Source organism: Siniperca chuatsi, linkage group LG9 (assembly GCF_020085105.1).
Source record: "Siniperca chuatsi isolate FFG_IHB_CAS linkage group LG9, ASM2008510v1, whole genome shotgun sequence".
NCBI lineage: Eukaryota > Metazoa > Chordata > Actinopteri > Centrarchiformes > Sinipercidae > Siniperca > Siniperca chuatsi.
The window spans coordinates 7,946,201-8,050,888 of record NC_058050.1 but is presented as its reverse complement, the minus strand read 5'-3'; the positions used below and the strand labels follow the sequence as shown (position 1 = coordinate 8,050,888).

General features: G+C 40.4%; 4 protein-coding genes across 9 annotated transcripts; 3 read left to right on the top strand and 1 right to left on the bottom strand.

Annotated features, from left to right (window-relative positions):
* The first annotated feature begins 562 nt into the window (after positions 1-562).
* On the top strand, positions 563-23,060 carry ago1 (argonaute RISC component 1). The gene is made up of 19 exons (XM_044208391.1): positions 563-1,045; positions 4,733-4,919; positions 7,597-7,717; positions 9,455-9,636; positions 11,563-11,699; positions 12,053-12,187; positions 12,502-12,589; positions 13,941-14,088; positions 14,273-14,392; positions 14,513-14,635; positions 14,823-14,956; positions 15,179-15,363; positions 15,702-15,861; positions 16,361-16,451; positions 18,959-19,153; positions 19,361-19,495; positions 19,591-19,692; positions 19,878-20,077; positions 20,356-23,060. Exons 1-19 carry the CDS (start codon positions 1,021-1,023, stop codon positions 20,462-20,464), a joined length of 2,577 nt encoding a protein of 858 aa, XP_044064326.1. The 5' UTR covers positions 563-1,020; the 3' UTR covers positions 20,465-23,060.
* A 295-nt stretch (positions 23,061-23,355) lies between these two features.
* On the top strand, positions 23,356-61,316 carry LOC122881782 (protein argonaute-3). 3 transcript variants are annotated; one of them, XM_044208388.1, is made up of 19 exons: positions 23,356-24,202; positions 36,592-36,763; positions 37,091-37,211; positions 37,515-37,723; positions 38,629-38,765; positions 41,202-41,336; positions 41,521-41,608; positions 42,124-42,271; positions 42,530-42,649; positions 44,802-44,924; positions 45,869-46,002; positions 47,587-47,771; positions 48,319-48,478; positions 48,770-48,860; positions 49,062-49,256; positions 51,075-51,209; positions 51,800-51,901; positions 53,212-53,411; positions 53,590-61,316. In XM_044208388.1, exons 1-19 carry the CDS (start codon positions 24,184-24,186, stop codon positions 53,696-53,698), a joined length of 2,583 nt encoding a protein of 860 aa, XP_044064323.1. In that variant the 5' UTR covers positions 23,356-24,183; the 3' UTR covers positions 53,699-61,316. The 3 variants fall into 3 exon arrangements, with proteins under 3 accessions (XP_044064323.1, XP_044064322.1, XP_044064324.1); XM_044208387.1 differs by having other exon boundaries at positions 44,802-44,945; XM_044208389.1 differs by lacking the exons at positions 23,356-24,202; positions 37,091-37,211 and having other exon boundaries at positions 36,630-36,763; positions 44,802-44,945.
* A 4,524-nt stretch (positions 61,317-65,840) lies between these two features.
* On the bottom strand, positions 65,841-77,174 carry si:dkeyp-97a10.2. Of its 3 annotated transcripts, none has more exons than XM_044208385.1 (6): positions 76,855-77,161; positions 76,304-76,360; positions 75,257-75,622; positions 73,759-73,998; positions 72,072-72,168; positions 65,841-71,752 (listed from the first exon to the last, which is right to left on the bottom strand). In XM_044208385.1, exons 2-6 carry the CDS (start codon positions 76,353-76,355, stop codon positions 71,692-71,694), a joined length of 816 nt encoding a protein of 271 aa, XP_044064320.1. In that variant the 5' UTR covers positions 76,356-76,360; positions 76,855-77,161; the 3' UTR covers positions 65,841-71,691. The 3 variants fall into 3 exon arrangements, with proteins under 3 accessions (XP_044064320.1, XP_044064319.1, XP_044064321.1); XM_044208384.1 differs by having other exon boundaries at positions 76,304-76,363; positions 76,855-77,160; XM_044208386.1 differs by lacking the exon at positions 72,072-72,168 and having other exon boundaries at positions 76,304-76,363; positions 76,855-77,174.
* A 2,349-nt stretch (positions 77,175-79,523) lies between these two features.
* si:dkeyp-97a10.3 lies at positions 79,524-93,704 on the top strand. Of its 2 annotated transcripts, none has more exons than XM_044208383.1 (9): positions 79,524-80,038; positions 80,259-80,316; positions 84,227-84,577; positions 85,676-85,942; positions 87,074-87,361; positions 87,717-87,830; positions 88,020-88,081; positions 88,243-90,201; positions 90,621-93,704. In XM_044208383.1, the coding sequence occupies exons 2-9, from the start codon at positions 80,277-80,279 to the stop codon at positions 90,642-90,644; spliced, it is 3,105 nt and encodes a 1,034-aa protein (XP_044064318.1). In that variant the 5' UTR covers positions 79,524-80,038; positions 80,259-80,276; the 3' UTR covers positions 90,645-93,704. The 2 variants fall into 2 exon arrangements, with proteins under 2 accessions (XP_044064318.1, XP_044064317.1); XM_044208382.1 differs by having other exon boundaries at positions 79,525-80,038; positions 90,615-93,704.
* The last annotated feature ends 10,984 nt before the right edge of the window (positions 93,705-104,688 follow it).

Here is a 104,688-nt window from a genome sequence, read left to right as displayed (position 1 = left end):
AAAGGATGTAAGAATTGTGCTAGAGAGATAAAAAGCAACAAACAAATGGGCTACTAAAGACTCATCAGAAATATCACCAAAAAGATAAAAAAAACACAACTAAATTTTTTTTTAATGGAGAAAAAGTAATAAAATGATGAAACATTAGTAAAACAAACAGAAATAATTCTATGTGCCAAACATGAGACACATATTATGCTAATTGCTGCTAACAGGCATGTCATACAAGTAACTTTGAGAGGGAGGAAGAGTGCAACACAAATTACTGACCTGCAATAAACTCTTGTATAGTGAAAATAAGCAAAATTAAACAAAAACATTTCATAATCATAAACTGAGTTTCAAAATATTCTGAATTGTTTAACAATTTTATGGTTGTATGTTTTGTGTGTAGTTATTCATATGATTATTAATATCATAATGTCTTGTTTCTTTAACAAATTTAGAACACTTTTCCATATTTGCATATCTGCAGTGTAGTTCCGCCTTTATCCTCTGGGGTGTGACAGCAAGTTAATCAACAGTTCCTTTGCACTTTTTAATGGCAAAGAAGAAGTTTCAGATTTTTTTTTTTTTTTTTTTTTTTTTGGGGGTGAGGGGCTGGCCTTTTTGTTCCGCTGGAGAATCCTGCTTGAACGGTGAGCAGGAGCACAACAGACCGACAAGAAACCACAGCGCCACGGACAATCGGCGAAATCACGGCGCCGGGAGGGACCACATTGCCCCGCGAAGGAAGTGTGGTTAGAAATAAGACGGTATCTCCCTCCAGCTCGGCCGTTAGTTGCTCCAGGGTCAACGGGCAGACAAGCAACTGGCAGCTATCACCGTTAGCCTCAACTCCTCTGCGGGTCTGGGGGGTTCTGGTAGGGGCAGGGGGCGGGGGTACACCGAGAAAAGAGAAGACTACACGCCGAGAGGAGGGGGCTGGAAGTCTGAGACGCTTCCAGCCTGAAGGGGCCGGCGGTTTGGCCACAGCACCCCGGACTAGCTAGCTTGTACCCGCGCGGCTAAGTGAATGGGATGGAGCCGGGACCGTCTGGCGCTGGTAGGTTTATTTTTACTTTAGTGGTTTAACATCCTATCAATCCGGATACCCGAGTTATGGCTGCAGATGTAGACTGCAGTTGAAAAAAGGGGAACCGTAGCCTGGCCTTAGCGTCAGGGGGATGTACCCGTCTGTTGCATCGCAACGTTTACAGAAGAGAGAGTGGGAGATGGAGGGGGCTCTCTTGCAGTCTGCACGCACAACACTTTGCAGGGAACGTTATTATGTATCCAGATTTATAGCTAAAGACAAGCCTTTTGGAGCGCTGACAATATCCTTAGCAATGCGCGGGGGCAGGGAGGTCGTGGGAATCTCGGTGAGGAGGGACGAGGTGAAGCCCGCCTTCAAGCAGCAGCAGCTGGCTGCACCCCACACAGCAGACCAGCCTCGCTTTTCACTGACAGGTTATGGCTGCTCACACTGTTAAGGTTGTCTAAAGAGTGGTTAACACCTATACTTTACATGCACAGGGACATAAGCACAGGCCTAACATCCGAAGACACAGATGAATTATTTATTTATGTGGAACCAACCAAAAATAATCCTGAATTGGGATGTCTGCACATCTGCTGTTAGAGTTGACAGGACCTGTTTTCAAACTTGGAAAGACTGAAAGGCATGTGCAGTGCATTGTATACTTGTATATGGGGCTTCGCTCTGCATGCTTCCCTTCACACAGATTTACAGCTAGTGTTTATCAGTGCCAGTAACGATCTTTATTTGGCAGTTTTCTTGGATGACAGCGAGGTGTGGAGGCAGCCAATTAAAACACTAACTAGGTAGTGTTTGACTTTATGCCCAGGTCTGAAGTCCACCTATTGTGGAAAATCTTGAACCCTGGCATTAATAATCCAGTCCTGAATCTGTCTTGTACTTTTGGAAGGCGGGGTTCATATATTAACTGCAGATTTTTTAGAATGGGTGAAGGGCCCCCGGGGCCCCTCATCTCAAAGTCTGCTGTTGTGTTTGAAGTGTGATGATTCAATGTGCTGTTTTTCTAGATTGAGCTGATTGCCATGTTTATCTCATGGTCAACAGCCAATTATTCAGAGAGCCAACTAGTTTGGCCAAAACAATTGATGCGTAATTGGCTGTTCCGTCTCATTCATATACTTGGTCTGTTGTGATCTCCTGATGAGAGAAGGGCTCTCCTAGTAAACATCCACTACTGTTCCTTATTTTGAGATTTTAAAGGCTAATTTCATCGTAATAGATTTTTTCGATTTCAGTGTGTGCTTGCATTTAAGCTCAGTTGCACTCATCCTTTATCATTAGCTACACTGGAGATCTGCTATTACCCTCAAAGTCAAAATTGAATTATTTAAAAGCTACATTCTGAACTCTGAATGTAAACATTTTACTGTCTAGTTCTGTTCTGAAAATGTGCTTAAATTTGTTGGACTGCAGAGCTCACCAGAGGATCATGAAACAGGCAAATTTGCCAATAGGCCATTAATGAACCAAAATAAAGTGTGCAAAAATGTCCGTGTTTCCCTAGATGTAACTTAAAGTACTTAACTTAAAGTAGTCATTCCCATGTGAGGGTATTGGGGTATTGCTCGTTACATCATTGTAAAGACCGTAAGTAGTGAGTGTCTTCATGTTGTGATGCAGCACCAAAGCTCTGCTTTAAGTTTTACTGCCCGGGAAAGACTGCTATTGTCTTGGGATATGTGAGAACGCTGGCTCCGCTTCTCACCATCTGCCTTCACTGGCACGAGGGCGAAGTGTGTGTCATTGTGTGAGTGTGCAACGGTCACAATGCACTCTAGACACATATTCACACACATACATACTTTCTTGCACATAGGCTATGTGTAGTCAACACATGCCTGGTGTCTGTGTTTATGGTGTTTGTCAGATGTGTTGTAGTGAAGTGTGATTCAACACACACACTAAGCAGAGCATCTTTCTATGTTTAATGGCTAATGTTACTCTTCTTGTCAGTTTGGCATTTTCTGAAGGATTAGTGAACATATGATTGAGTGGTATGTTTGACCCAAGGATTCCCATAGCAGCTATTTAAAGCAGGGCTTTTCCAATTTGGGATACACAGGCACCTTGGCCCGATGTGGGAACATGCTCAGTGCAGGACCAGAAAGGCCAAGGTCTCTACAGCATGACCGCAGCGGCACCCTGCCTCCTCCCATCTCCTCCAACACACACACACACACACACACACACACACACACACACAGGTCCCCTGATATCCATGACAATGCTGTGTTGCTGTGGTGTCTCCATGGTGAGGCTGGGAATGTAGAGGGGGCCCCCCTGTGTTTGTGTGTTATGGGTGTGTGTGTTCACCGTAGCAAGGGCGCTCCCTCTGTCGTACACCCGTGTATTTGTGTGTGTGAGTGTGAAACAGAGGAGCAGGGCAGCTGGGGTCTTTGTTGTGGTGGAGGAGGGCTGTTCTCTGGGGACCCAGAGGTTAAGGCATTGGGCCCCTCTCAGGCAGGAGTCACAGCTAGCCTCACACCATCACCCAGTCTAGGACCCCGTCTGTATTAGACCTCATTTTGTATTAGACAATGCTAGTGTGGACACTGATAGTCACTAATCATTTATAATTAAGTTGTATTCTATGGGCTACTTACATAATGTAATAACTGATGTATTAAGTGTGTGTTGGACAAAGACACTTTCAGAAATTAGACTTATTTTGAAAGTGCAAAATATGTTTAGGGATGCAACTAATCAGTATTTTCATTATCCATATAATCTATAATTATTTTCTCAATTAATTGATAAATCAATTGATCTATAAAATGTAAAATAATTGTGGAAGAGCCCTCTGCAACATCTTCAAAATGATTGTTTTGTCAGATCAAAAGTCGAAAACCTCAACTTAAACAGAGAGAAGCTGAAAATCCTCCAATTTTAGATGCTGGAACCAGCAGATTTTTGCCATTTTTGTTTGATAAATTACTTAAACAATTAATCGATTAGCATAATTCTTGGTAATGTGTATAGTAGAGATATCATCAGAAGCACAATAAAACAGAAGTTCATGTGATAAATGAATGGGAGCTGAATTACAAACATCTTAAAATAAATCACACTTTGATTCATAAAGAAGCATTTTTTTCTAATGTGTTCCTTTTCTTCCCCTGCCATGATTTCCCTTTCCATCGTCCTCCCCCTTCTCTCCCTTGTCCATCCTCATTTGACCTAATCTGGTTCCTCCTCGTCTTCTTTATGCCTTGTCAATATCCTCCTCCATCACCTTTTATCTTACCATTTATGTAACATACCTCGCTCCCTTTCCCTGGCCCCAAATGCACATTTTACTGCTTAACCGCTCCATTCTCATTGTTTCTCTCTTTTCCTATCTTCACTCTCCCTCTTCCTGTTTTCCTGTTCCTGCCACTCACTCTGGTGTCCACTTATCATGTCCTCTTGGCCTCTGCCTACGCTTTCTTCCTGGCTTATGCCACATTTCTCGCCCTCTTTGCCCTGTCCTCTGCTGCTCACAACCACTTCCTTTGCCACCTCCTCACTTAACCGTTCTTTATCTCTTGTGAGCCTGCTTCGCCTATGCCCTTCCTCTGCTTTGACTTGTTCTTTTTCTGTTCTTGCTCTTGCTTTGTGCACATCCACTTTCCTCATTCCTACGCTCTTTGCTCTGAACCCTCTCCCCTCTGTCACCTGTCCTTGTTGATGGCTCCCTATGCCCTGTCTGTCCAGTGCCCATGGGGGTCTTCCCCCCACCCCTGCAGCAGGTGTTCCATGCCCCCCGTCGGCCAGGCATGGGTACCGTGGGCAAGCCCATCAAGCTGCTGGCCAACTACTTCGAGGTGGAGATCCCAAAGATGGACGTCTATCACTATGAGGTGGACATTAAGCCCGACAAGTGCCCACGGAGAGTCAACAGGTAATAGAACACGTAAAGACTGTGGTTACACCTTCATCTGATCACAGTCACGGTGTTTCTTGTATTTCTTGTCCCACATTCATCTGAAAGATCAGTACTTGTCAGTTGTCATTTGTCATAAGCAGTTATTAACTTGTGACAGCAAGGCATGCATTTTAAGAAGTCAGCAATCAGCTGAAATGTTTACAGTGTGGAGCCGTTTGAAATTGGATAATGAAAGCCCAACAGTCACTTGTAATCACTGCGCAGTAACAACAGCTACTTTCAACATGACCATTGCAACTGAGATTTAAATGTAATTCAATGTAACAACTATTTACTTTATTTATTTATTTATACAGGTTGACTGCCATGTTCTTGTGTGGGGAAAATACTAAAAAAATCTGTTGCAGCTAAAGCAGAGCTCTTCAACCCTAGATTGGTCCTACTAGCTTTAACATGCAGCTCTGTTATGTAGGAAAACAAATATTTGCTTGGGATGCAGTATAAGTAGATATTTAGTCATAAATTACTCAAATTGGGGGCAAAAAACCCAAACTTGTGAACTGCTTCTGATATTTTCAGCCGATGAAACGTATTTTCCAAACTTCAGATCACATTATATGCTTTGCTTTATATTAAGGGCAAAGCCTCACAGAAAAGCATACCTAGTGTGACTCCTTGTCAGGTCTTTAAGAGCAAAAAGCAATGTGAGAAAAGTACATGCATCTGTGCAGAACTGGGCAAAAATTAAACACTAAGTATGCATGGGTTTCAGATCATATTAAGCAGCAGAAAGCCTCTTGCAGTCGCTGTGTCCGAGTGACTGGACTGGACAGATGGTGGAGTCAAAAGTTGAATCTAACTTAACTGACCCTTTCACCTTGGCTGGTGTTTATGCTGCAGACTGTGCTTGAAGAAACCCTTGTATTTGATGGTTGAACCATTTTCTATCTGATGCAGGTTAAATCAGAATGGTTGTGTCAAAATCTAGATGAAATCACTGATTTGAGGGAGGATTCTAAGCATATTATTACATAGATATTATACAATAAGTACCAATCAATCTTGTGATATCATGGAGGAGCAGAAATAGGCATCTACTGTCTGTATTTAAAAGAGGTTGATTGCAAAAAAGATAATTCATCAGTATTCTATTTATGGTGAAGAGAGTGAAGAGTCTTTGGATTCACTCAAGAAATATACAGGCTAGCATGGATTGCTGTGTTAGTTTCTATGTACCTCATTCAGTATTTGTTATAATGGAGCCATTAGTCCCTAGACAGTTTTTAGTGGCCCCATCAAATATTCTTTTCAGCTGTAACAAATTAAAAACAAAAATGAGCTGCCATGATTGTGACTTGTCACATTTATTATTTTAATCTAAGCAACAAACAGTACATACACATCAATTAATTCAGGGGGGAATGTGCCTGTCTGCCTTGCAGACTTTTGTCATGGCTCTCCAGAGAGCCAGTTCCTTTAAAAAAAAATAAAAAAATAATAAAAAAAAGACTTTCTTGTCTGCCTTTGAGGGGAAATGGCAACATGCCACACAATACATATGTTTTCTCATGCTTGATCCAGGAGAACTTATCCTTCTATGAATGTAATTTTCTTTTATTCATCTTTCTCTGCTTTCAATTCCAGACTAAAATTGTAGTGTCACCCTTGTGACTATGAGGTGGCTGTCAACAAGATATGAATGGCTATCATGTTTCCACAGTTGTCTTTTGTGTTGTTTCAGGGACAGGCTAAAAGTAGGAATATAATATATGAAGGCTAACTTTATTGTCTGTTCCAGTTTGGCTTACTAACAGCCTTGGGCCTTTGGATAATTGTCAATTATTTAGAAAGATGGCGTGAATCTGTCTTTCAAACTAGAATATATATATATATATTATTTTTGTATTTTTTTTTTTACTTTAGCAACTTCAATTAATTAACTGTATTATTTCCTCAAGACCAATTCATTACTTTTCTCTAAACCTGAAAGGAATAACTTGACATGATTTATTTCTGTCGAGTAAAAGAGCCCTGATCCAATACTAGTGTTCTCAAATAGCATACTGTTTTTGATTAAACAAACTGTCTTTTATTCAAATTCTTGAAGATTTCAGCAGAAAGACAAGGTTGTCCAGAGAACACTCTAGGAGAGGCTTTGTTGCCTTCCTAATTAACAAGGATGTGAACAGAAACAAATTAACAAATCAGTAATCTCCTATTTGTAAATAAACAGAGTTATTTGCTCAGAAAACCTGAAATTCTAAAGAAGAATCCTTGAAAACTGCATGTTAGTACCACCTTCTCTAATATTCAGTAAGGGTCTTTGAGCACCGGTCTCTTTTGGTTTGAGACAAAGGTTTCAAGAAGGCATGCAAAGGTCAAGCCCTTTGACCTTTTCTTTTCAGAACAACTCCTCATCCCCCACACTTATATGAAGGCCAAGGCATTGTGCATTGAAAGGTGCCCCCCTGGCCACACCCTCACTCTTTTTGTCCTTGCCTCTCCCCCTGTGACCATGAGATATTGCACCCACCAGCTGTATCCTGCTTAATCAATATTCTATCACCCCCACTGATCACAATAGAGCATCCTAATATGGCAATGGGTTTCATTTAATTGGTAGAGCAGGGTTTCCTTATGTTTCTGGTGCATGTTAATCCCATATTGTGTTTGTGTGTGTCGTTTCCTACAGGGAGGTGGTGGAATACATGGTGCAACACTTCAAGCCCCAGCTCTTTGGCGACAGAAAGCCAGTGTATGATGGCAAGAAGAACATCTACACGGTGCTAGCGCTTCCTATTGGGAGTGAGAAGGTAGATGTTTGCAATGGTTTTGCGTTACACTGTTACACCATGCTATAACCACCCAACTAATTTCTCCTTGGGGATCAATAAAGTCAATTTAAGCCCTGTTCGAACAGGAATGGCACTATTTCTCTAGGGGAGGATGGTTTATCTGAAAAACACTGAATAGAAGGCACTATTTAGTGTTTTTATCTCCTGCAGAGCACATATGTCTATCCATTCATAAGAACCAGAAACACCTACTGTTTTATGAAACACTGTTACTGTCTGTTGGATGCTGGAGTATTTGAGTACAAAGAGTTCTGATTTTTCTGTCATTTCTAATCTTAAAGGAGTAGTTTAACATTTTGGGAAATGCGCTTATTTGCTTTCTTGCCAAGAGATAGATAAGAAGATCAATAGCATTCGTATATCTTTCTGGTTAATATAAGGCCACAGCCAGTTAGCTTAGCATAAATACTGAAAACAGAGAAATAGCTAGCACATAACCTGACCAAGAAATAGTCCAGCACATAACCCCCTCTCAAACTACAACTTGTAATTTTTACAAACAAACAAAATAAAACAGAACATGTTAATTAGTGAGTTTTAAATGTGCTGGTAGGCAGATTTTTTTTTTAATCTTTGGACAGAGTCAGGCTAGTTATTTCCTCCAGTTTCTAGTATTTATGCTAAGCTAACTCATATTTATCATACAAACTTGAGAGTTGTATCAATTTTCTCACCCACCTCTTGGCAAGAAAATGAATAAGTGTACGTCAACCAATTTCTTTACTGATTCAGACTCATGTACTATGACACACAGTCGTATTTAGGAGCCCATACAGCAATGTAGGGCTGTACCGAATAGTTTGAAGCTTCGTTCATAACGTTGACATTCATATTCTAAATCAACATGCGAATGCTGCGCAGCTTTTTTTCATGTCTATTCATTATGCAGCACGCAGTGTTTAAGGTCGGACTAACAACCAGGTTACATCGCTGTCTCTTTCCTCTGCTCTGTCAGGTATGTGTGTCTGTTTGACTGAGGGCAGTGCTGAGCTACACACACACATGCAAGCACTGGCTGCATGCATTCACACAAAATCCGGCAATGTGGCTCCTTCCTGCAGGATTTTGTGGAGTTGTGGCCATATTTATTTGTGCTTTAGAACGTAACCACAGTGAAACAATCAGAAAATAACTGTATTTCTCCGATTCCCTGCTTTCTTCTTGTTAATACCACTCTCTCTCCTCGTTCCCTCTGAAGCTGGCTCAACCACCGTTTCTCCCTCTCTCTCTCTTTCGTTTTTTATTTTTTAGCTTTTTTAAGCTTCGAATGTAAAAAATGACATTTGGTACAGCCCTACAGCAATGGAAACAAAAACATTAGGAAAGCAAAACCATGCAATATTGTAAAGAGTACGGTCTAGACCTGCTCTATAGGACAAGTGCAATGAGATAACTTCTTTTATAAATGGCACTATATAAATAAATAAATGTAATTGAAATGCCAACTCATGTGTTGTTGTAATGTCTACAGGTAACCAGGCTGTAAGCTGGCTTCTTGTAAGTGATGTGTAGTAGGCAAGGTGTTTTTGAACCACGCTTTGTAATGTGAAATACCTTCTTGAATAATGAATCCTATATCCTATATCCTATCCTATATAAATAGGGTTTCCAGTGTACTGCACAGCTTAATTATTTGCTTTTCAGCTGTGTTCTTTACCTCTTCTTTTCTGTTCTTTCTGTCCTCTATTTCACCAGGTGGATTTTGAGGTAACCATTCCAGGTGAGGGTAAGGACCGAATCTTCAAGGTGTCCATCCGTTGGCTGGCCAAAGTGTCATGGCGCCTGCTGCAGGAGACTCTGGTCAGCGGCCGGCTGCAGGTCCCCCTCGACTCGGTTCAAGCCCTGGATGTGGCCATGCGCCACCTGGCCTCTATGAGGTACACCATAGGAACCCTTTCTCTCTTAGTCACACCAGTACAGACAAAAACACACACACATACACATACTGCAACACCCCTATCATATGTTTAGTTAGATAATCAGTTATTTCTAAGAGTTATGTGCATATACATCTTGCAGATTGGAAAGTCATGTTTTTGCCAAGTAAATTTTTTGTTAACTGCATCGCAGTGTCCGAAATGTACTTTTTGACTCACCGGCCAATGGTAGATGAAAAAATCCACCGGCCAAGCATATTTTTTACCGGCCAAAATAATAAATTGTGTCACATATACATTCATTTTAGTACATTTCATTGAGATAATAAGGTATTATGTTGAATACTAACTTAAAGAAGAGGCCAGAGCAAAATTATTTTAATATATAGATCAACGGTTAATCAATTCAAGCCTGAATACAACTCAAAATTCTACTGAAGTATTTGCTGTTAAATGTACTTAAGGATCAAACATACAAGTAAAGACCTTCACACAGGAGACCGAGGTTCATTGAAACCAACAGTCAACTTTGATTGTTTTAACCCACTTTTACCCTGACCATTATCTTTTCCTAAACCTAACCAAGTAGTGTTGGTGCCTAAACCATAGACTGTATAAAACAGGCCTAAACCAAACTGCGACCATCACCTTAAATGTTTCTCAGCAAGCTTTATTTTGAAAGTGTAACTGGACGCTTTGGCATGAGAGCTCCAGATGGTCAGTTTCGCGGCACTGTTTAGACGTGCGTAAAAACACATATGATTGTGTATGTGTAAGTGTGTGTGTGTCAAACTCCGACGCAGGAGACAGAAACGGCCCGTAAATGACACCAAAACACGGTAGAGACTCTCAGCATAGTTTATTACATGACTTTGGTACAAACATTTACCCGCCAGTATGGTAGATAGCCTTCTGAGATTTAGAATGGAAAATCTACCTGCATTTGGCGCTTGGCGGGTGTTAATTTCGGACCCTGGCTCCAGGGGTCAGAGTCACACATCCACATCCCATGCCAGTTTGTGATGTTTCCAGTCAAGATGCTTTGTATTTCTCCTCTATAAAAGTTAATAAGAACTTAGCACAGGCCTTCTTATATTTCCTTAAGAAATACAGCCGTTTCTGAGCTTTCTTGACCAGGGTGGAGATGTGAAAGGACCATGTCAGGTTTTCTGTGATGCTGATTCCCAGGAACCTAAAACTATTCACCTACTCCACCTCAGCTCCACCGACTGCCTCCTTTTTCCTAAAATCAACGATCAGCTCCTTGGTTTTGCAGACGTTGAGCAGTAGGTTGTTCTCTGTGTACCGTGTCTCATCGTTGTTTGAAATCCAGCCGATGATGGTGGTGTCATCTGCAAACTTCACATCTTGTGTCCATGTCGGGGGTTGCAGTCATGGGCGTACAGTGTGAACAGGAGGGGGCTGAGCACACAGCCCTGAGGGGCTCCGGTGTTGCACACTAGAGTGGAAGAGGTATGACCGCCAACCCGAACTGTCTGCGGTCTGTTGTGAGGAAATCCAATAACCAATTACAGAGTGTGGTACTCAAGCCCAGGGTGCTAAGTTTTCCAATTAGTTTCATGGGAAAGATTGTGTTGTATGCTGAGCTAAAATCAACAAACAACATTCTGATGTAGGTGGTGTTGACTGGGGGGGTACAGTGATAATGTTTCCCGATTTTTTTGGTCTGTTTTCAGAAAAAAAATACAGCACTGTTCCTTTTATAACTCCCATTTTGGTGTTTTTCCATGCAGGTTTTCTATTTTTTTTAATGGTTACAAATCCTTTTAAGAGTTTACTTATTCTGAAGCCTCCTACATGAGATGACAACTTTACTGGACATGAAGTCACACTGAGGTCATGCTTTGAATTCAGTCAAGTCATTTTGCACATTCATCATTTTACCTCTCCACCTCCTCCAATTAGGTACACACCAGTGGGCCGCTCATTTTTCTCCCCACCTGAAGGATACTACCACCCACTGGGTGGGGGGAGGGAAGTCTGGTTTGGCTTCCACCAGTCAGTGCGCCCCGCCATGTGGAAGATGATGCTTAATATTGATGGTGAGTCACTGAAGACATGCTCACCAGAGTGTGTGTAGTCAGTGATCTCATAATTTTTTACTGACATTGCATGACTAGGCAGAAACAGTGAGACAGAAATGGTGAAAAGTAAAATTTACTCTGGAACCAAAGAGGATTTGAATGACCAATCATTATATTATTTATAATTATGATATCATAAGTATAGGCTGATGCTCTCCTTTTGTATTGGCTGCTTGTAACATTAATTTGGCTCTAATAAATGCCTTAAATGGTGACGTAAAGGCTCATCAAAATTGTGGACATCATGCATCTTTTGTTAAGTTGTTCTTCTGACATGTATGGACTTATTGCTGTTCTCTGTCTCCCTCTAGTGTCCGCCACGGCCTTCTACAAAGCCCAGCCTGTAATTGAATTCATGTGTGAGGTTTTGGACATTCGCAATATTGATGAGCAGCCTAAGACTCTCACTGACTCGCAAAGGGTCCGCTTCACGAAGGAAATTAAAGGTGGGCTACTGGCCAGTTTGAAAGTGCCTTCCAAAAACACAGTGATAAGCCCTTAACAAGAAAATAAATTTACAATTTCGTGCCCCTGTCTAAAGATTCTTTGCTCACTTTACACCTTGCAAATGCATTTTAAAATCTTCCTGGATCTTATACATAAGTTACTGCCATTTTTTATCAGGGACATTTAAACCTTTTAACTTTGTGATTGTGGTGCTTTGTTATTTCACGAGAAGCTCTTTTAATTACTTTGCTTTTAATTATCATGTCTGTTTGTGTTAATGCTTGTGTACCCCATTTCTTGGTGGCATTACCAGGCCTGAAGGTGGAGGTGACCCACTGTGGCCAAATGAAGAGGAAGTATCGTGTATGCAATGTCACCCGACGACCTGCCAGCCACCAGACGTAAGTACACAGAGAGCAGTAAATTACATTATATTACATTCATTTGGCAGATGCTTTTGTAAGTGACTTACAATAAGCAGCCAACCGCATGTATGACTGCTATGGACATTAAATACACATACACCCACTGTTTATCTTTATGCATACATCTACATTATTAGGATATGCCCCGAATTGGCTCTGTGGATTTGAATAATCTACGTAGATATGAATAACCAGTTTGCCATAAAGATCATCTTGTAGCTTGACCAAATTGTGCCAGGTACTAAAGAGCCGCAGGAACACATTTCCGGAACTAAACTACGAGCTGTAAATTCAGCTTTGCACTTTCCTGTTTGCGTTTCCACCGCATCTGAGGAACCATGAAGATAAAGCAAATTAGAACAGTGACAGAAAACGATGGTTTACGTGCATTTGAAATGCATTTTTCACACATGAGGAAACAACAACAGAGTCACCCTGTTGTTCTCTATAGTTACTTTTGCATGATTCAAATGTGTGAATGACTGGAATGAAAATCAGTGAAAAGGAGACATGCAGAGGTAGAAAAGGATACTGAAAACTCCAGAACGCCTGTCTCCACAGTTGACACTACTGAGTGTTTTATGGTTATTTCTTTTTGCTAAAGTTTTGTCTCTCTTGTTCACTCTCTTTGTTTTTTCATTGCCACTCCCTCTCTCATTCACTCACTAGCCCCCCTCGACTGCCTTTCCCTCTGTCTCTCTTTATCTGACTCTTTTTTTGGCACTTTCTTGGCACCTGGAACTCTCCTAGAGGAAATATATTAATCCGTAGTTCCTGCAGTTGAAACGCAGGTAAAGTTACTGATATTAAAGATTCTCAGTCCCCTAGGTTTCAGCGTTGGAAATGCCCCATTATCTAGTAACAAAGGTACCTCTTTATAAAAATAAGTATATAAGAGGTATCAGTATTTTATCCAAAATTATTTAGTTTTAGTACTGAAATGATACATCATATGAATAAGTTGTTTGACATATTAGAAGTTTGGTTAAAAAATTAAAACAAACATGTTTACAGCCTGACAAAGTAAGAATTGCTTGCTCTTCTTTTCTCTATTTAATATCCACCCATTTTAACGCGGTTTTAATACATTACTTTGGAGTCTGATAAGTTGTGATTGTCATTACTTTTAATAAAATTTTAACATCAGCCTGGACGAATCCGCAAATCAGGAGCTGGCCAGTGATGCATTGCGATGACAATAACATTTGTCACTGATGTGCCACACATACATGACCATGCAGGGGTGTATCCACTGAAAATCAAAGGCAACTTCTTTATCTTTTTACCAGATCATACAGTAGTTCATGTTTTTTGTCTTTTCTACCAGGTTTCCCCTTCAGCTCGAAAGTGGGCAGACAGTAGAATGTACAGTAGCCCAGTACTTCAAGCAGAAGTACAACCTGCAGCTAAAATACCCCCACCTACCCTGTCTACAGGTGGGGCAGGAGCAGAAGCACACCTACTTGCCCCTGGAGGTGAGGAAGGGTTCAAAGATGATTTAACTGTGATACAATAACTGAGTTTATTTTCATTTAAAGAATTATCAAATAAAGAGCAGTGTAAAACACCTTGTACACTGACTATTTTGAGATATATCCAGTATTAGTACATGTGAGTAACCAATGTTTACACCCTAATGACTGGATTTGCTTGTTCCAGGTTTGTAACATTGTAGCAGGTCAACGATGCATCAAGAAACTGACAGATAATCAGACCTCGACTATGATCAAAGCCACAGCTCGCTCCGCACCCGACAGACAAGAGGAGATCAGCAGGCTGGTGAGTTGTAGAGACAGCTGGTGGGTAGAGGCTGATGTAACAACAGTGTATAGAAATGTATGACTGTGATTTGAAGAGATGAGATGAGATGAGATGATGAATGTCCTTTACGGTCCACAGATGAAGAATGCTAACTTCAACCTGGACCCATACATCCAAGAGTTTGGGATCAAGGTGAAGGATGACATGGCTGAGGTGACGGGCAGGGTGCTTCCAGCCCCTATCCTGCAGTATGGAGGACGGGTAATACATGGTTAATTTATTATTTAAAAAAATCTGTTTTTGAGTTATGATGAGGGAGTTTGGAAGTAGGGACACTCCAAACAAAAATCCTTCAAGTTGCAGTTTTTCACACACAGTCCTGTACATATTTTTGCTGTAGATCTGATCTTGGTTTACACTTTATCTCCTCTGGTCCTCTCTTACACAGAACCGTGCCATAGCTACCCCCAACCAGGGAGTGTGGGACATGAGGGGGAAGCAGTTTTATAATGGCATCGAGATCAAAGTGTGGGCGATTGCCTGCTTTGCCCCACAGAAACAGTGCAGAGAAGAGGTGCTCAAGTAAGTATTAATGAGTAATAACAGTGGGAATTAATTTTTAGGAGGGAATTAAATCATTTTCGCCATATTTAGCCTACATTTGGTATCTCAAAAACTGATTACTTTCTTTTATAATATAATCAATAATATTTCCTAATGACAGGGCAGGGATACAGTGCAAGACAACAGTAAAATATGAAAATTCTTAGCTTGATGATTTTTAATACTCTGGTTTCCTCTCAGGAACTTCACAGACCAGCTGCGTAAAATCTCTAAGGATGCTGGGATGCCAATTCAGGGCCAGCCATGCTTTTGTAAATACGCCCAGGGAGCAGACAGCGTGGAGCCCATGTTCAGACACCTGAAGAACACCTACTCTGGACTACAGCTCATTATTGTCATTCTGCCAGGAAAAACTCCTGTCTATGGTAGGCTATGATTTTTATATATATATATATATATATATATATATATATATATATATATATATATATATATATATATATATATATATATATATATATATATATATATATATATATATATGAGAGAGAGAGAGAGAGAGAGATTTTTTTTTTTTTTTAGATATACCCTGTTTGTCATGATGAACCACAAAACCATCTAAATACTACATATGACATACTCTGCTGTTAAGCATCCTCAAGAAGAATCAAGACAGACTATTGAAAAGCTGAAATTCTTAAAATGCTACAGTCCTTTAGCATCATGGTGTTCTTTATGTTCATCTCCAAACTGCCCCCTTTAGCGGAGGTAAAGCGTGTGGGAGACACCCTCTTGGGCATGGCCACGCAGTGTGTCCAGGTAAAGAACGTGGTGAAGACCTCACCTCAAACCCTCTCCAACCTCTGCCTCAAGATCAACGTGAAGCTGGGAGGCATCAACAACATCCTTGTACCTCACCAACGGTGAGATTTTGTTTGGACTGCTTTTGAATTAGTTTAGGACAACAGTAAGAATTTTGATAATTCACTGTCATATATTAACAGGTGTTTGACGCTTGTGTAACCCATTCATGCCAGACTGCTGCCACAGGTTATTGCTGGGCATTTCAAGACCTGGGACTGCAACTTTTCCATTTGACTGTTAAACCATAAAATTATACCTTCCTTACTGTAAAAAAGTAGATTTTGTATTCATGAGTCTTTCACCTGAGATGCAAATTTTGTATTGTCCTTTATTTGGTCTCCTTATTAAAAGTGTATTTGGTATCCTATTGCAACAACTTACACGTTACGATTTAAGTTTAAGTATTTGAAGCCCACAAAGTCCTGCTGGATGACATACTGTATATTGACCCATCTCAGTATTCAGCCTGTGATGGAAATACAACTCCTCAAAAGCAACCCTGCACTGCCTTTTATGAGCAAGTGTAATTTGCATCTCCTCCTCCATTCGCTCTCTCAGGTCAGCAGTATTTCAGCAGCCGGTTATCTTCCTGGGAGCAGACGTCACACACCCCCCTGCTGGAGATGGCAAGAAGCCCTCCATTACTGCTGTAAGTCTCAGAAATAACGCCTTCATTAAACAACACCAAGTTGACCTTGAACACAATCTCAGGAAAAGGAAGGGAATGTGCAACTACTGCGTGTCACACAATGTCAGGCCACTTGTCAAATCCAGGCATGCAGGTTAAGCCCATGTGTGGGGAACACTTTGGCTCTGGTAACTTGTGATGGGCATTTGTCTCTATTACTTGTTATTTAGAGACTAAATGATTATTTGATTAATCAAAACAAAGTCCAGGTTATTTGATATAGGAAATAAGTGTTAGTTGCATCAATAGATTGTGTAATTATTATATGTCTATTGTTTAAAGATCATAGGCTGTAGAAAAACAACAGGTTTGACATTACCCATAGGTTTCTGCAGGGATGTTTTAAAGACTGGGCTTGGGTTTGCTGTTTATCGCCATCTTTGTCAGGTACTGGAGCCAGAAAATCCAGACTTGGTCTAAGTGGACTGGCTGAGATACAACATACTTCTTGTTATGTTTTAGTATAACTCTAAAACTGCCACCAAGACACAAATTAGAAGAAGAGAAATCAGCTTTTAAGCCCCTAATTTCTTGTTGGGAAATATATTGACTTTCTTGTTCAAGAGAAGTATTTTTCTTTGACTTCAATACATTCAGGTTTTTTTTAGGTCTATAGTAGTGGCCATTATAAGAGGAACAGCAGCTTAAGGCACTAGGCTGCCACTTGGTATGGATGCACCAACAAGTCAAAGTAATTCATTTATACATTTCACATAATTGATCAGCATGAATGTCAGGCAGGTTCTGTTCACTGTTTCAAATTCAGCAATCTTTTAAGAGCAATGGATGGTTGCCAACACAGGGATTTGAACCTTGTTCTCTCTTTTTCAATCCTTTTCAAAGCCATAAAAACCTTTTTTTTTAATTTATCTATTTATAAGTATATAGTTATGTAAAGTAAAGCATGTGATGGCAGTCCAGATGCTAAGTTGGCAGGGTCACTCCTTTTTTTAGAGGCAAATCAAAAAACAAGGGCATGTAAATAATGCAAACGACCTCACGATTTCATAGAAAAGCAAATGTACATGGTGGTGGTTGCTTGGTGACAGTGGCACTGGGTGGTTATGGCCACAGCAATGCTGGAAAGAGAAGAATCCCGCAACCATAAATAGTAGGTCTGAGGCAGAAGAGCTTTAACACCTTTTAATCTTGAACACGAAAAGTTAATTAAAACACTGTAGAGCAAACGTCACTACATTCAGCTTATATGTGAGTATTTGTCAGAAAATTTGGACTAGTAACATGAATGCACAATAGAAATGGGGAAATACTGTTATGTTTGTTCGATAGATGAGATGAATTCATTGCCAAGGGCTCTGGTAATTTGGGGGATGGGCATTTGTAATAGATTTTGGCATTTTCATTAAAACCATCATTAGTTGCAGCCCTTATTTACAGCTTTACTAAGTATTATGTACTCTCAGGCCATTCATAACACTTACAATGACCAACACCAACTTGTTTCTATTCTGATGCATTAAATTAGTGGTAAATGCCCAGACGCACCCTGCTTTAAAAGTCCATTTCATGAGAAACGTCTGCAGTCAATCTGACTTTTCATTTAGAATCGGATACATAATAAATGAGGCTGAACAAAGAGAAAAAAAGCATGAAAAGAGGAGTTGGTGAGGGATAAAGGCAAACAAATGGCTCATCACTGACTCACGTTCAAAAAGGAAATGACGTCAACCCTCGTCCGCCCTTGACCTCAGCTTGGCTGTGGTTGGCTGTGTTGTTGCCTAGCAATTATGACAAACGATTGAGTCACACACAGAGAGGATGAGAGAGGAGAGTGCGTCTGTGTTGATCCTCCTAACTGAGGAGAAAACTGGTATAAAAAAATTATGATTGTAGTATAAGGATTTGAGGGAAGAAAAATGAAAGGTTGATGTTGAGCCTCCCACACTTCCCAGTGGCAGCCTCTGGGGGATGCTAACGTACAAATATACACATTGGGACAAACTACTGATAACAGTGAAAGGACAATGAAACTGTTGCAGTGTGAATGCTGTTATTGCAGGGCAGCTCATTTTAAGTATTTTTCATTTTTATATATTTGTCTGGAACATATTTTGTTGTTTCGTATGCTTCTTTTTTTATATTTCGTCTGTAAACTGATTATTCACAATGCGGAAACTGAAGAATAATACGTAACAGAATATCTGTACTATGCTGCCTAAATGTCTGATTAAAATTTGGAGAACAATGCTACAACTACTGCATAGTTTTTCAAATAAGTGAAAAGTCTTATTGAGTCCTACTCAAAGACACTAAGTAGATTGAGATGTAGTCCACTAACATGATTTTCTTTGTTTCTCCATCATACATTTGATGAATGCCTTTATGCAAAGCACCTTATAATACCCCATGCCACACTTTTTTTGCATATGTGTTACCAGTGGGAATCAAATCCATAACCCTGACCTGACTGTATAACTCTGACACTCCCTTCCTCCTCTCTCTTCCAGGTGGTAGGCAGTATGGATGCTCATCCCAGCAGATACTGTGCCACAGTGCGAGTCCAGAGACCCAGGCAGGAGATCATTGAAGATTTGTCTTACATGGTGCGCGAACTGCTAATTCAATTCTACAAATCAACCCGGTTCAAGCCCACCAGGATCATTTTCTACAGAGATGGCGTTCCTGAGGGACAGTTGCCGCAGGTAATATGGCGTCATGGTAGTTGAAACTGAGTCCTTTGATGGTTGATATACTTAATGCCACTGGATTGTCCAAAATATGTAAACATGCATAATATCTTATGAATTAATTTGCATAATAATGTGATGTTGGCAAAGTGCATTTTAGCATTTTTCTATAAAATTAACTATATCAGCTTGAGTACTAATAAACAATGTTCTTCTGTGTAGATTCTGCACTACGAGCTCCTGGCCATCAGAGATGCGTGCATCAAGTTGGAGAAAGACTATCAGCCAGGCATCACCTATATTGTGGTGCAGAAACGCCACCACACACGCCTCTTCTGTGCTGACAAGTCTGAAAGGGTGAGCTTTATATTTTCACGTTTAACAAAAAATTGTTCTCTTTTCATACTTCCATACTTGTTAAATAATTATCATCTTGTGTTTTCTTTTGATAGATTGGGAAGAGTGGGAATATTCCTGCAGGGACTACAGTGGACACGAGCATCACTCATCCCTTTGAGTTTGACTTCTACCTGTGCAGCCATGCAGGCATACAGGTAATAATAACAGAAACAGAATGTTTTTGTGCTCTGTAATTAAGTTTTTGAAATCCCTGAAAAAATTATAATAAGACTGAATGCCTTTGACCCCAAAACCCTACATATCGCATTTTGTTGTTTTACATTTATGTTTTTTGCACATATGTTTCATCTCATTTTTATTGCCATCTCTCTGTCTCCAGGGTACCAGCCGACCGTCTCATTACTACGTCTTATGGGACGACAATCGTTTCACGGCTGATGAGTTGCAGATTCTAACTTACCAGTTGTGCCACACTTACGTGCGTTGTACCCGCTCAGTCTCTATCCCTGCGCCAGCCTACTATGCTCGTCTTGTGGCCTTCCGTGCCCGCTACCATCTGGTGGACAAAGAACATGACAGGTTAGTGTGGTTATGAAAGATATAACATGAGGTTTCTCAAACTTTGATAGCTTGTGACACGGTTTTTGGTTCCCAATATTTTTACGACCCACAGCAATTGGAAAATTTTCATTTTGTAATGTAGTTTTAAGTGAGTAAAGTAAGAGAGTCTTAATATAACTGTTCTGCCACACTGCATATAAAGTGACCCCACATGGAGTTTGAGAGACCGTGCCACTGGTGACTTTATTCCGATAATCACATATGAAGTGTCACTGATCTTTGTCATCTCTCTGTAGTGGAGAGGGCAGCCATGTGTCTGGTCAGAGTAACGGTCGGGACCCCCAGGCTCTGGCTAAAGCTGTTCAGATTCACCACGACACCCTGAGGACCATGTACTTCGCCTGAGCTACACCAATCATCACCACCATCGATCCCTCCCACCTCATTTCTACCTGAGTGGGCACACGGCCCACCACCACCTCATCCCCATCCCTTATTCCCAATGACTGCCCACCACATATACTCCACCAGCCAGTCATTCACCCAAATTCAAGATACATAAGGCCCTTCACCTGTAAAACACAGGCAGACTCTACAGCCTCATGCACTCAAAAGGTTTTGAATATTATTATTATTATTATTGTTATTGTCATTTTGTTGTTTTTACTTTACCAGGACTATGGCTCTTTTTATGTTGAATTTTTAAAACTTGGGTATTATTATGTAATTGTATTGAAAGCTACCTTCACACTCCTGTGTATGTAAGTATGCAATATGGATGGGAGGAAAATAGGCGATAAAAAGAAAAAAAAAATCACAAAAAACTTTTTTAACTGCCACCACGATGCTGCCTCTTTACCCATCTGAATGCCGGATACCAGTGTTCCAGGTCCCCTTAATATGGGGATCCTCCAGAGGGGTGGTACTGGGCACGCACACTTACATGTATCATTTTAATGTTGTCATGAACTACATTCATGTTTTTAATGTTTTTGGATAATGTTATTTTTTTAAACAGCCTTGAGGAGTCTGAGGTATGGTACATTAGCACTTAGTGTTAGCATGTAGGTGCCACCAGTCCTGCACATAAGAGTTTGTTAGTACATGTGAGGCTAGCCCTCTGGTCTTTATTAGCAGAGACAGAAAGAGCAGGTGTAGCATATCATAGATACAGGAGAGAAGTCCTGCCACACTTAATGTGCTGGTTAGCCAGTCCCTGAGAGATTTAGCCTATAGCGGCAAGCTTAGTATAACCATAGAGGGACCATTTACATAGAGTGTATCAAATATACTTGCACCCCATGCACCTAAACCAGCATTATTAACCAGCCAAAAGTGATGCCAACCAATGGAAAAGGGGCACTTAAACAGGAAGATAATCTCTTATTCCTGTATGCGTTGCTCTTTTAGGATTTACGAGGCACTTTTTTTTTTTTTTTTTTTTTAATTTACGTATTGATTTTATTTTACTTCAAAATGGTCAAATGTCTTGAGACTTGACACAGACTACTTTGAAGTTTTCACACCCACAGTCGCATAGCTTTCAGAACAAAGAGGTAACTAAGGCAATAGGCAAGGTCAACACTCCTTTGAAGATTTGAATGCAGGCAAAAATAAAATCTGTGATCACTTAAGTGCTGCAAAGCTGAACTCTCATTCAGCAGCTGACCTTGCTCTGATCATTCCAACATGTATCAATGGAGATGACGCCACACTCTAAACTCCCACCCATGCACTTCTTTGTGTACCTATACACGCCTATCCCCATTTTTACACAAAGCTCTTCCTCTGCAGGCATTTACAACTCATAGCCTGGATAGCAGAAGCACACACATCTCTACCCTCTGTCTCTTTCTTAGCATGTAGAGACCAACCACTTCGAAAGTACTTGTCCCCTTACTTCCCTCCAAGCCAAACTATTACTCATCACCCTTTCCATCATCACCTTATATCCTTGCTGTCTATTCTCATTTTTAACATCACACACCTGCAGCATCCCCTGTCCCAATCCCCTAGCTTGTGTTAGCCAATCCCTTTTGGTGCTCTGTGTGCATGGGCAGCACAGATAGGGGTTTGCTACATTGGACAGGGTGGGCCCCTATTACTACTACTTAATATGCCCCGCCTTTACATCTAGTCACTTTCTGGAGTTATGAAAAAAATGCATGTAACTATTTTTTATGACTAGATATGCTGAGCCACCTTTGGTTTCCTTAGAGGTAGGAGCCTTGCGCTCACCACTGCCTGTCAGTCGTTTTGCCTCAATTGTGTAATGGTTATAAAGACTGCTTTTTCCTTTGTCATCATTATTATTATTAATATTGTGACTAGTGTCAGAGTGTATCCTCAAGAGGGCACTGTGGAGACTGTCTCAAAATTCCACCTCAGTTGCCCTTTAAGCGCCTCAAATCTTGTTTGATGGTCAGAGCCCCTTTGAGCTGAGAGGGATCAAAAGATGAGTTTGGTTTTTAAATCGTGTTTATTAACTTGCATAATCAGTATGCCTTTGTACACCGTTTTACTGATCCTTCATTGTGTCCAAGGTGATTTGTATATATAAATATATAATAATAACCAGTTATGTATTTTGGCTCACCAGTTGCTGGGCCTTTCACAGTTGGGGCCAGTGTGTTATCCCTCATTCTGTGCTAAAAAAAATAATAATGATCTGTCTGGGGGCACTTCCCAGCACCACTGAAACCAGATGCAGTTCTTCCCTCATTTAAGCCACAAAGCACCTTGCAAAGGGGAAAGACAAAACGGCAGTCACCCTGGAAATGCATCATGTGGACAAAGGAGAGTCCACTGCTCTCCACACAGCCTCACTGTCTGACTAAGCAATATTGAAGCCACTGATCAAGAACAGTCCTTGTCATAGCACTTCCCAATAGATTTGAATGAAAGGACATGGAAGCATATTATTTTGGCTCTGTATGTGATAGTATGGGAACTCTGTTGGGGCGGGTTATTTTTTAATGAAAATAAAAATTGTTTTTTATTACGCCTGTTGTTCTTTTACTTTCTTTTAACTTTAATACTGTATTGTTTACTTGGATTGTAGTTTAATATACACTGAAAAACTAATGATCAACTCAGAAGAAAATAAAATGGAACTTGGCTAGGTTTACTCATTTTACATTACAACAGAGGAGATGTAGCCCTGAACTTTAAGTCTTAACACAAATGTAGCAGATAATTTATAGATTATGATGTACGATAGCCTTTAAAAATACATCTTTTATCTACTAATTTATTCGTAGTACTGTAAACGTAGGGTTACCTTTGGGTGAAGGCGGAGTTGATTCTTCTGACGTCTGGTGACACAGAGCCCACCTCTTCCTGTCGGTGTCAGAAAGGCAACTTCACCATATTTAGCTGGCTCGCTGAAGCCCCGCAGAGTTGATCTGTCAACCAGACTGAAAATCTTGACACTTATCGGCGGACACTGCCCGGTGTTGACAGGCTTTATTTTAGCACCGGGATACAAACTACAGAAGACGACGTGGTTGGGATATCGTGCGTCGGAAACGGGGCCGTGTCAACGGCTGTTTTTAACGCGATAAAAGTAGCCATCGTCTGTCAGAATTCCAACAATCCAACAGCCGAGCTAGCCAGATAGCTAATTACTGTAGCTACCCAGACGCTCGCTTTGCAGAAGATACGAATTTATGTCGTCTCTGTCAATGTTCAGTTATCGGTAGGAATTCATTTGGACTCAGTGATCCAGCTGCGATGATGTCCTGACAGCTCCTCTCGTTCGTTCCAGCCTCTTCCCTAAGCCTGGCTAGCGAGCTAACTTGGCTAACTAGCAGGTTTTCACTGCCACAGCGTCGCGTTGAGCAACCAGTAGCTTTCGCCGTGGCAGTGAGATCCGTTGGATTGGATACGTTGACAGTGTGCGAACGGCGGTGTGCGGGGGCGCCGAAGACCCCCGGTCGGCGAAACGACTGTACCGAAGGCCCCCTTTTGACAGCCCGCAGAGAGAGGAGCTAGCAGAGACCAGGGCACTTGGCCATTCAGCAGAGGCGGTGCACTGCCGAAGGAGACACCGGATTGAACGGAGGAAGAGTCCCAAACGTTTGACACTTGTGATCCGGGAAGTGATCCGGGCAGAGACCTCATGAATGGAAATCGGAACTACAGGTACATTATTCCGTAATGCCTCTTTACTAAGTTGTTGACTATTTTACATGTGTCAGTGGAAGTTACATTTCCTGAGGGTTGCATTAGCTAGTGAGATGAAACACCGGGATGATTTGTTATATCTGTGCTTGACAGCCCTGGGTGAAGCTTGAAGGCATTTAACTGTAACCAGGCAGTCTATCTTCCTCTGCTGTTATTTTGCCTAAACATGAGTCACAGTTGAAAGGGTTGAACTGAGTAAGACTCCCCTTCATGCAAGACTGAATTAAACTTCTTTGAACTCAAAAGTAAAATATTTGGCGGTTGTAATAAGTCATCCCCCTAAGTGTACTGATAAGTTAGTTCTGTCTCACACACAGTAAACTCATTCGCATCATCAGCCAGGCGTGAGGGCTTCATTAGTGCTAAGGTTAACCCTGGTATTCCCCTGCATTATCAGGAAAACTCCCACACTATTAAGTTAAATTTCATGGTCAGAATGAGATGTTGTGTTCAGCTCAAACCTAACATGGCTAGCCACTTGAGAACTTGTGACAGTAGATATACTCTCTGTTTTCAAGGCCCCCAGGTCTTGGTCACCCACTGACCCCAGACTGACCTCAACATATGTAGTAGTAGCCTTCTCCCACAGCAAGTACAGTCTGAGATTTAACCTGTTTTGCTATGGACATGCTTTGTGCATAAAACATTTAGTCAATGCTATTTTCTAATTCCTTAAGCTTGAGTAGGTAGGTAGTGTTTTTCTTAAAGGGACAGTTCACCCCAAAATCAAAAATACATATTTTTCCTCTTACCTGTAGTGCCACTTATCCATCTAGATTGTTTTGGTGTGAGTTGCAGAGTTTCGGCGATATCGGCCATAGAGATGTCTGCCTTTTTGGTAAATAATGGAACTATATGGCACTCTGCTTGTGGTGCTCAAGCGCCACAAAAAACATTTGATAAACTCAACAGCAGTGTCTCTTTCCAGAAATCATAATCCACAGATAATCCACAGACCTTGCTGTGAGCAGTTTCATGTACATGAACTGCTCACAAACTGTGGATTTTGGGGTGAAATGTCCCTTTTAAGAACATTGGATTCTTGGTTGTTTTTGGAACAATTTAGCTGTAAATTAAACCTGTGAAGTTTAGCTTACATATTTGATATCCGACTACACACCAGCCTGTGTTTAAAAAAATACAAAAACTACAAAACCTATCAAAAGCAATAACCTCATGTAACCTTGCACATTGCTGTCTAGTCCTGGTGATAAAAATGGTCAACCCAGGCCATGGCCAGTAAACGGTTTCTTTCTTGGTCATAGTGGCAGTTAAACAGTCTGGACTCCCTGGCTTTGTCTCAGCTGTAACAGAAGCTTTCCACTTATGTGACCATAAACTGAACGCCAGGTACTCTTGATCAGCCAGTGACACATGATACAGCAGTTGGTTCTTAATCCACCCCCTCCTCCCTAAGAGGAGATCCCTCTCTGCTGCCTACTGTCTCATTAGCCTCTCTGCTCCTCTGAGTTGGGAGACTTCCCGACACCAATAAGCTTAAGGGAACACAAGGTGTTTTCCCAGTAACCAAGCACCTACAGCAATGTCAAACAGACTAAGTTATGTGTAACTGTTGGGGCAGGTGTGCGAGTTAAGCTTACAGTATACTCTGAGCTAGATTAAATTTGGTGTGTTCTCACAGGCAAAATTACAAGTTTGTGACCAAAAAGAAGCACCAAATTTGGCTTTGCTCTTCCAAGTGTGAAAAGAGTGTCTTATAAACTTAAAATTGTGGCATAGCCTTGTTGGCTGACCCCCAACACTCTGTTGGCTGGAACTGTTCAACAATATTATGTGATTAGGTTAAACCAAATATTTTCATTTTCCTCCTATAGCTACAGTATTAAGGTTGTGATAATACTATGTTTACATCTTCTTTTGAGGAACTTGAGTCGTGTCTGCTTCCACTATAACTCTCAAGCTCCTCAATCAGCATTGACCATAAAAAAACAGACCTTGGGACTCGCCGTGAGTGTATAAGTGTTTGCTTGCAATACAGTATTCCACAGCAGTCTGAGAACACATCAAATGCAATTTCATGCAGAGTATACTGCTAACCAGCCTGACGTTAGGTATGTTAAGGAGTGTGGTTGATGCTTTCACTTTGGAAGACATTAATGCTTTAACACTGTCAGACAGAGGCACGTTTTAGTGTATAATTTTGTGGCTTGTCCATGTAGGTTGCTGCAGGGCCTTGATATTGTTTTTGTTGGTTCACAATCACATATCACTAACCGGCACAGGCCAACCAGTGAGTCCTGTGCCTGGGTGAATGATTAACAGTGGGCCCTCCATCAGTCAGTCAATGGCCCGGAGTGCCCGCTTCGAAACTGACTCACTCTTCTCCCTGGTAGTAGTCTAAGCAGCAGCATGTGGCATGGAAACCATGGCTCTGGAGAGCTTAGCACTAGGGATATAATGAGTGCAACTTGGCTTTCAAGCCTTAAACAAATCAAATTAATTTTGATGTACTAACCCCAAGGTATGCCCACAAACAGCTTGTCACTTGACTTGATTGATGTGATGTTACATTATGGCTGAGTTGTAAAGCCAGAACTAGTCAGGGATTTCAAATTATGGGCTTGACCTTGTTAACATTACTGGAGGCCTCTATAGTTAAACATAACCTTAAATGAAGAGAGAAATATTTTCTTACATATCATTTTTGACTTGTACATAGAATGCAGTTATTGGTAAGTCATACTGGTTTCAGTGGCAGCCTTTAAAGGAATAGTTGACATTTTGGGAAATACATTTATTTGCCTTCTTGCTGCGAGTTGGATGAGAGCTTATGTAATTCTTGGCAAGAAAGCGAATGTTGAACTATTCTTTTAATTACACCGTTGCCCATATCAAGGTGACCCTCATGGATTGGTAACCTGTGACCGTCGATTTATATAAAAGCCTAGGCTTTTCTTATCATCATAGAAACCTGTTCCGGTGGTGGCAACAACTTTACGCATAAACATACTTTGCATATTGAGAGATGCAGCTTACTGGAAGACAATGAGATGGCAGATACAGTACGGCTGGGGGGCCTCCCCTACTCTCCATCTATCACACTACACTTTGTAACCAGGTGGATTTTAGTTAGCTGGAGATGACTCAGCTTGATATAAAAGGCAGCCCTGGTAGAGGTGGGTTTTGTCCTGTGGATGCCTTACTAATGGTCTTCGGCCGGTCTCTCTCCCCATTTCTTATCCCCTTTCTTTCTCACACTGTCAGGTTTCCCGCTCTTTTTTTGATTCACAGACAGTCACCACCACCCCTCCTTCCCTTCCCTGGTTACAGCTTCTATTTCCCTCTCTGTGCCTCAGTGGGAAACTCTGCCTTCCCTGTCATTCTCCTTGTAGATTGGTTCTCTGTGGATTTTGTACAGACAGTGAGGTCGGCTTTGAGGGGAGGGCTTAGGACTTGATTTGCAGTCTCTCCCCATAATGCTCAGTTCATTCAAGCAGCCCATTGACAATAGACAATCCCCATCCGCAACCCCAGCCACCCATAAGGCTAACCATTGGCATATTGTTGTAGGTTTCTATGGAGAATGCAGTTTGCCGTTGCTCTTTAGGCTCATTGTATTAGAAAGAGATTTACCCTTGCCTTTATTATACTGAAGAAAATTTAAAAACCCTTCCTTAGAATTTTGTGTAATACTTTTTTTTCCATCAGATGATATGCTATAATGAATTAAAATCTGGCCAATGTTGGCAGTAGTATTAAAAGTATTAGGGACCAGAAACTAAAGGGAGCTACTGATACAATACTTGAGTATCAATGTGAGATCATTTTAAGTATTCCGGTTCTTTAATATATTACGATTTGTTTAGGAAATTCTGGTTAATTTTTTCCCTTTTTATGAAAAGTTAATGAATGCTGTCAATGATATTTAGTATCGTAAGTTGAACAACAAAGGCAGAGTTCCTTCGAGTGTTCAGTTGTATATATTTCTGAGCTACAGCCAGATGTGCTTGCTAGTTGTATTACCACAAAATGTGACTTTGCTATGACAGTACAGCTTAAATAATCAAGCTTTATTTTGTATTTTTTTTTTTTTTTGTAATTTTGAAATCCAAAATGGTGCCGAATTTAACCTGGGCAGGTGCTGCATCTCCACTGATGCATCATCATTCTTGTTTTTTCCGCTTTCTGACCTACATGTACATGTTCCCTAAATAGGAAGAAAAAGTGTTGTTTCAGCTCAGCACTTTCAATGCTTTAGTTTTACCCAACACAGTAAATACCAACAAGTATATCCTTCTAATTGGTGTCTAAAAGCGTTTTCTGTTTTGTATTGTGAATCATGTGGCCCTGTGTGGAATATATCTTTCTCATGTCTGCTAGAAAGTATTAATCATGTGTTGATGTAGTAGACAGGCAACTCTGCTGGCTGACACATGCTGTTGTCAGAGTGTGGGGCTGATGGCAAAGTCCTGCTGGGTAGACAGAGGGGAAAGTTAAGGGAGGGAGAGGGAGAGGGAGAGGGAGAGAGAGAGGGGGAGAGAGAGGGAGAGAGAGAGAGAGAGAGAGGTTGTGATGTGTCACAGAGATTAGAAGCCAGAGCAGCCAGACCACACTTCTTTTCCACCTCCTCCTTTTCCCCTTCCTGAGATCTGTTTTTTTGGGGAACTGCAAGGGGCTCATTTTAGGGGGAGGTTATGGACAGGAGGAAAGGGAATTGGAAGGGGAAGTCTGTGTGTTTTGTTGGGGGACTCACTGGAGGACAGACAGACGTCAGTCTGTTTATCAGTGGCAGAAACAGATTACCAATATCTCTTCATTATTCCATACAGACTTGAAATAAGGATTGTTAAAAGAGAGTTCAATAGCAACCACATTTTCTCACATTTAAAGGGACAAGCAGTCATTTTATACCACTAAAATTAAAGGTATATTTGCATATAATTGAAGAGTTTGACTTCATTGTCTCTCAGCTGATTGTAATTAAAATTGTAGCCCTGTTTTTACTCCTGTGTTTAGGAGACAAAGTTTTAACAGCAACAAAAACCTGAGGGAAACATTTAAGAGGCTAGTGATTGTCTTCCTTTCATCCATATGCCAATACATTAATCAGACATGAGCGGCTGTGTCTTTGCCAAAAAACACTTTGCCACGCCACACTACTCGATTTTGTCAATACCAGAAAATTTTAAGCTAGAGAAGAAGTTGCTTCCATGCTTACGTAAAGCTTAAGGTTTGCTTCACACAGAGCTGTGTCTGTCTCTGAGTTCTCTTTGTCTCGCCTCCATTCAGATTGTAGACCTTTTTTGTATACTTAAAATAAACAAAACAAATGTGTTGTAGAAAAACTCAGATCAGCTGAATAATTATTATTTACTATTTTTGGGACAATTTCTTAATTGGAAAAAATAGAATCTCAAAGAACCTGTATGCAGCCAGGGATGAGGACTTTCCAGAGAAACAGGGACATTGTCTCTGGAAAAACCTGTTGATGTTCAATGTTATGAGCCTTACAAAATAAAATTTACCTCCATTGTATCAGGGTGGCGACAGAGGCATCAGCAGCAGATACCTCAAAACCTCTGCAAATAAATCTTCATTGCTAATTTACACTTTTTCTGATTCGGGCAAACTATTGCAAGTAAGATATTTTCGTTAAGACGTTGACATGAGAGTTGCAATAATCTGAGTACCTTGTTTTGGTTCTAATTAATATATTAGAGTGCATGTAAAGTCTCAGAGTGACAGAGCAGTCATCCTGCCCAAGTCAACATAAAAAGTCAACAACCTCTGGCCCTCGTCCACTGTTCCACTCAGGCTGGACTAGCAAGACTGTGAGGACAGAAGGCTCCATTTAACCTGCCTGAGTAGAATCTCCTGGTCAGTTTAACAGAGCTAGTACTTTGTGTGTGTAAATATATATATATATATGCGTGTGTGTGTGTGTGTATCCATCCATCACCTACCTGTGTCAGTAACACTGCTGGGCTTCTCACTACAGTTGATTCTTAACCCCCTCCAAATCCCCCAACCTGCTTCACTCATGCTCTCTGAAAACATTTCTCTGTTATGTACTCTCATTCGTTGTCTTCATTCTCACACATGCACTCTGCCTCAAGTTTGTCCTGAGGGGGATTTCAACATTTTTGCATGTTGTTGTGACTGACCAGGCCCTCGTCAGCCTGTCAGTATGTGGCTGCCTGCTAGTGTTTATCTGTGGCAGAGAGTGGCATTGACTCCCATGGGTGCCAGATGCAACACGCTTGAGGTTGATGAGGGGAACAGGAGGGAGGAGTCTGACTGTGTGTGATGTGCATCAATCCTTCCTCGCCAGCTATCAGTCTTTCTGTGTATATCTGTGCGTGTGTGTGTCTGGGTTCTGCCTGCTGTGACTGACGCCATTGTGCCTCGCCACTGAGCACTCGCCCTGTTCCCACAGCTCAGCCTCTCTGGATTAGAAACACAACAGCTGTATTGTGTGTTGGTGTGTTGGTGTGTGGGCCTGTTTATGTGTGGACATGTGCACTCATTAGCAGCGTGGACATTTGTGTACTGGGGGAGATGTGGCTGAGGGGGTTAGCAGGGACTGTATGTCAGCCGAGCTTCTCACTATCCAGTTATTCTGGCCCCCAGCCCACTGTGTACAGTGTGACTGTGTTGCGTGTTGGAAAGCAGCAGAGTGGAACGAGTTCACATTTGCTGAGATGTTTCTGCAAAACATTCATATGCTAAGAAAGGCATCACAGTTATTGGTTCTATACTATGTATTTGATTTATTTATTCAATTTACACTATTGCAGTGTAGCACTGGTGCCTCACTTGCTGGATGGTATCACTCAGCTTTGTTTGCAATTAATTAACTAAATTGTACCATTGTGCTCTCCACACATTTTCCATTGATACAAAGAAACCACCAACACAACGTATTTGATGTTACTGGCTGCGCATACCATATATTTGTGAATGTGAATCTATTTGGTCCTCATATGACTAATGAAGAATGGATCAGTCATAGGGAAGAGAATGAGACTTTCAAACTACTTGTAATGTTAGTGTTAAATAGCAGAGCTGCACTTGGATCAAATTGAACAAATTCAGAAAAATGCTGATGATAATAAACATTAATAAGCTGCCAGACAGGGTTACAACAGCACCGAAAAAGCATCTCTAACCTTGATTAGTGTGTGTGTGTGTGTGTGTGTGTGTGTGTGTGTGTTCAGGTTTGAGGTTTGCTTCAATTGCAAAAGGCGCCAGCAACTCTTCACCTAGCCAGTTGACTTGTGTAAAACTGATCCGCCAACAAAAAGTGTGGAATATGTCCAAAAGTAGGGTTGCCAGCTAACTGCACAAGCGACACACAAAATCAGCTCAGTGCACAAGCAGCAAACTGAAGCTGTGTTCAGCAAAAAATTTGCAAAAATATGTGTTGTGGAGCATATTGGGCATGCTGTTGGACAGCGGGAAAGTGGATTATGTTGCAGTACTCGTAGGAGTAGTTTGAGAATTTCATATGGAAGCTTACTGTATTTCTGCCATGAAACCATGTTAATATTGGAGTACAGTGTATGTGACATAAATTCAAGCTGACCACAGCAGCTGTTCACTGAAAGAGAAAAGTACCAACATTTAAGAGCCACCTTTCAAGCCTGCAGGGTTTAAGCATATTAAAGCATAGATTTTCAGCAGCATATCCCTTTTAAAGTTTGTAGAATATTGGCAACATTAAAATATTTCATTTTATTACATTATTAATATCTGCTTTACTTGAAAGTACTGTATTTGGCCCAGAAATAAAGAAAGTTATTCTAAATATTAAGTTAAGAATGCATCCCTCATATTAAGTGATAATTCCTTTCTAAATGCAAAACCCATACTGCTTTTAGGCCTGAGATTTATTTATTTTTAGAACCACCTGTAACAATTTACCTTTCAGTGGCAGTAAATGGAAAGAAATATATAATTTTAATTTAAAGAAAAAACCTCTGAGGGTAGGCTGTTGCTGACAGAATCTTAAAATGCTATTGCATATCTTCATTAAACAAGAGTTTGTATAATGATAAGCCAGCACCAGACCAAGGTTATAGAATGAATGGCTTGCTGCACAATAAAGGGTAACAAGGACGATTAAGCTACTCTTTCAGCAGGATGCAATAGGCCCAAGGCTTGAGTGACAATGTCCATCCACACCATGACACAGAATTGTTGCAATTTCACTAAAATACACTATTGGAGTGAATTTTATTCATGATCAAGAAGTCTCTGACTGTCTGAATGTACAGGCTCAGGAAATGAGAATCATACTGATAGACAGGGGGAGGATTATATCTACTCTCTTCTGTTTGTTAAAACACGTCTTTCCTGTAATTATCTGAAAATGCGTACACACATACACACACGCACACGCAGTGCAGCAATTTTCAACTCAACCAGGGGAGGTTTCCTTGAACCCTTGCACTCACTGTACAAAGAGTCAATAAACCTTTGATGTGTCTGTGTAGATTTGTGGTAGAGTTTTCACTGTTGTCATAGACAACTATAACACATCACCTACCCACAGCAGAGGTCATGTTCTAGTATTTTGTGTTTAGTCTCGCAAGCATCTTTGTTTGTTAGGGGTTGTATAGCTTCCCACACACCTAGAAAGGCCATTTTGATAGTCTTAGTCATCACATAACAATAACTTTGCTTACATGTCTTGAGCATTCAGTTTTCAGTAATTACTACTTTGTGGCAGTAGGTAACTATTGGACAGACCTACTTAAATCTGTAGAAGCTTGAGACTGAAGTGCTCTGCTCTCCCAGTCCCCCCCGCCCCACAGCTTGCCAGTTAAACCTCCCTCTCTGACCCCCTTGCTCCTGCCTGTGGACAAGCACGTTTGTTATGTCTGTTTGTGGAGGGAACAGAGAGACACAGTTCCCAAGAGGGGTAGATAGGAGGGAGGTATCTGATGTGTTGCTGAATGATCAGGATCGGGTTGGTTATTCAGAAAATGCTGCGAAACACATCTGTGTGACATGCCTGGTTAATTTTCAACATCACAGCATGTTGCTTGCCATGTGCGTGATGTTGTAAGGTCCCATCTGTGTTCACAGCAAACAGTAATAACCATAGATGAATGCTGAGACCAAAGTGAATTTTCTTAAGTTTCAGGTTGCTCCAATGGCCAATATATGCTGGTTTAAAAAATAAAATCAAACTGTAGTGCATGAAAGGAATAATTCTCCAAAATCTTTTTTTCCGCACAAGAGGTTTGGGTCTCATCTGTTTTTTTACAGGTAAAGAAAGTACAAGTCATGTTTTCTTCAATTTTAACCTATTAAATTTCTGTAACATTTCACTGGAGAGACATTGGCTCTTGAAGAAATATGAAGCTTCTTTGCAACCATCATTGCAGAGGGAACCTAAATATACCAACATCACATTGTCTCAAAGCATTTCTGCAAGCGACAGAATCACCCATAAGTCTGTCATAATTGTAGGAAGCCAAAGAACGCAGAGGCTGGCTTGCCAAATATTGTGGTGATGGGGCCAGTGTTTTGATTAGGTCCACACAACTTTTTTGTTTTGATGTCTTGCTTCTTGTCAGATACCCACCAGCCAAACACAAGTCATGACTGCGGGTGGTGGGTTAGTCTGCGCGATCAGGCACTTTTTTGGAGGTTTGGCCTTGGAGATTGTGCTGTGTCAGGAATCATTTGTAGAGAATTTATAGCCGTTTGTCAATGTGTATGCGTGTGTTTCGAAAAATCATCAGGGAGAGCGTGTTCTTGTGTTTGTGCAAAATGCCGAAAGTATTAACTCTCTGTGTAATATGGGAAATATAAACTGTGTGTGTGTGTGTGTGTGTGCAATACCTCAGCTACAAATTACTGTACATCTGTGTGTGGGTTTCATACTGAAACTAAACCAACTGGCTGTGTCTGTTAGTGTGTGTGCGAAAATAGGTGGACTACCAAAACTTGTGTGTGGTGTGTTTTTTGTTTGCTTCAAGTTTGCTTCAAATTTTATTTTTTTCTCTCTGTAAGACTCTGTAATCGCTACTGATGGACTCTAGGATCCTTCGCTGTGTGTTTCTCTGCCCGTGGTAGCTCTGTGACTCATGCTGAAATGAAGCCAGGTCCGAGACGTAGATGAAACCCGGAAAACACCAACCCTGCCCACTCTCTAATCCAGCCACTCCCTGCTATCGTCCTCCTACTTGCCGACCTCACCAGGACCATCATAGGACAGAAAAAAATGCTCTCAGTTAAGGAAGACCCTCTTGAAGTTTGTTTCAAGGACTTCTTGAGCAACTTCTGTTCTGAAATTGACTGAATTAGGACAGATTTCAATCTGTGGTAGACAAGCTTATTTCTGTAGCCTTAATGAAGATTTACCAGAATATCTGTCTTCCTTCTTTTTGTCACTCTTGTGTGTGAAATTGGGCTTACCTCACAAGTTTCACTGAGGGCCCCAAAGGAATTACCATATCAAAAGTTTGTGTGCACATAGTTTTGTGTGAGAGGGACAGCCGTGGCAGGAATTCCAGACTCTCCTCTCCTTTTCATCATTTTATCCCAGCAGGCTATTTCAAACTTGAGGCCTTCACCCTCCATCAACCCTGTTAGCCTCAACTCCACAGCCCACCAGAGGAGAAACGGAAAAAGAGAGCAGGGCAGAAAGAACATACTTCCAAAGGCCGACTGTAAACAAATAGGGTCATGCTCATGTTGTCTGCTGTTACCTCACAGAAGGTTTCTGTTCTGTTGTGGAGAGGTTTTTATGAACTTCCCCTCAACCCCAACATCACCCACACATGTGAGCCTGTGAGTCAAATTGGTGATGAATCACACTCTGCTATGAGTCTCATTTATCAATGACACATTTGGGGCAGTTTTTTAGGTAGAAACTGGAGAGTGCTGTGGAGACAAAATGAGAAATTGGGGGGAAAAGCCCATGTGGGTTGGGGCGGGGGGCATTAACAAAGTAACATTTGCTAGGCAATTGGATGAGTCTCATCTTTGTGTGAAGATAGCTATTGCATAACAATAGCAAAACACTCTAACATCATAAGTTTAATCCAAGCATGTTTTGTCAAGTGTGACGTAGAAGGCAAGCCTCAGCAGACCCAAAAATAGCCCTGGCATGAGTGTGGACACAAGTTCAATTGAACAGCACTCGCTGCTTCTGGATCAAAGTGACTCATGTTGAAGACATCTCTTGGTCTTTGTGTGAGTGTTTGTGCATGCAAAGTCACCATTTTCTAGAACTAATGTGAGAACTGCAGAATTGCTGTATCGCCACACTGCGAGCATTTGTCTTGCAGCTACAGTACATTTCTTTTATTGCCATCAAAACTGCTTAATTTGCCAATCGGTGTACTTCCTGATTTAGATGCTGCATATAGTCAATGTACCTGAGTCGCTATGCTATATGTGTGTGTGCGCGTCTCTGTCTGTGTGTTTTCGGTAAACGTGTCGGTCAATGTGTGTCCATGTAACGTCCGTGTGCTGTTCTTTGCTTTAGAGTTGGTGCGCCATGAAATACCGTGTCAGAGTGTTTACCGTCATGTTTTTTTCATCATGGGCGTATGTTGTTGAAAGTGGTTTTATTCCCCTGATACATCTATATCATCTCTGTACTTTACTCAGTAGGTCAGATCAAATAAAAATGTATGTTACATAGAAGTGTGAAAGTATGGTTTCATTGAGAGTTTAGTGGGTGTGTGTTTGTTGTGTAATGGTTAAAATATTGAAGGGAGATGCGTTTATTTTTGGTATTTCCCCTACACAGCACCTTATCTTGACATTTGGAAGTTCACTGTTAATGTTTTTTTCTATCATCAAGCACTTGTTACCATGTTACAGTGTGTTTTCTTACCAACCAGCGCTAACAGACCACTGACAGGGTAGTTGAAAAACAGAGAAATAGTATAGTACCTTCTTAAAACAGTCGGCATCATTCAGTTGTAACTTGTATGATGTCATATTTCCCCTTTTTTGTCTATAGAGCCCAACATTATTTTTTTTTTGATGTTCAAATGTTCTTTTATACATAAACAAATAATATATACTTTTGCTATGCTGTTGTTTTGGGAAGGATACCTCAAATTTGGGTATTAAATTGTTATGACAAAGAATATTATAACATATCAGTAACTTTTTAAAGTTGAAATTAAATTAAAATCTTAAACACAAGTTAAAAAAGTAACTTATATTAAATATACAAACTAACTAGAGACCATTATAGCATCTGTGATAAGCCAGTATCTGTCACTGTATTTTGTTTAATATAACATGACCCGCTCACTGTGTGCATACATTCAGCACATCCTCACCCTGAATGACCTGACTCAGATCTACACTAATTTTTCTTTTCATTTATCCTCCCCTTCTTGTTCACCTCTCAGGAGCCGTTGGGGCCCAGTCCCTGTTCTCCATGCCACGGCGGCCTGGCTATGGCACCATGGGGAAGCCCATCAAGCTGCTGGCCAACTGCTTCCAGGTGGAGATCCCCAAGATGGATGTCTACCTCTACGAGGTGGACATCAAGCCTGACAAGTGTCCACGGCGAGTCAACAGGTGGGTTGGGCCCTCTGAATAGTATCTTTAAAACTTCTCCTACACCTTTCTCAGATACAGTATTTACATTTAGAAATAGGCAATAATTAACTGATATCTAATATAGAGCATCTTGCAATGAGCGAGTACACAGGGTTGCAGAGTCTTGCCAAAGGTTAAATGGCTGTTGAATCTATGACCTTTAATTCAGAGATGGTCTCACTAATGATTTGTTTGATGATAATTGTTGATTTGACAGTTTTAACACTATTTATTAAGTCTTAAACATGTCAGTATTTTACCACCTACAGTATAACAGAAACTCAGTTTGTTGTGTGTGTTGTGCAGGGAGGTGGTTGACTCTATGGTGCAGCACTTTAAGGTGACAATCTTTGGGGATCGCAGGCCAGTTTATGATGGAAAGAAGAGCCTGTACACAGCCAATCCACTGCCTGTCGCACCCGCAGGGGTGAGCTAGAAAAAAGACAGAGACACACACACACACACACACACACGAAAACACACATTTCTCTTCAGCGCAATCTGAATGTACTGTAACCCATGTGTGATATCTAGTGAGCATACACACAGACACACAATCTCAACAGCTCATCACTACCTGAACCAAAACACACATAGCACATACATACATGCATGCAGACACACATACACAAAATCTTAACAACCACCACCTGCCTTCACTTAATGCACTCCGCCTTGATCTAACCTTCCTATGTCCTTTCTCGCCCTCCTTCTTTCTTTCCCCACTCAGGTGGACCTGGATGTCACTTTACCAGGGGAGGGAGGGAAAGATCGCCCCTTCAAAGTTTCCATCAAGTTTGTGTCTCTGGTCAGCTGGCACATGCTCCACGAGGTGCTGACTGGCCGCAGCATGCCTGAGCCCCTGGAGCTGGACAAGCCCATCAGCACCAACCCTGTACACGCAGTGGATGTGGTGCTGCGACACCTGCCCTCCATGAAGTGAGCTGCTGATGTTTTTATTTTGCCTGTTTTTCATAAAGGTTCAGACTTATGTGTTCAATCTTTTAATGACAGCTGGAGCCCTGAATAGATAATTTATTGTTAAAAAGTGATCTTTAAAAGGCTTTAACAGCAGACCCATTTACTTACCTAATCTCCCCACCTTCATCTTCAGTCAGCATACATAAAGTCAAAAGATAGTGAACACATTGGAAAAAATGATCACCCTCTGATACTCATAGTAAATACTATATATTTGTTTTGTAATAGTTGCACCAACATCAGCACTCTGATCCCAACGGAAATCAAACAGAGCTTATATGGGCTCTCACAAGGTGCCATATTTGACCTCATACCATCTTCCACTCGATATCACTTTCCTAAGCCCCAGCAAGAGCACAGTCGAACACAATATCACCAGTGCTTTAATGAAAATCTTTTTCAAAGCATTATTAAAAAGTGGTTATATCGACACCTTTCATTAAGGTCTGTTCACAGCCCCCATGGGCCCGATATTACAATGGCATCATGACACATTGGCAGTCCAGGATTCACCAAGACATGTAGCCCATGTGCAATTATTAATGTGTCTCCTGGGCAGAGTAATAAGTGGTCGATGGGTCCAGGCAGTGTCACCACCCTCTCATTTCACAGAGTTTCAGGCCATATTGAAGAGCAGCTGAATGTCACACCGTATAAACACATATTGACCTACATTCTCAATTCAGGATGTGTGAACTAACCTTACATTTCCTGTCATCTCCTGCACCCTTTCATACTTGCCCCATGTTCTGCTTTTCATTTTGTCCTATTTCATGACCTTTGATTGTTTTTACCTCCCCGTTATCTTTCATTCCTTCCATCTCTTTGCTCTTTTCTTATAATTGCTACTTTTCTTCATCTAGGTACACTCCGGTGGGTCGGTCCTTCTTCTCGGCTCCAGAGGGCTATGACCATCCCCTGGGAGGTGGGAGGGAGGTTTGGTTTGGTTTCCATCAATCTGTGCGCCCTGCCATGTGGAAGATGATGCTTAACATTGATGGTGAGAACCAAATTCCACCTTGCATTTATTTTGCTGCAATGGCACCTCAGGACTACAATATGGCCTCACAGCTACAACAATGTAAATGCTGTTTTTATTGCTTACCGCCTCAAACACAGTAAGAACTATGTTTGCTAATTCAGCTGTCCATATTTCAAAATATTCAAATACAGAGATAAATATATATTTGTACCGTAATTCAATCTTGTACAGTCACACAGAAATTGTTTTCTCTGTTCCTCTTTCACAGCAGGGGAAATGAGATTTTAATAATTAAACAGATAGATTAGACTGACATTGAGCCTCCATGATACAGGCTATTTTTAGAGATTTGTGCATGATCAATTTACTTTCAGTGATGTTATGTTTGAGGAAATTTAATAGCTGTATTTAACATAAATCCTACTTGACAATGCCACGCTCATGAGAAAGCTATTTCACTGGCGCTGAAAGAAGATCTGCAAGATACACTCAAAGATTTTTCATCATCGTGGAGGCTGAAGTTGTGGTGCTTTGCTGTGGAACCAAAAGTTTTATGAAGCAGCACACATTCCATGGGCCCGAGAGTGAAACTACCAGATACATTTGTTTGTTACTTTGGTTATTTTAACATTAACAGAAACTCTACTTGCTGCTTGCATTGCTTGTGTAGGATTATGATGTAAAGGCATCATAATGGTGATAGCATCGCTCCTACTCTGCCATCACACGTTATTTTTTTTGTCAGAATTTGTCAGAATGGAGTGTAGTTTGGTAATTGGCTTTAGCACTGGCCTCTGTCAGTAGAAAAACCCTTTTTGATGACTTGGAGTGAGCTACAATTTCAGTCTGATATTATTTGTGGAAAATAAGTGTCAGAAAGGGTGGTGGAGAATGTGTTTTGCCATATGCACACTGCAGGAGGTTGTTGGAGACCAACAAACTTGGAGGAAGGTGGGTTCTTGGCTGGATGGGAACTGACTAGTCTGTTGCTGTGGAGACAAAGGGCAGCTAGTTTGTATGTGTGTGTCTGTGTCTCTGTGTGTGTGTGTGTGTGTGTGTGTGTGTGTGGTTGTGCCTGCATGAGTGAGACTGGTGGGTGTTGCTGGGGTCAGGAGGGTAGCTGTGTGGAGCATTTCCTTGAGACAGCTTTTGTGTGCTTGAAGCCTCTGTCTGTATTTGAATCTTTCCCTCTCTACTCTCTTTGTCTCATTTTCCCGCCCTCTCATCCTTGGAAATCGGTCAAATCAGTTGGTCGGCTCAAGTCTCTTGTCAGCTCTCCAACAACAAACTAGAACTCCAAGTGTTTGCAAAGCATTTGTTTTCTAAAACTTTTGTAAGGTATTGTGTATTGGCAAAGCGAACTGTTAAGCCTATTCGAATTAAATTAATTTAGTGAAATGACAATAACGAGGGGAGGACAATTAGGCGTGATGTCACTTCCTGTTGGTAGTAAGACGCTCTCATGTCTCACGAGGCAAACCAGAGGTGCAAGAGAGTGTGTGTGTACAATCCAGTCATCTGCCATCTTGTTAGGCATCACTCACTGACGTGCTTTCATCAAACACACCGTCAGAGAGAGGTTTCTTACGTCACAACAGCTGAACCAGATTATTCCACAAAAACAAGTTCCTCAACCTCAAACACCACACTCTCTTCATCTGTCTGTCAATTTTTGGATTTCTTTTTATCTTGCTTTGTGTTTTGTCATACCTGTTCTTGTTCCCCCTAGATTTTAATTTCTCTCTGATGTTTTGCTCGGCCACCTGTCACCTATCATATTTTAATTTCTCAGTGCCTCGGTATTTCCTTTTATTGAGAGTAAACAGTGTATCACAACAAAGGGGACTTTGTGCTGCATGAATTGCACTTCCTGTGTTAAATGAGTGTTCGTGCTACATTTTTTAGCATGGTGTGCTGACTACACAAACATGATGTGATACGCCTCTACAAGAGCTTAATAATAGCTACATTGCACATTCAAGAACACACCCTGCATTATAGTTCATCTGGTATTCATGCATTGCTTTTGTTACTTGAAGCTGTGTGTCACTTTGTTGTATGAAAACTTCAAAGTAGATACCATTTTGAATGGTTTTCTGAAGGAGTTATAACCTGGTGAAAAGTGTTATTGGAGTTCTTAAGACAGCCTTTAATTTGCCTCTCACAGTCCAAGTCTTTCCCAATGCCAAACAAAGCCTAACAATGTGTCCATTAGCCTACAATGCCAGGCAGAATCTTTTTACTGCATAACAGTTTTACATTTCTGTTCAGTTTTTCTTTTCAGGCAGATACTCAACATGTATATCGTCCAATTTAAACGTTGATGTAACTGCAGCCAGTGGTATAATGCTGTTGCTTCACAGAATCAAGTTCAGTCTAGTGTTATAGTATATTATGTTGTTTATTTGGTTTTTTTTTGTCTTAAATGACTCTTGTCCTTGCTTTGTCTTGCAGTGTCTGCCACCGCCTTCTATAAGGCCCAGCCAGTCATCCAGTTCATGTGTGAAGTGCTGGACATCCACAACATAGACGAGCAGCCTCGCCCTCTCACAGACTCGCACCGGGTCAAATTCACCAAAGAAATCAAAGGTGAAGACGGGGGTGTAAAATGTTCCTGCATGTGATAAAGAGAGTTAAATCAGATGAATAACATTGTATTATGTGTGTGGGGGCGAGAGAGAGTTTGTTCAGGAACAGGGAGAGCTCATGTCGCAGCCATTCACGCATCTGACACATTCTTAATGCTACTCCAACACTTTATATTATTCACCAGGTTTGAAGGTGGAGGTGACACACTGTGGAACCATGCGGAGGAAGTACCGCGTCTGCAACGTGACCCGTCGGCCTGCCAGCCATCAAACGTGAGTCAGCCTCTGGGCGGGCGAGGGAACAGGAGACTCTGGGGTGTGTGGATAGGATGAGGGCGGGGAACACAGAGGATGCGATCACCAATTCACCACCAAACAAACCAGATAATGGCTGACTCATCTGACAACCATGCGGTCAACATTAGTCATCCGTTAGTGAAGTAGCCGTTGTGTGCTGCTGCTGATCTTCGTTTGTCATGCAGAGTAGAATACCTTGCAGTGTGATCCTTTACTTGGTGTTTACATCACCATATGGCCATCAAAAAGGATGGTCCATATCTATGGTAATGTGCTGTTTATCAATATGCTGTTGGAATACTAAGAGTGAAGATATATAATAATATTTGAATAGTGATTGCAACACTCTTTTAAAGTGTTGTTAATGCGTGCTATGGCTATGATTTTATACATAGTGATTGACTTACATTCAGTTCAGTCAATCTACTTTAATTGCCCTCTGTGGCAGTCTAGTTTTTTTTTTTTTTTTTTACATTTCTCTTTCTCTGCAGGTTCCCTCTACAGTTGGAAAATGGCCAGACTGTAGAGCGTACTGTAGCCCAGTACTTCAGGGAGAAGTACAACCTGCAGCTTAAGTACCCACATTTGCCCTGTCTACAGGTGGGCCAAGAGCAAAAGCACACCTACCTTCCCCTGGAGGTGAGAGAAAACAAGTTACTCCTCTTATTTTTATTGGGTTTCAATTTAAACACAACTCAAGTAAGATGAAATCTGCAGTTTATGGTCTACTGGGCAGCTCCCAGGTGTGCCTGTCTATCAACTGTATAAATAAGAAGCAGGGCAGCTGCAGAAAAAGTATGCACAGAAAATATTTTGCAGGCTAAATAACCATTAACATGATTAAAGATACAACCTTTTCCAACCTTTGTTCAAACTTTTGCCTTTGTTTTCTTGCAGGTGTGTAACATTGTAGCTGGTCAACGGTGCATCAAGAAGCTGACAGATAATCAGACCTCCACTATGATCAAAGCCACAGCTCGCTCTGCACCCGACAGGCAGGAGGAGATCAGCAGGCTGGTGAGTTGGGGACACCTGCTGAATCAAGACACCCTGTTTGAATACTGAATTAATATTGAGTGGTATTTGTTGATTAGTAGGCTGTACTGTAGATGCCAAATACTCCTTCAGCATCAACATACTATAAATTCAAGGCTGTATTATTTACTTGCATACTTGATCAACTCTTTGGATTTTTTTCTTTTTCTTTTGGATGAGCAGGCACTTGAAAAAATTAATAGTGGTTAACATTGTTACTATTATGTAATATATTTTCATACTGAGGGTGAAAAATGGAGTAAAAATGTTGTATTTGTGCATCTGTTCAATGCTTTAAGCATGCACTATCATTCAAGTGGTTAGGTTTAGGTTATACTGTACATTGCTGAAAGTTAGAGCCATTGTTGGGGGTCTAACTTTAAAGTAGGTGGATGTCGAAACAGCCAAAGACAAAACGCTGCCTGGATGGCTAAATACAGGTCAAGAAAGCCTCTGTACCTATAGATGCTATCTAATATGCTGAACTCATAGATTATTATATAGAGTATTTTAGCCTTTTGATTCCAGCATGTTACATATGGATTTGCCATTTAGTTGGACACACACGTCTTGAAATGAAATGCCCGCGTTGCTAAGCTTGGGTTGCCATGCTGTTCATCTTGATATCAAATTGTTTGTTTTGTAATCACCTCTCCCAGATTCTCATTTTATATTGTTAACAGAGGCATGTCTGCTTGCTTGTCCATCGCATTTGGCAATTACTAGGCAGGCCTACCTAGGGTCAACAAATGCCAGAGTCGTAATGGCTTTAATATGTGTGTGTTAGGCTGCTGCAATGTCTGCAGCGTATTGTTTATGGAAAGGCTGACAGACTGTACACTGCCTCTGGCCGCCATCAGATTAGCAATGCACATTTAGTTGTTACCTTATTAAACCACGTCTTATTAAACTAAGGAGAAAAATTGCTGGACTTGCTTACAGTGATGTCTACAAATCATTTAGATGCACAGTTGCTTAAAACTGACAGGACAGTGTGGGTGGAATAGCAGAGGTTGAGAGACAGAAAAGGACAAAACAAGCAGAAAAGCTGTGTCTGTCATAAGTACATAATGATTTTTATAATAAATTTGGATTTCGTGCCAGCTGGGCTGATCCTGTGCTTGCAGCCACTTTGGATTAGGATGCTAGCACATTTTGTGGCATATCACCAATGTACCATTCCATTTTTCCTAGCCACCAACATCTTATAAAATAATAAAAACAATAAAAATGCTCACTGCAGAAGAAGCATGAAGGAAAACTAATACCCATACACACACCAGCAAGTACCCTAATGAGGCATTGCTTTTCTGTAACAAGCATAGGCATAAGGTCTAAAGCAATGATCAGGCATTTTTTAAATATATATGCCCACTGCTGCACTTTAGCTTCATTCTTAAGAGGAATCCGAGCTGTGTCACAATATACTAATTTTGTCATACTGTACAACATCCAAGAAATAATTGTCTACACTGGTAATTTACAACAACTTAATGAAGAAATTACTCTTCTAAATTTAGCTGATGCTCTTAAAGGAATAGTTAAATTTTTTTTGGAAATACACTTATTTGCTTTCTGGCCGAGAGTTAGATGAGAAGATCGATATCACTCTTATATCTGTCCATTAGATATAAGGTTATGGCCAGCAGCTGGTTAGCTCAGCATAAAGACTAGAAACAGGGGGAAATAGCTAGCCTGGCTTGTTTTTACACTTCGGTGTTTGTATGGATTAAACAAACAAGATATAACGTGTTGACTGGCGAGCTTCAGAGATGCTGATAGTCAGTCAGATTTTGTTACCTTTGGACAGAGCCAGGCTAGCTGTTTCCCTCTGTTTCCAGTCTGAATGCTAAGCTAAGCTAACCAGCTGCTGACTGTAACCTAACATTAGCAGACAGAAGTGAGAGTAGTGTTGTTCTTCTCCTCTAACTCTCGGCAAGAAAGCAAATAAGCTTGTTTCCCAAAATGTCGAACTATTCCTTTAACCAAAACAAGCCACAATGGGTGAGCATGTAAAGTATACTTCAGTAGAACACATGGCTACCTTTCAGTACTACAATTGTCTTTACTCATGCTGTCATTAACTACCGTGGCCTGACCTTGTGTCCAATTTTCCCACCCCCTTTCCCTGCAGGTGCGCAGTGCCAACTACGAGGCAGACCCTTTTGTGCAGGAATTCCAGTTCAAGGTGCGAGACGAGATGGCCCACGTGACAGGGCGAGTGCTACCCGCCCCCATGCTGCAGTACGGCGGCAGGGTGAGCACAGAGCACTTTATGGTACCCTTCCTTTAAATCACGCCCATTCTCTCTGTTTGTCTGACACGCTTTCCCCTTCCTCAGCCTTTATTCCACTGTCTCTAAGGGGGACTAACTCACTGGCTTCTGTTTGTACTTCATGGTGTCAGTCTTTCTGGCTTATTTCTTTGTGGTTGAGTCTCAGTAGTGCAAACTTTGATTCCACCTTAAAATTCCTTTATGAATTTTGATGTGAGAAAGAAGACAGGACAGGAAACATTTTTGTCCATCTTCCACAAGGGTTATTTTGAATAATAAAATAAAAAGAATACCCAAATCATAATTGGATAGCTTCTAAAGTATAGATCAGATGTGGCCAAAAACTTTGCCAGCATTTGCCTCATGTTAATTTTCTTCAAATCAAGAGGTGGTTTGAAATAGGTGTCCAAAAATTGGATAAAGAAGCAACTTACTGAGACTGAACCAGTGTTTATTAACATCTGTCTGTTTATCTTCTCTGAGGAGAGACACATTTACATTTGTGTGTGTGTGTATTACTGAGAACTATGACACCATTATGCACTGTATGTTGTGTGCAATACACACACCAAATTGCAATAGATTCCATCACAGTGCGTCATACTACCATTGCAATAAAATTCACATGATAACCACTTGATGATATTTTTTATTCGATTTGAAAGTTAAATGTTTCTCTGGTGCAAATGCATGTGTCTTTGACATTCATTCAGTGTGAATTCATGTACAAAAATGGATGTTAATAAATTTTGGTATGGATGAAGAGTGTGTGTGGGTTCTGTGGGTTTTCAGAAAGTAAGTGTATGTGAGTGTGTGCACACTTGTGATTCTGCCTGTTCAAACGTGAGTCTGTATGAACAGTATGAATGTGAGTGTTTGCCCACACAATCATGAGTACATGTGGTGAGACTGCAATGTTGTTTCAGAACCGCACTGTAGCCACGCCCAGCCATGGGGTGTGGGACATGAGGGGGAAGCAGTTCCACACCGGGGTTGAGATCAAGATGTGGGCCATCGCCTGCTTCGCCACACAGAGGCAGTGTCGGGAAGAAATCCTAAAGTATGATTATTTGCATATAGGGCTGTGACGGTATGGATTTTTTCTTACTGCAGTGAAAAAGCAACGCATCCCTGTGGTTTGGCGGTGCAAAGTGCATAATTTGTGTGCGTAGCGAGTGTGTGGTTGAGCGAGTGGCAGAAAGTGACAACGTGAGCTTAGCAGTGGAAAATGTTAGCAGTGAAGTTGTTAATCTGGCAGTAAATGTACAGTGTAGGTTACGGTGTTTCCTGCCTTTCCTGCTTAGCTTCCAGACCGTAGTCGGGAAGCACAGGGGAGATTTCCTCTGCACTGCTCGCATTCACATTCACTTTTCTGCTGCTCGCGCTCTCTCACTCGCTCAATCACACACATTATGCACTGCCCTATTCCTTAAAGGAGCTACGTTACTTTTATTACAATGATAAATCCAACACCGAATGTCTTCTATGATTATTTATCCGTTTTTCCGTGTTGAAAACAATTATTGTTGTTGTTAGCCATACACTGTCAATCTAATGATGCCTTGGGTTGAGTCTGTCGACCAATCAGAGGCTGTGTTTCTGACTTGTAGACCAATCAGAGGCTGTGTTCCTTACTGGGAATGTGTGTGACAGCTCGGGGTGGGTGATATGGCCCTAAAATAATATCACGATATTTCAGAGTATTTCTGTTCCGTTTTCACAGCAGCTTGGTGAGCTGCATGTGGCGGAGGCTTGTTGTTAAGGACATTGCCTATCGAAACGATACCAACATGGTATCGAATGATACCAACAGGTGCACTTACAACGACATAAGTAGGAGATTCTCTGTCTGTGTTTCTCTGCAGAGCATGTGCTATTGTCAGTAGACTGCACAGGAGGGGTAGAGCGAGGGGAGATTGTCCACTAGTTAATCGATCGCAGATGGTCATATTAAACATTATACCGATGTTATCGTGAACAATATGAAATGGCACACCCCAAGTGACACCTCTGATCTCAAACACATTGGGCGCAATGGAGTAACATGAGCTTGAACCCATTCTCCTATCAATAGATCGGGGGGAAAAACTGGGGCGATGACGGTAATGAGCTCAACCCCGCGGTAGGCATCACATGACCGCAGCCATGCAGTTATCGTCACAGCCCTATTTGCATATGTATTTTTCTCCTGTAAAGTTTTAGAAATTCCTTTTTTGAGATTCTGTTATCATTGTGCATGCAGTGATAATGCTCACTAAAGTATATTCATGATAGTTTAAAAGACATTTGTTAGATTACTATTCAAATCATTATCATTATTTAGCCTTTCTCATTAATCTGTAAGGATGTTAGAGATGATTTTATTTGTATATTTGGGTCTCCATAAATTGTAATCTGGCATGAATGATTTTTGGCATTGTAGGACAATAAAAACGTGGTTAAACATAATAATTTAAAATGTTAAACTTTGACTTAAGATAACTGATTAATGTCAAACATCAGTGATATACCATTTGCTGTTACACAAGGAACAATATTTTATTGTTATTATTTTTACAGGTGTCCATGCTTGCAGCTGTGATAGTAGTTGACGTCACCATTCTAATGACTCTTCATTCTTCCCTCCTGCTTCTTCCTCGTGTAGGGGTTTCACAGACCAGCTGCGTAAGATCTCTAAGGATGCTGGGATGCCCATCCAGGGCCAGCCATGTTTCTGTAAATACGCCCAGGGAGCGGACAGCGTGGAGCCCATGTTCAGACACCTGAAGAACACCTATGCCGGCCTGCAGCTCATCATCGTCATTCTGCCGGGAAAGACTCCTGTCTATGGTTAGAAAACTGCTTAAAAATAAATATTATTATATTAGAATCCAGAGATATGCTTGTGGTTAAAACTGTGTGGAAACGTTAATGCTATTCTGGGACGGAGTTCTGGTGCATTATTGTCTCCACTTCAGCTTCCCAAATGTATTTCAATGAAAGACCATATTGAGAAGAGGGTACTTCACGCTTTATTACAAAATATTCTTTCCATTGTATTATATATTTTTCATCTTTTGTATATTTTTCTCAGAGTGTTTGTACCTCTTCTTTTTTCTTAAATCCCAAAGTGTGGGAGTCAAAGTATGACTGCTCTTTTGAATCTTTAATACTTAACTATGTTTGACCGTTACTTTCGAAGCTTTGATATAGATTACTGATCATAAATTGAATAGTGTTCCACTGCTTTTCTAAATCTCCATTTTGAGGGCTAGATTTTGAGAACTGACACCAATATTATAATGTCTGTGCTGCTTTTGCAAGGATGACATATTTTAGAATTTTAAATTACAATTGTTTGCTTTTTTTGATGCTCACTTTTTGTAACCACCCATAGCGGAGGTAAAGCGTGTGGGAGACACCCTTTTGGGCATGGCCACGCAGTGTGTTCAGGTGAAGAACGTGGTGAAGACCTCACCTCAGACCCTCTCCAACCTCTGCCTCAAGATCAATGTGAAGCTGGGAGGCATCAACAACATCCTGGTACCTCACCAACGGTCAGTCATGTTCTTCTCCTCATATATGGCGATGCTCTACTGTAGTGATGCTGTTTTAAGTGGCTTCTCGTGGCTTGTACTTTTCAACTATTGTTTTACATTTTTTGTGTCAGAATATGACACTTTGTCACATGTTCACAAGTTTGTCTGACATTTGTACAGATGTAAAAATAATAATAATAATAAACACACGCCATAGTAACAAACATGGCACCATTTGAGGAATTAGTCTATATATTGTCATGTAACTCAATATAATTAATTTCTTTTGTTATGTCTCTCAATCAATAGACCATCAGTGTTTCAGCAACCAGTTATTTTCTTGGGAGCAGATGTTACACATCCACCTGCTGGAGATGGGAAGAAGCCTTCAATTGCAGCAGTGAGTTTATTCTTAATTTTCCACCTGACCTACTGGTAGAATTTATTAACTTATCATCCCTGTACCTGACATTCACTGTTGATCGACATTTCTGTCTGATTTTTTCCTCTTTCTCTCTCCTGCACTCCTCCCTCTGCCCTTGCAATCCATCACCATCCCCCCACACTCATGCTCCTTCTTCTCCTCCCTTCTCTCTTCCAGGTGGTAGGTAGTATGGACGCCCACCCCAGCAGATACTGTGCCACTGTGCGGGTCCAGAGGCCCAGACAGGAGGTCATCCAGGACCTGGCCTCCATGGTCCGGGAATTGCTCATCCAGTTCTACAAGTCAACCCGCTACAAGCCCACCAGGATCATTTTCTACAGGGATGGAGTTTCAGAAGGCCAGTTCAGACAGGTCAGCTCCCACTTTCTTTCACAAAAGGATTGGTTGGGGTCGGGGTGTGAATTGAACACCACAAAAATTCAGTTGAGTTTGGCTTGCAGAATTTTCTTTACTCTGTTTTTACAGGTCATGATTTACATGTATTAGATAGAAACAGTACATTTGGGTAGTTTTTGGTTCTGTAGCTGATACTGGTGATGATGTGTTTGCTCGGACTGGTAGTTCACTTCAAAATGTTGCGAAATATTCTTTAATCACAGATGATTTAATGAGAAACGTTTTCACAATGAAGGACAACATTCACACAAGTTTTCTTGTATTTGAGCTATAAAGTTTATATCAGTGGTAGAACACAGGCGTGGAGCCTGTTTGCCTGCAGAGGGGGCGAGGAACTGTAGTGGACCATTATACAGCCAATAGGCTGAATGGAGATGCAAGACAGATCCAAGGGGAAACGGAAGGGTGGAATGAAGAGAAATGTGGATTACTATGAGGTGTGCTATTTCAGCACCATGGACAGTGCCATTGACTTATCATTAAACAGCGACCTGCTGATATTTAAGCAGCACAACTGCTGATAGGCTATTTCAGAACCATGGTCGGGGCAATGGATATTACCAATAATTTGCTCAAACCTCAGTCAGATAAAGGATAAAAAGTAAGGCAGACTAAACTAGCAGAGCAGGCAACCAAGGATAGAAGGCAAATGAATACACAGTTTGACATTCAGTGATGTTGGATGCTCATACAGCCACACATCCATATAGTCTACACATTCAAGCCACATAATCAAGTGTGCAAGCGATGTGTGGCCTGCCGTTACTACAACAACCAAGCAGACATGGCGGTCTACAACACAAGCAGCAACAAACAACGTTTTTTTTTAAAAAGGCCAGATAGCTGGCATCTATGAAAAGCCTGTCATCACCAAAAACTCAAACATGTTTGAACACGCCAAACTTGAACGTGTTCCCGAACTAGCCTACATACAGTATACTATGACTTGATCTTATAGCACCATCCTCCTCTCCTTCATTCTCGCAAACCTTTCAGCCACCTTGTTCTTATCAATGACAATATCCTTCTCTATGGTTAGTAAGTTGAGGTTTGAGAGTCCGGCCTCCTTCATGCATGCCCGGAGATAGTTTTTAATTAACTTCAAGCGGGCGAGAAACTGCGTTCCGCATTTGCACAAGTGAATGGTAGTGTTTTGTAAATACGATACAAAATACTGACGTTGGGAAATGCCCTTTCCATATAGTTGCAGATAATGAATGGCAGAACAGCTTCTGTGGTGTTGAGCTTTATTTCCAATTCGCTACACATAGCACGGAAAGAAAGAAATTCATCCAACGCCCGCTCAGCTGTGGACACGTCTCCAGCATACAAGTTTGCTAGATCCTGGATTCTGCAGTGGTGGTGCCTCGTCTCTGCTCTGCAGAAGACACAGACGTGGTCTGAGTCTGACTTTTGATTTTGTGCCGCAATCAAGACACACAAACAAACTTTATTCAAAATATTCAACTAAACAACCAAAATGCATGTTCAGTCAAGCACATTGGAGAGAACCATAGGCCCGGGGCAGCTGCACCTTCTGCCACCCCGCTAGCTCAGCTACAGGTTACACAGTAGGCCCGTAGAGAAACGCAGGTAAAGATCCAAATCATCCATATATGATAGGAGACCATGAAACTAAAATGACGCACATAAAAAAAAAGGACAAAAGAATGTATATAGTACAGCGTATGAAGAATATAGTTGACAGGGTTTTCTTCAAGGGCAGTTTTTATTGGCATTTGAAGCTAATTTGTTTTTCTTCTCTTTCCTCAGGTGCTGTATTATGAGCTGCTGGCCATTCGTGAGGCCTGTATAAGCCTGGAGAAGGAGTACCAGCCAGGCATCACCTACATTGTTGTGCAAAAACGCCACCATACACGCCTCTTCTGTGCCGACCGCAACGAGAGGGTGAGTCCCCACCACTCACACACATGCTCACATACTCTCTTTGAGTATGACACAGCGATGGTACCCATTAAAGTCAGTACAGTGTGTTTTGTTAGTCCATATTCTTTATTATGATCTGTGCCAGCATGTTAAGTACACGGAATGGGTCTCCTTAATTACCTTTTGTTGTCAATTGGACTGTTCACCCTCCTAACCCCTGTAATTACCTTCGATTAAAGCATTAGTGCCCAATGCAAACCCAGAGCTCTGGAGTGGCACTCAAGGCCTCAAGAGTAAGACTCAGCTAGTAACAACCTTATTTTCAGTGCAGGCACTCCCATACAGAGCATTAGGCCCTCTAGAGTATTAGGCTTTTAATCGGTTGATTGGGAAGCACTTGGTAAAACTTTGCCTGTGTTGGTCCATCATCTAGTTCTTTTTTCAATGATTAGAATTTGTACTTCCTGACATCATGTGTTGCTTTAAAAGCTTTGTTTTCTGCTGCTCTTTTCCTGCATCTTCTATTTTCTGTTCTAGTTGTTTTTGTTTTCATGGTGAAACATAAAAAAAAAACAGTCATTACTTACTGACCTTAACTTTGCTTTTGTCAGGTTGGACGTAGTGGAAACATTCCTGCTGGTACTACCGTGGATACGGACATCACACATCCCTACGAGTTTGACTTTTACCTCTGCAGTCACGCTGGAATACAGGTCAGACCAACCTCTTGTCTTCTCTGCCCAGCCTGCTGCCTTTTTCAGTAGTGTTTCATCACACTTTCCTTCACTGAAATCTTAACGTCTAAACACTGTGCTTTTGCAGAGCTATGCATCGTTGCAAATAGATAGTGAACAGGCTTCAGAACTGAAATGGCCACAAGAGAACAGAGGAGATACTTTGTTTTTGTTTTTTCCATTTCTCATAATTAGATAAGACTTGCCCTTGGCAAAAATGTGTCTGTGAACAAAATCTGGCTGTTTCTCATTCTGGACATACTCATTTTCTGGTGTCTTAAAAATACTTTTCTTTAAAAAAAAATAGAGACTTTTAAGACAGCTAAAAAAGTTTTCTAGATCATGGGAAAGTATGATGCAATTTTATCGAGCTGGTATTGTGAGCGTTCTCAACTTTGCAATAACTGTGTGGAATGGCAACACCTGTAGCATGATACAGTAAACAGCTGGACAAAGTGAACAATCATGTTCTAGGAGCTACCTTCCCTTACTGAAATGGTAAATGGACTGTACTTGTGTGTATATATAGCGCCTTTCTAGTCTTCCGACTACACAAAGCGCTTCACACACTACATATCACATTCACCCCATTCACACACATTCATACAATGATGGCAGATGCTAACTGCTCATCAGTTCAAGGAAACTAATCATTCACACACACTCACACACTGAAGGCAAAGCCCTCAGGAGCAATTTGGGGTTCAGTATATTGCCTAAGGACACTTCGACATGTGGGCTGGGGGAAGCCGGGATTGAACCAGCCGACCTTCCGATTGAGAGACACAAGATTCTACAAGACTCCTGTCTTCCAGCTAACCATCTTTTTTTAACTTCCTCGCTTCTTTTAAAAGACTGAAAAGTATTAGAACTAGGACAGCGAGGTTCTGCAACAGCACTTACCCAGAGGCTGTTTGTGTCTTTAACTCCTAAATCACCGTTGTACTTTTGGTATTCTTGTCCATAAGACAGTGTAATGGTATGTATACAGCGATATACTGTACATCATATTTGGTTTGTGGTGCTGATAGCATCCCTATGGGAACGCTTGTTTTATTTTTTTATTCTATAATTTTTTTATGCAAAGGTTTAATTTTTTGACTGTGGTCATTTTATGTTTTTACCACTTGTTTAATGCGTCAGTGGAGTTATGTAATGTCCTGAGGTTTCTGTTTTTATTCCACCAAAGAAAATTCCTATTGACTCTGTTGACATGGCAATAACATATTGTATCTTAAATCTGAATCTAATAATCATACAAATGTGCCATTTTAATTCCCTTCTCCCAGGGCACCAGTCGGCCCTCTCACTACCATGTACTGTGGGACGACAATTGTTTTACCGCTGACGAGTTCCAGCTGCTCACCTACCAGTTGTGCCACACCTACGTGCGCTGTACCCGCTCAGTCTCCATCCCTGCGCCAGCCTACTACGCCCACCTGGTAGCCTTCCGTGCCCGCTACCATCTGGTGGACAAAGAACATGACAGGTGAGGAAGGGAGAGCGTGAGGAGAGTTAACAAGATTGACTCTGGATGTAAAGGTCCTGAACTCTGAAGTGTTTTGATAGCAGTTGTCTTGTATTACCTGCAGAATGTGCCCAATTTTCCTGCATGCTATTATTGATTGTTATCCATCATAACGGGTCCTCTCCTCTCCACTCTGCAGCGCTGAGGGCAGCCATGTGTCTGGTCAGAGTAATGGTCGGGACCCCCAGGCGCTGGCCAAAGCTGTTCAGATTCACCACGACACCCTGAGGACCATGTACTTCGCCTGAGCTACACCAACCCTCATTAACCATTGCCACCCTTAACACACACACAGAAACACACACAGACAGTCAAAGGAGTCCTCATATGTGCAAGTCCCGCCCCCCCCCCATACGCCTAGTCAATCCGGACCTGACACTGTGCAGAGGAAAGCAGGGAGAAGGGAGGGGAGGAGGCACCCCACACTGGACTGAGGATGCAAAAGCTGCTTTAAAAACAAATGAAAGAAACTCAGCACTATTATGCAATATTAAACCAGCCAACTAGTTTATTTTCATCCTTATCAGGCCCCCTTTATATTGCCCCTCCTATTTGTTCTTTCCCGTTTGTCTCTTTTACTTGTGGTCGAGTGTGTGTTTTTCTTGTTTGTTTTTTACTTTTCCCTTCCTTTTGGCACAATCGTTCTTTATAGTCTACTAATCTGCTCATTTGCCATCGACAGTACCTCAAGTCAGTCTGAGCAGCAGCACTTTTACATTCTGTCAGTTTTACTGTAGTTTGTTGTTGATTCTCTCCAGTGTTAGAAATGAGGTAGCACAGAAGGAAGGGTCAGACTCTGGAGTTGTTACGTGGTGTTTGATTTATTTTGGAATATAGTTATTTAATTGGACCAGAGGTCCTCTCAGTTGCCACTTTTATTTTTCCTTTTTCCTCTTGTTTCCTCTGTTCTGTCACTTTTCACATACTGTGTGAAATCACCAGTTATTTCTATGAAGCGACATGTTCTTTTGAGCACACTGCCACCTGCTGGCAACGAGGTATAAATGCCCACTTAAAGTCACAACAAGGAGTTGTTGTCTTATAAGGTTTCAGATCAGTTTTGATTTATCTTTAGCAGTCACCTGTCACGTTTAAACAGGGACAGTTTATATTGGCTGATATATCAATTGCAGCCATCTATGGAATTCAGTTAAAGTATAACACTGTTATTTAATTCTGGTTTTTATTTTTCTTCTACATTATGTGAACCATTTTATGATTCTGACTGTTTTTTAATCATTTAAATCATGTAAGCTTATGTTTTCAATCTTAGTAGTCGTCATGCATTCATTTCCCTCAGTGCTTTATCTCACATTTCTTGCTCTTGAGTTTGAGATGGTGGGTAAATAGAGATCACGTCGATGGTTTCCTCTAGTGCAATAATCAGTTGAAACGAAGGGAAGAGGATTTTAGGGGACTTAAACAACTCAAAAGAACAGTTGCACATTTCGTTTGAAAGTGAATGTCCTCAAAAAGAGAAAAGTGTGCCACTTGCTAGGCACTTTCATGTATTGCTCCACTATGAGACGATTGATCAGCAAACCTTTGAGTTTGCCCTTGCTGTTGGGCAAAAATGGTGCAACTGCAGTTTTGGTGATTTTCATGTATTTACTTGAATTGAAGGATGTCATGCCCTTCTGTGGTTTGAGAATACTTTGTCTTTAATGGGCATAATTTCATAATTTCTGATCATCAGTTTGCTAATGAGGCTGATTTTCTTAATTCCTAAGAATGACAAAGCTGACCGCAGCAAAGTGGAGTATAAAGGCCATAAAGAGGTAGTATTCAAGTGCCTGGTGGAAGTTAAGTGTTAAATGGTCAAAAGCTGCATAACTCATTATAGGGATCCTATTTCAGTGGGGTAAAATAATCAGAAATCATATTCCAACAAATGGACAGCATAAGATGGTTTAAAGCAAGAAAGTTTCACCCGATGCCTCTTCTCAACAATGTCTACTGACTTTTCTATACATCTCATTCAAATCATCCCAAGATCAATGCATTTATTGTGTTTACCTATACAGCAGTGTTAGCTGTTGGCTTTGCTTCGGAGCAGCGTTCATGCAAAGCAGGCCTAGTTGTCTTTTTGCTTAATCTTCACCAGACATGGATCCAGCTGCTACAGTGTGTTTGTACCTAAAAGGCCGGGTTCATGGGCATGGAGTCATACTCGTCATAAACTAATTCTGTCAATAAACTGTTTCTTTCAGTAGAAATCCTAAGTCCACGACTAGGTTTAATTCCTGTCCATGTAACCGGCCCAGAGTTGCGACTGGCTTCAGAACAATGCTGAGGAGTTAAGTTGGTGACCAATATTTGCAGCAGAAGTACAGCTGACTGTTGATATGAAATGTGTATGTGGATTATAGTCACCACTTAGCTCCTCTGTGCCGTTGATGACCTGAAGCTCGTCCGGGGGGGTGTTTTTAAAAGTTATCTGCACTAAAAGAAGCTGTGTTTCGGGACTGAACACAGGCGTGGTGCTACTCTGTCTGAATTAGAATCAGAAGCTGAACCTCTATATTAGACTTTAGGTGAGCAGGTGGTTAGGGTAGAAGAAGGAAAAAAAAAAAACAGTAAACCTCACTCACTTAAAGACAGGAGAAGGTCCCACTGCTGTGGTTGTTGCGGGGAGCTCTAGATTTAGGATGTCACTAGTTGATCAGCATTGTGAACCTGTAAACGGTACAATGGCAGACGTTTTCTTGGACAGTGAGGTATAATGTAGGGTCCTGCCCCCCGCTGTTGCATTTGACTGCCTTTCATAGGCTAGCCTTCCAGTATGGAAGCCAGTGGGTTTGAGCCTTCGTGATTTCACTAGTGTCTGAAAGCCTTTTTAAAAGCCAGATCGAAAGTATATTTGTACAAATTATGTAACACCACTTATTTTTGCTAACAGAAAAAAAAAGTAGTCTAATTATTAATCTTAGTAATAAATGTATCATGATAAGTAATGGTTAAAAATATATAATAACAAAGTTTTATTATTGCAATAGACTGTTGACTTGTTCCTGTGTCACTATAACGTATAGTGTATGTGTGAACAGTGGTGGGTTGTTGAAACTAGTGACATGTGTTTGGACTGTCATACTGTTATTAATAAGGATGTGGACTTAAACCGCCTCTTGCTTTGATGTTTGGGGGAAAAAAAGCTGCAAGATGCTGAATGCTTTTTTTCTCTTCCTTTTTTTGTAGATGTTGCGTACAGTTGGAGGTTTGTTAGTGGAGAGAAATATTACATACTGAAAGATTTTGTATTAATCCATTGCATCCCCATTGTGGTGACAAACTGTAGAATGGGAAGACGAGTCGGTTGGTGTATTGAGCTGAGTTTGTGCTCTTGAATGTTCTCGGGTTTTCTTCAACTGGTGCCTGCTCCTTTATCAAGATAAAGAGTGAAAAGGAATGGGAAAGTGGTTTTGAAAGTGTTGTTGATCCATTTCAAGGACACGTGGGATCAAACAATATCCTAACAAGGGGTAGTAGTTCTCCATTCCTTTGTGTTAAAGCCTCGGGGAGATTGCAACCTCTGTTGCTTTCCTCAGACTCCTCTCCTCACCCGAGCCACTTCATGTGCTCACAAATACAAAGAGTTAGCTTGCCGGTAAATCTGTGGTGTGACAAAGCCTGTAATCTTATTGTTGCTCTCTTTCCCCTTTGCTCTCGAACATTTACTCCCCTGTGCCAGAGGACTACATTCTAAAGTGTACAATCCCATCCGATCCCCCTGGGAGGTGTAAGAAAGATTAGAGCTGAAGGACAATAGTGGGGTCTGGTCAGTAAGATATAGGCTAGTGGGTTCTGTTATTCATTCAAGTACGTGTGATTTGGAAGGAATCAAAGCTGAGCAATGATAACTTTATGCGGCAGGTTATGTTGGAAGTTGAACAAGTCTGGAGGTTGATTGTGAGACTTTGAATCCATTTATAACTCACTATCTCTGCTGTCTGTAATGGATGTTCAGTTTGTGTATAAACAACACTCTTGAGGGCATTTAAACACATGTTTACATAGCAGATGTGTTTGCCTTGCTTACAACTGTCATCAGCTCTGCTTTGCAAATATTAGCTAGTAGAGAAGTAACCTAACATGAGTAAGACCATTTGGGGTCTGTGGAAGTGAACGCTTGAAGGGATACGTAGTAAGACATTATTTATTTGGTCAATTTTTCCTCAACGGACATCTGTGTTACATGGCAGGGGAATAGACTTGTTTGTCCTTCCAGTTCTGTTAAAATGACTTGTTATAATGACTGAAATAAAAGGGTACACTCATCTCACAGCTTGTAACTAGCAGTGGCCTTTGGCTCTCAACTAGGATTGCTAACAATACAGACAAGTATTTTTATGGAAGCTGAAGAACAAACATCTTACACACAAACTGGTGAAGAAAAATAGCCAAATTAACTTAAAAAGGTCAGTGTCTCCCTTTTTAAATGGAAGTAAAGGTGTATTCCATCTCAAGTAATCGATCAATATCCCTGATTTTGGTTGGTCTCTATTTGCAGTGGAAAGTAGCAATGGAGTGAGGAAAAAGTCCACAGAAAGTGCCTTTCCTGTTGATGGTGCTGTAAATTGAAAGATAAAATGTAAAATCAAACAAATAGAATCTCCTTTTCAAGAACACATTGCAATGCAGGAAGTGGCTGCAGTTACACACACTCACTGTACATGTTTGTTTTTTAGTTTCATGTATTTAGATATTAAACCTACATAGAAATAGGATATATGCCAAGTATATGGTTGTGGTTTAGCTTTCGCTTCCTAGTGCATTTAGTGTCTTGGACCAATGGTGTCATTGGTACAGTGAAATGTGCGTTTGGGTGTGGTGGGGTGGTTGGGGGTCTTAGCTGACACTAGTGTGGTATGACACAGCCCAGCCCACGAATGACAAACATAGCACAGCACTTTAGAGACTGCCACTGTCACTCAGACACATAGCCAGGAGGTTTTTGATCTCTGCCCCTGCAGTCCCCTTTTTCCTACTGAACAGGAGGAGGAGAGGATCCAAACCTCAGTGTAAGCGAGGAGTCCAAGGGATGTGTGTTACCAAACAAAGCAGTCGGTCATTAAAAGTGTGCCTCATGCTCTCATGACTTTGTTGGGTGGTGGTTTACCTTCTGGAACTGCCACTCGACACTTTGTTACAGCTAGGGCTGGGTGTCAAAACAAGATATCAGTACCTCCCAGATTTTGGCATCAACTTAGGAGGAGTCAAGGTTTTCTTCTTGAAGGGCATTTTTACTAAGTAAATTAACATAAGTAGGATCTAAAACTTCTTGAAAAGGCAGAAAAAAGCATGAATGGCAGAAAATAATTTTGTCTGTTGCATAGTGAAGTATGATTTCATTCAAGTGTCATTTTACAGCAGGTATAGAGATGAAATTAACAGAACCAGTGACAGTATTGAAACTTTTCTCACGATGCCCAGCCCTAGTAGCAGCACATGGCGTTCTTTCATCTTAGTGTAATGCCCTGCCATGTGTCTTGTCCCTGATGGAGGGAATGTGTGCCCAGCAGTATCCCTGTCTTGAGCCTGTAGGGTGTCGACTAAAAACCAAGGGTGGTCTGTAGTTCTGTGGGTACCTTTTCAGTCCAGGGGGTGAAACCTTTCTATTACAAGAGATCTCTAAAAACACTGCACCTCACTTACCTTGGTATGCTGCATATGTTATACTACATGAAAGAAAACTGCAAATTGCTTTTATTATGACATATATTGCTTGAGTAATGCCTGATTGCGATATTCTTATACAGTAACTATTTTAGAGTCAAAATAAGTATAACTGTAAAAAATATTCTCTGTTCTGTCTTAACACTTATCCGATTTTGGAAAATTGTTCTTGAGCCGACTTTTATTTTGTTGTCCTATTTAAATGTGTTGTTCTTTAAATTTATATATGAAATATATATATGCGGAATATTTTATGGTGTATTTATTGAGAGTGTGCGTTCAAGCGGCTGGAGTCTCCGCATCATATTGCAGCATGGTGGGGGCGGAGCCAGGAGGATGAGGCCTTTAGCCCCTCCCCCTCCATGTTGACGCCTTATTCTCCTAGACACGCAAGCACAACAATATGGAGGGGGGTGCGAGGTGGAGAAAAGGGAAGAGGTGGATTTGACCTGGTGATACAAAGCCGTGTATCCTGTTCTGGTTGATATTTACAGGTGATCTCCCCCTCTTCCTTTTCTTAATATTCTTTACCCTCCACTCTTATTTTACCACCTGAGACGGCCAAATGCCAACCCCCACATGTTGCAGCTCATCTCTGACGAAGGGAACCATTTCTGAACCACACTGACTTGAGTGTCGAATAGCTGACTTTTTTTCATCCCAAGCTGCTAATTGGTACGTTAGCCATGTAAATTCCCAGAGCCAGTAAAGGGCAGGTGGGAGAGCTTAAAATACAAAAGCGGCGGGGGAAAGGAAAGAAGGAAAGATGTCAGAAAGGCAGAATTCTTTGGATCATGGTGGAAATTTTAGCGTAGGCGTTGCTTCTTTCCTATTAAAGTTGTCTCCTGTCAAGTTTTTTTTTTTTTTTTTCTTGTGCCAGAACATTTTACAGCAGGAACAGGTCTCATTCCACAACAAAAAACATGCCTCAGCCTTAAGTGCGTTCTTACATAATCGTCAGATTTCTATGTGACTTTGCAATGCCTGTGTCGGGTGGACTACCATGAAAACAAGCCTACATACTTGATCTGCCCTGATTCCCCAACCGGCACCCTCATCTCTTCTCATTTCTCATGTAAACCACTAACATTGCTACAAAACTTAGTGAACTCTGATGTACAAACAAGTGTAAGCTTTTGAAAATTGCTTTGTCCCGCTTGTACTGATGTCGGAACAGAAACCAGGTCTGGGTCAAACAGCATTTGGAATCAATTCTTGGCATTTGTTTTAACCAGATGAGCAGTGCTTACTGCCTCAGGACAATTCAGATATCATCATATAAATTATGAATGACATGAAAACATATGCCAATTTGACTTTTATACACTTCCCTGTGTTTGTGTAAACTTACTGGTTGTCATTGAATTGTCAATGATAGCAAATCCAAAGAACAGTTTTTTCAGATACAGTTTGACCCGAGCCTGACAGGAACCAGGAGGTTCCCCAGAGTGCTGGATTACAGAGACCTGTGCCTGTATAATGAACCAAGAAAGAATTGTGTTGTGATGAATTGCTGTTTTCTAGTTTTATTTTTTATGTTGGTTGTCCCTCACCGCATCGGAGGATCAGAGACATGGAGCTTTTGAGTGTTGTCTATCCTGTTCCAAATTAAATAGGCCCTCTCTCCTTATTTTAATAATTTTGGTTTAATAATGTTTACTGTAATGTTTACTCCCATGGCTATCAGATGTTTAACCTGTTTCCATCCCATTTGCATTCCAATAATGACTTTGAACCAAATATTGCACAAGAGATTAGGCTCCAGATGCCGTTTTCCCCTTGTATACACCAAATGGTTTTGAAGACAGATCTTTGACAGTGGCCAAGGATTTAAAACATTTTTCTGTGTACGGTGATTGTTCAGATTGTCATAATTGTTTCAATGTAACATCACTCTTGTATCAGTTTTTTTTTTTTTTGGTCAAACTAAAGATCTTGGGCTCTGATACCTCTGAGTGAGGCACCAGCAAACGGATGTACACGTTGAACAGTGAACCTTCACCACCAGATGATTCATGTCTAAGTCTCTCTCTGTATGTTGCAAAGGCTCTGTTGTACCAACAGCTCTATTCCTTTTAGTTTTAAACGTCTTTCTTTTGTAAATCTCTCATAGGTTGTTGGCCTTTTAGTGTTGCTTTGCTTCAGTTTGAAGTGTATCTTTGACTAATACTTGCAATAAAATGCTTTGCTTTACCTTGGTTATCTTGGTGAGATAGTGTTGGAAATAAAATAAAAGTTTATTAATAATAAAAGTTTTTTATGTATAAAGTGAAATTGTAGGAAATGTTTCAGGTTATGAGAAATAACTAAAAGTAACCAAATATTTAGGAATACACTCAAAAGATATCATACTAAGCACTAATCATGTTTTATATAGTTCAGTCACAGTTCTATGAATATAATCTGAGACCTGCCTCTTGCTTTTCCTGGTGTTTAAGTGTTTTTCTTAAAAGTTCACATCCAGCTGAATTAACTTAAACTGGAGATAGTACATTTTCATCATGACAATCTTAAATTTCAATCTAACTTAATTCTTTGAACCCGTATTACTGCAGCTCTGTGAGGCTGCACTTTGCTTTGAGCTAAATGCTAACATCAGCATGCTAACATGCTCACAGTGATAATGATGAATGATAATGGTACATGCTGATGTTCAGCAGGTATACAGTGTCTCAATTTCATACTACATACTAATTCTATACATTATGCACTACATACTAATCATCACAGTATACTGTTTTAGCAGTTTGTATACAAAAATCTTACTGAACCGCTTTCTACTAACAGGATATGATACAATATGTGTGCTGACAGTTGTCAATCAAACTGCGACTTTGTTTTTGACATTAGGATTCAATACTTATTTAGTATGCATGCTGTCTGCGGTCATAAACCAAAGTCATATTGATCTCATGGTGGCGCTAGAGGAAAAGTCAAGGGATCACCAACATCATTAGAACCATCATTAGGGGACCATGAATGTCTGTAGCAAATTTAATGGCACTCCATCAAATAGTTTCTTATATATTTAAGTCTGGATCAGAGTGGTGGACCGACCAACTAATCGACTGACATTGCCATCCCTTGATCTCCACTGCTAGCAAGGCTAAAAACAAAAGAAATGAGAATAAAAATGCCTAAATGGCATATCTTGTAGTACTTTTCTCTGCAGCTTTACCTGATATCTTTATCTCTTAAATGATGGCCACATGAAGAGTAATGTGATCAAAATATGAAACTTATAAAAGAACACTGTTGTCTATTTTGGCATTTGTGTATTAAGCCATGAAGAAGGCTAACAAACAGGAATGTTCAAAGCAAAAGAATTAACTCAAGTGCCTACTTCCAGATTCTTTGACACAGTTCCTAAATGATGATGGAGATGTGGATTTCAACACAAAATCAAGATATGTAAAATAGTACTTTATTTTATGTTTGTTACAATCCTGCAAAGAGAGCAAAAGATGTAGGAAAGATGTATAGGAATACTGTTTAAAAACAGTATGTTTCTTTATTTTAGAGGAGGGTTCACTACACTCGCCAACACACACACACACACACACACACACACGTATCCTTGTACTTCTATCTTTGTGAGGACCGTCATGGACATAATTCATTCCCTAGCCCCTTACCCTAAACTTAACCATCACAACTGAATGCCTAGCCCTAACCCTAACCCTAACCTAATTCTAACCTAACCCTTAAAACCAAGTCTTAACCTTCAAACAGCCCTTTGAAGTTGCGAGGACCGGCCAAAACATCCTCACTTTCCAAAAACGTCCTCACTCTGTAGGTAAAAAACGTTTCAGTCCTCACTATGTAACACACACACATACACACACACACACTGCTCTGCTGTGTCCACTAACAAGCTGAAGCTTTCATTTTCACCGGTTGGGGGGGGGGGCTACCTGAGAGGCAGTGAGAGGGACTATTGTCAGACCTGTCACACTTAAAGCCTCTCTACACAGCCATGGTAAACTTACACAGGTGTTTTCACTTATTTTGCCTGATTTGACCTCTTTGACTGTGTTGTGTGTAAAAACTATCATTGATCAATATGTCCTTCCCTTTGTTGCACCTGTTAGAGCAGGACAAATTATACCTATATTATTCTTGTTAGTAAATGAAGTTGGATTTCACATAATTCCCAACATAGCTCAGTCTGAGGTTTAATCAGCTACAATAACCCGAAAACACCTGTGTGGGCTTGTGGGGCAATATGTAAGAATAGTACACCTAGTACCATGCTGACTGTGAAATTCACACTTAGAGTAAGAATCAGATCTGTATTTTATAGGTCTTTAACATTTATTTTAATTTTTTAATCCCCTATACACATGCTTTTATTTATATATTTCCACACACACCCAGTACAACCTCAGACCTCAGTTACTGGACACTGGGCAACTCCTTTACTTTAACTGGGATTTCCCTAAAAAAAATAAATGTAAAAAATCGCTAAAAGAAATCTTTTTTTCTTTTCTGCATTTTCAAATATTAATTTTGTAATCCCAGTTTGGTCTGTTGGCACGTCTTCTATCATTTCATGTCAGTACATTTTTGTGTTATATACTAAGTGCTAAAATAGTGCTCTGTCAAAATTAGTAAACTGCATATTGTATAGTATTATTAAAGTGTGGGATTGTGCTGAATTCATGGCCAGTCTTGTATCAGTATTGGTTTACTGATTAACTCAATTGAAGCCATATTAAACCTGTTTTTTGGGTTGTTGTTTTTTTGGTGAAACTGTTAATTTCTTCACTTTAGGACAATTTGCAAGAAACTAGGGATGCATTAAGCCACAGCACAGCATAATGAGAGAATCATAACCAGCAGCAAACGATCAATGCTGAGCATCATTAAAAACATGGAGAGATGGATGCTCTGTGAGAAACCAGATGCTCTGCAGGGTGGGACTCAACACTGATTATGTTCACATCCTAACTGTCATAAACAGCTCGGTCCCCCTGCGCCCAGCTACATCCAACTGACAAAATGATGGTGTTAATTTCTGTACATCATTTAAATAAGGAAGAGCCACTGTTTAGTCAAACAGGCATCCCTCTGTGGGCCTAAATGCAGCTGTCACAGTTTCTTGCTGTAGCACTGTGACCAAACCCACTGTTAAAAGCTAATTCAACACTTAATCACAAATAACAGAAAATGCACTGCTCTGTAATTGCAAGAAGCATGTTGCACTTCTGGTCAATCAGTGATGCCGTATCAGGTTCTCTGGATTTTTGTCCAATAAATTGTAAATAGTTGCACACACAACATCCAAGACCAGGCATGTTATTAGGTTAGGCATGGGTTTAATTCTAACCCTAATTCTAGAGCAACAACTTAGAAAGACCAATCACAACACTTTAAAAAGTGTAATGATTTATTTTGGCCACTTGGAGGCAGCAGAATAAATTTTAAACAGAACACTTTCATGTTGTTGCCTTAAAGGGACAGTTCACCCCAAAATCAAATATACATATTTTTCCTCTTAGTTTCTATTTATACTTATATGACACTCAGCTTGGGGTGCTCAAAGAGACAAAAAAAAATAATAAAATAAAATACATTTGAAAAACTGAACACTAGCTTAAAAACACATGTTAGGTTCGTGGACATAACAGCAAAATCTGTCCATGGAAAAATGACCTTTTTCAGCAGATATCTTAGTTACAACAAGATTGAGCTAGCAAGGGAGTTTTGTGTTTAGATGTGTGGTATTTATTCAGGTTTGGGGAATCCCACGATATCTAGAAAGCATTAGCTCAAGTTAGCTGGCTGACTCAAGAGGGACTAGAAATTGTCCCTGTTGCTAGGTCATTACTAAGGGTCGGCCTACTTGTTGGAGTAGTAAACTAGGTTTCATTACATAGGATTCTACTGACGTGATTGTTTTCCAGTTATTAGTTAGTCCCCATGTGTTCCAAGGGATAACACTTGAAAAAAAAATATTTTGAGAGTGAATTGCCCCACAATATGAATACATTTTTATTATATCTTTTATTTTGTTGGTAACAGTTGTAAAATGGACAGGTAGCATAAAGTGGGTTTTTAGAGCTTCTTAACTGAAAACATCTGCCTGTTGCTGCTGCAAACAAGGCTGGTGAGAGCAGTGAACCAAAAAGGTTAAGTTGGTTGTAAAACCAAAACAATGAGCTGAAAGATACTAAAATGCAACCCCTTTCATATTACACACACTCATTTTTCCCATTGTTAAATAAAGAGAATATCACTGTTGGATGTTAGTGATTTTACCAAGTGAAATGCCAGTAAATATTTGGTTCTGTCTACTAAGTTTGTTAGCTCTCACAACCACTTTGGCAGACTTGGACAACTTGTTCAAACATTTTACGCGTCTTATAGAACAGCATAAGATATAAGTCAGGCTGGAATTTATCAACCACTCTCACCAAAGGATGAGGAAAAGCCCTGCTGCTGTTTTGGGACAGGAATTGCTATTTTTTATACTGTCAGAGGTCTTGATTCAATAATTTCTGATGCTGAGCTTTGTTCAATTGTTAGGCAGAAAAAGTCTTTCAGTCAGTGTATGAGGGATCTATCATGTTTGTTGGAGAATTTCTCCCTTGCCACATTACATAATTTTGCTAAGTCAACTATTAATGCACCAGCAATTCTGGCAGCCAACACTTTATCATAATTACCAAAGCAGCTACATAAATGGTTCTAATTAAAATAAATACCAACTGCAAGTATGTGTCAGCTTTAATACAGCTCTGAATCAACATTTTTTATAAATTAATTTACAAGGCAACCGAATGTACAAACAGTCTCACCTGTGCGGACTGCACAGGTGTCTCTCATACAGCCGATTAGGGGAATCGGATAGACAGTTACATATTCTTTCTGTGTATTGTTTTTGAGCTTTCTTCTCATTAAAGGTTGTTTTGACTGAAACTTTAATTTCCAAAATGAACACAAACACTGATATATGCGCCCTTTGTTGGTGCTCATTGTTCTCTTTTTTCTTTTCCTCTTGTGCTTCTTCATCATCTCTGAAGGTTTCCTTGATTAGCTGTGTCTGTAACATCTTGACCTGGTTTGCCATAAACAGAAGAATTTGGAGAAAAGGAATAGGAGATCCCTGTTCAAGTTTGTCTTTCTTACTTGATGCAATTTTGTTGCTTTTTTTGAAGTTGTGTTGGAGGTTTCTGGTTGTTCATATTTGTTTAAAAAACAAAACAAAACAAGGATGTTGATGTGCCTCCTTTAAAGAATATATATATATATATACATAGTGTATCTTTTGCAAAAAGGTCCTGAGAAATAAGGCATTTTACACAAAATATCTGTTTTGTTTAAAATAAGAAACTTATGGTGGCATCTGTAGCTGTGCTTTAGAACAGGTCCAGCTAAACCAGAACTTGCAGGGGTTTAAAATGCAGCTGTGTGCTAAACTGGACCTGGCTGCCAAATCACCAAAAAATATTTTATATTTAAATATTATTTTATATTCACAAACATTCAGCAGAAACCCACATTTCTGAGTAATAGGTTGTGGGTTCACAAACAAAACAGAACTTGGGTTTAAAATTCAGTGAAGAGGCTTTATCATAAGTGGGGCTCCTCTGAGAGGACTTTTGGGGGACCCAGTAAACACAGTCTCCTTGGGATCAAGATCTGTTTTACAAGAAAGACCTGAGACAATTTACATATACTATACAACAAGAAGAGTCAGTTACATAAAAAGTTATCACACATACACACACAGACCTTTTCATTAAAACAATTGCAAATATTATTTACAATGAAGCACAGTTTCTCAAAGGAATGAATGACAAACATGAATGAATGTTTCTGACCTCACTTTGTTTTGCAGTTCATTCTAGTAGTAATGTGCACAGTACTGGTCTTTCCAAGTTCAGAATAAGTACGAGGAACTTTCAAAGCTATCCTATCCTGTGATCTGGTGTCATGGTTATTCACTTAAAAATGATGAATAATTTACTGAATATCTGGTCTGTCTGTCATGGCCTGGATTAACATATCCTCTGCAGTTTCAACTCTCACCAGGAGTGGGAGCAGTTCACCAAGAGAAAGTCTGGTCTGAGCAGGAAGGAATGAGATGCGCTATGAGGGCTCACATATAGTATGTACAATAGGATGTAAAGGGTGTCCGTGTTTTGGGAGGTTAAGCCTGAGGTCAGGTACTAGAGAGAAGTCACAACGAGGGCTGAATTGGAAACATGAAGGGCCCAGAAGGACAGAAGAATGTGTGGAAATGGAGACTTTTGGAGACTTATGGAAAAGATTAGGCCTGATGGCACAATTCCCAAAGTATTTTTTTTTTGCTCTTATTTTGTTTTGTCTTTACATCACAGGCGTTTCAGTGTTATATCTTGAGTGAGACGTTTTTATTTTACCTCTAACCTCTATTATGACTCACAGGCTGCACACAACTATCTCCTCTGGCCCATAAATGAAAAATGACTTGGTGGTACAGATGAATTATCACAGATTGTCAACCTGCAAAAGAGGATCCACCAGCTCCAGAAGATCATCCCACCACAGGACTTGGCATCTGCTGGGCACTGTCAGCAACAAACATTGAATTACTTTTTGCTACAATCTTTGTGTATGTAAGCATAGTTTGTGATCGACCGTCTGCTGAGTGAATATTTGGCTCTTTTAAAAGATTCTGGAAAGTGATGAAGTTACCCAGATCTATTTTGATGCACTTTCTTCATGAACATCTTTTTAAAATTTGAGCCAAAGTGACAATCACTTATGGAGTAGTTAGACATTTTCTAGGTTCTGATTGGGCTACTTTTTGTTAGTCAAATGTAGCAACACTGGCAGCTGGTTAGCTTAGCTAAATACAAAGACTGCAAATAGGGGGAAACGAGTAGCCAGGTTCACATTTACCGTACATGTAACAGAGTGGTATCGATCTTCTCATCTAACTCTTGGCAAGACAGCAAATAAGCCCATTTCCCAAAATGTCGAACTTTTGCTTTAAGAGCTAAGAAGCTCATAACAACATGCTTAGATCATGAAATGACCAACTCCAAGTCTCTGACAATAAATAGCTAGGCACGTTGTTCTCTAATCACACCAGACCACCCATTCTCCTTTTGTTAGCCCTTCACGGGTCCCTATCTCTGTAAACATGAATACGTATAGTTCTGGCAAGGAAATCCAGCCGTGATAAGAATAACATTACTGGAATGCACAGAGAGACGTTGAATAATTGGGAGTCAACAGAGGGAAGACTGGTTGCTGATGTTTCTCATGGATGTCTCATGGATCAGTGCACTACTCTTTACAGCTCCAGAGTACAATGCACCCCGCAAACAAGAATCTGAAATCTGAATCTATGAATTAGCTATTGTGTGTGTGTGTGTGTGCGTGCCAGTGAGAGCAGAGATGGTGATAAGATAATATTGAGCTGTCAGGGATCAGCAGGCAGTCTTTTCTATTTTATGGACTGCATGAATTATGACGGACCATTCTAACAGTTAGTCCTTCCCGGCCATTCTTCAGTTATTGTACACTTGTCAGCCCTCAGTGTCTGGCAATGTCTCTATAATTAATTTTATTATTTACAGACAATTTGATGGAGATGTTATGCAAATTTAAAAAGAAAGTAACCACTGCCTGAGTACAGCCTCACAGAGCTGCTAACGTGGCTGTAGACTCTTAGACTTGTTTTTACAACAGCGACTTTGTGGAGTAATTTCTGGGACACAGAGTACAATCATGTTTGATATTTTTTACCATTTCTCTGCAGACAGCAGGTCCGGAGTAAAGATAATTGAGCTACTTTTGGGGAACTACTGACAAAACTTTTGTGAGAGACTTTAAATTGTTTCTGTCAGTTTTCCATTAAAGGATAAGGCTGGCGATATTCTCGTTTTTGTTATTGTCAACAAATCCCATGAAAAGACCAAAAACAGTCCATCTATCAATACTTTCTGACGTCACTAATCTCTCTGTGTGGCCCGTTTGTTCTTACTGAAAACAAAAAAATGTAATATATACTTTCATTTTTTACAAAATAGGCTAAGTGATTTCCTGAAAGAACTGAGCGCAGTAGCTTTTAGCAAACATTACTCGAACAGGAGTTAATACTGTATTTGTTGGCTATTTACAAGGACTTGATGCTCTGTTTTACGGCAGCAGGATGGTGCATAATGGACTGACTCAAAATAAACTACAATGGATGTGTTCATCATAATGAAGAAACATGTTACCCAGTGCAACGATGTGACTCAGTGATGTGTTTTTAGTAGTTTTTGGACAACAATGGAGCTCTACGGCACAGAAGAATAAGCTATATCAGGCTTTGGCTCTGCCAACAATACTTGTTAGCAGGATCTGTTCATTGTTGGCTGTGGTCTTTTCATTGGATTTGTTGACAATAATAAGAATATAGAACCAGATTTATCTGTTAAGATGATATCTTTTTCATTCCTTTTGGAAGATTTCTTGACATGCTTTTTAAAATCCAGCTTGGGCAAGCTTCAGAGGAGGCTCTGTGGCTTGCAGGTTCAGCTCCACATGATGGATGTGCCTCTCCTGCACCTCCATCTCCTCTGTAGTCTGATGGGAGGTATGTGAATGCAAGGGAGCACAGGGTAAACTAACAATACAATGGGAGCAGTGCTAATGGACTTGTGACAGAGGGGATTTTGGCATGAATCCGGGTGAGGAAGCCATTTGAGAAATGTTCTGCCCTCCTTTTTAAGGCTTATATTGTCAGAAGTCCTCTTGAGAGGGCTGATGTATGTTTTATATATTGCCAATATTTGCAACTTTACAGACATGCATGAAGCTGATATTTGTTTCATATTGGACAGACGAATTTAGAAGGTGCATAGAAACTTCAGTACTGACTTAAGTAGTGAGTGATCTGTATTCCACACCTATCCCTCTACAGTTCTCATTCCATTTTCATAATATTTCATCATTGTCTGTTCCACCTTAGGATATAGCCTCAGGGAGCTATAAGCTGTATCTTCTATTCTTGTATCAGTTTTAAGGTCTGACAATATTGAGGACTTTTGTAGCTGCAAATGGAGGGTCTTTTCTTTGATATCTTTCAAATTATCGGCATAGAAAGCAGAAACGATCTTTGGCTAAAACTCCCAGAGGCACACCTAAACTTTCATGGCAGATGTTCAATTGCTTTTTCCTCCCATTCCTGATATAACTTGTCCTGCATTTGACCTCTGGCTCTCTGGTCCTGTTTCCTCCATGTGGTCCAATATAGCTCTACAGAGCACAGCCATAACACCGCTAGGGGTTAGAGGGTTCATTTCTTATGTGGTGTGATAGGTGTATTGTGAAAGTTAACATTGCAAGCGTAGATGATCGTGTGTCCAGAGTGTTACTTTCACTTTAACGAGAGGGAAAAAAACAAAACAGAAATGAATAGGAATCCAAGAAGATAAATGTGCCCCCAAAATCACTGAAGTTGAATCCACAGTGGGTCGGTACCATATTGAACTAAAACCAGAACATATCAAGCCACATTTTAAGACCCAGACTAAATAGGTGACAACTGATCAATGTAAAGGATTTCGGTTTGACGTCTGTTACGTGCACAGATTCTACAGGAACCTGAATTCACTAAAAGTATTCTTATAGTGCTGGAAAGAAAATGTATAACATTTTTTGGGATATTGAAAAGTTTAGCAACACTCTTCAGTTTGTGCTGATGTGTTCCTAATACAACAATTCAAGTAAAATGATTGTCGGGCTAACTGTTATGTATTTTACTCTTTTTACTTTCACTCTTGTGGACTATGTGCATGTTTCTAGATTAATTACAGTATTGTACTTCCTGCATTGTAGGAATGTATGGTCACTTTCTTCCCAGCATGAGGGACAATGTGACTAATTTGACAGCTAGCCTATACTTTTGTGAATCCAGTTTCCTTGTTACTAATTCATTTTATGTGGTCTAATTCCTGTTTACATCTCATATTTTTCTAATGTGTAATCCCCATTGTTGAATTTGTTATCCAATACTGTTTTCACTGTTTCACAATTGCCAACTCCTGTCTTCAACCTTTAGTTGAAAGAGCGTTTATAGATAGCATAGCTGTGCACCTACACACACAGTGAGGGCATCAGGCTAATCCAACATCTAGAATCTGAGAAAAAAAGGTTACAACTCATTATGAACAAATTAAGCCCTGTCAAAACAGCTTTAAAACTAAAACTGTCTTTCTTTTTCGATTTATTCAAATAACTGCTGAATCACTGAGTTTTGTCACATTCTGTGAAGGGATTTTATTATGAAGGCAATACAGTACATTTCAATACAATGTGCAGATGATACAAGCTTACAAAATTAATATTTTATTGAGCACACAGTGTCAGGTGCAGCGTAGTGTAAAGACATTGCTGGCACTTCAAGCTGAATATCCATTTTTAGATATTTTTTATTTGCCAGCAAGCAGTTCACTCTTCACATTGTTTCAATGCAGTGTAAGGACATGCTGCTCACAGGACAGGAAGTTCCTCCCTCACAGTCCAGTCCATTTCCTGTTCTCCTCTCTGAGACCTCTGAGTAACAGAAGTGTATCTTAGGTTTTTTTTAGATGGTGTCATCCAAATGTTCGTGCAGCCTCTCTCCTCTGTTATTGTGCCTGTGTCTCCTGAAAAGAAACCAAGTGTCCAATTTAGATCAAACAGCAGTGACAAACCACACACCGGCTCGAGTAAACATGACCATTGTTTTGTCAGCAGACACAGCCTGGCCTGTCATGCCTCATGTGTGTCACTTATCATGTGGGAGGACACTAGCTCTGTAGCATTTTGCTGTTTTCATTTTGTACCCTTAGTTTTTTTTGGTCCCTTTTTAAAGCAGCTACTACCATTGTCTTATTTTCTGTCAGCGTATGGCTTTATCATCAGACCATAGCCTGAAATAAGATTTGTTTCTGTGTCTGCCAGTGTCTATGTGCATTACTGTACCTCCACAGCAGAAATGCCAGCACTCCCCCAAACAGCAGCAGGAGGACAAGACACACTACAGCTGCTGTTGTCCCTCTGTCCTCTGTCTCACAAGGTGCTGTCAACCAGGAAAAAGACACCCGATGAGGGGAAAAAAACGTAAGTCATCTGACATGGCTGCCCTAAAAGCCCAAAAAGGTCCACTGCAACAAGTTTGCACAGTCACTAAACTGACTGGAACAGCAAGAGCTAACAGGAGGTATCTTAAAATACCCTGACTGTCTTTGGATCATCACGCCTCAGATAAGAAGAATTGCATTTGTCTCGCCTGTTTAGCAACAGTGGTAGCAGCAGTAGCAGTAGTGGCAGTAGTGATTTATTGATTGGGCTGTGGAAAATCCTTTATCACTGAAACACTGCCAGTGATACAATACATAGAACAAAGTGCAATCAGGACACGGCTTAGGATAGACACAAGGCACAGTAAAAAGGAGTCTTTTCTGAATATCCATGACACAACACAGTGATCTCACGGTAAACAAGACATCAACAGGCATAGCCACCTTTTCATCCAATCAACTATCTTAGACAAATAAGGATTAAACATTATGGTGATCTCATAATCTGTCAGTGGTAAAATAAGTATTCAGGTCCTTTTTATGTAAGTAAAAGTAGCATGTAAAAGGCTTTACAAGTCAGACTTGTATTTACAAATTTTAGTTAAGTAAAAATACAGAAGTATAATCAGCAAAAAAGACTTAACCTATCAAAATTTAAAGCACTCACTAGGCATGATTAAAGAATGTCCCCTTTCAAACTGTTGTATTGTTTATTATTATTATTATTAATGTTGATTATTTATTCAATTACTGGGTCATTATTACTGATGTATTACAGTGTATGCAGCATTTGTAATTTTGTGACTGGTCGAAATGAATTAAATTTTGCTACTTCATATACAGCTGGTTCGTTTAATCCATAAAAATGCGTGATTTGCATGTATTTTGTATGTAAAAACTCAATTTGAAAAGTACCTATATCGGTCACTTTAATGTAGTGCAGTAAAAAGCACAATATTTTATTCTAGAATTTTGTAGAGTAGAAGTAGCATAAAATTGAAATACTCAAGTAAAGTAAGTTCCTCAAAATTGTACTGGGGACATTTCAACAACCCGTAAACACAACATTGACATATTATCACATTGAAAAAGTTGATATGGCAAACTGTTTCCTATTTACACTTCCAGCAGACACAGAGCAACATTAGTATTCATTTGGAGTCGTGTTTCTGGCCACATGGAGAATGTAAACCCAATATTCACTCTCCTTTTTAGCTCTGTTTTTGGTCTCCACCAACTCCTGAGGGATATATACCGGTATCTGGCTCTTTAGCTGCTAAATGCTCCGCTATGTTCACCAGCTAGCTGCTAACTTTGTGTGTCTGCCATTTGGTCTTGGACAGGTAGTGTACAGTGGCTTTTTTCAGAGCTTTTTTGCTGACAACAGCCGTTGCTGGATACATCGCTAATATGAAGCTGTGAGAGTAAACCAAAACGTTTACAACGTTTAAAGTTGTGGGTTGTAAATCCAAAACAATGAGCTGAAATACGCTTCATATAAAAAAATTGATTAGAGCAGCTTTAAGTAAGGTAAATAAATCCTCTTTACTATTGCAAATTAAGAGAAACAATTTGGTGTAAACTCTTACCTGCAGTGTAGGTGGCAGAACTGTAGCTCAGCTTGTTGCTCACCATGCAGGTGAAGTGGCCACAGAATGGAGTCATGGTGACAAACAATGTTGTTCCATCTTTGGAGACTCTTCCCACAGTCTTCGTGATGGCGACTCTCTCATGGAACCAGCTGAAGTGGGGGTCTGTCCCCCAGGCCTCGCCACAAACCAGCAAGGAGTGAGACACGTTGACGCTGACTGAGACATGGTGCACTTCCTCTGTAAAGACAGATGAAAGAAGGTGAGGATAAGAAAGAAAAGAGGTGATAAGAATGGAGGTAAAAACTCTGAGCCAGATAGAAATGAGGAGATGTGAAGTGCTTTCAGGTGCTCAACTCAGCCGTGGGCATCTATCTGTTATAAAATAAGAATAATGGCACAAGGCTGTCCAAGAGGGTCTAACACAAAGAATCATGAGAGACATTTAATGCTGTCAGGAGAAACTGGCTCAGTTTCAGAGACAATAATGAGACCGTAGAGTGAGGCATAATGTCTGAGAATGGGATGATGGAAAACCCTGGAAGCTGAGAGAACAGATGTAGAGAAGAGTGGAGCTGATGAATTGATACTGTTAGAGCAGATGGATGAGAGTAAAAGCAAAGAAGCTTTGACAGAAAACTAGAAAGCTACGACGAGACTGGAATCATCTAGAAGCACAGAAACAAAAGGAAGCCCCAGAAAACAAAGCCTATAGGCAAATTTAATTTCAAGTGTTTCATTATCAAATGAGACATCCACTGTCAGAAAGAAACAATGCGTGGTCGAGTGAAATTAAAACACATTCATTATACTGTTGGTAATTGTTGGAGTTAACACTAGAAAGGCCAGCACGCTCAGCTGATGAGTATTTGAAATATTTCTGCTTTCATATCATTACTGAGATTCTACATAAACTGCCTCTGTAAGCGTTTCAAAATGATAAAGGAAGACAGTAGTTATCTTCACATCTCCCCACTTTAACTGTTGGCTTGTTGGCAGCCTCTAACAGCCCCAAGATCCATTGATCTTTCTGACCTTATGAACTTTTTCTTGCTTATGGATTGTGGAGGACACAATCATCTATAACTAGGGCTGCAACTAATGATTATTTGCACTTTCCATTAGTCTTATCATCATTTCACAAATTCAAAAAATGCATTCAAGGTGACATTGCCTCATACTTCAGGGGTGTGTTGTACCAGTGAATGTCATGGATTTTTTGCAGTTTTTTTTTAGAGTCTAGAGGACAGAATTACTGGAAAAAGGAAAGTAACTTCTGCTTGTAATGAACACTACAGAAGGGGACCAGGATCAGTTGATAGTGTAATAAGTAAGTGACAAATCATTTACAAACTGAAGTTACTCTTTAAACTCAATTGTTGATTAATTTTCTGTCAATTGACTAATCCATTAATCAACTAATTGTTTCATCAATCTCTATAATGATAACTACAGACTTCACAAAAAATGTATTCACATGCTGCATGTCATACTGTACCATATATCCTGACGATGCACTGTGCAGTGGTCTTGGCCCCTGTGTGATCTGTCACAGTCACAGCGTACACGCCGCTGTCCGAGCTGCTGTATCCATTAATCTGAAGTGTCGTCCCCTGCTGCTCCACGTTCACATGGACATTTGGCCTTGTACCAGCACACTTGAGGCTTCTGCCAGGGCATGTGGCCAGTGTCACTCTCTCTGGAGAAATTCCAGTTTCGGGCTCCCGTTCCCAGGTTACCACAGACACCTCTTCCAGGGGTCCCTGCCCGATCCGAGCTTTCAGAACCAGACTAGAGCCAGGGATTACATGCACAGGCTCCTCATTGAGAATGTGCACTGACATACACTGGAGCCCACATGGCACTGAGGACAGAGATTGGACCACTTGTTATAGCATGCTCATCAGAATGGTGCTTCAACTTACATGCCTCATACAATTTGTTAATCTATTCAGATGACCAATATAATCCACAGTATTTCATATTCATCAGTTTGGACCTTTTGAAGGGTTTGCATTGTTTGGGCAGAACAGGAAGCTAATAAAACAAACACTGACATAATACTTAATCTCCGTCCCCAGCATGTACTTTATGAATATGTATGGCTGCTTTCTGTCAAACAATGTCTAGCAGTGATTTATAGCACATGACAGCCTTGCCTAATGTGATATCCATCAAACCACTTCAATATCCTAAAATCTGTGTCAAAACTGCAGTGGACCTGGTAAGCCGCTGTTCATTTACCACAAGGAGTGTTAATCATGCATCTTAACGTGATAGGCAAAGGATGGAGGAGATATAAATAATACAAGTGTGGGCGTTAATGCAAAAGGCAGTTTACAAGAGTTTGCATTTGTGTCAACACTGCCATGATATTTCTTTGTGTTCTCAGAGAATAAAAGAATGCTGCTGTCTTATCTTGCACACAGAAAAACATTAAAAATAGAGAGAGAATATTAGAAAATATTTTGTTTTTCTCCCTGTAGTTTCAAGCAGGTGTTTAAATAGAAATCATTAGGATGTTGGTTACAACAAAAAGCCTTACTCAAGAGAAGCAGCAGGGCAACTCTCCAGCACAGGCAACACTGCAGATCCATAACACCTGCTGATGTAGACAGAGAACAGAGAGAGGAATTTGTCCATGACCTCAGCAACAGCACACCATTTCCTCTGTACTTATGCAGCAGGGGTTCCACTACAGCAAGAATAATAACACCACCTCCAGAGAAAATGTGAAATTAAAATGAGAGCAAAAAACAATTAAAGAAGCATGTCCCTCTCCTAAAAAATGTAGCCCAAATGTTTAGGGTATTATTTTTTTTCTTAATTTGTTTGTTAAGTATCCAAAGAACAACAGTATTGGCATTGCATGCACTAGAATCAGAACTTGGAACAAAATAGGGACAGGTCTACTGCCAAAACTAAAATGAACCCCCTCAAGCACAGCTGCTACAACAAAAACACAGAGAGAGGAAACACTGATAGCAGTGTGGGAACACAACCCAACCTGCATGCATTAAATATAACCTGGAATTCCCTTTGCTGTTTACCTTGAAGTTATCCACATAAAAAACCACTACAGTGGGCTTCACCTACCTCTCCAAAGTTGAGACAAACAAAACAGTCGAGTTGGAGCTCTTCCACTCTTATGTTCACTTTCTCAGAGGTTAAGGTGCAGCGCAATTCACTCTGCCAGTAGATTTATGGCCCAAAATAAATCTTCAAAGCACTTGCCATCGCATTGCGGGAAATAATCTGGTTAAAGATGACAGCTCCTAGATCTACAGCTGTCACTGCAAACGACATCAAACAGGAGTAAAGCTAGATGTCCTCTCTCTGGCCTTTTTCTCTGCTTGTCAGGTCCAGTCAGTGAGTCACGTAGGCGTCACCTTGTTTTCAAGCAGTCGTCCCCCCCCGACTCCCCCTCTTTCCTGTACAGTAAATGAATGTTTCTGCTTTGTGTTTTAAATAAGAGAACTTTCCGTTGAAACCCCCCCACCCCGTCCTCTAACCTGTGTCCACGCACATGCTCGCACAACAATGTTCGATTTGGATTTTCACACCACTGTTGTTGCACTGTTTATAAACAGAGATACAATGCAATGGTATTCTTTTCAAGGGAAACCAGTGGCAATGTTGGAACTCAGTCTTATGAAATAGGCTTTGTACTGCAAGCTTCTTATCCGGCACAAACACTATTTGCCCTGCAAACACAATACATTGTCTTGGCTTTGGATTGTAAAGAGGAGGTAATACATGAATTACTCTATTCTTATTTTTTTTTTCCAATAATTGTCTCTAGCATGCAACACCTTCAAGCACGTAAAGGGAAATGCAGACAATTTTATTCTCATTCCCCTGGGAAAGTTCAGTAGTAGTATAAAAAACCCTTAAATTCTTCATGTCTTCATAGACAATAATAGGCTGCTGATTTAGTAGAGTCACATTAAAATTAAGTAAGTCAGATAAGTCAGAATTTAAACATCAGCTGGTTGCAAGAACTCTCAGAGAAAAATCTTCCATCAAACAAGATGCCGTAATATAACCAAAAACTCCAGAACAGCTACTAAATAGGCCTTGAGATGAGATTGTTTTGTCAGCTACACACATCTTTTATACTACCAGAGCAGTGAAACATAATGACATCACTTATTCAGGAGTTAGCTCTGCAGCTTCTCACTTTATGAAACGCATCCTGGGACACAGATGTAACAAGGGATTTTAAAGTGATTATAAATCCATTTGTATTTGCAGAGGGTTTATAAATAATCATGGGAATCACAGCTGTGGCTCCCACGGAGATCTTAGTCTACAGAGGATTGCTGTTAGCTGGAATTAACCAGTGGGTGGCACTAATACATCAGCTGAAAAATATCTAATAGTACTTTGCCCTCACTTTAGCCTCTTTTTCTTCAGTAGACATCATCATATGCCTCTGGTTCCATGTGCAAAATCATTTATGTTGGGTTTTGAATAAATGGGAATGGGAGTCAGAGCCTTCAGCAATCAAACTCCTCTCCTGTGGAATCAGGTCCCAGTTTGGGTTCGGGAGGCATCATCGCCATCTCCACATTTAGGTGTAGGCTTAAGACTTTCCTCTTTCATAAAGCTTATTGTTAGGGCCCTGAACCATCCCTTAGTTATGCTGCTATAGGCCTAGACTGCTGGGAGACTTCCCATGATGCACTGAGCCCCTCTCTCCTCCTCTCCCTCTCCATCTGTGTGCATTCTTATCCCATTAATGCATGTTACTAACTCGATATCTTCTCTCTCCTGTAGTTTTATGCTTTCTCGTCTCTCCTCTCTCCTTCTGTCGCTTTCAGCAGGTAATTCTGTCTCTGGGCTGTAGAGTCTGGATCTATGATTGATGAGGGCCACCTACTGCTCCCATGTTCCTGCTCGACAAGTGCTACTACAAATATTATTTTTAGTCTTATTATTATTATTATTATTGCTATCATTATTTGTATTAATATTAATATTATTACCACTGCCATTACCATTACTGTTATTTTAAATCTCTATGTGGAATTTGCATTGTGCTACTGTATGTTCTCTTTCCTCCTGCTCTCTCTCTCTCCCTCTCAACCCAACCGGTTGAGGCCGATGGCTGTCCACCGACTGGTTCTGCTCGAGGTTTCTGCCTATTAAAAGGGAGTGTTTCCTTGCCACTGTCGCCAAGTGCTTGCTCATGGTGGGATTTGTTGGGTCTCTGTAAATTATATTATAAAGAGTACGGTCTTGACCTGCTCTATATGAAAAGTGCAATGACATACATAAAATTCAAGTGATTTGAATTTTGCTTCACATTCATCCATGTCATTGCACAAGTGAGTAAATTAAGCGAAGAATTTAATGTATAAAGATGTTATTAACCCATACAATTTCATCAACCACTTCATCAGATCATAGCTGCCATGTAATACAATCGCCATGTTGAGAAAATAAAATAATAATTATTCTCTGAAAGGTGATATGGTCTCTGCATAAATGCTATCAGTGCGGTACTGTATCTCATTGTCTCATCAATGTGAATTTTATTAATTTCATTAATAATTACTGTACAAAAGCACACAACTTTTATAACTTAATTCACTGATTTTGATTCCCTCCATAAAATCATATTTTATGGACGGAATATTTTCTGGTCTTCCCTCTGATATCCTCCGGCTGCTCTGCTTCAACTTTCAACTTTTAGGAATTTGCGGATGGACAGAGGCTTTAACTACTTGTTGTTAGCGGTTAGCTATTTGGGTGAGCTGCTAGCTGTCCCATTAGCTGACTGGGAGTTCGGAGCTGGGAGCACCGGGGGAATGTGTCATTGTTTACTCCTGTAGTACAGGTGTTTTGGACCGCCTAACTAACTAACTAATCTATTCATCAGTAAACTCCGTATATCACCGAGAGTTGAGGCAGAGCAGCTGGAGGACATCAGAGGGAAAACCAGAAAATATTCCCTCCATAAAATATGATCCAGATCAGAGTCCTCAGTATGATAGCTTTGAGCCGACTGTCCTTCAATGGCCAGAAGCACCATTGTGGCAGCAAGGCATGTATAGTCGATTTATGCACTCTGATGTCGATCAGAGTCCTCCATAACTTTCCACCACTGGTTAGTCCGTTGCAGATAAATGGCTGCGGGCTCTCTAAGAGAACAGGTGCGTCCTTGACAGGTAATAGTGGAGAAACAGGAAATGGACTCATTCGTTAGCAAACACAAACCAGTACGACCCTTATTTCAGCACAAAAATGAACATGAAGGCAGGGGGAAAATACTTTGGTAAGTTTCATACAGCTACTCTTCTTATCGCTGTTCAGCAGAATGTTTGTTTTTGTCAGGTATAATCTGAATTGAATCGTATATAGCACAGCACAGTAATACTAACTAGGCTTCTGTACAACCTTTATTGGAGAAAGTCTGTTTAAAAAACTGCTATAAATTGTGCACAATTATGATACAAAGTTATTTTTGTATATTAAAGACTTTAATCTCTCTGCAGACCGGCCTGACAGACGACATGAGACAACCTTTGCTTCTTATCATTGTGCTACTGGCAGGTAAAACAATTTGAAAGTGACAGTTTTCTTTTTCCTCCTGCTCTAACACTAAATTGTTCAAACTTCTCACAAAAGTCTCTAAAGAAGAGTATCGGTAGAGTTTATTCCGTGGGAAAAAAAACAGGTCAGGGAAGGGAAGCTGTGGTATTCCAAGCACGTTTATAAAACAATTGCATTTCAAGCAAAAAGCTCGTCTTAACGGCTCTTAAACCTGTGCGGCTGCATTCCCGTCTGTGCACTGACTACTGAGTGACGTGATGCCTTCACGGCCTCCTCCCACGCTCCTACATCTGAGATCTCAGGCTGATTCAGACTGACTGAGAGGTTATTTGGTATTTTGTTCATAGGGAAGGGCAGTACTGCATTTGTTGAATACAGAAATGATCAACAGACCTACTACCAATAACGATACTTGGCCAGTGCTTATGAAAATATGACTTTAAAAGTATTACTTTTTATTTAGTCCAGGTCAGCCTGCATTTAATGACAAACATCACTGCATAACAATCATTGCATAACAATTGCATAACAACTTTGTTACAAAATAATGGGGAAAAAATACATAAATATACAAAGATAATAACAAGAACTTTTACATGCTCAAAAGATTTAATTTTGAGAGATTTAATCTGTGTAATAGGCCACATAAAAAGGAAAATGGCTGGCTCATTTGCACAACATGCACAAAAAGAATAAAGCTGATGATATTCTATATTTTTGTTATTGTCAACACCAAACACCAAAACCAACCAATGATTTGATCTTACTAACAAGTATTGTCTGTGTATCTAAAGCCTGATATAGTGTATTCCTCTGTGCCATAGACATAAATCTTTGTCCAAAAACAATTAAAAACACATGAGTTAGATTTGGATTTAGAGTTGGATACTAGTTTCACTAGACACTTTCCTTCTGCCGTAAATACCAATAAAAGCGTATTACTGATGAAAATAGTCCAACACAAATGCATTATTTATTTGAGTAACATTTTCTAAAAACTACAGTGCCCAGCCCTTTCTAAAAAAAAAAGAAATCCCAAAACAACAACCATGTATTCATGAGCAGTTTTTAAAGATTTACGACTTCAGTAGGTCTTTTCATGGGATTTGTCAACAATAACAAACTTCTAGAACAATGCCAGCCTTACGCCTTTAGGGGGCACTGCATTTTATGTTTTTTGAAGATCTAATAATGTAGTGTATCCTTAATATATCTATAACTGTGGTATCACTTTTCCCATCCAAAATTACAGATTGTTACTCCCTGATGTAATACAGTGTTGGATGCTGCAGCAAGATGAGCACAGAAAATTAGCACCAGGAATGTTAATTATATTTTAATTTGTTCATTAACTTAGGGTTGTTGTTTATGCATGAAAGATAATAATTAAAGTAGTAATCAGCAACATTTTCATATAATTAAATATTCATCTATCTGCAATTGATGTTACAAAAATCAACCTTCACAGTTCACAAAAGCTTTTTGCCTTTTCTATTCTAAATGCCTGCGGTTTGGCGGATGTGTCTCTGACAAATGTCCTTTGGTGCACAAGAAGTGATTTATTTCACATTTCCAGAAACAGCGGTTAGTTTAGAATAAATGGAAGATATTGATTGTTAGAATGAACAGTTATACCCATTAGACCCACCTACAGAAACCTACAGTTAAGCAACAGACAGTAAAAACTTTTCTGGCTGCCAGTTTATCCCTTTTTTTTATCATTAGTTCAATGTTACTGCAGTTATTGCCATGACTTCTTGGCTCTTTGCCATTGTTTATCAAGGTACATATCTGCAACTAAATCACTTTCATAGTTACACAGTTATATAGTTAAATATTAGTTATTTAGTTGTAGATTAATTGTAACTTATTGAATATGACTTACTGTGCAATCATACGTATAACTTCTTTGAATTGTGTTCTAGCCTTGTAAAAACAATCCAACAGCACATGACGACATCAAAACTGCTGCGTCACTCATGGGTGTTTCTCACTTCTGACTCATGACTCTTTATCTTTGTGTCTGTACTGAAAAAGCAACAGGGCGATTTGATATTTTTAATCGGGCACTGAAGCACTTGTCTTTAACAACTCAGTGTGGGAACCTGAATGCAATCCATCTCATAGTGGCTCTTGTCATTTTATACTCTGCTCCCCTGTGAAAATCGTGTAAAGGCAGTCCAGCGAGACTGATCAGGACCATATTTATTTGATTCACTATAATTCATTGGCCAGAGCGTTCTTGCGTGGTAGCATTTATATGCCAGTAAAAGGGCATTGAAAATTCAGCCTGTGTTTCCCTGCCTGAATCTGTAATACCAACACAAACAAGAGGGAGGAGTGGCAGCCAAATACAAAAACACAGATTTTTTTTCCATCCTCACTCACATACAGACCACAAATGGACAAACAGCATACAACAGTTAAATGCCTGAAAGTGTAAAATCAGTGGTTCTTTACAACATTGTTTTTGAAAAATTGCCTATGCACCACTGATTCTTGAGAAGAGAGACAGCAAATATGATTTTAACACGGCTTACGTTAAGTCAGGCTAACAAAAACACAAAACAGATGTTTAGCTTGGGATCACTTACAATCCAAAAAACATGCCATGAAATCTAGCAGGGAGGAAAGAGTGTGTACCTTTCTAATGGGTTTTTACCCCCAGAGCCCAGTCTGTGTGTATCTATAGATTTTGTTCTCTGCAGTGGTGAAAGAAGTATTCAGATCCTTGCAAGATTAGTGTGAGGGGTCGTGATCATGGATGTTTTTGACGAGATATGATTAATGGGGTACAAAAGAAGAAAAAACAGTCTTGCTACACTAATTTGTTTTTATTTATTTTTTTGTCTTTTCTCTAATCTTTGCTTTTTGTGAAATATTGGATAATTTTACCTTTTTGGGCCTCAAACAGGTATTTAAATGAAACCATTTGATAAGTTTAAAGGGGAAATGTCTCTGTGAAATTGCTAAAAACTCAGACATCGGTGCCCCAACCAGTGCTTTTTTGTAAGGGGTTACAAGCTGAAAAGGTTGGACCCACTGGTTTGATCTTTAACAATACATTGTAATCATAGGCGTATCAAATTTTTACTTTCTTACCAAGGATGGCAATGTCGGTCTGTCAGTCGGTAGCTTTATCCACCAGATTGGTCCAGACTGAAATATCTTAACAACCATTTGATGGATTGCTCTGAAATTTGGTATAAACATTTATGTCACCCTCAGGATGAATTGTAATTACTTTGGTGATCCCTTAAGTTTCTGTCTAGCACCACCATCTGGTAGATTATTAATTTGTCCAATACTCATGTGTTTTATCCTAATCCTAATCACCAAATGTTAGCATGCTAACATGCTAAACTAAGATGATGAACATGGTAAACATTATATCTACTTAGCATGGTGAGCATGTTAGCATGCTGACGTTAGCATTTAGCTCAAAGCAACACTGTGCTGAGTCTCACAGAGCTGCTAGCATGGCTGTAAACTCCATATTGTTTTTGGGTCTCTAAAAGTCAAAAATGAAACCATTTGCAAGGGAAATCACTTTTTGGTGAAGCTGATAACTCATTCTGTAGACATCTGAAACATGAAAAGGGGCTCCACCTAGACGCTGCTTTTTTTTTGTGGGGTCACAACCCAAGAAGTTGTTTTTTTACCAATATATTGTTGCTTATATGTTTTTAATGTAAAATCTTAATCTGCAAAGTATAAGGAGTAACCATAGCTGTTAAATAAAGCAAAAAATACAATATGTCCCTCTGAAATGTAGTGGAGTAGAAGTATAAAGTAACATAAAATGTAAATATTCAAATAAAGTACAAGTAGCTCAAAATTGTACTTAAGTATAGTATTTGAGTAAATGTACTTTCCACCACTGGTTCTCTCTTATTTTTATTCTGTTTAGTCCTCCTCTCTGCCAGTGTGCTGGCTCAGGACCAGGTACAAATCCAGTTCCAGACAGACCCGGTGCTGGTTCAAACTGGTACTGAGATAGTGTTCACGGTGCTGACAGTCTCCCAGGTCTTTTCCATCATATGGCAGTACCAAGGAGGAGTCACTCTGGGTCAGTGGGTCGGAGGAAGCTCAGTGGTTAATCCGGTGGCCCAGTTCCAGGGCAGGGTCACCATCACTGCCACCCAGCTCCGAATCGGAGGTGCCCAGCTTCGAGATGCGGGGAACTACAATGTGGAGGTAACTCCGTTGGCTCCAACAGGCCTGGCCACTAACTCCAGATCGATACAGCTGAGGGTGTTTGGTAAGAGATAAAGAAGTGTGCCTGTGAGTTCACTTAAGAGAGAAGAAGGGAAGTTGGGAGGGGTGGTGTGCGGGAGAGGGACGTTTTGAGGGAAGGGATAACGTCAAGTAGGAACAGAAGGGAGTAAAGAGAGAAGAGGGAGGATTTGGGGAGTAACAGAATTAGTCTGGGAGGTATAATGAAATTAGTGACCCATAGTAGGCGAGGTAAAATTAATGAAAAAGGAGGAGGAGATGAAGCTAGTGGCTCAGGGCTTTATGCTAATTAAAACTCATTTGATATGCAGCACTCATGCTCTTAGATGTTTGATATTGTAGCAGTCTAAATGTAGCGTTACATTTACATACAGTACATACAGTTTTTGCATTTATTTATATTCAGTACTGGAGCCTGAACAGCTGAATGTCTCTCTTTATTTTCAGTCATCAGCCCATGCTGGAGGGATGACATACAGTCTTTCTCATCCCTCTTACCACCAGCACTAATGGGGTGGCAGGGTGACCAAATTGTTAGAAGCACTAGTCTATTATTGCTGAAAGGTCACAAACTCACAACGGCTAGTTCATGTCATAGAACATCTGTGTCCTTGAGCACGAATCTCAACCTCCTACTTACTCACTCATAACTTACTTTGGAAATGAGAGCCAGATAAAATCCTAAAATACAAAATGCACTTGCTGAGTCATAGACAAGCAGAAAGTGTACAAAAAATGCAAGTGATTAGAGCCATTGGGTGGTTCTCTTTTAGTCATAGCCTCCTCTGTCCGTACGCCCCCTCTTCTCCCTCTCCAATTATTTAACTTAGGCTGCCCGCCAAGAGGCATCTCAGCTACCACTCATACCGTCTGCCCCCTTATTCACCATCTGTGCCTGTATCTGAATACTGTCCCTTCTCAGCTCTCACTTGCTTTGATTACAGCAAATTATTCTCAACAGATACATAAAACTGCCCTCTATTGTTCTGTCACCACAGCTTTTGAAGTGAGCTCTCTCATACTCTCATGCTCTATACCTACAGTAATAGTGCCTTTAGAAACCTTTTCTGTGTAATTCTGCTTTTGCAGCTCTTTGGTAAAACATCTTTTATTTTCCCTGTAGATGCAGTGGCCGGGGTGAGTCTGTTTGTTCCCTCAGTGGCGGTGGAGGGGAGAAATGTGTCTCTGAGGTGTACGTGGACTGCTGGGACAGAGATTACAGTGCAGTGGGGCAAAGGAGGTGCAGCCATCACCGCCGACTCCAGGATCACCTTCTCAGGAGGCTTTCTGATCATCAACCCAGCCAGACGGGGTGATGCCGGGGAGTACACCTGTACCGTCAGCAACCTTGTCAGCGCCCAAACTGCCACACAGAGCCTCACTGTCTACTGTGAGTTTGCACTGATCAAGACAAGTGGCAGCTAATCTGCTGTAGCCACTGCAAATAGCAGTAGCTTATCTATTATCCACATTGCACTGCATACAGTGTGCTGAATTGCACTTGGATTGCACAGGACATTCTTCCATAAGCTTATGGTACTGCTTCTAGCTTTGTCTTGGTCACATCCTTATTTTTGATGTGACAGTCTCACAGTAATATCCCAACACACAATCGCCCCTGTGGCATACTAAAATGGCTCCACATGGTTGTCCTCTAACATCACAGGTTTCTTTACCCAGATGAATAACGCAAAATAAATTATGGGTGTTGTTAAAACCTGCTGGGGCTATGCATGCCAAAAGTGTATGTGCTTATAGAAATGTAAGTCACTTTAATTTTGAGTCACCACTTGTGGCCACAGAACGATATCAGTTACAGACAGTTACTCTGTCTTTGTCCAAAGGTAACTAAATCCCTCTGCCAGCACCTCTAATGCTAGCTCACTATTTATCATCTTGTTTCTTTAATCCGTACAAAAACCGAAGTGTAAAAAGTTGTGGTTTTACAGGGGGTTATGTGCTGGACTATTCCCCATACATAACATGTCCCCATGAGGTTGCCAGGCAACCAGCGGAGGCTCCAGGTCCGAACTATTCCCTTCATTTTGCTTTAAATACTAGTCATGGTACACTTTAAAAAAAGGATAGTACTGTATGTAAATTGTAGCCTGGTGACAGTCACTTGTCTGGGAAGTGTCTCTTCATTATGCAGTACATAATGCATAATTCTCTTTGCCTGCCAGTCAGATTGTACTGTAAATATGACTTGTTGAGACACAAGTTGATTCAAGACGTAGCAACCATTGTGGTTTTAGATTTAACATCCAACCAGAAAGTGCACAGCTCCTTCATTAGCTGAGTAATATGCCGACAAGATCGAAGATGGCTCATCAAAATGCCAGACAGGGTGTTTTAAACCCAAAACTTAAACCCAAAATTGACAAAATGATAAGCCTTTTAGCAGAATATGTAATCTGTGCATTAGACTCTGCTTTTTTGGAATACATATTTTCCTTGTTGTACTTGTGAACCAAATGTTTTTAATGCTGATAACAATGTCCTCTGATCATCACCAAACCAGATGGCCCTGACACCCCTGTGCTGACCAAGGTCACCCCGAAAGAGTGTGTCGGGGGAGTGGATGTGTTGGTGGGACAGACGGTGCGTCTTACCTGCATGTCTGACTCACTGCCCCCTGCCCTCTTCTCATGGCAACGTGACGGACAGCTGGTCGCATCTGGCCAGCCGGACAGCGGGGTGCTCAGTATTCAGACTTTCTCAACCAATGAGAGTGGCCGTTATGTCTGCACGGCCAGAAACAGCATCACTGGAGGCACGTCGGAGCAGGGGACAGTCTTGGCCATCGTAGGTGAGTTATGGTGGATGCTGACCTCTCTGTGACTGATAATGATGACGGTTGGTTTTGGACCCTGTCCCTGTATCTGTCTTCACGACAGGAGAGGGACAGAAAGTATCCTGGGAGATTGATCTGGTGAGAATGTGGTCAAAGTCATTCAGTGACTTTCACACATACTTTTTCCTCCCCTTTATTTTCATTTCTTTGTCTCCCTGTCTCTCTCTTTGCTATTACTTTATCATCCTTTTTTTTAATCTCCCCCTCCTCTCCTCTATCTTTTTTTTCTTTTCTTCCTCTTGTCTGTCTGAGCTCCAGACCCATTATCTTTATTAATTCTCCCCCTTTGACACCATTCTTTTTATTTCAGGCACATGTCTTAATGTGGGGGAAGTGGTGGGGATTGTGATTGGCTGTTTGCTGCTGATCATAATCATCGTGCTCCTCATCGTGATCATTGTCTTTCTAGTGCGAAAGAGGAGGGGTAAGTCTGTGTGTGCATGGACATTTTGTTTGTCCACTTCTCATTTAACTGTATATTATGTTGAGTCTGACACTTTTATAAAAGGCTGTTTGATGATCTCTATGTACATTTACACTTTATATATTTAAGAGCTCAGGCATATTTTCTTGCACTAAAGTGATATATTTTTTGTTATTTCTATTATTACAGCACAACAGAGACAAAGAGATACTGTTTTTGTGCAGAAGACCGACCCAAATCCAAGGCCTATAGTAAGCCACAGTAAAGTTTACATATGATTCACTGTTGATGTTGTGTTTATCTTGTCCATGTGATGGTGCTAAAGGGCTTTTCACAAATTAACCCCCTAATTCCATCTTTCTTTTGCTTTCTCTTCTTTCCCTCCCCTCATTTTTCATCTGCTTTCATTAAGCCTCCAGATCCACAACCTAATGGTGCAAGGGATTTGGGCCATGGTCCCCACCCCCCCCTCTATCACTTGAACACACACACACGCCACCCTGACCGCTTATACACAGCCCCGCATGAAAACCCTGGCAACCCACAGACACTGCTGCTGCACGCCTTGCATAACTCCGACACACGCCAACACAATGGTCGTACCCACACAAATAGACTCCTACACAATTCTATTCAGAACACCAATTCATACCCAAACCATGGCATTGACAACCCAGCTTTCACACACACTGATGCTCAGAATGCAAACGCACTCCCAAACACACAGCATCAAAATCCTAACATTGTCATACAGGCTGGCACTGCCCAGGGTGGCGTCCAGCCGCCGGCGGTCCACGTCAGCCTTAATGCGCTGCCACAAACTGCCCAGCAAAACAACAATGCACAAATGCCCACCATTCATGTTAATCTTAACTCATACTCACGCAATGGCCAACAGACTCAGCAAGACAGCTCATTTCCTCTTACCAATACAGCCAATAATAACGGTTCACAAACCCAGCAAAACTTGATACATACAGGGCAATCAAAGCCCAGAATGCAAAGTGGGCCGTCCTATCATAGTGACCCCTGGCGGAATAGTCACCAAGATCAGCCTGGGCTTATCCCGACTGGATACACACACAGTAATAACACTTCTCAGCGAAACGCCAACACACAGACATACCAGCAGGAGCCAGAGCCTCATAGTAGGTCTGATAGAAACTCAGGTAGACATGATACCACTGCCAGCTCCTCCCGTCGACAGATGCCATGGGATCGCCTCAGAGGGACACCAGCGTATCCCGGCGGCACGCTTCAAAGAGGACAAACATCACCTGAGTTCGCCTCTGACACAGACTACACTACCCATCCTCCCATACGAGAGGCAAGAACGGCAAACAGATCTCAGCCTCAACCTCAGAGCCAAAGCACTTCCTGGAGCAGAGCTCCACCCAGACAAGATGCACCATCAGTGACCAGACAGACACAGAGCCGTTCAGCTGATCTTCGAGGCCCAAACACTCGCAGTGCAACACAGCTTGAGGACGCACACCACACACAGAGAAGTCCTCGCACACAAAGGGAGAGTGCTCAGCGAGACATCAGAGGTTCGCCTGGTAGCCAGACCGCCCCCAGGCAGGAAGTCACACACAGCAGTAACCCCCGGGCACTGCCTCTCATGAGCCAGCAGGCCTCTGTAGGCCGCTCTGCTGTGTCACAAGGACCCACAACACAACAGGGACTGACTGCACCGCAGGGTGCAGATACAAGAGCTTTGGCTGATCCTAATCACCTTCCACAGGCACACATGGCCCAACAACACAGAGCAGCACCGATCCAAACACAACCACAAGGCCTGGGCACACAGACACAGCCTGTCATACGTGGTGCCAATCAACCTCGCCAAGGAGGCACTGCTCCAGTCCCATACTCTTCTGCTCAGCCTAATCTCAGTAACCTAACCCAGGCTGCACTTACAGCCCACACTGAGAGGGCTGAAACATTTCAGAATCGGAAACAACAGACCCAGGCTGCCCTGCTTCACTCTGGACCACAGGCTCAAGCTCCAGCTGCTGGGGCTGAGCACCCACCAACTCCTCCTCCTGTTATCCCCCTTGCACAGTTCCAGACCCTCCCCAAGAAGCGCACCCAGCACAAATCCCCAATTAGAGGTCCTCAGCCCCCCAGGCCTCCTGTTAACATACCGGTGGCTCAACGACACCTGCAAGTACAACAGCGGCCCAATGTGCAGCACCATCCTGCCATGATGCCCGCCAACAATCACCACCATCCTGGAAATGGACCCATGCATGTCAGTGCACACAGGCATGCCCATGCCCATGCCCATGCCCATGCCCATGCCCATGCCCATGCCCATGCCCATGCCCGTGGACACGGCCAACCTGCCCACTTCACCCAGCCACGGCAGGTGAGTGAGACATAGCAAGATAGTTTGAGACTGCAGCAAACAGATGCCATATGTTTTCTGGTATTACAGACTTCCAGCACATGGTTCTCTCTCAGATGTGCACTTACTGCTGTCATATAATGTCATACTTCCTGTGTACTTGCATGTGTGCAGTGTTATAGGCCTGCTTCTACCTGCACTGTCTCCTCAACAGTATGTGCTTTTGTCTGTAGTGTGCATTTCTTGAAGGATGCTTGACAGCACTTGGATGTTGCATTTTTACAATTGACAGTCTTCTCTGCCAAAAAAAATGCATTTAGTCTTGAGTGTTAGTGACACTGTGGCAGTTTTTAAAAGTAGCATTGTGTGTCAGAGGTTCTGCCTCTTTTTCTGCATGACATGTTGGCAATGAAGGGCTTGTTGTGTCTTTCTAGCAACAGACTCACAGAGGGAGACCAAGATGATGACAGATGTCAGCAGACTACACACTGTCCCACATCCACTGACATAAACAAACAGCTGACAGACGTGATCCAATATACCACCAAGCAAGACTGACTGCACAAGGTTCTGCACTCAAAAAAGCTGTCATACCCTGCTATCTCATTCCTGAAGTCAGTTTTTTATTTTTTAATGAAAGAAATGAACATGGGGATGACCCTTTTTGGAATACAGTCCTGCTCCCTAGAAAAGAAAAAATAAATAAATAATCTCAAAGAAAGAGGCTTGATCTGCCCTTTTTAATATTTACTAAAAGAAATAAGCTAAATGATACTGAAGGATTTTTATATAAAATGCTCCCCCATCAACAACCTCTCTCTCCAAACACACACACACACACACACACACACACACACACACACACACACACACACACACACACACACACACACACACACACACATGCTGTTACCTAGACCCACATGTACTATTTTGATTTCTGAAGCATTGGTCATGCATCAAACTTTACCAAGAGCCTACTCAGAGAAGACAAGCTCAGTGATCCATACCTCTTGACCATCCCCTCATCCATTCATCATCAAAACTCATCATCAAAACTAAACAACACTCAAAATGCATTTGAGGTGCTTGCATGACTATCTGTGTGTATCTCACACTTAAGAAGATCTAATAGTGTCAGACAAATGAGAAGGGACTCTGCACAAGATCGACGTGGCCCCTGGGAACAGTGACAATTATGAAAGAAGAAATTAGCCGTAGGGGTGGTCTTAATGTACATGGAGTTATTTATTTTGCGCCTTCTGTTTACAGATGCCTCTCATGACACTTCTCAATTAAGGGGATTCGCCTCAGTGGCGCTCAGAAGTAATGCTCAGCTAACTATGAAGGGGATCCCATGAATGGATGGGCGCTTATTAATTAAATGCTTTTATGTGACTTAAATTACTTGGAAACTAATCACACCCGTGCATGAATGAGGTCAGTACAAAGACCTGAGCTGCCACGCTTTCTGCTGAAAAAGCACAGTGTAACAATTTACTGTCTGCACTGGGTCATGGACAGCACATTAAAATGGTGGGATGTCGTTATTACTCTTGCAGATTATGTATTTATTGATGTATAAAGTTTTTGTGTTTTTTTTTTTACGCTCAGGAGTAGGAGGAATATCTTGTAAAATGTATTATTTAGGTTGCACCAATTGATATCATTGCTATTATTATTATTATTGTTGTATAGTGTGACCAAATTTGGAATTTCAAGGATAAGGCTGGTGATATTTTATATTTCTCTTATTGTCAACAAATCCAATGACAAGACCAAAACCAACAATGAACTGATCATACTAACAAGTATTGTTAGCCTGTGTAGCCAAAATGTGATATATCTCATTCCTGTGTGCCGTAGAGCTCCGTTGTTATCCAAAAACGAATGAATCAGTAAGCCACACAGTTGCACTGGGTGACATGGTCCATCATTACCATAAACATGGGAACTGTAGTTTATTGGAGTCGATCGCACATATATTATCCTGCCGCTGTAAATTCTCACTAGAGCACCAAATGCTCCCAACAAATGCACTATTTACAGCTCTGTGAATAACATTTGCTAAAAGCTACAGTGTCCAGCTGTTGAAGGAAGTTACTTGATTGATTTTGAAAACCAAACTATATGTTTATTAAAAAAAAATAAATAAATAAATAAATGTTTTCAGTAGAAACAGATGGGCTTGGGGCTGAGAACCACAAACAGGTTAGGGAAGTCAAACGTATTTAGAAACAGACTAATGCATAGTTGTTTTTTGTCTTTTCGTGGGATTTGTTGACAAATTTAAAAAACAGAATAATCCCAGCCTTATCCTTTAATATCACAATACATAAACTCAACATCCAAATTTGAAAACCAGCATGAACAAATACACAGCACATCTTCCAGCTCCAACCAAACATCTGGAGCATCAGATTTACTTGACTGCCTTGAAAAATGGTGTCTTTGAAAAATGAATGCTTGTAAATAGTTTATACAGATATTGAATATCCATGTGAGATGCTACAAGCACAGTATTTATCTTTGCTCCTCAGGAAGGATTTGTACATTGTTTGGAATTTATGAATTGTTCCAAGATCTTATTTTGTCAATAATTATGAAGAATTTATATCTACTGTTGAACAAAACCAGAAGAACTTTCAAATTCGGTACATTGTCATATTCCCATCACAGTGGATGTCACTTGTCTCGACTATTCACAGAATGCACAATCACACCTTATATTTGCCTCTACTTTCAAAACGAACGTATTCTTCCAAACATGAGGCATCTTTTGATTTTCAGTACAAAATAGCTCCTCATGCTTGTTGACAGTAAGTAAGACCACAAAAGAACCTATTTATTTTGGTGTTCCTCTGAATCGCAGAGCTGTTTGCAGTCAGAGCATATTTCTGCTTACTGTGTCTATAGTGCTAATTATGCATGGCGCCTGTGTACACCGAGCACTGTTGTTGATTCTCCTCAGATGAATCTGTTCTTTTGACTTGTGGAGGTGCAGAGCGTGTATTTGGATCACAGCTTCATCTGTCTCCCAATCCCCTGCTCCCACTTGTACGTCACCTCTGATAAACAGTCCTGCTGCTCACTATTGGAGACACTTCACGGTAGTCTAGCACTGTAATGAGTGGAGATGGAGTGCATTTGAGTACCTGGTACTAGAAAAGGTTACGGCATTGCCTACCAGTTCCAGATGAAAGCTGTGATTTATGAAAAGTTTGGAGCAGTTTTACAAATGCAGTAGTTTGGTATACTATACTGTTCCTGCTGTCTTTGGAATGAAGTGTGTTGTTTATGGCCTAAACAGCTGAAATTAGAAGACACTCTGTAGTCTTGAAACACACAACACAGTAAACCTCAAATGCCGATGTGGCCACCTTCCCTGGGCCAATTTTCATGTAAATCTGCTCGTGTTGTTTTAGTATACTGATTTAGTGTGATTTACTGTGACAGCCGCAAGTAATTGTAATTGTTTACGCATCCTTTTGGAGGCATAAATTAAAGGCAAACATAACTCAAGTGCAGTGTGTGCAAATAGGGCATTTTTTGTATTGAGGAATGCTGGTTTTTGGTGAGTGTCAAACTCCAGAAGAGAGCTTTCCTGACTCAAGTGCATAGAGAGCCAGTGTTGATTTTACTCAGAAGACTGCAGTAGATTTGCACAGGAAAACTTAATACCACAAGATGGCCAATATAATCCTAATCCAATTTTAATTTAGATTCAGTCTAGCTCAGCAGGCACACATGTTTTTGTAGATTTGATGGCATTTTATAGTTTGCAATAACATAGGGGGTGCCATAAGGCCCAGACAGAATTTAGTCCAATTACCTAACATCTACAAGTGAATAAAAATTCATGATGCCGCCTTTCTTTTGTTCACTCCAGTGATGGCGATTTTTTTTCCACCACCAGGGAAAAGAAAGAGGTCAGTCATGATAGTCTTCATAAGTCCGTATCATCATTGAAATGAACTGGTAAGTCCTTTGAGATCCATGTGTCCATCCCTGTCAAAGTGTCCTTGAGCAAGACACTGGACCACTGCCTCTGTGCACTGACCCCGTTTAGTGAAATGTCACATGAATACGAGTCTCAGAGGATTATGAAATGAAACAAATTTATGTTTAAACTTTGCACACCAGGGCAGCTGCAAAAAAACTCAATGTGACTGTGTTAGAATGCGACAGCATGACCCTGAATTTATAGCTTCAGTCTGTGCCACAGCCATCTATCCACTCAAAATGTCCTTGAGCAGGACAGTGAATCCCCAACAGTTCACTAAGAGTAAATTGCTCTACATGGGAGTGTCCAAAATGTAAATCATATGCCGAAACTGCACCGGGGACTCCATGCCTTGTCATCCCACAAGGGGGAGCCATGTGAGAGGATTTTTGAGGTTATCTATTGATCACTTTCACCATTTTTCTCCTCAAGGCCTTCACCATCTGTGCAACTTTGATGGTGAGTGCTGAAATTAAAAAACAAGCCATAGGCAAAGTTATTCTTGTCAGTTGTCCAGCACACAAAAAGCAAAGGGGAAAAAAATATAGTCGTGTGCAGCAACAAGGAAATCCTCAGTTGTCACAGGCCTGTTTTATAGATGCTTAAAGGTGAACTGCTGCCTTCAGGGATACATATCAAACACATTAACTTCAAAGAGTTTTGTGTTTTATCGTAATCTTTTGTTGATTAATTTGAGCGTATCATGTGTTTCATATCATCACCATGCTTTCTCTTTCAAATAAAGACAGGCTCTTTTTACTGATATTTCTCAGTAAAATAAATCGGAAACAAACCCAAAGAGTCATTGTGGAAATTTAGTATTCTAAAGCCTTTTCAATAAATCTTCAATATCCACTGTGGCATTGAAAATCAACAATGAAAAATTCAATTTGTCATAGATGCTGTAGTGTAGGTACACAGTGGACTGCAGTGAAAGGACTAAAAATTCAACTGCACCAACAATAGACATCACACCGACCTCTAATGGCATGGAACTTCACACCTACCAAGTATTTTAAAGTAAACAGGTTCACGCTTCACAAGCGAGAAGTGCCCAGAAGAAGTTCAAAGGAAGAGCAGTTTCTTCGAACTGCAGCATTGTGCAGATAGTTCTTCTCATAATTAAGCCATGTGTTGCAGCAAAAATCCAAAGTCAGCAGAAAAAAAGAAAGATGATTGTACAAAACCGAGCAGATGCATGAGTCATTAAAAATATATGTGAGCCAAGAACAGAAATGAAAGCATCACAGTTAGAGGAGGATACTTAACAAAATGGGGTTCATGGCTTTTGTTACATGCTTTCTGTTTATATTGAATTTCATGTTACATTCAGTGCTCTTTGGTCCACTTTTTGTGTACTTCAGCTCTGTGTATCTACTTGCTTTCTTATGACATGAACAAATTAGTTTTATGACTCTTATGAAGGCTTAACATAGACATTTTACATTATTACGAGGTATTGGGGTTGTCACATAGAAGATTCCTGCCCAAAAATAAGTTGATGGATGTTACACTTCTGTTAGAGACCATCTAACTGGCCACTGTGGCCATAAGTAACATTTATAAGGCAAAGGTAAATGCTAAAATGTAGTGTAACACTAGCACTAGTACATACAGTAGGTCTGTGTGCAATGCAAGCACAACACACTCCAGCAGGGATCCCTCTGATTTGCTTATCAAAGAGTCGTGACACAGATACAGTGTATGTACTGAAGGCAGGGTGTTTTACAGCTGGACAAGTATCTGCACAGCTGCAGCTGCTCGGCCAGCTCCCGTGTTGCAGAGTACTATAAACTATGGAGTCTGCTAAACAGTAATGATGACACTGTTTCTAAATTACCTTGGGCTCTTCCTGCACTATGTACTGTATGCATTTTCAGCCACCATCCATGCCAATACAGATATCAATAACCTGTTATCAGCTGATAGTATTGGTCAGGCACTTGTGTACATCCTTGCATCCTCATTAAATACAGTATGTGTGAAGTGTTGCCCTACTTATTGGGGCTCAGCAACTCAGCCTGACTCTTCTCTTCTAAATATATCTTTTACACCCACGGGAGGAATTTAAAATGGATTTGATTGACATATTTGTCAGCTGTAATGAATTTACCTCACTTTCAGCACAACATTTCTGATGTAACATGTCAAGTCAAATTTATTTGTATTGTCGCCGTTATAGTCTAAAAAGAACTATTAATGATGACAGTCTTCAGTGTTATATCCTAATAAAGCATAAAACAAAACAACAAAACAAAAAGGTAACACTTTTTTAACCCCCTATTTAGCATTTATAAGTATAAACACATATATAAACACTATAGTATACCATCATGATTGAAAGGGTATGTTGATTATATGTTGAGAATAATATGCCATGTGACTGTATTGGCAGGAACCAATTTCACTTCATGAATTATATTTATTAATGAAGTATTTACATTCTTCACTCTCCATGACAACTGAGCATCTACTGATGAAGTGCAGTTTTGAACACTTTTACAAACAGGTTTAAACCCACCTTTTTGAACATGTTAATAAATGCTTTATAATGCATTGTGAGGATTTGTTCGTGTGTACACCTACATTATAGTGTGTTATAAGCCAAGTGTAAGTTTTTATATACTGCTTATAAATGCTAAATAAGGGGGTTAAAATAAAGTGTTACCAACAAAAATCCCATGAAAACTTAATTAAATGGATACAACACTATGAATTTCTTCCAGGAGAGACTGTCTGAAAATGTGTGCCGTTATCCCCATATGCACGATAAGATAAACAATATCACGTCTCCTCCTCTCTATGACAGCTGGCTTTTCATTCCTCTTTTGAGGGTGTGGCTATTTGGAACAACTATAAACACTTTAGATTTGTGGGCAACATGTTGTATGAAGTAGTTCTGATCGTGCATAACCCGACCCTTACAGAGAGCGATGGAAGAAGATTTAATATTGATTACGAAATGCAACAGAAACAAAACAGCCAGAATGTGAATCCTATGGCTGACATTCAGATCAATGATTATTCTAGTCGCTGTTGTCAATGTCATCATCAAGGTCGTCATGGGGAAATCTGGTAAAGGGTCATTGATGGCATGTTGGTTTACTGTAAACCACCGCTACTGTTCGAATTGTCCACCAAAATGTACAATAAGACGGTTCTGAGTGGTAGGGAGGAAGTGGGTGATATGTAACTTTGCCAAAATTATTAGTTACATAACAAATTATTAGCACCTGAAAGCTGAAAAGCTTAACTTTGAGAAGCTATTCATTGCTTTAGTCATACATAAAAACAACCAAGCATTTGTAAAATTATTAATTAGTTTATTTCCAGAATAAGTCATTTATAAACATTGCTTTAGGCTCTACTAACTATTTCATTATTTCTGGCATTTAATACCAAATGATTAATCAGAAAAAAGAATTGATAATGAAAACAAACATTGGTTGCAGACCTTTTGGGTACCAACATGTTCCTGCTTATTTTTGACTTCATGTTGCAAAATGTGGCCCAGTGCGACTTGGAATATCTCTGTCCTTCAAAATGTCACTGCTGTGCTATGTGACCTCATATTAAGCCTGCCTTTGGGGGAGTTAACGGTGACATTTACAAAAAAATATGGCAAGGTTCACTTATATAAAATTGCTCACTATCATATATTTTTGAACAGCTTTTGATAAGGACAATATTTTCTAAGGGACGTTGAAGGTCTTTATGAAATGACATTTTTGCTGACCTAAAAGGTGTTGTTTGTCCTATCAGCCTTTACAGAATAAGTAAGCACTTAAAAGCTTGAAACACTGTAATATACATTAGTTTTTATTCATCTTTATATTCTGCAGTGGCAAGGATTTAAAAGCTTATATATACAGCCCTAAAAGCCTAAATCTTTAGTAGGCACTGTAGTGTATAATTTCTATTACAGATGGTAAGTACTAATATTTCCATGTGAATACTTTAATTTAGGAGTCATCAGTATATTTATTTAAAGCTGCTCAGCTGAACAGTTTTGGTTGTTTCACATGAGGGATTTCTGTATTTGTGTTTTTGTCAGTGCTCGTCTCATTTTGGGATGGGTGGAGCTCAGTTGGAAAGAGATGATGTCACAAGTTGCCAGCACTGTCAATCAAATTTTATCAAACCACACCCACACAGTCCTAATGAAGCAGTCATTTTTGAGTTTTAACCTCTCAATAAATATTAACTAAAGATGTTTTATCCCGAACTTAAACCTTTATTGTTGCTTATTTAGTGATGAATATTTATTGTTATAGAGAAATGCACGAGATTTGAAACCAAGTTTTCAGAGGCTTTAAAGTCATAATCCTTAAGATTACATAAAATCAAACCCTGTTCTTGCTAAAATCAATGGTCTGCATTTTCCACAGCAGCTGTTCAAAATATTTGAATTCTGTAATTTCCTCTCTATATAGTAATTTTCATTGTTATTGGCGGAGTCTGCCATTCCTGTGCTGGATTCATATGGGCTTGACATGCACAAGGGATTCACTGGATATGATGCATGTGTGTAATCCAGTGTTACTGTTTGTGATTTTATTTTATTGATACCAGCCTTGCTGTTTATTATATTATTGCAGGTTTATAGAGTAATAAACAAGTTAAAGTGGAGGTAACTCTTAAAAGGTAAAGCATTTTGATACTGAACAATGTTTCATAAGAAAATTAATGCTTGTACAGTTTAACTAGAACAATAAGCTTAATACTAGCATAAGGAACACAGTCTCTACAACCATTTGGTCGAGGCTATTATCAGTAAGACCCATCAGTACCATTTTCTCCCTCCTTTGACCTTTTTGATTATACTTTTGAAAGTGTTTTATGTCTAAATTTGTTCCATTAAACAAAAAACATATTGTGATACTGGTTGTTTTAACATATTTGGACCCATTTAATGTGGAGCCACTACAATAAAAGACATTGCGGAAGGCATTCCTCGATAATATACTAAATTCTATTCTATAATGAAGTTTTTTTCCAGTACATTCATCTTTTTGTAATTTCTCGTAAGAAAGGAAATCAGGAAGAGCAATTATTGGTATTTGAGCTACTTATTTTACAGAAGAGTGTTGGTGTGAGGTCATCAGTGGCTGACTTCTCATCTAAATGCTTCCAAATGTTAGCAAATGTTCCCCATGGCGATCATTAAAATTTCATCACACCTGAACACGGAAGCATAGTTGCTTCCCTGCTCTCTTTCCTATTACACTGCTAAGATATTAAAGAGATGTATTCTGTACATCATTTAGCAATTTAACACTCTAATCAGAGGAGTAGTGACTTTCAACTTTTTCTCGACCTCCAAGAATGAGTGTGATGATTCCTTATTGTGGCTCTAGTCCAATCTTAGGCTCCTTTTATCTCGCCAATCACCCACTGTTTGACAAGACCATTGATTCAACTCTCTTTTGCTCCTATAATGAGATGCATTTTAAGAGCTATGCTTTTTGATCTTTCAAGACATTTTTATCTCCATGATCCAAGTTCCTGGTCTGAGGATCAACAGCTTTTCAACATCTAGGCCTTCCATCAGTTAAGTTCAGTATATTTATTGCTCTCTGCAGTTGTACAATGAAACCTAAACTCTATTTATTGGTTCTGAGCTGACTAAAATCATTTTGTATTCAAGGCCTTGAATCATAGCTGATTAATTGAGACAGGTATTGTGTGAAGGACAGGAACTAAAAATATTGGTAATAAAGGATCTAATTGTACTGTAAATAAAAAGCAGACAAATAATGGGGGCTGGTTTTCAAATAAAGGCGACATAATAGATGGGCAGAGCACAGTTCAACAAGCCCTGTAAACAATCAACAAGGTGTTTCCTGTTGTGCATATTCATCATTTTCAGGCTCATAATCGAGGGTAGATGACTCGAGAGCATTATTGCTTAGGAACCTCAAATATTAATGCTGTACGTGACTGACTGTGATCTGTGACCAATGTCTAAGCACATGCATACATCCAGCAGTATTGATATCAGTTTTGCTTTTACAACCACTTTGTGAGTTCCCAGCAACACCAGATTACCCAATAAACACCCACGACCGGAATTCATTGTACAGGTGTATGACTTGGCCTCGTTCCCAGCAGTTGGATAAGTTTGAAAAATCTACACACTGATCATAAGCTTTAGCAAAGTTATACTAACAATTAATCTTGGTTTCTGTGTTTACAAGACTTACACAAAGCAGGGTATCACCACATGTTGTTGGCTGAAATATTAATTGCGCATGTTGGCAATGAGAGTAAACTGCACAGCACTTTGGAATGGGACTACAGGAAAGTTTCCTTTTGGTATTTCTCTGTAAAAGGAATTGATGTGATCATTATACAACTGATTAGTTGGCATGGGCGGGGAGCCAGGGGCTAAAAATCTATTTTGCCTCAATGGCATTCATACTTTCGTCTATTTTTCTCACAGATTTCTGTCCTCTAACACTTGTTCTTTGGACTCAGGTCATATTTGATAAGGCTGCCAGCCAAATGTACAAGATTATCTTTTCAACATAGCAAGCTTTATTTTATGACTATGTCACTGAGAATAAAATGAGTCCAGCTATGTTGGAAGCAAAGTCACTCTTCAAATAGCAATATGGTGGCTTAGCAGCCACTGAACTCTTCTGTTGGGACGGAAGAATTATGTTGTTATATTTTTCCTCCACCACAAATGTAAGGAAGCTTATAGGTTCATGCTCTGGGTATTAACAGAGGGATTAGTGAGGAGGCTTCTGGGATGCTCAAGTCCATGAAGCACAGAGCCGCAATCTCTTCATTGTTGAGATATCTACTTGATGTAACACAATTAACTATTTATTTCAAATGCACTGAGGTCTTATAGAGGCAAGATGGAAGCGGATTTCAGTGGCAATCATTCTTTATGTGTTGCATCTAACCTGTTGTGGCTGTGCATGGTCCTGTGTGAGACAGTTCTCTTCTCTTTTGATCTGGACCAAAACAAATTTGCTGATAGGAGGCAGCTGAGTCTGCCACTGCAAGATGCTGGACAGATAAACTGTGAAATTGGACAAATTAGCTGTATGAGCTAGCAAGCCTTGCTGTTTCTATTGTGTTCAACTAAATGGAAATAGTGTGGCTTATGTACAGTTGATGGTCAAGAACATAATGTAATTAATACAGCCTCAGATAAATGCAATGGTAAGACAACAAGTTAAATATTCTGTATAACCAGTGGTAAAAAGTAACTGAGTACATATACTTAAGTACTGTACTTAAGTAGGCCTACAACTTTGCTGTAGTAGAGTATTGAGTATTCCATTTAATACTTTTATATACTTCTACTCCACTACAATTCAGTGTTACTTTTCAGATGAAGTGCCCCCTATTTAATCAACTTGAAGACTTTCTCCTTGTCTGCGGTCGTGGTTTGTCAGTTCACAAGCTTCCTGCAATGGCAGATTCAGCTGTCTCTTATTAACAAATTTGTTTTGGTACATAAACACATGATAATATAAATTATCATATAAATTATAACACTTACAGATCATATGTTTCTTTAGTACAGCAGCAGAACTGAACTGCAGATGATGGAAAAATGTAAGGTCAGAAAAATGAGATGCGTATGGTGTTACAAATGTTGTCAGTTACCTCAGCAGAAACGTTTTTGCTTGGTTTTCAGTTCCTTCCTCATAAGAGAGAAGACCTCAGGAAGCTGAGTGTTTATCTGTATTTACACCATTTACAATAAATCAAGAAGGGGAAGTCACGTCCACTCATTTTACCACTCCTTCATCTCCAACTGCCTCTTTCTCCTCATTCCTGCTCTTCAAAATGTGCATGACAACATTCAGAGCAGCTCTTGTCCACGCTGCCCATGTTTGTGCTCTCTAACAACACAAGCACTCTGACACTTTGTTCTGAACAGCCATGTCAATTGAACTTCTAAGTGGCCTTTCCCAGTGAGCACAAAGCAGAGGGACACAGTGACGGCCAGTTTATTTTCTGGGTAATATCACGCTGCAGTAAGATAACTCATATTAGCAGGTTTCTGAAGGCCAACACTTATTCTTATATTTTTCAATGAATAATTAGTTTATAATTAGTATTATTTAATACAAGAACAATTTGTTGTTTCCCCCACATTTTTTTCTTGATGAAATATTCCACGGACTCCACGGAACACTAAAACACTCACTGATGTAATTTGTTTATAGGTAGCAGCTCCATTAAACATTATTGGCCATCATCTCTATTTAGCCTCTGGGATACTTAAGAGGAATCGGTGAGATGAGAGCAATAAACTATATCTGTTTTGGTAAAATAAAATGTAAATTTACAAAACAATGTAAAATTGGAAGAAGAAAAAATTCAATCAGTCAATGCTTTTATGGATTATTTCGATGTGGAGAGTGTAACCTGCATCATTTTGTTTCTGATATTTGAGGCCTGATACATTGGTACACCAATAAATCTCCTCACTTGTAAAATGTATGATTCTATTCCTGCTGCTTCAGTAACCACACAGACTTCTGCTCTGCTATTCTGTGTACTACAACACTGAGCATCTGAGCCATGTCCTTGTTTTGGTTTGTGTGCTCTTTCACAAATATCATCTTGTTGCATCAGCTTTGTCTGACTCCATTCCCAGTGTCCCAAACTCTGAAAAACACCACAGGGTTGCTGCTCTGCTGCTGCTGCTATTCACAAACTGCTTTCCAACCACTCAAACTGTCTGACATTGCTGGGAAAATCCCTTATTTCCCTTTTACACACATACCTACAACACCTGCCTGGAACCTCCATGTTTGTTTATTTTGTGCATTCATAAGCACATATAACACATCAGGAAGAATGAATCAGCCATGTTTGTTGCCACAAGACTTGTCTGTGCACCCCTGCAGTGCCCTATTACTACTACTATTACTGCTACTACCACTACTACCACTTCTATTGCTACTATTGCTATTACAGCTGCTATACTGCAAATTCTATCTCTGCTAGAAATATGTGCCAATATGTTACAATGCTATGGTTAAGGCTTTGTTGGGTTTAGGCACAAAAACAACTTGGTCACGTTTAGGGAAAGATCACGGTTTGAGTTAAAATAACTATTTTGTTTAAGGAGACCTTCATCGTCATGGTTACAATAATGACAACTTGGTGAAAGGTTAGGAGATGATTGTGGTCATGCTTGAAAAAAAAACAAATGTTGGAAATGGGAAATGAGCTGTGGTCTCCCGTGTTAATGTCTGATGCTTTGTTGACCTCCTCCCTATGTGGACTTTGTTGCTTTATAATAACATCACCTTACTTGCTCCTTTTCTCATAGCATCAGAATTACAGCTGCTAGAGGGCTTTGTTATGTCAATGTCAAAATGTTTTGGGGCATTTGCTGATACAAATGCTGTTCTTCTTGGGACAACAGTCTCCTATTACTCATCATTAGGGTTGTACTCATCACTGAGGTCATGTTCTTTGAATTGTTTCTAGGAATTTGGGGGGTTTATCAGAATCAGAATCAGAAATACTTTATTGATCCCTGAGGGGAAACTCTTTGCAAACTCTTTAGCAACCTGGGGAGTATATATGTTATATAAAATATTTGAAAATATAATTTTTAAAGGCTGATTCCAGTACATTTAGTACAGTACATGACTACTTTTATGCAAGCAAAACATAAGTAATCAGTATTTCCCCACCTGAATTTTCTTCTGGCAGTGTGGATTTGAAACTGTATTTACATCTTCATGTTGGGAAATAAAATGTACAAAAAATATAGCTGAACATATTTTCACTGAACAGTAAGTGAACAATGTGGAAAATCCAAATTTGGTCTGGGTTTGGTGGTGGGGGGACTTCAGTATTTCTAAAATACTGACAATAACTTGCTCCTTAACAACTCCAAGACAAAGGAACTCATCGTGGACTTCAGGAAGGAGAGAGGAGGCACATATGACCCCATCCACATTAACGGGACGGCTGTTGAGCGTGTCTCCATCTTCAAGTTCCTGGGGACCCATATTTTGGACAACCTGTTCTGGACCACCAACACCTCCTACTTGGTCAAGAAGGCTCACCAGCGCCTCTTCTTCCTGAGGACACTGAAAAAGAACCAACTGTCCTCAGCTATCCTGGTGAACTTCTATCACTGCACAGTAGAGAGCATCCTAACTAACTGTGTCACAGTCTGGTATGGGAACTGCTCTGCTGCAGAGCGCAAGGCACTGGAGTGGGTGGTGAAAACAGCTCAGTGCATCACAGGGTCTCCACTTCCAGCCACTGAGGACATCCAGAGGAAACGCTGTCTGTGTCGAGCCCTCAGCATTCTTAAGGACTCTTCTCACCCCGCCCAGAGACTGTTCTCTCCCCTGTCTTCCAGCAGGCGCCTCAGGTGCCTCCGGATAAGGACATTATATCCTGCACTTGCTTATTGCACTTCTGGTTAGACCTAAACTGCATTTTGTTGCCTTGTTCTTGTACATGTGTAATGACAATAAAGTTGAATCTAATCATCTAAAAAAAAAAAT

Coding starts and splice junctions, on each gene's coding strand:
- ago1 (XM_044208391.1), top strand. CDS start 1,021: ATGGAGCCGGGACCGTCTGGCGCTG. Junction 14,957..15,178: donor TGCAGAGAAGAGGTGCTCAA/GTAAGTATTAAT, acceptor GTTTCCTCTCAG/GAACTTCACAGACCAGCTGC. Junction 20,078..20,355: donor GTGGACAAAGAACATGACAG/GTTAGTGTGGTT, acceptor ATCTCTCTGTAG/TGGAGAGGGCAGCCATGTGT.
- LOC122881782 (XM_044208387.1), top strand. Junction 37,212..37,514: donor TGCCTGTCGCACCCGCAGGG/GTGAGCTAGAAA, acceptor TTCCCCACTCAG/GTGGACCTGGATGTCACTTT. Junction 51,210..51,799: donor GTGCCGACCGCAACGAGAGG/GTGAGTCCCCAC, acceptor TGCTTTTGTCAG/GTTGGACGTAGTGGAAACAT.
- si:dkeyp-97a10.2 (XM_044208385.1), bottom strand. CDS start 76,355: ATGGATCTGCAGTGTTGCCTGTGCTGGAGAGTTGCCCTGCTGCTTCTC. Junction 72,169..73,758: donor TTCTGCCACCTACACTGCAG/GTAAGAGTTTAC, acceptor CCTGGTTGACAG/CACCTTGTGAGACAGAGGAC. Junction 71,753..72,071: donor CTGGCATTTCTGCTGTGGAG/GTACAGTAATGC, acceptor GTTTCTTTTCAG/GAGACACAGGCACAATAACA.
- si:dkeyp-97a10.3 (XM_044208382.1), top strand. CDS start 80,277: ATGAGACAACCTTTGCTTCTTATCATTGTGCTACTGGCAG. Junction 84,578..85,675: donor GATACAGCTGAGGGTGTTTG/GTAAGAGATAAA, acceptor TTTTCCCTGTAG/ATGCAGTGGCCGGGGTGAGT. Junction 87,831..88,019: donor TCTAGTGCGAAAGAGGAGGG/GTAAGTCTGTGT, acceptor CTATTATTACAG/CACAACAGAGACAAAGAGAT.